At 46.1% G+C, this 119,292-nt stretch overlaps 31 protein-coding genes, 2 non-coding genes and 1 pseudogene across 47 annotated transcripts in view; 15 read left to right on the forward strand and 19 right to left on the reverse strand.

Annotated features, from left to right (window-relative positions):
- Positions 1–5,226: 5,226 nt before the first annotated feature.
- Positions 5,227–7,736, reverse strand: LOC112349126 (pentatricopeptide repeat-containing protein At4g02750-like). Its single transcript, XM_024682917.1, has 2 exons — positions 7,524–7,736; positions 5,227–7,377 (listed from the first exon to the last, which is right to left on the reverse strand). The coding sequence occupies exons 1-2, from the start codon at positions 7,734–7,736 to the stop codon at positions 5,227–5,229; spliced, it is 2,364 nt and encodes a 787-aa protein (XP_024538685.1).
- Positions 7,737–7,877: 141 nt separating this feature from the next.
- Positions 7,878–9,365, reverse strand: LOC9658130. 2 transcript variants are annotated; one of them, XM_024683205.1, is made up of 5 exons: positions 9,237–9,365; positions 9,114–9,191; positions 8,954–9,038; positions 8,701–8,890; positions 7,878–8,650 (listed from the first exon to the last, which is right to left on the reverse strand). In XM_024683205.1, exons 1-5 carry the CDS (start codon positions 9,328–9,330, stop codon positions 7,928–7,930), a joined length of 1,170 nt encoding a protein of 389 aa, XP_024538973.1. In that variant the 5' UTR covers positions 9,331–9,365; the 3' UTR covers positions 7,878–7,927. The 2 variants fall into 2 exon arrangements, with proteins under 2 accessions (XP_024538973.1, XP_002978191.1); XM_002978145.2 differs by having other exon boundaries at positions 7,893–8,650; positions 9,114–9,175; positions 9,233–9,365.
- A 690-nt stretch (positions 9,366–10,055) lies between these two features.
- On the forward strand, positions 10,056–11,266 carry LOC112349209. Of its 2 annotated transcripts, XM_024683215.1 has the most exons (7): positions 10,056–10,318; positions 10,385–10,466; positions 10,514–10,573; positions 10,628–10,792; positions 10,851–10,979; positions 11,030–11,118; positions 11,187–11,266. In XM_024683215.1, the coding sequence occupies exons 3-7, from the start codon at positions 10,517–10,519 to the stop codon at positions 11,263–11,265; spliced, it is 519 nt and encodes a 172-aa protein (XP_024538983.1). In that variant the 5' UTR covers positions 10,056–10,318; positions 10,385–10,466; positions 10,514–10,516; the 3' UTR covers position 11,266. The 2 variants fall into 2 exon arrangements, with proteins under 2 accessions (XP_024538983.1, XP_024538984.1); XM_024683216.1 differs by lacking the exons at positions 10,056–10,318; positions 10,385–10,466 and having other exon boundaries at positions 10,468–10,573.
- On the forward strand, positions 11,267–13,183 carry LOC9653208 (protein MOS2). Its single transcript, XM_024683201.1, has 2 exons — positions 11,267–12,774; positions 12,846–13,183. Exon 1 carries the CDS (start codon positions 11,319–11,321, stop codon positions 12,756–12,758), a length of 1,440 nt encoding a protein of 479 aa, XP_024538969.1. The 5' UTR covers positions 11,267–11,318; the 3' UTR covers positions 12,759–12,774; positions 12,846–13,183.
- On the reverse strand, positions 12,776–13,869 carry LOC112349208. Its single transcript, XM_024683212.1, has 6 exons — positions 13,678–13,869; positions 13,512–13,622; positions 13,355–13,450; positions 13,120–13,292; positions 12,957–13,062; positions 12,776–12,901 (listed from the first exon to the last, which is right to left on the reverse strand). The coding sequence occupies exons 1-6, from the start codon at positions 13,846–13,848 to the stop codon at positions 12,872–12,874; spliced, it is 687 nt and encodes a 228-aa protein (XP_024538980.1). The 5' UTR covers positions 13,849–13,869; the 3' UTR covers positions 12,776–12,871.
- A 190-nt stretch (positions 13,870–14,059) lies between these two features.
- On the forward strand, positions 14,060–15,554 carry LOC9658131 (cyclin-dependent kinase B1-1). Its single transcript, XM_024683210.1, has 8 exons — positions 14,060–14,369; positions 14,433–14,577; positions 14,631–14,692; positions 14,743–14,854; positions 14,913–15,006; positions 15,065–15,134; positions 15,187–15,325; positions 15,384–15,554. The coding sequence occupies exons 1-8, from the start codon at positions 14,173–14,175 to the stop codon at positions 15,474–15,476; spliced, it is 912 nt and encodes a 303-aa protein (XP_024538978.1). The 5' UTR covers positions 14,060–14,172; the 3' UTR covers positions 15,477–15,554.
- A 1-nt stretch (position 15,555) lies between these two features.
- Positions 15,556–34,007, forward strand: LOC9658132 (zinc finger transcription factor YY1). Of its 2 annotated transcripts, XM_024683204.1 has the most exons (7): positions 15,556–15,693; positions 15,776–15,834; positions 15,926–16,110; positions 16,183–16,266; positions 16,326–16,469; positions 16,524–16,952; positions 33,811–34,007. In XM_024683204.1, exons 1-7 carry the CDS (start codon positions 15,569–15,571, stop codon positions 33,973–33,975), a joined length of 1,191 nt encoding a protein of 396 aa, XP_024538972.1. In that variant the 5' UTR covers positions 15,556–15,568; the 3' UTR covers positions 33,976–34,007. The 2 variants fall into 2 exon arrangements, with proteins under 2 accessions (XP_024538972.1, XP_024538971.1); XM_024683203.1 differs by lacking the exon at positions 33,811–34,007 and having other exon boundaries at positions 16,524–17,208.
- On the reverse strand, positions 18,861–20,780 carry LOC9658133. The gene is made up of 5 exons (XM_002978146.2): positions 20,436–20,780; positions 20,170–20,381; positions 20,085–20,118; positions 19,313–20,028; positions 18,861–19,255 (listed from the first exon to the last, which is right to left on the reverse strand). The coding sequence occupies exons 1-5, from the start codon at positions 20,707–20,709 to the stop codon at positions 18,974–18,976; spliced, it is 1,518 nt and encodes a 505-aa protein (XP_002978192.2). The 5' UTR covers positions 20,710–20,780; the 3' UTR covers positions 18,861–18,973.
- LOC112349210 lies at positions 25,324–26,084 on the forward strand. 3 transcript variants are annotated; one of them, XR_002993323.1, is made up of 4 exons: positions 25,354–25,593; positions 25,691–25,761; positions 25,832–25,959; positions 26,031–26,084. XR_002993323.1 is itself a non-coding variant. In XM_024683219.1 (3 exons), exons 1-3 carry the CDS (start codon positions 25,384–25,386, stop codon positions 25,881–25,883), a joined length of 327 nt encoding a protein of 108 aa, XP_024538987.1. In that variant the 5' UTR covers positions 25,324–25,383; the 3' UTR covers positions 25,884–26,034. The 3 variants fall into 3 exon arrangements, 2 of the variants coding, with proteins under 2 accessions (XP_024538987.1, XP_024538986.1); XM_024683219.1 differs by having other exon boundaries at positions 25,324–25,593; positions 25,838–26,034; XM_024683218.1 differs by having other exon boundaries at positions 25,832–26,034.
- Positions 34,008–35,741: 1,734 nt separating the features above from the next.
- Positions 35,742–38,257, reverse strand: LOC9658135. The gene is made up of 7 exons (XM_024683200.1): positions 38,187–38,257; positions 37,418–38,107; positions 37,152–37,363; positions 37,067–37,100; positions 36,295–37,010; positions 35,960–36,237; positions 35,742–35,904 (listed from the first exon to the last, which is right to left on the reverse strand). The coding sequence occupies exons 2-7, from the start codon at positions 37,689–37,691 to the stop codon at positions 35,889–35,891; spliced, it is 1,530 nt and encodes a 509-aa protein (XP_024538968.1). The 5' UTR covers positions 37,692–38,107; positions 38,187–38,257; the 3' UTR covers positions 35,742–35,888.
- LOC112349127 (peptide deformylase 1B, chloroplastic-like) lies at positions 37,733–39,274 on the reverse strand. The gene is made up of 3 exons (XM_024682918.1): positions 39,166–39,274; positions 38,885–39,023; positions 37,733–38,808 (listed from the first exon to the last, which is right to left on the reverse strand). Exons 1-3 carry the CDS (start codon positions 39,272–39,274, stop codon positions 38,592–38,594), a joined length of 465 nt encoding a protein of 154 aa, XP_024538686.1. The 3' UTR covers positions 37,733–38,591.
- A 1,229-nt stretch (positions 39,275–40,503) lies between these two features.
- LOC9653210 lies at positions 40,504–41,382 on the forward strand. Its single transcript, XM_024683213.1, has 4 exons — positions 40,504–40,709; positions 40,761–40,854; positions 40,909–41,068; positions 41,114–41,382. Exons 1-4 carry the CDS (start codon positions 40,536–40,538, stop codon positions 41,301–41,303), a joined length of 618 nt encoding a protein of 205 aa, XP_024538981.1. The 5' UTR covers positions 40,504–40,535; the 3' UTR covers positions 41,304–41,382.
- A 3,973-nt stretch (positions 41,383–45,355) lies between these two features.
- LOC9658136 (aquaporin NIP6-1) lies at positions 45,356–46,447 on the forward strand. Its single transcript, XM_002977977.2, has 5 exons — positions 45,356–45,496; positions 45,567–45,791; positions 45,851–46,048; positions 46,103–46,164; positions 46,221–46,447. Exons 1-5 carry the CDS (start codon positions 45,389–45,391, stop codon positions 46,405–46,407), a joined length of 780 nt encoding a protein of 259 aa, XP_002978023.1. The 5' UTR covers positions 45,356–45,388; the 3' UTR covers positions 46,408–46,447.
- LOC9658137 (50S ribosomal protein L1) lies at positions 46,415–48,685 on the reverse strand. Its single transcript, XM_024683202.1, has 10 exons — positions 47,770–48,685; positions 47,622–47,699; positions 47,511–47,552; positions 47,337–47,442; positions 47,213–47,277; positions 47,118–47,162; positions 46,955–47,062; positions 46,808–46,895; positions 46,708–46,754; positions 46,415–46,642 (listed from the first exon to the last, which is right to left on the reverse strand). The coding sequence occupies exons 1-10, from the start codon at positions 48,454–48,456 to the stop codon at positions 46,553–46,555; spliced, it is 1,356 nt and encodes a 451-aa protein (XP_024538970.1). The 5' UTR covers positions 48,457–48,685; the 3' UTR covers positions 46,415–46,552.
- Positions 48,686–50,674: 1,989 nt separating this feature from the next.
- LOC9653211 (protein TIC110, chloroplastic) lies at positions 50,675–54,547 on the forward strand. Its single transcript, XM_024683199.1, has 14 exons — positions 50,675–51,213; positions 51,275–51,458; positions 51,513–51,581; positions 51,638–51,736; positions 51,789–51,855; positions 51,915–51,979; positions 52,029–52,123; positions 52,188–52,312; positions 52,362–52,465; positions 52,528–52,744; positions 52,801–52,955; positions 53,007–53,132; positions 53,189–54,160; positions 54,234–54,547. The coding sequence occupies exons 1-14, from the start codon at positions 50,693–50,695 to the stop codon at positions 54,477–54,479; spliced, it is 3,045 nt and encodes a 1,014-aa protein (XP_024538967.1). The 5' UTR covers positions 50,675–50,692; the 3' UTR covers positions 54,480–54,547.
- A 37-nt stretch (positions 54,548–54,584) lies between these two features.
- Positions 54,585–55,261, forward strand: LOC112349212 (small nuclear ribonucleoprotein Sm D2-like). The gene is made up of 3 exons (XM_024683221.1): positions 54,585–54,659; positions 54,716–54,812; positions 54,890–55,261. The coding sequence occupies exons 1-3, from the start codon at positions 54,655–54,657 to the stop codon at positions 55,109–55,111; spliced, it is 324 nt and encodes a 107-aa protein (XP_024538989.1). The 5' UTR covers positions 54,585–54,654; the 3' UTR covers positions 55,112–55,261.
- A 705-nt stretch (positions 55,262–55,966) lies between these two features.
- LOC9658138 lies at positions 55,967–57,393 on the forward strand. The gene is made up of 2 exons (XM_024683211.1): positions 55,967–56,558; positions 56,620–57,393. The coding sequence occupies exons 1-2, from the start codon at positions 55,995–55,997 to the stop codon at positions 56,944–56,946; spliced, it is 891 nt and encodes a 296-aa protein (XP_024538979.1). The 5' UTR covers positions 55,967–55,994; the 3' UTR covers positions 56,947–57,393.
- Positions 57,394–57,534: 141 nt separating this feature from the next.
- On the reverse strand, positions 57,535–57,607 carry TRNAA-UGC. The gene has a single exon. It is a non-coding gene; the product is annotated as a tRNA-Ala (tRNA).
- Positions 57,608–57,621: 14 nt separating this feature from the next.
- LOC9658139 (probable adenylate kinase 6, chloroplastic) lies at positions 57,622–59,119 on the reverse strand. The gene is made up of 4 exons (XM_002978149.2): positions 58,711–59,119; positions 58,306–58,446; positions 57,949–58,221; positions 57,622–57,883 (listed from the first exon to the last, which is right to left on the reverse strand). The coding sequence occupies exons 1-4, from the start codon at positions 59,017–59,019 to the stop codon at positions 57,716–57,718; spliced, it is 891 nt and encodes a 296-aa protein (XP_002978195.2). The 5' UTR covers positions 59,020–59,119; the 3' UTR covers positions 57,622–57,715.
- A 1,726-nt stretch (positions 59,120–60,845) lies between these two features.
- On the forward strand, positions 60,846–62,765 carry LOC9658140 (floricaula/leafy-like protein FL1). Its single transcript, XM_002977981.2, has 3 exons — positions 60,846–61,701; positions 61,781–62,217; positions 62,288–62,765. The coding sequence occupies exons 1-3, from the start codon at positions 61,077–61,079 to the stop codon at positions 62,606–62,608; spliced, it is 1,383 nt and encodes a 460-aa protein (XP_002978027.1). The 5' UTR covers positions 60,846–61,076; the 3' UTR covers positions 62,609–62,765.
- LOC9658141 (monothiol glutaredoxin-S15, mitochondrial) lies at positions 62,624–63,486 on the reverse strand. Its single transcript, XM_024683217.1, has 6 exons — positions 63,396–63,486; positions 63,221–63,345; positions 63,062–63,161; positions 62,926–62,992; positions 62,783–62,861; positions 62,624–62,722 (listed from the first exon to the last, which is right to left on the reverse strand). Exons 1-6 carry the CDS (start codon positions 63,460–63,462, stop codon positions 62,672–62,674), a joined length of 489 nt encoding a protein of 162 aa, XP_024538985.1. The 5' UTR covers positions 63,463–63,486; the 3' UTR covers positions 62,624–62,671.
- Positions 63,487–63,567: 81 nt separating this feature from the next.
- TRNAF-GAA lies at positions 63,568–63,640 on the forward strand. Its single transcript has one exon. It is a non-coding gene; the product is annotated as a tRNA-Phe (tRNA).
- A 2,501-nt stretch (positions 63,641–66,141) lies between these two features.
- On the reverse strand, positions 66,142–67,724 carry LOC9653214 (F-box/kelch-repeat protein At1g22040). Its single transcript, XM_002978152.2, has one exon. It carries the CDS (start codon positions 67,601–67,603, stop codon positions 66,197–66,199), a length of 1,407 nt encoding a protein of 468 aa, XP_002978198.2. The 5' UTR covers positions 67,604–67,724; the 3' UTR covers positions 66,142–66,196.
- Positions 67,725–67,758: 34 nt separating this feature from the next.
- LOC9653215 (50S ribosomal protein L4, chloroplastic) lies at positions 67,759–68,773 on the reverse strand. The gene has a single exon (XM_002978153.2). It carries the CDS (start codon positions 68,744–68,746, stop codon positions 67,817–67,819), a length of 930 nt encoding a protein of 309 aa, XP_002978199.2. The 5' UTR covers positions 68,747–68,773; the 3' UTR covers positions 67,759–67,816.
- A 61-nt stretch (positions 68,774–68,834) lies between these two features.
- LOC112349128 (pentatricopeptide repeat-containing protein At4g02750-like) lies at positions 68,835–70,682 on the forward strand. Its single transcript, XM_024682919.1, has 2 exons — positions 68,835–69,369; positions 69,565–70,682. The coding sequence occupies exons 1-2, from the start codon at positions 68,835–68,837 to the stop codon at positions 70,680–70,682; spliced, it is 1,653 nt and encodes a 550-aa protein (XP_024538687.1).
- On the reverse strand, positions 70,583–75,459 carry LOC9653216 (probable leucine-rich repeat receptor-like protein kinase At5g63930). Of its 3 annotated transcripts, XM_024683198.1 has the most exons (4): positions 75,017–75,459; positions 71,387–74,961; positions 70,762–71,242; positions 70,583–70,694 (listed from the first exon to the last, which is right to left on the reverse strand). In XM_024683198.1, exons 2-3 carry the CDS (start codon positions 74,916–74,918, stop codon positions 70,815–70,817), a joined length of 3,960 nt encoding a protein of 1,319 aa, XP_024538966.1. In that variant the 5' UTR covers positions 74,919–74,961; positions 75,017–75,459; the 3' UTR covers positions 70,583–70,694; positions 70,762–70,814. The 3 variants fall into 3 exon arrangements, with proteins under 3 accessions (XP_024538966.1, XP_024538964.1, XP_024538965.1); XM_024683196.1 differs by having other exon boundaries at positions 70,762–74,961; XM_024683197.1 differs by having other exon boundaries at positions 70,762–75,459.
- An 863-nt stretch (positions 75,460–76,322) lies between these two features.
- On the reverse strand, positions 76,323–78,322 carry LOC9653217. Of its 4 annotated transcripts, none has more exons than XM_024683208.1 (8): positions 78,204–78,322; positions 77,660–78,142; positions 77,462–77,602; positions 77,287–77,400; positions 77,051–77,224; positions 76,872–76,987; positions 76,736–76,804; positions 76,323–76,637 (listed from the first exon to the last, which is right to left on the reverse strand). In XM_024683208.1, exons 2-7 carry the CDS (start codon positions 78,137–78,139, stop codon positions 76,750–76,752), a joined length of 1,080 nt encoding a protein of 359 aa, XP_024538976.1. In that variant the 5' UTR covers positions 78,140–78,142; positions 78,204–78,322; the 3' UTR covers positions 76,323–76,637; positions 76,736–76,749. The 4 variants fall into 4 exon arrangements, with proteins under 4 accessions (XP_024538976.1, XP_002978201.2, XP_024538975.1 ...); XM_002978155.3 differs by having other exon boundaries at positions 76,323–76,670; XM_024683207.1 differs by having other exon boundaries at positions 76,720–76,804.
- A 73-nt stretch (positions 78,323–78,395) lies between these two features.
- Positions 78,396–79,670, reverse strand: LOC9653218 (trafficking protein particle complex subunit 6B). 2 transcript variants are annotated; one of them, XM_024683214.1, is made up of 5 exons: positions 79,473–79,670; positions 79,368–79,421; positions 79,185–79,302; positions 78,889–79,102; positions 78,396–78,824 (listed from the first exon to the last, which is right to left on the reverse strand). In XM_024683214.1, exons 1-5 carry the CDS (start codon positions 79,631–79,633, stop codon positions 78,796–78,798), a joined length of 576 nt encoding a protein of 191 aa, XP_024538982.1. In that variant the 5' UTR covers positions 79,634–79,670; the 3' UTR covers positions 78,396–78,795. The 2 variants fall into 2 exon arrangements, with proteins under 2 accessions (XP_024538982.1, XP_002978202.1); XM_002978156.2 differs by lacking the exon at positions 79,368–79,421.
- A 92-nt stretch (positions 79,671–79,762) lies between these two features.
- Positions 79,763–80,820, reverse strand: LOC9653219 (RING-H2 finger protein ATL32). Its single transcript, XM_002978157.2, has 3 exons — positions 80,554–80,820; positions 80,385–80,485; positions 79,763–80,288 (listed from the first exon to the last, which is right to left on the reverse strand). Exons 1-3 carry the CDS (start codon positions 80,743–80,745, stop codon positions 79,763–79,765), a joined length of 819 nt encoding a protein of 272 aa, XP_002978203.2. The 5' UTR covers positions 80,746–80,820.
- Positions 80,821–109,097: 28,277 nt separating this feature from the next.
- On the forward strand, positions 109,098–111,561 carry LOC9653220 (annotated as a pseudogene).
- On the reverse strand, positions 111,365–116,312 carry LOC9658142 (sister-chromatid cohesion protein 3). Of its 4 annotated transcripts, XR_002993298.1 has the most exons (24): positions 116,143–116,312; positions 115,993–116,089; positions 115,816–115,948; positions 115,648–115,760; positions 115,492–115,584; positions 115,273–115,436; positions 114,981–115,220; positions 114,783–114,927; positions 114,555–114,733; positions 114,383–114,504; positions 114,204–114,334; positions 113,979–114,152; positions 113,770–113,931; positions 113,518–113,718; positions 113,328–113,465; positions 113,079–113,279; positions 112,881–113,025; positions 112,714–112,829; positions 112,519–112,662; positions 112,220–112,470; positions 112,046–112,167; positions 111,713–111,986; positions 111,516–111,655; positions 111,365–111,457 (listed from the first exon to the last, which is right to left on the reverse strand). XR_002993298.1 is itself a non-coding variant. In XM_024683044.1 (23 exons), exons 1-23 carry the CDS (start codon positions 116,205–116,207, stop codon positions 111,652–111,654), a joined length of 3,411 nt encoding a protein of 1,136 aa, XP_024538812.1. In that variant the 5' UTR covers positions 116,208–116,312; the 3' UTR covers positions 111,487–111,651. The 4 variants fall into 4 exon arrangements, 3 of the variants coding, with proteins under 3 accessions (XP_024538812.1, XP_024538813.1, XP_024538811.1); XM_024683044.1 differs by lacking the exon at positions 111,365–111,457 and having other exon boundaries at positions 111,487–111,655; positions 114,204–114,331; XM_024683045.1 differs by lacking the exon at positions 111,365–111,457 and having other exon boundaries at positions 111,487–111,655; positions 112,714–112,823.
- A 15-nt stretch (positions 116,313–116,327) lies between these two features.
- LOC9653221 (B3 domain-containing transcription repressor VAL2) lies at positions 116,328–118,235 on the reverse strand. The gene is made up of 9 exons (XM_002978159.2): positions 117,964–118,235; positions 117,802–117,883; positions 117,645–117,746; positions 117,342–117,592; positions 117,172–117,265; positions 116,927–117,101; positions 116,799–116,875; positions 116,512–116,730; positions 116,328–116,431 (listed from the first exon to the last, which is right to left on the reverse strand). Exons 1-9 carry the CDS (start codon positions 118,083–118,085, stop codon positions 116,378–116,380), a joined length of 1,176 nt encoding a protein of 391 aa, XP_002978205.2. The 5' UTR covers positions 118,086–118,235; the 3' UTR covers positions 116,328–116,377.
- Positions 118,236–118,303: 68 nt separating this feature from the next.
- On the reverse strand, positions 118,304–119,108 carry LOC9653222 (nuclear transport factor 2B). Its single transcript, XM_002978160.2, has 2 exons — positions 118,757–119,108; positions 118,304–118,473 (listed from the first exon to the last, which is right to left on the reverse strand). Exons 1-2 carry the CDS (start codon positions 119,060–119,062, stop codon positions 118,399–118,401), a joined length of 381 nt encoding a protein of 126 aa, XP_002978206.1. The 5' UTR covers positions 119,063–119,108; the 3' UTR covers positions 118,304–118,398.
- A 111-nt stretch (positions 119,109–119,219) lies between these two features.
- The window catches only part of LOC112349129 (oleosin 16 kDa-like), an 879-nt gene continuing 806 nt past the window's right edge, over positions 119,220–119,292 (forward strand). Inside the window, exon 1 of the mRNA XM_024682920.1 lies at positions 119,220–119,268. Coding sequence (XP_024538688.1) covers positions 119,220–119,268 — 49 coding nt within the window. The remainder of the gene's footprint in view (positions 119,269–119,292) is intronic.

The following is a 119,292-nucleotide window of genomic DNA, read 5'->3' on the forward strand; positions in this document are numbered from 1 at the left end:
CAGCTAGCATGGTGTGGAACTTGGGCTTAGACCCAGGCCGGACGCAGAACAAAGACAGGCATGCAAGTGGGAGCTAGACTATGCCTCAGGTTAGTCGGCTATGCCAGGGCTCCGTTCTGCGTGCTGGTCTTGGCATTGGGATACAGGTTACTCTAGGATTGTTCCAAGTTGCTCCAGGCTCTTGTCCCTTTGCTCCTTGGGCTTTATGCTCGGGAGTTGCTCTGTGGTTCGGTTCTATCACTCCTTGGCTACGTGTTTGGAAGTTTGGCACCGTTCCTTCATTCAGTGGCCCAAGGCCCTGAACCTTGGGTTCCTATGGACACGTGGCATGGACACGTGGTATGTGACATGTGGCATCTGTCACGTGGCACAAAGAGGGTTTAGGTTCCGCTTTGTGGTGTTATCCTATGGTAAATCACCATAGGATAAAAGGTCAAAACCACGTGCGCTACAGCCGTGGATTTGAAGGTTTTGTGATGGGTTTAAAAATTCTGCATTACTTGCTAATGGCTTACCATTTTGGCATTTATATTCTCAATATCACCTTAAAGACGACTTTTTTTATTTTATAAGGATGAATCTTAATGATCATTTATGGTTGGGTGGTGCTTTCAATCTTTATTCCATGCTTTCTCCACGTCTACCATGATTCTCCTATTTTATATGGGTATATAAAACATCATCGTATGATTGAAAAGCTGCATAAGTCTTTTTATTAGCCAACGATGCAATATGATATTATTCAGTATATATGTAGTTGTATTTGGTGTAAAGTTTGTAATACTCTCCTTTGTGTTGTGGAAGGATAGTTCAAATCAATTGCAATTTTTTGTTTGTTTTAGTTAGTGGTGTTTGATTTGATAAGTCGATTACTAACAATGAGTATATTATTATTATTTCTAACTATTTGACTCACTTGGTGGAAGCCAATGCTCTTACTAATGTGTTTGCAACTACTATTGGCTACTTTCTCCTAAATTGTGTGGTGTTCTAGCATTCTTTTCCGAAACAAATTCTCTTAGATAATGATTTTATATTTATAATTGAGGTATTTCACATTTTAACATCTTAGTAAGGGACTTTTGCAAGTGTTTATCAGTCTTAAATAAATTGTTTGGTGGAATGGCTCATTTGAACTTTCAAAGGATGATCATAAAATACATGAACTTTTAGCATTTGGATTGGGATGGTTATTTGCTATTTCTTTAGTATGTATATATAATAGGGGTACAAAATTTTATTGGTACTTTACCATATAAACTCTTATATGGTTAAAATCTGATACTGCCAATAGAGTTGAGTTTACTTTCATAATTGTCGTAAGTTGCCAATACTAGATCTTGGGATCATTATTTGACAAGAATTCTTCCATTTATCTAAGTAAAGCTTCTTGAACACTTAGGCTACATACAAGTGGAATAATAACAATGCTACAACTCCCATCATTGTCCATCCGCAAAATACAAATTGAATGATTTAATGCTAGTCTATTTTCCCAATCTTACAATATGTGGTTTATCTAAAGGGATCATTGTTTAGTAGAAAGGACCATATTGGATGTTACGGCAAGTTGGAGATGGTACATAATTTGTTTAAAGGGCTTTTTGTTCAATGTAAGAGACCATATCATGTATTGCAACAAGTTGAATCACAAGCATGACATTCAATAAATTGATCCTCTAAAAATTATGCATATGTAGCAACTAAAACACTTAATACAAAGGGATTAAGAATAACTAGCACCATCTATAAATCCACCTGTGCCTCTTCTTGATATTCCTTTAGATCCCAACTTATCAACTAGAGAATTCTAACGGCCTTCCATCATTCCAAGAGCAGGGGATGATATGAGCTCCAAGTGTATAGTTATGATGCCGTATACTAATATTAATATAATGAATTTTGATAGTCATTGGATTGGTTTCAATTTAGACGATTTACTCTTGTATATAAGCTAGGGATTTTAGGTTAATTAATATGAACATTTCAATATTCTATTTTCATCTTCCATGCACTCACAAATATATATTTTACTATGTATTGCCCAACATATGCTGCCCAGCTAGTAAAATATTGTTTTTAATTATTATAATTTTTTATATTAAAAACTAAATTGGAATAATATCAAAAAAATAAATATTGTATTCCAATTTGAAAGATATGAAGGGAATTATACTCAGAAAATGCTAGATAAATATAAAAATCAATAATTTTATACAAATATTTTACTCTTATAAACTTGATAATATCTAGGCATAAGTACGAATAAATATTCATTAATAAAAAATATTAGATACAATTTTTTTGGAAATATAAATATTTAGAAAACTACCCAACTCAAAAAAATATAAAATTGGAATTTTTATTATTAATTATATGTTATATGGAAATTATATTTTTACTTAAGATAAAATTGTATTAACATTTTATTAAATAAGAGATTAATTACTAAGAATAATTATTACTAGTTTATTTATTAGCAAGACATTACTTAATTATACATTTTTCTTAGAATATAAAACAATAAATGTGTAGGAACATTAATATATTACTACCCAGATCCATCTACAAAAACAATTATTAATAATATATTTTATATATATATATGTTATAGAAACTGTAAATTCAAATATTTTATTCCATAGTATTATGTTCAAATAAACTATGTTTGCAGTTAGGAAATATCTAAGTCTACATTTAAAAATATAATAAATACTTTTATTATTAAAGTTGTTTATTTTGTTTGTATTAACAATTAGAGCTTTGATCGTCCTACACACTGATAAAAATAAACCAACCCACATTTTGTATATCAATCACTTGGTGTTTGATTCCATATGTTTTAGTGATATCTAAACAGGCCATCTTATATAAAATATAATTTTCTTATTATATTTATAAATACTGTTATATTAAATTATAAAAGTTAATTTTGACCTAAAATATTCAAATATTATAAGCTTAGGTGTATTTTATTCATAAAGCATTAAAAATAAATTTACTCTCTTGGGAAACAATTAAACAAAATGCGAATCTCTGCCAATTTTGGATTTTGATCTGGTGATGCCACCAAAGACATACATAATTTATCACCTCATAGTACAACTTGGATTAACAAGAGCACTGTGCATTGCCACAAGATCTTTTAATACCACACTTCCCATCACCATGGGCATCACAATTAACAAGAAATAGAACCTACTATCAAAGTCAAGCCAGCACCCAACATGCAATGTCCTTATCTCTGCACCCATGAATTCACCTAATAAAGAAAGTAAAAACCTTACATCCTGATGACCATGTGGATTTGCCACAATGAGGAGCAGGTAAGCCATGAATGCCCCTCCTCTAGTGCCAGTGGCTGAAAAACTACATGCCAAGCAATTTTTCATTATGATGCCCAACATAAATCCTCTTGGCATTGGGCACAACAATAGGAGTGCCAATCTTTGGGTTTCTGGAGCAATGCAAGCTTCTAGGCCTCAGCAATGCTAGTCAGTGGCCACCTCCTGTCCTGCTTCCCTTGGAAACTTCGTGGCTGAGGAATTGCAGTAAAAGGAGAGTTTTATCCCTCTTGCAGTGCACAAAGAAACAGGTGTAGCTCACACCTTTTCCCCCAGCCCAGCCATGCCATGTGCCCATTGGCCAGCCCAAACTTTGCAAAAATATTTCAGGACACATAGTTAAAAACTGATATTTACCAAATTACCCCCCATCAGATGGCTTTGATTGGCTGGATTTGGCAGCCAACTCCTCTTTATTATTGTAGATTTTGTAATTATATTTAAAAATTATGTATATTAATATAAATATATGGTATTTATCTTCTAGAAAATAATTAAATCTCATTGACATTAATTTTTAAAATCGGTAAAATATTTAATTATTTAGGTTTTACATGTAACCCTAAGCCTTAGGGTTCTTAATGGCGAGGAAGACGCTGGTGCTAGACGTGTGCGGCACGCTCATGTGTGAGATCAATGCCCGTGTAAGTCCCGAGCTGGTGGGATCCGCGATCCGTCTCCAAGGCGACGAGCTCGGGCGATCGATGATCCTCAAGCGACCGCATCTTGGCAAGTTTCTCGAGAGAATGGCAAAGCTTTTTGATGTGGTGGCCTTCACGTCGCGCGCGCAGCGCCGCGCAGAGACGATTCTGGACGTGCTAGATCCCGCGAAGGAGTTCTTCAGCCGCAGGCTCTACCTGGATTCGTGCAAGAAGGGGGGCAAAGTGAAAGACTTGGCGGTGCTGGAGCGGCCCCTAAATCGAGTGATCATCGTCGACGACACGAGCTCCAAGTGCGTGCTGAATCCGGACAACTTGGTCCTCGTCTCGCGATTCAAGAGGCACAATCTCAGTACTGATCGCGGGCTTTTGGATCTAATTCCATTCCTCGAGGAGCTCTCCAAGGAAGAAGTAGAGGACGTGCGACCGGTGATCCATGCAAGGTTTGGGAAGAAGGTGATGAATGTGCTCAAGCAGCAAGAGCGAGATAGCGATCATCAGACCGGCGAAACCAAGATGAAAGGCCACCAGGTGGAGGGAAGTGGCCGGATCAACGCTCTGGGTCGGGCACTGACCAAGATCTTGAGGCACCGAGCTGCGGAGCTCAACCTGGAGATGCGCAGCGATGGCTTTTGCAAGGTGGCGGACCTCCTCCGGCTGGATTTCACAACGCGGTCCAAGGTTCCACTGAGCGCGCACACTGTGGAGGAGGTGCTCCAGGCCGTGGAGCAAGACTCCAAGGAGAGGCTCGCGACGATGGTGGACGAGAGTGGCGAGCTTCTGATTCGAGCAAACCAGGGGCACACGCTGCTCGATGCCGTTTGTAGCGACGATCTGCTGGAAGAGATCTCCATAGACGATAACTTGCTGGCGGTGTGTGTCCATGGAACTTTCAAGCACGCGTTGCCGGGCATCTTGCGGGATGGCCTCAAGACGATGGGAAGGAAGCACGTCCACTTTGCGGCTGGCCTGCCCGGAGCCGGAGAAGTCGTGAGCGGAATGCGAGGCAACTGCGATGCTCTCGTCTTTGTAAACGCTGCTCGAGCTATGGCGGACGGGATGAAGTTCTACGTCTCGAAAAACGGGGTGGTGCTCACGGAAGGCTTTGAGCAGTGTGTCCCTGCCAAGTACTTCGACAAGATTGTGGAGTGGCCGAGCAATGTCCTCCTCCACGATCGCGAAGAGATCACCGAGTAGAGCAAGTTCTCGGTTGCTAAAGAAAACTAAACGATTTCTTGACTACAAAGGTTGGAAGCCATAACATAAGTTTGCGGCTTGTGCAGGTCGAGCTTTCTCGTAGCACCGCTCCCTCGATGCTTTTGGGTCTTGCAAGCTCCCAGAAAGCACGTCCACTCCACGAGATCTGGAACAAACGGCATCGTCTCGACGAGCTCCTCAGCGTCTCTCAAGTATCCGGCCCGACCCACGAGATCCACCATGCAGCAGTAGTGCTGCTTGGTGGCTGGCACTTCAAAGTCGAAGCCCATGGACACGAAGCACTGGCGCGCGTCGTAGAGGCGGCCTCCATGGCTGGAGCCGAGAAGAACACAGATGAAAGTGGCGTCGTCGGCTGGGACGGCATCCACGGACATGCTGCAAAACAGCTCCATCGTTTGCTCGAAGCTACCTTCGCCAACCTTGTGAGAATTCGCCGCAAGGATGGAGTTCCAGGAGATGGTGTCGCGGTCTGGCATTGCGAGCAGGAAGGCCTTTGCTCTGGAGAGGCTTTGGCTGTGGCTGTAGGCAACGAGCATCGAGTTCCAGGAGACGATGTCCTTCTCGGGCATGGCGGCGAAGAATTCCTCGGCCTGCTGGAGATACCCGTTCCGGGCATACGCGAAGAGCATCGCCGTCGAGGCGACCGTGTCTTGCTCGGGCATTCCATTGAACGCGCTCTTTACCTCGTCAATATGCCCGCTCCGGGCATATGCCACCAGCATGGAGGTCCATGCGATGGCATCTTTCTCTGGCATCTCATCGAATATTTTCTTGGCCTCTTCCAGGTTGCCTCGCTCGGAATAGGCGTCGATCATAAAGGTGGCGCTCCCGGCGCTCCTCTCGGGAATATTCTCAAACAAATGTTTTGCCTTGTCAAGATGCCCGGATCCGGCATTTGCAGCCAGCATGGCAGTCCACGTCGCTAAGTTAGTCTCCGGCATGGACGAAAAGAGACGCGTGGCATCATCCTGGCGCTTGGTTTGCAAGCACGCTGCTTGCATGGAGTTCCACGACAGCACATCTCTCTCGGGCATTTTGTCAAAAAGGCTCTTTGCCAAGGCAAACTCCTTGTGCTCGGCATATGCCATGAGCAGGGAGTTCCACGAGATTAGATTCTTTTCGGACATACCGTCAAACACCCCCTTGGCCTGGTCTAGCTGAGACCTGCCGGCATATGCCGCCAACATGGCGTTCTTGGCGATCATGTCCTGCTCCGGCATGGAATCAAACATACGGCGCGCTGCCAGAATATCCCCGAAATGGGCATATGCCGTCAGCATGCACGTCCAGCACACAAGATCCCTCTCGGGGATGCTGTCGAATATCTCTTTTGCCTGGTCGGTTCTGCCCGCCTCCGCAAGCGCGCCCAGCATCACCGTCCACGACACGATGCTTCGGGCGGGCATTTGCCGGAAGACGGTGCTACCTTCCTCAAAACGCCCTCCCTCGAGTAGAGCCGTCAGGCAAGTATCCCAGGTGATCTGGTTTCGATTCCTGGCCGGCATGGATTTGAAGAGGTTCCACGCGGCATCCAGTTGGCCGTTTTGGGAATATCCTGCCAGCAGCGCGTTCCACGAGAACACATCCCTCTCGAGCATCTCGTCAAAGATTCGTTTTGCCTGTGCGATCTTTCCCCGCTTGGACAGCGCGGAGAGCATCATTGTGGAAGATACCGTGTCAAGCTCAGGCATCCTGGGGAAGAGATTCATAGATTCTTTCAGATGCCCTCTTTGGGCATATGCCGAAAGCATGGCTGTCCACGAGATAAGCGTCCTCTCCGGCATCGCGTCAAAGATATTCCTGGCATCTTCCAGATGCCCTCGCTGGGCATACGCGCTGAGCATGACATTGAAGGTGACCACATCCCTCTCGGGCATCCGGTCGAAGAGATTTCTGGCATCGTGGAGATTCCCGTTCTGGGCATAACCCGTGAGCATCAGCGCCCAGCTGTAATCATTCCTGGACGGAATGGAATCGAAGACTCGCCTCGCGAGGTCGACGCTCCCGCATCGCGAGTACATTTGGAGCAGAAGATTCGAGAGGAAAGTGTTTGTGATCCCGGGTGATGATTTAAGCAGCTCGGCGTGCAGATCTTTGGCCTGTGACAGCGTCCGGCACGATCGAATTCGCGAAACCGCGCTCGAATCTCCGCTGTGCTGCCCATTCATGAATCACACTCGCTACTAGCAAATCTGGACCGTATAATTCGAAAGCTTAACGGATCGAAGCCGTCCATTTATATGAAAGTTCAAGACCCACAAGCACACTTGGTCGTGGCGCATCGAGTCGTGATCTCTCTCACCGCTTTCTTGTCGCAGTAGAGCGAATTTCCACCTGGAAGCCCACCATTGCAGCACGCGCACTCGCAAATCCCATTGTAATTCCCTGTCGCGTCCTTTCGGCACGCGAATGGAAGATCCTTGCAGCGAGGGGGGCGAGTGTAAGCGCAATGGGCGATCTCACTCGCGAGCAAAGCAAACAACAAAACAAGCGCTACCCTCCCAAAACTTGCCATGGATCGCGATCGATCCTTTCCTGTAGTGCGTCGAGATAAGATCAAACGAGCCCAGTTCTTATAAGAACTCCCAGAAACATGAATCGTGGCACTAACGTGGCACCCTCTTTGACTATGGCGCTCTTTCTTTCTATCTCGAGATATATTCTAGTGTTTCTCGCAATGATAGTTTTTAGCTCTAGCAATGGATGTTACAGCGCTTCTAGCGTGTAGCTCTCGAGATTATCGTACACCTTGCTCAAGCTCTCGTCCGAAAGTTCCATCTCCTTTTGCGTCTCTGGGATCACTGGCGCTTGCTGCTTTTGCTTCATGAGAATGGTGACCAATCTTCGCACTGGCGGAATCTTCGCGCTCTTCTCCTCCATGGCACCGCTCGCAGCGGGATTTACTTGCTCGCCTTTGCTCGCTTCTCTCGTCGAGAACTGCTCCAGGTAGTTCCTCATCTCTCCGGAGCTGGAGAACGACCCGATTCCCTGGAAGAGATCCTCCCACGCGTTGATCCGACGCAAGCACTCCTTTCCATCCGGAGTCTGGACCTTCATTCGTTTCGTGTCCCTGCGGCCGATCCCTGCCTGCTGGTTGAACTCGCGAATCTCTAGCATGCTCTCCGACTCCGACTCCTTCTTCCGGAGCTTTGAGAAGCTCTTGGCGATGGCCTTTTGGAGCTTTTGTCTCTGGAGTTCGCTGTTCCTCGAGTCATGCCTGGCCAAGACTGCGGCCTGTAGCGAATCTTCCTGTCTTGTATCCGCTATGCCCTCCGTTACTGTGTCGTTCCTCTCGTCGAGTCCTACCACGCCTTCCAACAACGTAGAAGCTCGCATGTAACGATCGAAGGCCTCGTCTTCAAAGGAAAGATCTGCGTCTGCGTACGCTCTCATCTTGATCATTCTCCACGAGTTTATCATGAGCGCTTCCTAGAAGAAAACAACGTAAAAACTCGGTGGTCAAAGTGATACAAGCTTACCTTCTGTGCGTAGATGAAATTCTTTCGAGCTTTCTCCAGCCGCGCCTCTTTCTGATCTTCGGTTTCCACTGGAGGAGGCGCCGGCATCCGGACGATCGGAGACGTGTAAGGGACACGGTATCGCATCATCTGGTTCATGTAAGGAGATGAAACTTGTCCATTTGGAGGCCTCATGTATGGTGACATTCCCCTGAGCAAACCACCTTGAGTCCTTCTAGTTCTTTGGTTTCAGCAGACAAGAAATGAAACTTACATTCCAGGAGCCCACTGAAACTGCGCTGGACGAGGCTGTGGAACCTCCGGCGTAGGAGTCATTGGCCCTGTAGCTTGCTTAAATCCTGAGAGGAAGAGAAGAAGAAAAGATTTTTAAAAACATACTTCCCAAGTTCCCACCAAGAGAATTTTCAACTTACCGTGAGCTTGGCAGGGGTTCTTAGCCCTCACACAGCACGTCCCGCAAGCTCGGAAATCACATCTAGAAGAGAGAATCCCTGAGAAATCACCACACTGAGCTAGAGAAATTTTCGCATACTTGCCCATTGCCGTGTTGCCGCAGGTCACACACTTGGTCAGCTTCCTCTCCTGCTTGAAATTTTGGATCTGTGCAACGGCCGGCCGCGGCGTCGCCATCGCTGCTCCTCGGGCTCCCGGACTCGCCACGAAGACGAAAGAAGAATCGATTAGGGCAAAGAGCGCCCAAAGCGATCCTAGCCGTTAGGACCGAATTAAATCCTGGCCGTCCGTTTAAAAGCGCTCTGTCTCTTGGAGCCCTAGAATTTGATCGATTCGCGCGAGAAGAAGAAGAAGCAATGGCCGATTCCAGCAGCGACAGGACGGCGAGCAGCCGCAGTGTTCGTATCGCATCTCGGACGGCGTCGCTGCGATCGGCGTCCTCGGCAGGGTCGAAAAAGTCGCGATTCTATGGGCGGCGGAGCCTCAAATTCAGTCTCAGCGATGTCCCCAGCGTCGCCAGCCTCCGGATGTGGAGCTTCGGGCGGCCCGCCACCGCTGAGGCATCGGATGAGGCCAAGAATGTCCGGGATTGCTCCAGGAGCCTCCAGAAGCGAAAGACTCACATCATCGTCAAGGTTCGTGAAACTTTACTTTTCCTTCTTTGCTGGTTTTTATTTCTATGTTCAGGCTGTGCTACTGTAAATTTGGTCTCGGCTAGAAAGGGTGTCACTCCATTCCCACGAACAGGAGTTCTTGTCAAAAGTTCCAAAGCTATCTAGGCAGCAAAGTTTTCATCCAGAGGGTTTGCAGATAGTGTGTGCCTGATTCTATGATGTCTAGATTTCGTTGGATTGGACATTCACTATCTGCAAACACCTCTGATGGAATTCGTGAGTTTCATCAAGGTCCAGTCACTGGAGAGGACTAACGAGTGAGTTTGTTTACTAGACATGCTTCCCGACGCGTTTCAGGCCAATGAAAGGTAGTAGTGAGCGATCTGATTTGAAAATCGAATTCTAAAGGAAATGCTTTGAACAGAGAAGGAATATGAGCTGAAAGTGAAGCAGAAGAGAGCTGAGAAAATACTGGAGAAAGAGAGGTTGGAAAATTATAAGAAGAAGGACAGGTTTAAGTCGTTTGCAGCGCAACGGGCATCAGTTCGCAGGTAAGCATCTAAAGTTCTTTTAGTTCTGGGAGGTGATGGATTATGTTTGGTGGTTTTCTCGCTTAGATTCTTGAACGACACAGGATTTCGCCAGTCGATCACAGGAACTTTCCTTGACAACTCCGATGCTTTTCGTCGGAAGAGAGATGTACGCCAATTGATGTCTATGTCAAGTTTTTCATTGTTCCTTTTCAGGAAATGGAGGAGGCAGAGCCTGAGCCTCCAAGCGAGGAGGAAGTTGCGGAGGAGAAAAAGGTAAGACGATAAAAGTGTCACTTTTGTTGATTGAGATGGAGGCTGTTCTCGAAGATAGACGAAGACAATGCGTGGATTGTGAAAACTTTGGAAGATCACGACACGAGGGAGGATCTCGAGCAGCGAGTCATCCAGCATATAATGCAAGATCCCATCATCTTTAGATCTCTTCGGAACACTTTACGGATCGCTGAAGGAAACCGGCTAAGGCATCGCAAGGTAACCATTGATTTGAAAAAGCTTTGAAGCTCTAAAATCATCTCTGCGGCCCTGGCAGTCTCTAAAGAAAGAGTTTTACGACATGGAGAAAGTTTGGTCGACAGCAGATCTTATGAAGGAAACCGAGAACGCTTTAGTTCATTCGGACATGAGGCATAGAATTTACCAGCTCTACTGTGAACTCCGGGTAAAAAGTTCCATCTTTTCAACAATCTCTCATACAAGTGTTCTTCTCAGGCTGCTCAATCGAACAAAGTTCCAAGATTTTCATCAGCGTCGAGGGATCCAACTCCCACAAGTTTGTGCTACTGGGAATCCAATGAAAGGTGAGATAGATCTAAACAACCTGGAATTTTCTAGCATAGGAAGGTTCTGATCTTTCCGCGTTCTTCAGATATAAAATGGAGTGCTCGCTTGAGAAAGAACTACTGTCAGATCTCACAGTAAATCGATTGCGCAGTAAAGAGAGTTAAATGCTAGAGTTCATACAAAGGGTTCAGATTTTAGGGCTAGCTAGGGTTTGTAGATGGGCATGGAAGTAGCGGAGAGTGGATTCGCAGCTGCCTCGCACGAATCCTCGGCGACGGCAAATGGCACGGCGACGACGGCGAATGGAACTGTAAGATTCTCAATCTCCAGTCGCAAGCGGCAGCGAGTGATCGGCACCGGCAACTCGTCCGATCGCGAGCACGAGGCCGTGGAATTCGTGCGGTCGGTGGACGAGATTGGGATCCAGGTAGTCGGCGAGCCGAGCTCCAGCGGCGCGGCCATGGTGATCCCGCGCCTGGAGAACTCGTGGAAGCCGGAGAAACGGATGAAGAATCTCATGAGCGCGCCGGAGGACAGCGTCCAGGAATTCGTGGGGGAAGTTCTTCCCGCCGGCCCCGTTGAGGGCGTCCAGTATGGATTGTCGGTAAGATCGTCCAAAGCAGGAGGAGGAGGGAGCGTCAAGATGGATATTATGGAAGCTCGCGAGCTCCGCGCGAAGCTGGACAAGGAAGCGCTGGTGGATCACCTGGAATTCCTCCCCGAGTCGGCGTCTCTGGCGGCCTACGATGCGATGCCGGTGGAGAAATTTGGGCAGGCGCTGCTGCTGGGGATGGGCTGGAGAGATGGGCGAGGGATTGGGCGGAGAGCCACCGAGGACGTCAAGGCCACCGAGTTTGTGAGGAGGCCCGAGCGGCTGGGACTCGGGGCAGTGCCAGCTCCAAAGGAGGAGAAGAAGAAGAAGGTCATCAAGCCGGGCGAGAGCCGGGAGGCCAAGCCAGATCTAGTAGCTCCGGTTGGGCCGGATGGGAAGGTTCGTCACAGGGTTGAGATTGGCGAGAAGCTCGTCGAGAGGGCCAAGAGGGGAGTTTACGGTGGCAAAGTCATGACCATCGTCTCGGGGAGGCACGCTGGGCTGAGGGGCGAGGTTCTGGGTCGCAAGGACAAGGTGGCGAATCCGGGAGAGGTGGTGGGGGTGAAGCTGGCTGGTAGCGGCGAGACGGTGGAGGTGGATGCCAAGAACTTGGCGGACGTTGGCTCCGTCGAGGAGGAGAACGCGATGAAGAGGCTCAAGGAGCTGAGGATCCAGAGGGGCGATGGTGGTGGTGACGACGAGAGAGCGAGGCCCTGGCTGAGGAGCCAAATACGAGTGAGGGTCGTTAGCAAGCGGTTTCAAGGCGGGAGGCTCTACCTCAAGAAGGGGCGCGTGATCGACGTGGTGGCTCCGACGGTGTGCCATATTGTCTTGGACGAGAGCGGTGATCTTGTGGAGGAGGTGAAGCAGGAGTACTTGGAGACCGCGATTCCAAAGCCGGGCGGGCGTGTGATCGTCGTTGGAGGGAAGCTGAGGGGATCCATTGGGAAGCTGCTGGAGCGGGACAGTAAGAAACAGGTTGCGGTGGTCCAGATGGAGGAGAGCTTTGAGATGGCCACTCTCGACTTGGACCACCTTGCGGAGTTTACTGGCGATGGCGCTTGATCTCTACTGAGAACTGGTAAGAAAGAAAAGCAGCAAAGAGAAAGAGAAATACTTCATACGCTTACTAACTGCGTTGTGCTTGATCAGATGTTTCGCTCTTGGACTAGAAACCGTCATTTCTTTGGCCACTGGGGGCACACTATCTGCGCAAAATCGAGCCGGTTTGATTGCCAGTGGTGAGCTAAAGATTTATCATACCTCTAAGGTTGTGAAAGCTAATCGCATCCGATCGGCCACTAGCGATGCTTCCTCGGCTCGTCCTAACACCGCCATTTGTTCCAGCTGCAGTGTTTTCACTGGTAGCCTAGAGAAGAGAATAGAAGAGAAGAGATGAGAGATTGAAGTTATGGAGTTTATTTACCAGGCCATTCCCCGGTTGTAGTACGCGTTGGCGATAATGGAACAAAATCCTTTCCATTCTAAAAGAGACTCGGCTGTGACTGCCGAAGTTGTGGACCATCGTATCACTGTGGGTGGCGGGCTTGACATGATCGATGTAAAGACGATGATCACCCAAAGTATACATTCTTCTACCTGGGAAAAGATTTGAGGAACACAAGAAATATGTGAAGAACAATGGCGAGAACTTGTTCTACCTCTTTGGAAGTGATATTGGAATTCAAGAGCTCTTTTCTCAGGCCCTCTTCCGTGCAGCCGATCGCGTAAGCGGTCACTACAGCAGTTATGAAATCCTGCGCATAGGATAGTCCTGATCGATTGATTGATCGTGCTTTTGATCTTCTCGTTCTTTACCTGGAGATTGTTGCTGAATCCTCCTTGCACGACTTTCTTGTAGCGCTGGTGGAGTCCCAACGCAATGCTTGCCGTGGAGCGAAATTCATCGTCGTAGGCTCTTTGCGACCGCTGCCGAGAAGCAATCACGAAATATGGATGAGATTAGCGGAGAAAATCTTCGTACCGAGACGATCAAGCCTCGCAAGTCGTGCTGGCGGAGCGTCGAGAAGAGCCGGCTGTTGACGAGGAACGCGGCGGGGATCTTCCGCCTAGGGCAATTCTCCTGGAGCATCGACCATCGCGCGGCGCTCGCGAATTGGAGGCGGCCGCAGCATTGAAGAGCGGCGATTTGCATATCTTCTCCTCAGCAAGAATTTCTCTACCATTCCACACCTCGAAGTCCATTTTAAATTGGTGTCCATGTTTATCCGTACGCAGCTAGGGTGGCCACTGGCCCATTCGTACATGGCGCCAAAATGTTGGCGGGCGCTAGCTTTAGCAGCACAATCTCAGCTCTTCGAAAGTGCCCTAGTAGCGCTCGCCCTTCTCTCTCTCTCTCTCTCTCTCTCTCTCTCTCTCTCTCTCGATCTCTGGATTGATTTGTAGCGCCCGTCTAGCTATCGATCCACAGCTGCTTGGGCGCTTCTTGATGGGATTTTGATTCGTCTGGGCGATTTCGATGGACAACTATGTGAAGCTGGAGAAGGTCGGCGAGGGCACCTACGGCAAGGTCTACAAGGCTCGCGACAAGAACACCGGGCGATTGGTGGCGCTCAAGAAGACCCGCCTGGATATGCAAGACGAGGGCGTCCCTTCCACCGCATTGCGCGAAGTGGCGCTTCTCCATATGCTCTCTCAGAGCCTGTACGTTGTGAGGTATGATTTTTTCGCTGGAATCTTGCAAATTTGTGTTCTTTCTTCTTTTTTTCTTGCTACCAGGCTCTTGAGTGTAGAGCACATAGACAAGGGTGGCAAGCCTTTGCTATATCTCGTGTTTGAGTACCTGGACACCGATCTTAAGAAGTACATGGACTTTACCAATCGGCGCAAGCCTTTCGGCATGGACCACTTCAGAACAATCAAGGTAGATTTTTTCTCTTGGTTTTTATCTCTCGATTGATCGAGTTTGCTTCCCAGCATTTGATGTACCAGTTGTGCAAAGGCGTCTCGCATTGTCACAGCCATGGTGTCATGCACAGGTTAGCGTAAAGTTTCTGTCTATCTCGTTGTTGATCCTTGCATTTTCCAGGGACCTTAAGCCGCAGAATTTGCTCGTGGACCAAGATAAAGGTCTTCTCAAGATCGCAGATCTTGGGCTTGGACGAGCTTTCACCGTTCCACTCAAGAGCTACACACACGAGGTTTGCTCACGCATAGTTATCTCTTCTTTTTTTTCCCTGCTTACACTCTCTTCTTTAGATTGTTACGCTCTGGTACAGAGCTCCGGAGATACTTCTCGGAGCTTCACACTACTCCGTCCCCGTGGACATGTGGTCCGTCGGGTGTATATTTGGTGAGTCGAGGCTCGTGGAATTTTCTGATAGCTAGAACTTACTTTGACTTTTGTCCAGGCGAGCTAGCAAAGCGATCCCCTCTTTTCCCAGGCGACTCGGAGCTACAACAATTGCTCCACATATTCCGGTAAAACTCTCCCGAAACTGTGATTACTTGCTCACTCGCCTCTGCAAAAAAGATTGCTGGGAACTCCAAGCGAAGAGGTGTGGCCGGGAGTCACAAAACTCCGGGACTGGCACGAGTATCCCAAGTGGAGCCCTCAAAAGTTGGAGCTCGTCATTCCAGGCCTTGATCAGCAAGGCCTCGACTTACTCCAGGTAAGGAAGATTTGAGATTGTGGATCCATGGTTCCAAGTGTTAATTCTTTCGTCACAGCAAATGCTCATCTATGATCCAGCAAAGAGAATTTCTGCCAAGGCTGCGCTACAACACTCGTATTTCGACGACGTTGACGAATCCCAGTTTTGATCGCTAGGAGGGAAAACACTCTTAAATGTTTATGGATGGATAGAAAGGAAATAAAGGTTAAAAGGGGGTTTTCCAAAACTTTCTAGGGTTTGATGGACGGGGAGCTGTTGATCGTGCCCGGGACGAGCATGCCGCAGATGATCCAGCCGCCGCCGGCGCTGGACGGCGGCGACGATCATCCCAAGCGCAAGCCAGCTAAGAAGTGGTTCAAGGAGTGGTACGCATTCTTGTTGTTGATCCTTGTCTCTCCAATTCTCCAGCGTTTGTGAGCTCCCAATCTCGTCTTCTTGGTGCTCCAGGGTCCCGCAAGACACTGTGCTGAGCACTGGGAAGTGCCGGCTGCTCAAATGGATCAATGGTGAGCGAATTCTCTCCAGATTTTCCTCGTAACTCCTCCTTGCTCGTCTTTGTTTCGTGTTTTGACGATTGATGGTTGGTTTTCTTTCCAGATGATACGATGAATCTCATGAAAACGAAGCATCTGGACCAGGACGCCGACTTGGACTACGAGATCGTCTACGTTTGCACATTCGAGAACTGCGGCAAAGTTTTTACCGAGGCTCCGGCACTGCGGAAGCACGCTCATGTTCATGGAGAGAAGCAATTCATCTGTCACTACGATGGTTGTGGCAAGGTACGTTCTCGCTCAACAATCTAATGCTCTTCTAGAAAATGCTTCTTTTTTCTTCGTCCTGCGTGTCCACAGAGATTCGTGGACAGCTCCAAGCTGAAGAGACACTTCCTTATACACACCGGTGAGAAGCATTTTCTCTGCAAGTTTTGTGGCAAGGTAAAAGCTCGCTTGCAAACTGATTCTACTGTTTCTTCTCCCCTCGACACTTCTTCCAGGCATTCTCTCTCGACTTCAACCTGCGATCACACATGCGTACGCACACCGGCGAGAACTACCATACGTGTCCATACGAAGACTGCGGCAAGCGCTACGCACACGAGTACAAACTCCGTGGTCACTTGAAGACTCACCATGACAAGGTAGAGTTTTTCATCTCTATGGACTCTAACGCGCTCTCTTTTTCTTTCTCGCAGCTCTTGCCGGATGGGAAACAAGTGCCACTCACGCTAGAGTCGGACACTTCAAAGACTTCTCCGGCAGCAACAGCAGCAGCAGCAGCAGCAGCAGCAGCAACCGGCGGTGGTCGACCATTCGCGTGCCCTTACAAAGGTTGTGACAAGCGCTACTTCTACGAGTACAAGCTCAACCTCCATCTCAAGAGGGGGCATGTCAAGGAGGAGATGGTGGAGCACAACGGCAGCGACGAGTTTAGCGATGGCAGCGATCCGGAGCATTTGGTCCGGGGGCCCGGGAAGGGAAAGATGAGGCTGGGAGGAGGAGGAGGAGGAGGAAATTCAAGGCCGGCATCCACAGCGGCGCCGCGAGCCAAGAGAAAGAAGACGGTGGCAGCGGGAGGAGGAGGAGGAACGTCGAGCGGCATGACGAGGATACAAGAGGCGGCGGTGGTGGAGACGAACTTGGTGGGGAGGAAAGTGATAATCAAGCACGAGATCCAGGAAGATAGCGAGGAGACCGAAGACGAGGGGCGGGATGATCTGATGGACGATGCAGGGGGGAACGATGAAGTGTTTGAAGATGATGAAGAAACTGAGGACGATGTGGACTAGTTACTTTGGTCTGTGTGTTTTACTTGTACAAAATGCGTAAACAAAGTAAGGTGATTAAAAGAAAATGAAGAAAATCAAGATGGGATTCGAACCTGCACGGGCAAGCCCACATGATTTCTAGTCATGTCCACCTTGGCGAAGGTCAAGAAGAATGAAGAGTTCAACTCTTGTAAATATTATTGCATTTTGAAAAGCAAATTATTTTCTATTCAATAAGACAATTCTAGCTTAAGCAGCCAATATGTTTAGAATAATCTAATGTCCACCAGGCTCTGCTTGGATATGTTGTCAAGTAGCTTACCAGTTTACAGTTATCTTCAATTGTAATATAAGTTAAAAGTAAACAGTTTGGTTTGTCATAACAATACATATTCGGAGACCATAATACATTTCGTTTAGAAGTATATAACACTAAATTTCCATCATTTTGCAAATCTAAAAAACACTCTCCAAAATATTCATTATTTGGAGATTCCCATAAATTAGTTTTTCCAGAAAAAAGTGCAAGTTTACAATTCATTTTGATATATAGTATATTCATACGATTTGGGGATTGTAAAAATTTACCTTTATATAAAATATGATCAGAGAAACCAGCATTTAAAGTAGTCAAAGTAATATCACAATTTTCAAAATATCTGAAAACTATATTTATATTTTCTAAATAATTTAGTGGTTTCCAACGAGTTACTAATATATATCGAATAAGATAATTATTAGACACAATTCTACATTCACTAGAAAGTGCTTGTAATAAATCATTTATTACCTTTTTAATTATTTCATTTATTGATTTTTGGAGAGAACCACCTAAAACTGGTTTTCCAGTTGAAATTCCTGTAGAACAATATAGAGTACTTCCAGCTAAACGTTGAATTCTTATAACAACACCTCCTCCATCAATATCTATTAAATCGGTATCAATATAATTTTGTGGATAAAGATGAGATTCATGTAATTTTAGTGCAAGTCTTTTAATGTGACCTAAAATTGTATTAATATCTTCCTCAGTAAGTGAATTATTTTTACCCCATTCTATATCTATTTTACCAAATACAATTCCATAATATATAATTAAAATAAAAAGAACTAAAATTATAGACATTAAAAATGAATTTCAAATAAAATTTAGAGTTATTTTTATATATAAGGAAAATAAAACAAAAATTAAATTTTTTAATTATGATATAACTTTGTGATTGTCACAACTTAGAAGCCACTAGCTGTATGAGAGATTCGTTTATCTTTATATATATTAATATGATATAGCCTAGACTTGAGTAATATTATTTTTTATTTTTTATTTTTTTTAAAATATATAAACTTTTACCAATGTATTACCACATGGCACCATTCTTATAAGCTTGGGTTTAGATGGCATGGTCAATCCATTTCTCTAAAAACCAAAATGTTGTTCAACAGTCATCAGGAACATTTATCAGATGTCCTCTATTTCTTTAACTACAGCTCTAACTCTACAATATTTTTCCACTCCAAGATTGCCACTTGTGCAAGGAGTGCTTCCAAGTTGATGCAACAAACAGTCCAAGCCACACAGTCGTGCCACCATCCTTTGTGGAATTCATAATCGAAGTGGATAAAGTCAATCATCAGTGCTTTGTCTATGGTTACTTTCTGGGTGGTAAAGATAAATTGCATGGTTTCATTCCATGCTTGCGCTTTCACCAGTAATAGCCCTGTCTCAATACAGAGAATTCCTTTGTGCATTCAGTTTTGAAGGCAATGTAAGTGTGTTCATTTTATATATTTTCTGAAAAAAACGTAGAATAAAAACAATGTAAATTTCATTTGACATTGTGATGTCTAAGTGCGTACGAAGTACGAAGTTGCGATGCTTACTGGGATTTATCCCACTCCGTGTTTTGCAGGCACGCCGGATCGAGATGGTCGGGCCCCAGCCTGACGCAGTTGATGTAATTCACCAAGCTGTGCCCGGCGATCCCAGGCACGAGCAAGCCTGCAATCCTTGCCACAGTGGACAACCTCGTCTCGCTAAACTCCCCGCCATATCTATAGCTCATGAAGAAGCTCTGGACGAGCTCGAACAGCGCGTAAAGCCGGGACAGCACCATGTAAACCGGGGAGAAGAAATTGGGAAATGGCTCGTCCGGAAGGATCTGCGTAGAAAGTTAATATGGATCCTACACAGAGAGCGGTGTCTTGAAGTAAAGTACCTGGAGGGTGTAGTTGTAAGTGAAGTAGCAGCAATTCCCGAAATGCTTGAAGCCAAACAAAGAGTTGTCGAAGGGAACTCGAGCTACCATGTCGTTATTGTAGACAACTCTAAAGTACCTCATGGTTGGCTTGTTTAAGCTGGTGTCCATGAAGGACGCAAAGCTCTTGTCTCCAACGCGGGGCTGGCCAAACGTATAGAGCGCCGCGAGCCTCCTGGCAACGTCGTCCTCGGTGTTGTAAAAGACTCGATTCTCTTCCCGGTTGTAGAAGAGCATGGCGGTGAAGAGCGTTGCCAGAGCGCCGCCGAGGCTGTGACCGGTGATGTAGAGCTTTGCGTTTCTGTGGTTCCGGAGGATGGTGACGAGCTCCGCACTGATGTGGTCGTACGCGAGCAGCTTCGTCTCATCGCTGAGGACAAAGTCGGGTAATCCAGATGTTGGAGTCTGTGGCAACGGAGTCCTCGAGTTCTCGTAGATGTTCTGCTTCAACCTCTGGAAGCTTTGCATCCTGTTCCTGTCGCCCAGCCCCAGTGCTTCGAGGAATCCGAGATGGACACGGCCGAGCTGCGGGAGCTCGTACCAGGAGAAATCCAAGTCTGTGCACCAGTCGTATGCATTGAAGGCTTCCGTTCCCCGGAAGGCAAGAACGATGGCTCCGGCATCAGTTTCCCGGTCCGCAAAGATGAATGCTTGAGTCGAGTTGTTTTTCTGAAACTCTGTAGCATGAAAGGGTGAGGGCAACGTCAGATGAAACTGGATAGCGACCTCTTACCGTTCCAACAGTTGTAAGTTCCTAGTAGATGCATCTGCAAAGGAGAAGCTGATGGAGTCAGAGGTTGTGCAAGGCTTGGACTTACCTTCCAATTCTGATTCACGACAAATTCGATGAACTTCGGGTTCTCATACGCAACCTTAGACGCCATAGCACAAACATCTGCTACCGCTTTGGAGTCTGGACATGAAAGACACAGACGCTGAGACGAAGGGGCTTGGAGGAGGCTGATTCTTGGTTCCATGTGGCCGTTGAAAGTTAGGTAGCTCTCCGAATCCTCGGAAGGATCAACAAGCGCTGGAAGAACAGCACACAATCAAAAGTCAACACCGTGAAATCAATTCTAGTTACCTTGTGGATCCATCGAAATAGTATACAAGGTCCTGAGAATTCCTCCATTGGATGCACAAAGGTTAATTGCCTTCTCCACCCATCTTCCAAAGTGCTTCAGCGGTTGAGAGACAGACCTCATGCTCCAGAGCATAAACAGAGAAAATCTCGCCCTCCAATCCAAGTTCACACTCCCGACGTCCAAAGAATGCGAGATGTGAGGCCACAGGTACGACCACACGCTCGTATAGTGTGCTACGAGATAGCATCGATCATCTGCGACACGAGTGCCCATACTGGAAAAAGCCTCACAATGTCGAAGTTCAAGAGCGAAGAGAAGAATAAGAGGATAGCTTTAAAACATGAAATTCCGACTTACCACAACTCCTTATCAACAGAGGATTTTATAGAGTGATAAGTCTTCTGGAAACAACTCGGCAACCGCGGAAACTTCAATCCCGCACGTATCCTCCTGCAAGTTTTTGCAAAAACACGAGGTTAGCGCCCACACTGTGTACTTTGCCTGCTAGCCTTCCACGCCGATCTCAACGTCCTGGCCGTCGTCTAGTTGCTTCTCCCGATTCCGGACGCTGATCTTTCGGAACTTTCGCTGCCACCTCTGTTGTTGCGTTTGAATTCCTGAGTCACGACTCGGCCTTCCCTGTGTTGATACACCTGCTTTCCCGGACATGTCCTCATTTTCGCGCCTCCGTGATAAACATCCGGAAGATTCGGACCACTTCCTTGTGCAACGAGGATATAGAAAGGACAGCAGAAGCAACTACGCCACAAGTTCTTGCTCTTCTACAAGAACAAGATCAAACAACAGCTAGGGGCTTCTTCAATGTGGATGCAGAGAGCAGCAGTCAGTAAATCAGATCTCTCAAAGTAAACTCCCAAGTACGTTTTTTCCTTTGAAGAACTTTGATTAATTTGGCAGGAACCACCTCCATTTTTTAGCATGACACCTTCAAAAAGACACAAGGTCGGCCAGGATTTTTTTCGCCCGGAAGACTCGCACTTCTTCTGGCCTTTTCACCGATGTAGTTTTGGAGGCAGTCAGTGCTCTGATTCTCTTCTCAACGTTAACCAGGATGATATGAAGGTCGGCCATATCGCTTTCAGATGGTAGTTCGTGTGGCACGGGATCGTGGCAAGCAACTCTGAAAAAATATCACACAAGAAAAGAAAAGGAGAAAAGGTTCAGCTTCCAGCCATCTTCTACGATGGAAATAAAAGCAAGGCACTCACCGCTCGGTTGGATTCGCTTTTAGGCTTATTGTTTTTCGACAGCTGAAGTTTCCGGTAAGTTGAAAACGGAGCGCGTAATCGAACCGAGCATCTTCGCAGGAGACGAGCGGAATCAAACTTAACAGTTTGTCTTTAACCGCATCGGGACGAGGCGTCCCAGACCTCTTCCTCTTCCAGATTCTGCAAACAAAGCCGACATGAGGGCACATACAACTATGGAATCTCTTACCAAAAGTTTTTGTCCAATTGAGTTCAGTGATTTTGGAGTCATCTGGTCGATGTAAAGGACACCCTGTGCGAACAAATACCATGGCCACCTTGATGTTTGCACAGAAAAAAAACAAAGGAGACATTACCTCCATGTCGGAAAATTCGAGCAGTCCAGCCCCTGAAGGCGGTACCAAATTTCTTCCCGTTGATGTCTTGAGCTTTCAACTCGGATCGATATCGGTCTCTGGAAACAAAGACGCATGCTATAAAAGAGAATCTCTATGTACAAAGGAATAGTACCTAGACATCGGCTTGAGCGCCGTAAAAAGGTAGGCATCCTTCTAGAGTATCAGCTTCTCGCTCTTTCCCAAACTTGACGATCAAAACGTACCCTTTGCCTTTGCCTCTTTCGCCCTCGGGATTAAAGACCATGAGCCTGGCATTGATGCATACTTGTGGAGCGGACAAGCCTACTCCATCTCTCCTGGCAAAAACGAAAAGAAAGATAAGGATGCCAACGTTGGACAGTGATGAAATTCGCAAGGAACATGCCTGTAAGTCACGTCATTATCATCGAAGGAATTGATGCGGATGTTCCTTGCGCGGAGCTTGGGATCGGGATACAAGACAATGCTGAGATTGGAATTGAATTCCACAGGGCCAGCTGCGAGGAAACAAGAAAATCAGGAGGCAAGAACCCTATACCACGCAATTTCACCATCGGCTTCCGCTCTCTGTGAACAGTCGTGTAGCTGCCGTTATCACTTGAAATCCTCGCTGCTGCTGCTATTGCCGGAATGTGCCCGCATTCAATCTCGATCGTGCTTCCAGGAATCCATTCCGAGCATTCGATGGCGCCACGGATTTCCGCCACGCGACGGCATCACCGCCAGTTGCCGCCATTACCCAAATCACCAGAAATTAGGGTTCTTGCAAGGTTTTATATTGGCTGCTTGTATGGTAAAATTTGCCAAGACAAAGCGCGGCTCTAAGATAGTCAAAGGCATTCTAATTGAGTTGACTTATACAAATGTGCTATAGAATTTATCTATATTTCAAAACCGAACACTTCGATTTCAAGATATAGGTTTGTGAATTACTTGGATTTCAATATCAACAGAATATTACTGTATCTTGACATTAGCAGAAGAGAATGTTTGAAAGAACTGATTGATAAGTATTTGAATGTGATTTCAGGTAAACAATTATGTGATACACTTCCCCCTAGTAAACTGACAAGGAAAAAATTAATAATTTGCACACTTTATAAAAACTTAAATGAGTGGGTGGATAGCCACGCTTCTCTCCAAAACTTCCAGCTTGGAAAGTCCGGAAGCCTATTCTCCAGTTGCTACTCAAGCAAGTAGCAAGCATTGGAGCATCGGCCACTTCAATATGGTTCTCCAATTCAGGTAGGACCTCTAGCACTACCTGTCTCTTCTGCTCTCCACATATCCTGAGCACAGTCCAAAAGAGCCCCGGAATTTCATCTTGTCGAACACTTTTATATTCCCCTCCATTAGGAAACAAAACTCATGAAAGATCACGGTAAAAAAGTTAAAATCAAGCATCAGATGCCATACGATAGGTTTGCTGCCGTGGAGATGTCAGGCTCTTCATTGCGTCAACAAGCTACTCGTGATGTGGCCTACTCGTGATTGCAAAGAAGAGATGCAGGTCGCACCGATACTGGACAGGATGCTACGGAACCTTGGCCGCTTTACAAGGCCCCGTGAACTTGAAAAGGAGCCCCCGTCATCGCCATCTGACAAAAAAGCGGACTTTGTGCTCCAGTATGAGGTTGACAAGGAAGACAGGAGACCCAGGTAGACGCGGAAAACCTTCCCAACTCTGAGAGTCTTTGGACTCTTCAACAGATGACCTGCTGATAAAACCTCAGTCTGCGAGCAATTCTTCTCCGAGGCACTATTCAGATGTACGTGTACACTAAACGCTACACGCTTCGTGGCCTGCGGCTCAAGGTGACGTTGGATTTCAAAAGCAACGCTCTCAGCCTGCTATGTACGCCATATAGGAACTCCTGGAGACAGCAGCGCGTCCGAAGAGCTACAGACCGCCAGTTACCATCATGGTAAGAATAGTTAGTCACTTGGATCATGAGCGCTGACATATCGTCTTCTAGGCCGGTGACAAGGATGACTGGTATTACGGAATCCTGGAAATAGATGGTTTCGTTTGGGTGGAGAACCATCAGGTTGATCAGGCCAGCTTGCAAGGTAAATGACTGCAAAAACGGCTGCCCGTCTAGCTATTTGTGGTCGTGTGCGCAGAGTTCCCGGAAGAAAAGATGGAGGTGAATCCGAAGAAATTCACTCCAAGCTTCACCCGCACCGAATTACAGAACAACTTCGAAACGTGGAAGAAGGACTTCGCTAAGATCAAGATGAGAATCCCCAATGGTCTTCACCCGGTTGGCCGCTTCTTCATCAAGCGCTTTGGTATTGACAGACTTGCAGGACGGTACAAGGGTATATAACAAGATGCCTACCCTTGGCGGTGAAGCGGAGCTTGCCAGGGGGGCAAAAGAGGTTCTACGATGGCATGCTCAAGACTCTTGTTGGTCGTCAAGTCACCAACTGGAGTCCCCAGGATGCGCTCCATGCGTGGAACGCACGCAAGTGCCTCCTAGAGATGACTTAGGTGCTCAGCCAACGATAAACACTTGAGAAATGTCGGTGTTTTCAGGTTTTCCAATTTTTGATAGCTGTGCTGGAAGTATATGTAAAGATCTTTTTGCGATCTCTTGAAACTATACCTCGATCTTCTCTCTACTCCCACGCTGCACTGCCGATCCCTTTGGTCACTACTCAAGAGGATTGAGTGTAGCCACTACAATGCCACCTGTTTGCTTGTCCATTGACAATCCAGGAAATGCCAAACTTGGCTGCCATGGTTTGCAAAACGAGCGATTGCTCCTTCCACAGGCCTGCACTGCAATAGAGCTTGACCATGAGCATGTCACAAGCCAAGTCACTGGAGCCACTGTCCAGACTCCACGAAGCGATCAAACACACCTTTATCCTTTTGGTAATAATTTTAGCATTATGTATAAATTTTCATTTTCATACATAAGATAGTGTATAGTTTTTCAAATAAATTATTTTTCACTGAAACATTGTTATCAAAATAGTTTTCTAGAGTTTATATGCTATATAATTATTCATATAGATTATAGTTTGATCAAATTATTCATGTCATATAATCTACCCAGTTTATTATAAGCCTATATTATCCAATATCAAACTGCAATGTCTTTAACTCATCCATCCTTGAAAGTGTTTACTTGCCAATGTAAGTAAACAAAAAACTCAATATTATTCACTAAGAATTGCAAGATGGATCTTTCAAGTATGAATTTTTTGGAACATCTATAATAATAAGAACAAAGAACCCACACCCCCGCAGCCATCCGATCCCAGGCCCGGGGCAGCCTCAGAAGCCATGGTCCTCGGGAAGGGGAGGCCAGCCCAGGCTCGAGCCAGGGCCTATGGCCATGGTTAGCAGGAATATCGGCTCAATGTTGTGGCGGCCAATGGGTAGGATGCACGCGTGGCCGGGAAGGGAAGAGGGCGTGGTGACAGGTGTTACACCATGCACTCCTAGGGCTCCAAAAAATTCGTCTGCCACTCATCAATTCGATTGCCAATGGCCCATGGCCGATGTAATTAGAGCAGCAGTGCCATCTCCAGCACTCCAGGTTCCTTTCAAGAGTTTTTTACTTCTTATCCTTGGTTCTTCGATCGTTCTTCCTTTTTGATTCGTTTTTGCGACTGATGGATTGGTTTCTCTCGCAGGCAGTAGCTGTTCTAGGCTACGCTTCTCTTTTTTTTTTTTGCATTTCAGCCTTTGATGCCATGGGCAGCCGGTAAGATTTTGTATTCTATGATGAGATTGTTTTTTTATCCGATACTGCTTCTGTTGAATCTAAAATTTAGTTCCAGTTTCCGAGAGTTTGAGGGCCGGTTTCAACGATGCTGTGCCAGGTAACCTGATGCTGGCGTAGGAGCAGCACTTGGGGCTGCAGCTCAAAATTGCAAAGCTGTGGATTATGAGGCAGAGATTGGTAAACAAAACATTGGAGTTATTTTGTTGTTCTTGAGTGTGCTTTGCAAAAGTCTAATATTTTCCTTTCAGATCATTACATAGTTGTGAAATTTATATATAGTCTGCATTTCTATTCTGCATAAATCTATATATATATATATATATATATATATATATATATATATATATATATATATATATATATAAAATCAAACCTATAATTGAAGTGACTGAAAATGCCTTGCCTCTGCCATCTTTTGAGAACCATACGACATAGTAAACAATCTAATGGAGATTTAGATGCCTCTGAAACTATGATTGATCATGATACACATACTATAACTGTTCAAAATAATCATGATAATGATTCTATACACCAAAATTAATCATGATAATGATTATATACAGCAATCAGTTGGACACTCAGAAGCATTTGGAACCTTACATGCATGTCATTATGACAATTACATATATCAAGAAATATTAAATCCACCACTCCCACCCATGAATACCACACTAGCAAGCCATAGCATTTATAATGACTTTAACATAATAAATTTTAATATTGGTAGTTTATCATTTGTTTGTACTTTTTGTAATGCATTGCATTTTAAAGATGAAAACTCTTCAATATGTTGCCAGAATAACCAAGTTATATTACCTTCAATTTCACCTTTACCATTTGATTTACTTTCACTTTACAAGCAAAATAAGAACTCTAATTTTAAAATAAATATTAGACACTATAATAGTACTAAATTCTATCACACCTTCTGGTCTCCCACCACATAAACTCTCTCTCAAACAAGGAGCTATTCTTATCCTCCTAAGAAATATGTCTCCATCAGTAGGACTATGCAACGGCACATGTTTCATCCTGAAAAATGCACTACCAAATGTTTTAGATTGTGAAATTGTGATGGGGCAATTTAAAGGGACAAGAGTTTTTATCCCACGTATCACACTAATACCATCAAATACAAAAATTCCATTCAAAATGTCCAAACGACAATTTCCAATTCGTTTGGGTTACTGTTTAACAATCTCCAAATGCCAAAGACAGACATTTGACCGAGTTGGAGTTTACTTGCACCACCCAGTTTTCACTCATGGGCAACTTTATGAGGCTTTATCAAGATGCATATCACCACATGGACTTGGAATTAAAGTTCAAAACACCACACACCAAGGCCACCTCCTTCCTCAAGATCCTTCTGTTTTTACAATTAACACTATCTATAAAGAGGTTATATATTAAACCTCTTTGTAAACCACCCAGCATTTGCTAGGTAAGTACTCGTTATCAATGCTCTCCAACAATTTGATCTATATAGTTTGCATTAATGTAACCTCCACAATATGGGCAAGCCTTCCTTAAAGTCCTATTATGTCCTCAACTAAAATTTATATTGCTGTTGTTGGAAAATACTTCTGGAAATTGATGTGAAACCATATCTAAAATTATATAAAAACACCACCAAAAAGTGTTATAGTGAGGGAGAATATAAACTTCCCTCAGCAAACTCCCAATAGGAAGATTATATATATGATCAGAATGCATAAAATCAAGAGTTAAAATATGCCATCTAGTGTATTTATCTACCTCTAGCCTACCTCTAAAAATGTGATATTTAAGAAACAAAAACAGAAACAAAGTGCCTTAAACATTGTAATTAGAATTCTTATACTACTTTGCTATTAAATAAGTCTCATTAATATAAATTTTCTGATAAGTAAAATTATAATAACTTGCTGCATGTTGCATGCAGCAACATTTGGTTTGCTTAATAGTATTTCTTATTATTTAATAATATAATTGATTAACTGGAAGTTAATAAAGACTAATCTTATTACATATCAACCATTAAATAAACTAGAATATACAAGGAAGTATTTAGAAAAGTTTATAAATTATAATTATATCTATAAAATTACAAATACGAGATTAATCTAAGTGAATAACAATCATTAGGTAGTAGAATATCCTAGAATATCAAAGTATATTCTACACTACTCTAAGCAAACCAAAACTATAATAAAAACTATATAGTTTAACATATTTAAATTATTCAAATTGTATTTGTGTTGGCATCGAAGATGGGGCCATTTTTGTTTTCTATGAGTTCCCCTCCAAACCGAAAATAACTCTACATTTTGTAATCATTGGTATTAAATGGCTAACAATGATTTTAGTTTTTTGTAAACATAAGCTAAGGATCTCTTGTTTCTTTCGACAACAAGGCTATAAGTTGTAAGGGCACAATTTTTATATTATTTATAGTGTAACAAAGTAAGATCCTAAGATCTTCTTCAGACTTTCTAGTGGTAGTAGCCTATTAGTTTCTTTGATCTTTAGAAAATTCATACTTTTGAAGAATGATCTGTAGAAAAAAAAGTTTAAGTAAAAATCATACCAAAAATTAGTTTGCACCTCTTATGATGTTTCAACCATGTTATTTTCAATTAGTGGGGATTTCATACAAAACCTGGAACTCACTTTTATCACTATATGCTCTTCATAAATAAAGATGTTATCAGTGAGATTTATCCCAAATATTACTCTAATATAGACATATATGAATTGCCATTCAATAGCTTTAATTGTCCATATGGTCTCAAATGTCAATCTCTGGCTTATAGAAGATGGTCATAATATTTAATATGAGCCTCAACTATTCTATCAAGGCATCTCCAACCAATATAGCTATCACATATAAAGTATACCATTGAAAGAAAACCTTATTCATTTGCATGAGCCAAGAAAAATATTTTATGGTGGTTAACATTATATCATCTTGTTAAAATGGTGAGTGAATAGTCATCATCCTTACCTTTGTTTTAATTTTAATCATGACTCTAAAAATCTCTTTACTGATTTTCTTGCAGTTGTTAATTGCAAGAGTATGTATTGGTTCCATGATGCATGCTTCTAAAATATAGAGCCTGCAAAAACAAGTTACAAAAATAGTAAGAAAAATATCTAGTTATAAATATGTATTTTTAGTTTCAATAGTAATGACTTTCCTTGAATCCCTTTATTTTATTGTACTTCTCTTAGATTGACTCGTAAACCATCAAGCTCTATAGTTATAATTTTTCAAACACCATTCTTTCAATCCTTTTATGTAGCTTTATGAATTTAAATAAAATACTAACATTAGTTGTCTCCTAATGGCATCTCCTATATCTAATTTTATCACTATTTGACATCTTGAAAATCTTGCATTATACAAAATGATTGAATTCAAAACTCACATAAATAACTCTTTGATTTAGCATAATTAGCAATACTCAAAACCTCCTGGAAAACTATATATGACTTCCCACACCTTCTTTGAAGAGAAGCTCTAACTCTTACAGAAACGGCTAAAGAAAAGTCGTCCCTGCAGCTAGGATCTTACTTTGTGCAGAGTTAAAACTATCCTAATGTAAAAGCAATATCAAATTTCAATAATCCCTTAAAACACTAGTTGGACATGCATAATTATACTATATGGTGTAAACCATGCTCATCCATATATATGTTTTCATGTGGTTTTGGTTAACATGTGATTTTTCAAAGATAACTTAGGCACTATAATAGCAATTTGAAGTGTTGGCTTGGATCAACAAACTCCTAATGCTATTATTATATAACTCACTCCCAGATTGTTTTGAATAATTCTAATTTTACTTTAGTTACTTAACCATACTTTTGACCACTTGATTGAGTCTTGGTCACCACCTCCATATGTCTTATTCTTGACTTAGAACATGCTAGCCCCGTAAATGGCATTTATGCCACTTAGTCTTTACACTTGGTCCAAGTGCTCCACATATCTAATCCCATAATTGACACTCAAAGGTATTATTAAGATATCAAACCATTATGCTAAGGCCATGCCCATTCACCTTTGTTATATTGGTGGTCAAAAACCACCTACATCACAAACCCATCTCTCAAAGACTAGGTTATCTATCTATGAGTGATCATCCCACGACCACACCTTAACATCTTTAAAATGCTAGAAGACATGGGAAACACCCTTCTTTATGTAGGTAGTTGTAGCACACCTTATCTCTCTCCCCTTAAGCCAACTGGAAAAGGGGCAATTGCTTGATGAGAGAGCCCTTAGTGGCTATTTTATCCCCATTTATCCCCCAAGGTTCCAAGGATCCACGGTGACAGTATATCCAAATCTCATCCCATGATCATATGCGCTACACTCACCCCCCCTTAAGAGATGTCAATGTCCTCATTGACTATTGACTAGCAACCCCTACTGAGCCAAGGGGAACCAGCACCTCCATTTTCGTACTCAATCTATCAATCCTTCCATTGTGTAGACCAGCTATTCCATGTGAGGCAACTAGTCATCCACCCGTACCGCAGTCCCACAGTGGATACCTTCGTCCGTGGATACACCACACAAGAGGAAGGACGTACGCACGGATGCCCAATACGTACGATTTCAAATTTAGGGGTAGGAATATACCTTTCTCAAGGGTATATTATACTTTTAAGTAGCCACTAATCAATGGGAATCGAACCCGTGCCATTTCCTCTGATACCAACTGTAGCACACCTTATCTCTCTCCCCTTAAGCTAACTGGAAAAGGGGCAATTGTTTAATGAGAGAGCCCTTAGTGGCTATTTTATCCCCATTTATCCCCCAAGGTTCCAAGGATCCACGGTGACAGTATATCCAAATCTCATCCCATGATCACATGCGCTACAATAGTGCTACCCATATTTGGATTAAGAGCATTGACCATTTAATTTTCTTAAGGGAGCTAGTGTTGGCTCTTGAACATTTCACCAAGCTACCTTGTTTATTTATTTATATTTACTTTAACCTTAGATTCGTTAATGCTTATATCATCACCCAACACATAAGTATAACCTTCCTTAGTCACAGTGGCCTTTCTTGGCCAAACTGACTCCATTGGAGTCCTCCCCCTTACTATACTTTTGGAGCTCACCAAACCCCCTAGGGTTTTGGGAGACAAACACTTTGGGCTTTCACTATTTGACTCAAACTTAGACTCGGACTCGGACTTGGATTCGAATTCGGTCTCAAACTCAATCTTGGTCTCAGACTTAATCTCGATCTTGGACTTAGTCTTGGTCTTGGTCTTAGTCTCTTTCTCGGCCTTGACCTTGTACTCCATCTCATGTCCATCTTAGACTCAATCTCAAATTCCATCTCAGACTCGACCTTAGACTCCATCTCAGGTCCATTTCGGACTCAATCTCGGGTCCATCTTGAACTTGATCTCAAGTCCATCTCAGACTCCATTTTGGGTCCATCTTGGACTCCATCTCAGGTCCATCTTGAACTCCATCTCGGATTCATCTTGGACTCCATCTCGGATCCATCTTGGACTCCATCTCAAGTCCATCTTAGACTTCATTTTGGACTTTTTATATCCCTTTTTAGAGACTCATTCACCAATTTTTTCGTACTCATCCCTCGAGTTCTACTCCTATTTTCAAGTTTCCAAGTTGAAGCCTTTCATCCATTCATGTTATGCTTATTGGACTTTCGCTTCAACCACTACCATGTGGCACCCCTTCTAGTTGACTTTGGGGCTTAGGGATTTATGTCTCACAACTCCACCACCCATATACAAAGTTCGATGTTCTTATTGAATGATAAACCATTTTATAAAATAAACCCATCATAGATTACCATTTTTCATCTTTGATATTTAACCAATATTTGTCAACAATTTGATACTGAAGGCTCACTACATCTTGCCCATCCTCTAAGGAACATAGTCTCTCCAACTTAAAGAATTATTAGACCACTTGTGGTGGTTCTCTCCCTTTATTTGGTTTAATTCTCGCTAAACCCATTAGAGAGAATATGAATACCATAGAGGAGATTGATTTGATTGAGCACCTTAAGCAAGTTAGATGTCTATTGGTTGAGGGAAATGCCACTAGAACTCGTATCGCGCTTGCAAAAACAATGAAGACTTGATGCTGGCAGATTTTTTCCTCCCTTCTGTTTCCTTCAAAGAAGAAGGTAAGTGTAGCGCACGTGGTTTTGACCCTTTATCCTATAGTGATTCACCATAGAATAACACCACGAAGCGGAACCTAAACCCTCTTTATGCCATGTGACACATGCCACGTGTCCAAAGGATAGTGGTGCGAAACCCGAGGTTTAGGGCCTTGGGCCACTGAACGAAGGAACGGTGCCAAACTCCCAAGCATGGAGCCAAGGAGTCACGGAACCGGACCACAGAGCAACTCCTGGACATACAGCCCATGGAGCGAAGGAATAGGAGCCCGGAGCGACTTGGAACAGTCCTGGAGCAACTAGCATCCCAATGCCAAGACCAGCACGCAAAACGGAGCCAAACGGAGTCTAGTGCTATTTCGGCATACCAATGGCTTAACGCAAGGACATGGGTACTCCACCAGCTAGCATGGAATGGAACTTGGGCTTAGACCCAAGCCGAATGCAGAACAAGGACAAGCATGCAAGTGAGAGTTAGACTATGCCTCAGGTTGGTCAGCCATGCCCAACCTACCCACTATCCCTACTATACATTTGGAACCCCCCACAGCACACACCCCCCCCCTCCTTTGAGGAACACACGCTTTGGGCTTTCACCCAAGCCTCCCTTAGTATCAGGAGTTAGTCTCTGGGACAAGTTCGAAACTTACTAAATATGGAATGGCGCTAGATTGCGAATTTGGACACAGGACGAACACCATTGTGTTCAGGACAATCTTTACATTCCGTAGATATGCCAAATGAGCAAATTTGGACACTTTCCATAAATAGCATTTAGGACCAAAATGAGACTAACACAAAGGGCATGATAGTGAGGGTGTTTGGCAAACACGGTAAGCTATCATCTAGCGATATTGAGGGACTAGTCTCAATATGTGAGGGTTTTTGTCAAGCCAGTGCAAGATAGAGCAAAAGAGAACTAACAAGCCAGGCCGAGTATGCTCAGTTAAATAGACACTTACAAATTCCTTCCTTATGCTCATCCGGCCAAGTATAAATGCAAAGTCCAGTTTACTATGCCATGGAAGACTACTACGAGAACTTTCACACCGAGCTTGCGAACACTACAGCGTGTCACTTCTCTTCGTCGCATGCATTGTTTCCCGGCTTGGCTCCTCCGCCGGATGGTTTCCAGAGCGGGGATTATCCAGAGTGGATTCGCAGGAGGGCCGGCAAGCTTCTGGAGAAGAATGCGCGCAGCAGCAGCTGTGGTGAGGAAGTTGGAAACAAGGATGCGGATCAAGGGACAAATCTCTGGCACAAGATCATGAGCTTTACGAAAGTCAAGACGAAGAACTCGAGAGATTCAAAGACGAAGGAGCCCGCTCAAGCTCCAGGAGAAGATCTAGAGCAGCTATGGCAGCAAGTGTCCACCGTGCTTCAAAGCTCTCCAACAACCTTGGCTCTTGCGACACAAAAGGTACTTGCTACGAACTTAGATGATTCATTGATCCACTTAAGAAGGGCTGATAAAGGAAACCAGCAATACCGACCTCCTGCCATCGTGGCAGTAAGGTAAGAGTGTCCGTAAGGACTAGCCGACATATAATTTTCAATACCCGAAGTCACATTCACGACAGTAAGCCATCATCACCATCGTTGTCGTTGCCTTGTCACTTGTGTCTTGCTGTTTGTACATCCTGGAATTCTTCAGATGCTACTCAGATCATGTCTGTTGTTCAGAAGAGAATGAGTGTACATCAAGTCCCTTCCCAGCTTTTCTCTAACAACCAGCAGCAGCAGCAGCAACTGGCGACAGTCAACCATTCACATGCCCTTACAAAGGTTGTGACAAGCACTACTTCTACGAGTACAAGCTCAACCTCCATCTCAAGAGGGGGCATGTCAAGGAGGAGATGGTGGTGGTGGAGACGAACTTGGTGGGGAGGAAAGTGATAATCAAGCACGAGATCCAGGAAGATAGCGAGGAGACCAAAGACGAGGGGCGAGATGATCTGATGGACGATGCAGGGGGGAACGATGAAGTGTTTGAAGATGATGAAGAAACTGAGGACGATGTGGACTAGTTACTTTGGTCTCTTTACTTTTGTGTGTTTTACTTGTACAAAATGTGTAAACAAAGTAAGGTGATTAAAAGAAAATGAAGAAAATCAAGATGGGATTTGAACCTGCACGGGCAAGCCCACATGATTTCTAGTCATGTCCCCCTTGGTTGCTAGTTCTGAAGGTCAAGAGGAATGAAGAGGACGGATTCTTCAATTCTTGTAAATATTATTGCATTTTGAAAAGCAAATTATTTTCTATTCAGTAGGACAATTCTAGCTTAAGCAGCCAATATGTTTAGAATAATCTAATGTCCACCAATCTCTGCTTGGATATGTCGTCAAGTAACTCACCAGTTTACAATTATCTTCAATTGTAATATAAGTTAAAAGTAAACAGTTTGGTTTGTCATAACAATATGTATTGGGAGACCATAATACATTTAGTTTAGAAGTATATAACACTAAATTTCCATCATTTTGCAGATCTAAAAAACACTCTCCAAAATATTCATTATTTGGAGATTCCCATAAATTAGTTTTTCCAGAAAAAAATGCAAGTTTACAATTCATTTTGATATATAGTACATTCATACGATTTGGGGATTGTAAAAATTTACCTTTATATAAAATATGATCAGAGAAACCAGCACTTAAAGTAGTCAGAGTAATATCACAATTTTCAAAATATTTAAAAATCATATTTATATTTTCTAAATAATTTAAGGGTTTCCAATGAGATACTAATATATATCGAATAAGATAATTATTAAACACAATTCTACATTCACTAGAAAGAGCTTGCAATAGATCATTTATTACCTTTTTAATTATTTCATTTATTGACTTTTGGAGAGAACCACCTAAAACTGGTTTTCCAGTTGAAATTCCTGTAGAACAATATGGAGTACTTTCAGCTAAATGTTGAATTCTTATAACAACACCTCCCCCATTAATATCTATTAAATTAGTATCAATATAATTTTGTGGATAAGGATGAGATTCATGTAATTTTAGTGTTAGTCTTTTAATGTGGCCTACAATTATATTAATATCTTCCTCAGTAAGTGAATTATTTTTACCCCAATCTATATCTATTTTACCAAATACAATTCTGCAATGTATAACTAAAATAAAAAGAACTAAAATTATAGACATTAAAAATGAATTTTAAATAGAATATAAAGTTAATTTTATATATAGAAGAAAATAATAATAATTAATTCTTTAATTATGATAAGCCACTAGCTATATGAGAGATTGGTTTATCTTTATATATATTAATATTATATAGCCTAGACTTGAGTACTATATTTGTTTAAAATATAAAAACTTTTAACAATGTATTACCACATGGCTCTTGTAAGCTTGGGTTTAGAGGCAATTCCTTCATGGACGTTCTAGCCTCCAAAGAATGAGCTTGTTTGTCGCAGTTCTTTGAGACATCTTGCTCTCCAAATGCCACAGGCAAGTCACAGCCGGCATGCCCGATCAGATTGGTAGAAGAAGACAAGTGGATGGCACTGTGTGATGACCTCTTTTCCATTTAATCCATTTCTCTGAAAACCATGGGATTGAATGTTTGAATCAATGTTGTTTGACAGTCATCAAGAACATTTTCAACTTGGAAGCACTCCTTGCACAAGTGGCAATCTTGGAGTGGAAAGATATTGTAGAGTTAGAGCTGTAGTTAAAGAAATAGAGGACATCTGATTGCAACAAGCAGTCCAAGCCACACAGTCATGCCACCATCTTTTGTGGAACTCATAGTTGAGGTGGATAGAGTCGATCATCAGTGCTTTGTCTATGGTTCCTTTCTGGGTGGTAAGGATAAATTGCATGGTTTCATTCCATACTTGCACTTTCACCAGTAATAGCCCTGTCTCCATAGAGAGAATTCCATTGTGCATTCAGTTTTGAAGGCAATGTAATTGTGTTCATTTTTTATATTTTCTGAATGACACCATGTGTAAGTTTTATTTGACATGTACGAAGTTGCGATGCTTACTGGGATTTATCCCATTCCGTGTTTTGCAGGCACGCCGGATCGAGATGGTCGGGCCCCAGCCTGACGCAGTTGATGTAATTCACCAAGCTGTGCCCGGCGATCCCAGGCACGAGCAAGCCTGCAATCCTTGCTACAGTGGACAACCTCGTCTCACTAAACTCCCCGCCATATCTATAGCTCATGAAGAAGCTCTGGACGAGCTCGAACAGCGCGTAAAGCCGGGACAGCACCATGTAAACCGGGGAGAGGAAATTGGGAAATGGCTCGTCCGGAAGGATCTGTGCAGAACGTTAATATGGATCCTACACAGAGAGCAGTGTCTCGAAGTAAAGTACCTGGAGGGTGTAGTTGTAAGTGAAGTAGCAGCAATTCCCGAAATGCTTGAAGCCAAACAAAGAGTTGTCGAAGGGAACTCGAGCTACCATGTCGTTATTGTAGACAACTCTAAAGTACCTCATGGTTGGCTTGTTTAAGCTGGTGTCCATGAAGGACGCAAAGCTCTTGTCTCCAACGCGGGGCTGGCCAAACGTATAGAGCGCCGCGAGCCTCCTGGCAACGTCGTCCTCGGTGTTGTAAAAGACTCGATTCTCTTCCCGGTTGTAGAAGAGCATGGCGGTGAAGAGCGTCGCCAGAGCGCCGCCGAGGCTGTGACCGGTGATGTAGAGCTTTGCGTTTCTGTGGTTCCGGAGGATGGTGACGAGCTCCGCACTGATGTGGTCGTATGCGAGCAGCTTCGTCTCATCGCTGAGGACAAAGTCGGGTAATCCAGATGTTGGAGTCTGTGGCAACGGAGTCCTCGAGTTCTCGTAGATGTTCTGCTTCAACCTCTGGAAGCTTTGCATCCTGTTCCTGTCGCCCAGGCCCAGAGCTTCGAGGAATCCGAGATGGACACGGCCGAGCTGCGGGAGTTCGTACCAGGAGAAATCCAAGTCTGTGCACCAGTCGTATGCATTGAAGGCTTCCGTTCCCCGGAAGGCAAGAACGATGGCTCCAGCATCAGTTTCCCGGTCCGCAAAGATGAATGCTTGAGTCGAGTTTTTTTTCTGAAACTCTGTAGCATGAAAGGGTGAGGGCAACGTCAGATGAAACTGAATAGCGACCTCTTACCGTTCCAACAGTTGTAAGTTCCTAGTAGATGCATCTGCAAAGGAGAAGCTGATGGAGTCAGAGGTTGTGCAAGGCTTGGACTTACCTTCCAATTCTGATTCACGACAAATTCGATGAACTTCGGGTTCTCATACGCAACCTTAGACGCCATAGCACAAACATCTGCTACCACTTTGGAGTCTGGACATGAAAGACACAGACGCTGAGACGAAGGGGCTTGGAGGAGGCTGATTCTTGGTTCCATGTGGCCGTTGAAAGTTAGGTAGCTCTCCGAATCCTCGGAAGGATCAACAAGCCCTGGAAGAACAGCACACAATCAAAAGTCAACACCGTGAAATCAGTTCTAGTTACCTTGTGGATCCATCGAAAGAGTATACAAGGTCCTGAGAATTCCTCCATTGGATGCACAAAGGTTAATTGCCTTCTCCACCCATCTTCCAAAGTGCTTCAGCGGTTGAGAGACAGACCTCACGCTCCGGAGCATAAACAGAGAAAATCTCGCTCTCCAATCGAAGTTCACACTCCCGACTTCCAAAGAATGCGAGATGTGAGGCCACAGGTACGACCACACGCTCGTATAGTGTGCTACGAGATAGCATCTATCATCTGCGACACGAGTGCCCATACTGGAAAAAGCCTCACAATGTCGAAGTTCAAGAGCGAAGAGAAGAATAAGAGGATAGCTTTAAAACATGAAATTCCGACTTACCAAAACTCCTTACCAAAAAGAGGATTTTATAGAGTGCTTTCTGGAAACAACTCGGCAACCGCGGAAACTTCAATCCCGCACGTATCCTCCTGCAAGTTTTTGCAAAAACACGAGATTAGCGCCCACACTGTTTACTTTGCCTGCTAGCCTTCCACGCCGATCTCAACGTCCTGGCCGTCTAGTTGCTTCTGCCGATTCCGGACGCTGATCTTTCGGAACTTTCGCTGCCACCTCTGTTCCGTGATAAACAACTCGGACCACTTCCTCACCCGGAGCGCTGCACTTTCTTTCTGCCGCAACGTTGCTCGAGTATCTTGCGTGAATTAAAGCACCTGGAGAATATCTCTCTTCTTGAGAAAAGGTTCAGCTTCCAGCCATCCTCAACGATGGAAATAAAAGCAAGGCACTCACCACTCGGTTGGATTCGGTTTTAGGCTTATTGTTCTTCGCCAGCTGAAATTTCCGGTGCCTTCAGGGCTGGACTGCTCGAACTTTCCGACATGAGGATGATCACCTGAAGGTAATGTCTCGTTTGTTTTTTTTTTCTGTGCAAACATCAAGGTGGCCGACTCCAAAATCACTGAACTCAATTGGACAAGAACTTTTGGTACTTTTGCCTGTAGAGATTCCATAGTTGTATGTGCCCTCATGTCGGGCTTTTTTTGCAGAATCTGGAAGAGGGGTTTGAGAAGAGGACTGCCTCGTCCCAAGTCGGTTGAAAACAAACTGTTAAGTTTGATTCCGCTCGTCTCCTGTGAAGATGCTCGGTTCGATTACGCGCTCCGTTTTCAACTTGGAAGCTATAAAAGAGAATCTCTATGTACGAAGGAATAGTACCTCGACATTAGCCTGAGCGCCGAAAGAAGGTAGGCATCCTTCTAGAGTATCAGCTTCTCGCTCTTTCCCAAACTTGACAATCATTGGATTCACAAAAACGTACTCTTTGCCTTTGCCTCTTTCACCCTCGGGATTAAAGACCATGAGCCTGGCATTGACGCATACTTGTGGAGCGGACAAGCCTACTCCATCTCTCCTGGCAAAAAAGAAAAGAAGACAAGAAAACAAAGCATGCCAGCGTTTGGCAGTGATGAAATTCGCGAAGAACATACCTGTACATCACGTCCAGCATCTCATCGACAAGCTTCTTGAGATTATCATCAAAGGAATTGATGCGGATGTTCCTCGCGCGGAGCTTGGGATCGGGATACAAGACAATGCTGAGATTGGAATTGAATTCCACGGGGCCAGCTGCGAGGAAACAAGAAAATGAGGAGGCAAGAACCCTATACCACGCAATCTCACCATCGGCTTCCGCTCTCTGTGAACAGTCGTGTAGCTGCCGTTATCACTTGAAATCCTCGCTGCTGCTGCTGCTGTTGCCGGAATGTGCCCGCATTCAATCTCGATCGAGCTCCCAGGAATCCATTCCGAGCATTCGATGGCTGATGGCGCCACGGATTTCCGCCACGCAACGGCACACCACCGCCAGGTGCCGCCATTGCCCAAATGACCACCAGAAATTAGGATTCTTGCGATCTGTTTGAAAATTCTCTATGGTAAAACGCGCCAAGAGCGAAAATAAAGCGGAACTTCTCTCGGCTCTAAGATAGCAGCTCAAAGGCATTCTAGTTGAGTTGATTTACATGTCAAAAAACACGCTTACAAATGTGCCATTATTTCAAAACCAAACACTTCGATTTCAATATATAAATTTGTGAATTATTTAGATTTCAATATTAGCAGAATATTACTGTATCAGTAGAAAAGAATACTGATTGAATGTGATTTCAGGTAAACAACTATGTGATACATTCCCCCTTAAGGAAATAATTTTGAAAATTAATAATTTGCACACTTTAATAAAAATACACCAACTTAAATGAGTGGGTGGATAGCCATGCGTCTCTTGAGAACTTCCAGCTGGGAAAGTCTGGAAGCCTATTCTCCAGCTGCTACTCAAGCAGCATTGGAGTGTAGAACACTTTTATATTCCCCATGAAAGATCACGGTAAAAAAGTTAAAATCATTTCTTCTCAACAAACATTTCTAGAGACATAATGCGCCCTGATATTGCGCTGCTGGGCACCATCGCGCTCTCCACTTAGCGTGACCAAAACCATTCAGCACCAAGCAACAGATCAAACTATGTTAGATTGGACGAAGACTAGGGCACCAAGGGGCAAAAGCTCAACAAGCTGTCCATGAAATCGGTAAGCTCTCCCTGCCTTGTCTGGTCATGCTCGACATGTCACTCTGGAGGACAGCTAGAAGCCATGATCGCTGGGGCGCGGGAGGAGCAACTCTTCGCAATTCCTCCAAGTGACGTCAAAGAGGCCGACTTTCGCATGCGCTATGGCTTGATCGAGATCAAGCATCACATGCCCTCAAACGATAGGTTTGCTGCCGTGGAGATGTCAGGCGAAACTCTTCATTGCGTCAACAAGCTCATCGCCAACGATGTGGCCTACTCGACTGCGTTCCAAAAGAAGAGATGCAGGTCGCACCGATACTGGACAGGATGCTACGGAACCTTGGCCGGTTTACAAGGCCCCGCGAACTTGAAAAGGAGCCGGCTTACGGCCAAGCACCAGACCCGCCATTCGCCGTCTGACAAAAAAGCGGACTTTGTGCTCCAGTATGAGGCTGACAAGGAAGACCTTAAGACCCAGGTGACCCAGGTTGACCTTCCCAACTCTCAGTCTCTGGACTCTTCATCAGTCTGCGAGCAATTCTTCTCCGAGGCACCATTTAGATTGTAAGATGTACCTGTACACTAATCGCTACACGCTTCGTGGACTGTGGCTCAAGGTGACGGTGGATTTCAAACGCGACGCGGGCGTCGAGAATCTCTACCAGCCAGCTATGTACACCATACAGGAACTGGTGGAGACAGCGGCGCGTCCGAAGAGCTACAGACCGCCAGTGACCATCATGGTAAGAATAGTGAGTCACTTGGATCATGAGCGCTGACATATCGTCTTCTAGGCCGGTGACAAGGATGACTGGTATTACGGAATCCTGGAAATAGATGGTTTTGTTTGGGTGGAAAACCATCAGATTGATCAGGCCAGCTTGCAAGGTAAATGACTGCAAAAACGGCTGCCCGTCTAACTATTTGTGGTCGTGTACGCAGAGTTCCCAGAAGAAAAGATGGAGGTGAATCCGAAGAAATTCACTCCAAGCTTTACCCGCACCGAATTACAGAACAACTTCGAAACGTGGAAGAAGGACTTCGCTAAGATCAAGATGAGAATCCCCAATGGTCTTCACCCGGTTGGCCGCTTCTTCATCAGGTAAGAGCCGCGTTTCCAAGCGCTTAGGTATTGACAGACTTGCAGGACGGTGCAAGGGTATAACAAGATGCCTACCCTTGGCGGTGAAGCGGAGCTTGCCAGGGGGCAAAAGAGGTTCTACGATGGCATGCTCAAGACTCTTGTTGGTCGTCAAGTCACCATCTGGAGTCCACAGGATGCGCTAAATGCGTGGAACGCACGCAAGTGCCTCCTTAGGTGCTCCAGCCAACGGTAAACACTTGAAAATGTCTGTGTTTTCAGGTTTTCCAATGTGCTGGAAGTATTATGTAAAAATCTTTTCGCGATCTCTTGAAACTATGCCTCGATATTCTCTCTACTCCCACGCTGCACTGCCGAGTGTAGCCACTACAATGCCACCTGCTTGCTTGTCTAGTGACAATCCAGGAAATGCCAAACTTGGCTGCCATGGTTTGCAAGACGAGCAATTGCTCCTTCCACAGGCCTGCACTGCAATAGAGCTTGACCATGAGCATGTCACAAGCCAAGTCACTGGAGCCACTGTCCAGACTCCAAAGCAATCAAACACGGCTTCTCCCACAGCAAATTGGTGCACGGTTATCCTTTTGGTATGGTTTTTTTAATATAATGTTGTATAAATTTTTATATGGTTATTTTACTGTAGTGCACTAATACATTCTTTCATTTTCATATGGATTTTTCACATAATTTTCTTATAGCCTAGATAGTATTTTTCACTGAAACATTGTTATCCAGAGTTTATATGCTATATAATTATTCATATAGATTATTGTTTGATCAAATTATTCATGTCACAGCCGACCATCGAATCTACCCAGATTATTATAAGCCCATACTATCCAATACCACGCTACAATATCTTTAACTCATCCATCCTTGAAAGTGTTTGCTTGCCTATGTAAGTAAACAAAGAATTTAATATTATTCACCAAGAATTGTAACATGGATCTTCCAAGTATGAAGTTTTTGGAACAGTATTAATGCTCTCCAAAAATTTTATCAATATAGTTTGCACTACCACAATATGGGTAAGCCTTCCTTAAAGTTCTACTATGTCCCCAACTAAAATTTATATTGCTTTATTGTTGTTGGAAAATATTCCTGGAAATTGATGTGAAACCATATCTAAAACTATATAGGAATACCACCAAAAAGTATTATAGTGAGGGAAAATGCAAACTTCCCCCAACAAACTCCCAATAAGAAGAATGTATATATGATCAGAATGCATAAAACCAAGCTAAATTATGCTATCTAGTGTATTTATCTACTTCTAGCTTACCTCTAAAAATGTGATACTTGAACACTGTAATTAGAATTATTATACTTATGAAATAAGTTTTAATAATATATATTTTCTGAGAAGTAAAATTATAATAATTTGTTGCATGTAGCAACATCTAGTTTACTTAATATTATTCCTTATTATTTAATAATTTAATTGATTAATTGATAAAGACTAATCTTGTTACATATTAACCATTAGATAAACTAGATATTTAGGAAATTTTATAAATTATAGTTATATCTATAAAATTACAGATACAAGATTAATCCATGTGAATATCAAGAATTAGATAGTAGAATATCCTAGAATATCCAAGTATATTCTACACTACTCTGCTTTAAAACATAATAAAAATATATACTTTAACATACTTACATTATTTAAATTGTATTTGTGCTGGCATAAACCAAATATAGCTTTATATTTTGTAATCATTGGCATTAAATGGTTAACAATGATTTCAGTTTTTTTAAACATAAACTAAGGATCCTTTTTTTTTCACAACTCTAAGGCTATAAATTGTAAGGGCATGACAACAATACCTCCATATATTTTTGTGTTATTTATGGTGTAACAAAGTAAAATCATAAAATCTTCTTTAGAGTTTTTAGTGGTAGTAGCCCATCAATTTCTTTGATCTATAGCAAATTTATAATTTCGAAGAATGATCTATAGAAAAAAGAAAGCTAAGTAATTAAAAATCATACCAAACATTAGTTTGTACATCTTATGATATTTCAACTTCAATTAGTGGGGATTTCATGCAAAAATCAACTACAAATAGGTCCATCAACTGTTTCAATACCTTAGATCTTTCTAACATTTATTTTTAACTCTTGTTTGAATTTTAAATTTGTTAGACAATGGTATTTGATTAATTTGCACTTTATCACTAGTGCCACTATAGGAAAAACATATATAAAACTATATTGTTAGACATTTCTATAAATATTTTAATGACATTCTCAACAACCATCAACATTTTGTAAACTAAATCTATACAATAGCTTATTCAAAACTCTAGATGTGGATCAACCAATCTATTATTGATAGATTTGAAAGTTTGAAGAATCTTTACTTATGTTACTTCCAAGATCTATCTTCCATCAAAGAATGAATGTACCTCTAATAACAACTTCAAAACTCTAGCTTCTCATATTGATGCATCTACTGGGGCTAAATGATCTTTATCTTTCATAGATATCATCTTCTTCTTATATATTTTTTTTCCAACTAACTTATCCTTACTAAGTTTAAGTCTTGTTTAAGATTGTAAAACTACTATTGCAACATGTTAAAGTTATTTTTACTCTTTAATGGTTTTGGGGTGTGTATGGTATCTAGACTTCATACTACATTTTCAAACACAAATTTGACATTGACTGTTTAATCATTCTATCTGTGAGTCTAGTTTGAGATAAATGCTATTTTCTTTAAGTTTTTATGACCTCAATTTTGAAATAGACATGGCAATCCAACTTACAAAGCACATGCATTGTTATATGCTTCATGTCAAAAAAATCATATGGAAAACCATACTATAAATGAAATCTTTGACAAGATTATATACATGGTTTCACTATATTGTATTAACTTGATGGCTACATTCTTTTTTGGTTTGGTGTAGTTTTGGTAAATGCTATAGTCATGTAGTTATATATATAATTTTCTAGCCCTTGTATCATCTTGTGCATAATAGAGTCCTTATATAATTAAGCATGGAACCTCATATTTAACAAGCACTCTTAGATTGGAGTTTTATACAAAAAAAGAATGTGTGAAATATGGAAAGTTCATTACTCTTTATAATCTTTATTTTATTGATAAATCTTTTAAAACAAATTGTGTTCTTTCATAAAATACATTGAATTCTTCTATCTTAGAAAGGGTTTGTTTGCAATTGTCCATAGCTTCTCACCAAATGTAATGCACCATATCTCTTTCCCTTTAAAGTAGGGGTAATTTTTTGCTAAAATAACTCCCTTTAAAGTAGGAGTTATTTTATTTTTATTTATCTTCTAAGGTTTCAAAGATCCACAGTAATAATATATCTAAATCTCATCTCATGATCATATGTGTTACATAAAAAACAAGAGAATTGCACTTAAAATCTAAAGAGTAAGAAGAACTTACAAATTTAATTCTTCTTCCCATTTTTTCTTCTTTAAATTGATTTCTAGTCTTGAATTTCCCTTAGAGTAGACAATATATAGTTCAACTTAGATATTTACAGACTAAGGGTCTTTAGGGCGCTAGAGGATGGAAATTTATCAATCAGCTGTGGTTTAGCCACTTTTAACTTAGTGTTTCCATGTAATTTGTGCTGTAAGAAAAACTATATAATTTTTTTATTATCTAAACATAAAAAATCATGTACATTCATAAAACCAGATAAACCATTCATTTGGCCAAAGCCACCTAAATAGGCCCACTTGGGACACCTTTCTCACACTCTTGACGTAGTATCTGGAGTAGAACCACTGAAACCATCACGGTCAGGATTCAACACGAAGAGGTAGTGGTTTAAGAAAGAGAGCTTTGAGTAGATTGCTTCTTCTTTTTTCGTGAAGAAAGACGTCAAACTCGTATCTGGAACAAGGAAAAGCGAGAAGATGAAGACTTACAATTAACTAGTTCATTCATCTTGCAAGGAACATTGGGGAGCACGATCCAAGTTTCAGTGCTCTCGGCCAGCAACTGAAGACGTGAATCAAACCAACAAAACAGTTGGACGACGGATTGTGAGCGAATCCACCTCTAGATTGTCAAGCTCAGATTGGTCGATTTGTAGAAACTAATCAAAAGGACACCTTTGCCAAGATCCCTTACATAATTATAATTTCTGTTCTTACTGTGCATGGAGGCCGAAGCTTCGTTTTGGATTTGATGACATGCTTGCATGTTCCAAAAAGTTTGGTCACCTTTAGCTAGCAGACGGCCAGCTGTATATACTTTTTTTTTTTCTAAATTTAAAAGAAAAAAGGAAGGACATGATAAATTGGTGGAGTATAATTGAGCGATCCATCGCAAGCATGGGGTCTGGATCGACGGATTACGCTCTGATCCAAAACGACGAGGAGGCGGGGACAAGTTTGGAGCCCGTGAGTGGATACAGTCCCAGCTTTACAATCTCAAAAAAGGTAAGCAAGAAGAACAGGCTTCATTGATCTTGTCGCTCGAGGGGATCTAAGCGATCTCTTATTGGTATAGCTCCTGTGTGAGTTCCTAGGCAGCGTGGTCCTCTTGCTTGGAGGAGCTGGAAGCGCCATTATCAACACCCAAACGAATGGAGCGCTGGGAATTCACGGCCTGGCGGGAGGATCCGCGATTGCAGTGGCGATTGTCATCATGTCCACGGGACACATCTCGGGCGCTCACATCAACCCGGCAGTCACTCTTGCCTTCGCCACATTCAGGCATTTCTCATGGATCCAGGTAAAAATCAAGTTTTTCCTCTCTCCTTTGGTATGATCAAAGATGGTGGCTCTTTGAAGGTGCCTCTCTACATAGTGGCGCAATTGGCTGGATCCCTGGCTTGTGCTTTCCTCCTCAAAGGGATGTATAATCCCGATCACCTGGCAACCGGCGTCACTGTTCCAGCCGGGTCAACGCTCCAGTCGCTCCTCTTTGAGATTGTTCTCACGGCGGTCCTCATGTTCGTCATCACCAGCGTCGCCACTGACACACGAGCAGTAAGAACATATCTGTTGCTTGCAAGCTTCTATGGTTTCTTACGCTACAACCAGGTTGGAGAGTTGGCTGGAATCGCCGTTGGCCTGGCTGTCTACTTGGACATTTTGCTTGGGGGGTACGTAAGAAGCGCGTGTTTGTTGGCTATGGCGAGCTTATATACTTGCAATGCAGCTATATCTCTGGAGCTTCCATGAACCCCGTGCGAACGCTTGGGCCGGCGGTGGCGGCTAGAGACTTCAGGGCATTGTGGATCTATTTCGTTGGACCGGTGGTGGGAGCTCAGATTGGAGGTGGTCTCTACACGCTCATACGCTTCAAAGACCATACCGAACGCAGGAAGGTGTTCAGGAAAGAGTAAGAAAATCTGGAATGAAAGTTCATGCTTAAGGTTTTAGAAATTTGTGTAAGCATGGCATGTAGTAGCAAAATGATCCGGCTTGCGACAGCTGTGGTAGCGTGCTCGAGGGGATCAAACAAAAAGGAAATCAAAGAAAAGGAACTCGCTAGGCTGCCTCTGCGGCGGCTTGCGATTTTATATAGTTGTCTGATGCTGTTGCCACCGATTGGATCGTCACTGGTACGCCGGGTCCCATCTGCAAATTTTGCAGCCAGCGAGCGAGATCGTCAAGCTGTCTGTCGAGAAAATTAGAGAACTCACCGTGGACGAGAGGTAGAACTTGTCAAAGAAACCAGTATACCTGGAGCCTGCATCACAGCATTCCATTGAGTTTGTGGATTAAAAAGTATACGACGCTTACTTTTCTTGAATCCTGCTGGTTTCGCACCAAGAACTGCTGCCGAGAACGCGGCGATGTTTTGGAACAGGTGCTCGTCCGGAAAATTGACCTGTGAGTTTGAAGTTTGAAGCGGATGAGTCGAGCAAAATACAAAGAGTTTCTCGCTACCTTTCCGAGCCCGGCATGAATGATAGCGGTTTTGTCTGCTCGAAAGTCGACACGTCCCTGCTTTGCGGCTCTCACCGCGTCGGCTACCATAACAGTCACGGTCCCCGTCTGAAGTAGAGAACAACGCTCTTGTTAGAGTAAAAGCTCAGCTTTTTCTCCCTACCTTGGGATTTGGCATCATGCCTCGCGGTCCCAGTATACGCGCAATCTACGAGTGGATCACTTCGTAGTAAGGAATAGCATGAGGAAAACGATTACCTTTCCGAGCTTTGGCATAATGGAGGGGATGGCAATACATTTGTGGAAGTCAAGTTTTCCTCCACCTGTAAGTCCGGGACCTTAGCGAAAAAGAGAAACGGAATAAAGCTTAACGATCGCTTACTGGCAAGAACTTTCTCAACCAGATCGTCAGTTCCAACGACGTCCGCTCCAGCCGCTAATGCCTCTTCCGCCGCCAGCCCGTCAGCAAAAACAGCGACTTTGACAACCTACGCTACGATCCACCTTCACATAAATCGCATGATGCTGAAGAGGAAACAAATGCACCAAGTCTCACCTTTCCACTCCCGTAGGGAAGCGTCACGGCACCACGAACTATCTGCAACCAAAAAAGAGAAAAACAATACAGTCATAACAGGAGCTCCGATGCACTACAAAATCGTCCGACCTGATCAGACCGTTTCGGGTCGACTCCCAACTGGATGTGTACTTCCACTGTTTCGACGAATCTGCAGTGAGCGGATTTCTACAGAAAAAGAAAAAAGCGAAGAAAGAAAGATCAGACCGAATGAACTTAAAACTTAACATCACGTTACCTTGACAAGTCGAATGGCTTCTCCCAGGCTGACAAGTTCCTTCTTCTCCTTCGTCGCCGTCTCCTTGATGATCTTCGGTAGAGGGAGCGTGTAGTCGTAGGCCATTTGTGATGGCATATAAGGTCTCCTTGGTGGAGCTTTTCTCACTGCTGGAGCTGCCTGGGCCTCGACCTCCTCGACCTCCGGAGCTGGCCTATCTTCCGGGAGCGGCATTGTGCGTCGTTTGGGATACGCCACCTCTTCCACACTCTCGCTGGGAGCTGGCGTCGACTCGGCTGGCGGAGCTACATCCCCCTCGCTAGCTGCTGAAGCCGTTTGAGGAACTTTGTCATCCTCTAGAGCTTGTTTCCCAGCATCTTTGGTCCCAGCGTCCTTGGAAGCCTTCGCAGAAGTTTTCTTGGCATAGCCACTTTCAGATGTTGGCGCTGCTTTCTCTTCCTGCTTCGATCCGGGAGCTTTCTTCGCATAGCCGACAGTGGCATCTTCTACACTGGCGACTGCTGGTTCCTTCTTTGATCCGGCTTTCTCCTCTTTCTTCGATGAGCCGGGAGCCTTTTGCTTGTCACCTGGCTTCTTGGAATCCGAGGACGCATACCTCAAGGAGACTCCAATGCCGCATTCGGTGTTGCTGTTCCTTGTCAGGCCCAAGAACCCACCACTCCTCACCAGCCGACGAAGAAGCGCCATAACCTCATCAAAACCCTATACCCCTGCCTCAGCGTTAAACCCCTTCGTCTAAACTCCCATCATCCTCTTCACCCCTTCGTCCGTCCCGAACGCCTCGGCTATGTGGAGCAGCGTCTTCACCTGGAGCTTCCCATACGCCGCCGTGATCCCTCTCACCAAGATCTTCATCGCCCTCTCCTTGTCTCGCTCGGGGCACGTCAAGAACAGCCGAGCCAGGAGAAATCTCGTCTTGAACCATCCCGGGGCCGTAAACTGCAGCATCTCCATCACCTGGACGTGCCCCACGAACGCCTTGCCGCGGAAGGACCCCACCTCGTTGATCGCGTAGTTGCAGTAGAGCTCGGCTCCCCCGGCGCGTATCCACACTTTCTCGAGCTCGGCGATGTCGAGCTTGTCCAGCACCTGTTCGAGCTGCGAGACCTGCGCAGCCATCGCCAGGAGCTCCAGCGACTTGTCGATCACGTCCACCTGCTGGAGCGAAACCGTCTTGAGTTGCTCGTGATGCCTGCTCTCCAGTTCGCACCGCTTGCACTTGCAGGTGAATCTCCAGTCGATGAAGCACTCGTCCCTCCGGTGCTCCCACCACGATGCCAGGCACTCGACGTAGCACAGAACAATCTCCTCGCCAGCCTCGAGATCTCTGGCTGCTCGGATCATCATGGCTCGGCCAAACACGTCCGAGGCGACGTTTGGCAGGCACGAGTGATTGATCAATCCTGGAAGTCCCCAGATGCCGGCGAACTTCGGAACGTCGCCACCAAGCCTGGGCCCGAACGACGACATCTCGATAATCTGTCTCGCCCTGGCTGGAGAGATGGAGCTCGCCTGCTCCTTTATATCGAGCTCGCTGTTGCTACCGAAGTTCGCCAGCTCGGGAACTCCGGTCATGTTGTGATGAATCGCCAGCGCGTCCATCTGCTTCAAAGCCCGGGTGCTGGAGTTCCCAACCCGGACGGTCTCCACCACCAAGTTTCCCTGCAGCTCCGCCTCGCTCAGCTTCCTGTCCAAGTTGGGGACGTAGACGATGGGATTCGCGACGACGAGGAGCTCTCCGCAGTCGACTCGCCGAGTCACAAACACTCCCCTTCCACGCCCGTCTCCAGTCATCCGAATCTCCACAGGTCCGACGAAGTCGGCACACTCGGGAGTTAGATCCTGGCGGCAGGAGCTGAGAAGAAACTCTTCCAGATCGTAGACTCCACTCTCGGACTGCTTGAGCAGCTTGGAGCATCGAGAGATGGCGGACTTGATCGCCACCTTTCCGGAAGGCGAAGAAGAAGAAGAATGATCCTCAGTCAAGGCCTTGTTGAGCAGTTCCAGAGCTTGCCGGTGCTGCTGGAGCGCAGAGAGCGCCATTGCTTTCCTGTAAAGGCACTTGGAATGCCGTGGATCGATGCCCAGGGCCTGGTTGCAATCGGCTATGGCTTCCTCGTACCTCTGGCACCGCAGAAAAACTTCCGCCCGGTTGGACGACGCGAGCACAAACTCCTCGTCGTCGCGCTTCCTGGTGATCTTCTTGGAGCTCCTTGCGATGGAAGCATCGTAGCACAGCCTCGCAAGGACGTAACTCCCAGCCGCGAAGAACTCGTTGCCTTTGAACCTGATCTCTCGAGCTTCCTCCTTCCTGGAGAATAGATTCTTCCTCGCCTCGACGATCTCCACCGACAGTGGCGACTGGACGAAGAGCAGCGGGAAATGCGATCCTTCCACGGTGGAGAGAACCGGCTCTTTGAGCACAACCTCCACATCCCTGGGAAACAAGGAGCAAACCTGGCCAGCGCTGGAATCCGACACCACGGCATTGAAGATCACGATGAAGATGACACAGCCGTCGCAGGCCTCGATCGCGGAGACGACAGTGTGCCCGGATCGCACGGGATCGGTGCCAAGGAATCCTGCGACGCCATAGCCCTCGTAGCACTTGAGCTTCCGGCATTTCGCCCGATCTTTCCCGGGCTGCTGCTGCTGCTCAAAGCGATCCTTGAATTCCCTGATCACTTCCCGGAGCGGCAGCGTCTTGAGACGATCCAGACGAGGGATGCGATCCTTCCATCCCTGTGTCATTGCCCGATTCTCCATGATAGATGCCAGCATTCTCACGCCGCGGTCCATTGGAGACTGGTCCATGGGAAACGAACAAAGAGCCCTAAATTTTCAAGAATATCCTCATTACAAGCGGCCTAAATCCCTTGGAATATTCTCTCTCGATGAATTAGGGTTTATCAGGGCAAGAGCAATGCTCCCGACGCCGTGTCTCTCGGCCGGATGCCGCCGGCACGCCAGATTAGCGCCCGGCAGCGTCGATAGTGGATTCTTCGCGTCGCGGCAGCTGCACAGGGCTCACATTTCTTCTCGCAGGAGGAGATTGCGAGCTAGAATCTCCGGGTCTGTTGCTTCCTCCTCCTCCTCCTCCTCGGCATCGGCCGCGGAGAAATCGAATGTTTTCGGGAGTGAGAAGCGGCTGTCGGGGCCCAAGAAGCTGCTCGAAGGCATGCCTGCCCCGACGAGGTATGTGACGTGCACGGCGATTGTTGCTGGAGCTCTCATGGCTGGCTATGCAGTGGGAAGCCAAGCCAAAGGCACTCCCAACGCTGCATTGGCCGGGGCAATCGCCCTGGGCGCTGTTGGAGGAGCTACAGCGTTTGTCGTGAATTCCATGGCTCCCGATGTAGCGGCAGCGCAGGTGCACAATCTACTCGTCAATCATCCCGATCCAAGGTCGCTGCGAGGGGAAGAAATCGAGGGGATTCTCAAAAAGTATGCTTTTTTCGTTTCGCTCTTTCATCTTGCTGACTTCGATTCTTCTTTGCTCGCTCAGGTTTGGGATCAACAAAACGAATGAGAAGTTTAATACCGAGCTTCGCAATCTGTACGATAGTTTTGTGAGCTCTGTTATTCCTCCTGGCAACGAGGATCTCAAAGGCGATGAGGCCGCGACGATTCGGAAGTTCAAGGAGGCTTTGGGATTAGACGATCCGGATGCTGCTGCTGTTCACATTGAGGTAAAATCGCTTGGGTCTCCGGTTGCCGGTTGTCTCAGCTTTTCTTGCCTCTAGATATGCAGGCGAATTGTCAGGCAACGACTTGAAACTGGTGATAGAGACACTGCTGTTGAAGAACTTCGGGTAAGATTTCTTCTGCTTTAATATTTCCTGCGATGCTGACGCTGTCTAATTTTCAGGCATTCCAAAAGCTTGTATACGTTTCGAATCTTGTTTTTGGCGAGGCCTCGAAGTTTTTGCTACCTTGGAAGCGAGTTTTCAAAGTTACCGATTCTCAGGTTTGTTTTGGATGTTGTCTGTACACTGCTCTGACTCATGTTGTGTACAAAGGTTGAGATAGCAGTTCGAGACAATGCTCAGAGGCTATTTGCAACAAAGCTAAGCTCAATTGGAACAGGCAAGTAATCTTCATATAGAACTTGTATATTTTTGTTCTAATTACTTTGCTTGCTATAGATGTTAATATTGACCAACTCAAAGAACTGCGGCGAATCCAGCTCAAAGTCCAGCTCTCTGACGAGGTAACACTTGCATACACTAAGAAATATAGTTCTGATCTGTTTGTAGTAGATTACGAGTTCCCTTTTCAAGTCGCACACTCAAAAGCTTCTTGAAGGATACATTTCTCGAGCTTTGGAGGTCTTGAAAGCTCGAACCAGAATCAAGTAAGTTTTAATGATTCTCTGTACAGACTAAATTCAGACTAAGTTACTTATAACCTGTTTCCAGGGATACAAAAAAATTGGTGATGGAGCTAGAAAACATGCTAGCATACAATGATTTACTGTCCGCCCTTGCTAAGGATGCCGATTCTTCAAGCTTGGTACCAGGCCTGGGCCCAGCATCGGTCATAGGTTTGAGTGCATACACTATTCTTTGTTTCTTACACTTTTCATGGATCAGGAGGTGTCTATGACAGCGATCGGGCAATGGATGACCTTAAACTGCTGTATCGAACATATTTGAGTGAAGCTGTAGTATCAAATGGTCAATTGCTCAAAGAGAAGGTATGACTCGCTCGGTTACAGACGATCCCATCTTAAGCAATAACGTTTTATTTTTATTGTAGCTGCCCTTGCTGGCTCAGCTGAAAAACACATTTGGCATTGGAAATCGCGAGGCCGACGATATCATGCTGGATATCACAACGAAAGTCTATCGCCGACGGCTATCACTAGCAGTTACAGACGGCGATCTTGATGCCGCAACCAGCAAGGCAACATTCTTACAGAATCTCTGTAATAGTCTTCAATTTGATCCTGCAAAGGCAAGCAAAGTGCACGAAGGTTTGTAAATTTCTATCGGTGTCATCTTGTTGACTTAATTCTCGTTTCATTTCCAGAAATATACAGGCAAAAACTTGAGCAATGCGTAGCTGACGGTAGTTTGAGTGACGAGGATATTTCAGCGTTGCTGCGACTGCGTGTTCTTCTGTGCATTCCTCAGGAAACTGTTGAGACTGCCCACGCAGACATCTGTGGTCGTATTTTTGCAAAGGTATTCATACTTCCCTTCGTGTACTTTTCTTACTAAAAATTCCTCTCTCAGGTCGTCAATACTGCCATTTCTTCGGGAGTTGATGGCTACGATCCAGAGACGACAGCCACTGTTCGGGCAGCCATTAAAGGCCTTCGTTTAAGCCAAAAAGCGGCTATGGATATCGCAAGCAAAGCGGTACTGTCACGCAGAATCTTTAATTTCTAGAGTGTTACTGAATTGGCTGAATGCAGGTTCGTACTATGTTCATGACGTATGTGAAGAGATCAAGAACAGCAGACAACCGGACCGAGTCGGCAAGAGAGCTGAAGAAAATGATCCTCTTCAACAACCTTGTGGTCACTGAGCTGGTGGACGATATAAAACAGGATCCCAACGTCGTCAAGGCTGAGTTCGTGGAAGAGAAAAAAGTGGAGGAAGTCGACTACATTGACGATGGCCTGGAAATGCTACAGTCTCTCAGAAAGACGAAACCGGACCAGACCAGGGAGACAAGTGGAAAAGAGCCACAGAAAGAGATAACTCTGCGTGACGACCTTCCAGCCAGGGATCGAACGGATCTATATCGGCTCTACCTGATATACTGCCTCACCGGAGAAACGACTCACATGCCGTTTGGGTCCTCGATCGTGGTACAACGAGACAGCAGCGAATTCGAAAGGCTTGGTGAACTGGGAATCATCCTTGGCCTCACACCGATGGAAATCGGCACCGTTCACAAGGGGCTGGCAGAGCAGGCTTTCAAGCAGCAAGCCGAGGTGATCCTTGCAGATGGCAAGCTCTTGCCGCAGAAGATGGAACAGCTCGTCGAAGTCCAAAAGCAGCTCGGCCTCCCATCCGATTCGTTCCAAAAAGTCGTGCACAACATTGCAACGACAAAGATGGCGGGAGCCATCGATGCTGCTGTGAGGAGCGGCGAGCTCAAAGTGGAGGAAATCAAGGAAATGCGGGATGCGGGCGTGAAGATCGACAGCATGATATCCAAGGAGCAACGAGAGAAGATGTATAGGAGCCTGGTGGATAGGGAGCTTTCATCCGGAAAGGGAGAGTTCGACGAGGACAAGTTCTATACTTCCATGCCCGCGGAACTGGAGCTCGATCCCGCGAAGTGCCGGAGCATGGTGGACGATCTCGCCAAGCAACGGTTGAAGAGCTCGCTGATTCAAGCCGTGGCCTTGTTGAGGCAGAAGAACGAGACAGGAGTGGTAAGTTCTCTCGAAAGCTTTTCTTTTCTGTTTCCTTGGTGAGATTCGTGACAACGTTTTCTTCTTGTTTCAGGTGTCTCAGCTTACAAATCTTCTGCTGTGCGACAAGCTTGTAAGATCAGAGAAGCTGTCGTGGGCAGTGAAGGACGAGCTGAAAGATCTCTACTGCATCTACGTAAAGACGTCTCCTCCGGCGGAGAAGCAGCAAAGGCTGCAAGAGCTGTTTGGATTCAGCGCGTCCATGGCCAAGTCGCTCGAGGACTTTGTCGCGGCCAACGGATTCAGCCTCGCCGGAGACGAAGAGGAGCTCAAGTTTTGAGAGGCTGTTTGTTTGTACTCTACATAAAAGTTTTCGCGCTACCAACATATTCTCGGAATCTTACTAAATGGTCTAGGGTTCGAATCCTAGCACACATTCTCGAGTACTGGTCTGGGGTTCGAATCCTACTCGCGTTAGCGTTAGGGTTAGGGCGCGTGGGAGCGGGAAAGGAAGAATGAGGTAAGCGAGCGCTTGCTTGTGCGCAGCTCAGCTTTGTGTGTTTGCCTGTGTTCCAGTGGCGCGCGAGCGATGGAGGAGGACACAAAGAAGGAGGAGGAGTTTAACATCGGGCCTCTCTCGGTTCTCACTTCGAGCGTCAAGCAAAATACCCAGGTTAGAATCACTATGGTGAAATTCTCTCTCTCTCTCGCGCGCGCGCGCTAAGCTTGTCTTCGTTTCTTTCCCCCCAGGTGCTGATCAACTGTAGGAACAACAGGAAGCTGCTGGGGCGCGTCAAGGCATTCGATCGCCACTGCAACATGGTGCTGGAGAACGTCCGCGAGATGTGGACGGAGGTGCCCAAGACGGGCAAGGGGAAGAAGAAGGCCAAGCCCGTGAACAAGGACCGGTTCATCAGCAAGATGTTCCTCCGCGGCGACTCGGTCATCATCGTGCTCAAGAATCCCAAGTGAAGCCAGCCCCAGTGAGTTTCCAAAGTTCTCTCGAGTAGGCTTCTTTTATCGCGGCTAGCGCGGACTAAAATCTCTCTCGTTTCTTGTACACTTTGCTCAGAGAAAAGCAAAGCAAAGCAAAGCGATTTTGCCACTGCTCCTTGTGTCTTGTATGCTTTGTTGTCCTCGTCCTCGTCCGTCCGGAGCCAGGAAAAGGCCAGAGATCTTTATAAAACTCCTGGTAGCGATCTAATCTCATTAACTCTTGCTGCGCAGGACCGCCATCCATCCCGCGAATCCCGGAGCAGCAAAAACACAAAAACTGAAGTCCAAGCTAGCGCGAGTGACGTGAGAGATCCTGAGCAGCCCATCCCTGCCAGACTCGGAGGAAGAAGGAAGATCAGCATCAGCATCAACCAGAAAGACAAGTCTGTTCCACCAAAAGCTCATTCAAGCACTTTGGCTCGCATCAAGACAGCACAAGGAGTAAAGACTTGATAGCGAAAACCCGAGAAAAGAAAAGAAAAGAAAAAGAAATAAAGAGAGAAGGACCACTCTGGTTGATCGCCAGAACAAGAATTGTGCGTCTCTCTCGCGATATATACGTACCATAGCTTTGCATTCCCTTAAATTGGGCTGGAAATCGAGAGAATGCGGCGAGAGAGAGAGAGAGAGCGCGCACAGCCAGCCACGGAGCCTCGCCGCGCGAATGCAATGCGACTGCCTCATAGAGAGAGAGGACCCGCGCACTAGAAATTCAAGTGACGGGAAAAATCAACCGCGTCGCCATGCAAGAATGGGCCTCCCTTCATGAAGTTGACGCCTGCCGGAAGAGTTTATAAGATAAGATGGCATGCCTCTAGATATTCTCTCATCTCCGCGAGCGGCGGGCGCTTTCTTTTCCATGGAACCACTCCTGCGCAGGGATTCTCGTGTGTCGGAACGAAAAGAGGAGGAGAGAAAAGGATGTGGAAAGCGCGAAGCGTTGTTCCTCCGAGAGGAAACGCAAAAGAAAGAGAGGTCTGCAAGCATTGCTGTCTCTTCCAATTCGTCTTCCTCGGTTTTCTTTCTATATCTCTCTCTTTCCAGGCGGCTGGAGACGTCGAATCCATCCATGGAGCTTCTACACCTCAACCAGCACGAGTTCACAGACGCGGGCCTGTCACTCGCGCCGCCTTCGTCCTTCTGCTTCCAGCCGATACCCTCCTTTGTAAGAACACCCACCGCCGCCGCCGCCACGACCGAGGAGAGCAGTAGCAGCGCTGGCGCCGAGGTAATCAACAGCAGCAGCAAGAAGCGCAAGATCGACGACCACCGCAATGCTGCTGCTGTGAACATTCCCGATCGTGATCTCCAGCTCGACGTTCATGGCGCGCGCAACGTTAACAGCTGGCCGATGCGGGACGTGAGCCTCCACCTCTCAGCGCAGCCGCTGCCGAAAGGCTGGGAGCAATGCTTGGATCTCAAGGTTACTTCCGCTCCAGAAGATTTTTCTCCAAAATATCAGTCACTCACTCTTGTCAATGCAGGCGGGAGAGATGTATTACTTCAATAAGGCGCTTGGGCTGCGAACCAGGGATGACCCACGTATGGGATTCGATTGGAGCAGCGGCAACAGCAGTCATTCCCTGGCGGCCACCAAGGACATGGCGTCGCTCCTCGAGATGAACAACACCTACAGGATGGCCTTGGCGCAGCTGCAGCAGCAGCGGTATCGATATCATCAAGTCGTGCAGCGGCATTTGGATCTCAGCCGCAACCTGTCTTGCACCTGTGCCTCTTGCTCTTGGAAGCGCCAATTTGGCCGTAATCTCCACGACGCCTCGGGTGCTATGGTCCAGAGGAAGCGAGGGTGATTGCATGCTTGTTTTCCAATTCAATTGCGAACCCACAACTTCGAGCATTCACGCTGTTTATTGCGAAAGATTGGCGGTGGATTGACAGTCTTTGGTCGTATTCATGGAGGGTGTAAAACATACGGGGAGGGAATCACTAGAATCAATCCCACATTCATGAACAGAGGCTTCCAAGGGATGATGCGGTGTCCGGACCAAGTGTGTGCCTGGAGCTCCATCGTAGCAATGGCAATACCCAAAGCGGGCAATTCGCATTTTGCTGTGCGCGGGCGTGGCATTCTTATCAGGAACAAGTCAGAGCTGGGATGTGGGGGATTACGTCACACTCAAGATTTAGCTGCTGTCATTAAATGGTGAAAGTATGTAAGTTACCACATAGTTTTACCAGTGTTGAAAGTGAAAGTATACATTACTTTCATATAATATTTTATAGTTTGATTTGGTGCATTGACCATGTGTATTTTTCAGTTTTAGGATTTGGCTTTTTGTTTTTAAGACTCCTATACCCGTGATTAATGAAACAATGCTGGCATTATTATAGTTGATTTTTAAATTCTGATTTACAAAGAAAAAATGTTTTAAAATAAATGGAGACGCCGGGTATCGATCCCGGTACCTCTCGCATGCAAAGCGAGCGCTCTACCACCTGAGCTACACCCCCAAGACGTTGTAAACTTCCAAAATTTTGCAACATATTATTACAAAACTATACAATCTATATCCACAGTTCTTTCTCGCACACGACCAACACAATAAATAATGGACAAGGCTACGCGGCGATCTTTTGTTTCTCGGCGGAGACAAGGGACGTGTTGGCGATCTTGCCCTGGAGATTGAGCGCGCTCAAAAGGCGAGGCCAAGTCTCCGGGATCCCGCCAAGGATCTCAAAGTCAAGCAGCTTCCCCTGTGCTCTATAGTAGTCCTCCACGGGTCTCGACTGCAAGCAAGACGATGAATCAATCACAAAACTATGGAGTTCTATGGCGTTCTTAGAGCACAGACCTCCAGGGAGTAGATCCGGACCCTTTCCCTGATCACTTCTTCCGTGTCGTCGCTTCTCATGGTCATCTTCTTGAGGCACCGCGGGGGTGGCAAGATGGCCGGCATGAAGATCCGGGGGAGAGTCTCGGTTTCTGGGACGTCCACGTTGGCGACATTGAAGTTGCCGTGACACTGGCTGCAAATCCTCCGCCCCAGGCACTTTGCAACCAGGACGTCCTCCCGCAGTCGCAGGTTGACGACCAGAGTTATGCTCGCGATCGAGTCCAGCGTTTTCTGCAACGAGAAAACACTCGAGTTTTACGTAAGCTTGACTACTTGAGCTACATAGTTGGCGATGGATCTGAGGAGAAAACTCACGGCTTGACTGGCAGTGCGAGGAAATCCATCCAAGATGAATCCAACGTCCTGATTTGCGGACGCTTCTTCCAGCCTCTTGGTCAAGAGGCCGAGAACGAGTTCGTCCGGAAGCAGCTTCCCTCGGCTCACTAAATCCTTGAGCTGGATCAAAACGATGCCATAAGAAACCATGCAAAAGTGTTCTAGAACTTGGAAAACACAAACTAGAACCGATATATGATCAAGAACTTGGGAAGACACATGCAAAAGTGTTCTAGAACTTGGAAAACACAAACTAGAACCAATATATGATCAAGAACTTGGAAGAACACGAGCCAAAAATCGCAACAAGCCTTGGAGAACTAGGAGCGACTAGAATTCAAGTGATCGAGGCTAGAACATTGGATGAAGCTAAACTCATCGTACCTCTTTAGACAAAGGAGAGTCTCGTTTCAACTCCTGCCTCACGAGATCGCCCATTGCGATGTGAGGAACGCGCAAACCCAGCGCGAGCCGGCTCGCGTAGGTTCCTTTGCCAACGCCGGGGCATCCCAGAAAGACCCACTGCATCCCGGGCCAGCTCTTGCAGCCCACATTCTCGTCCAGCACTCCATCCTCGGGGAAATCCTCCCAGTTGTAGGCGACCTCGCTAGCGCCCACGAACGATCGCCTCAAGCTTGATCGACCGGCCACGACTCTGGCGGAGCTTAATCGCCGGCCCAGGACCGCCGCCATGTCGAGCCGAGCTAGAAGAAAACTTACCGAGCTTTGGCGCGCCGCCGCCGCCGCCGAGCGCCGGCACCCCTGCTCCTCCTGTCACGAGTCCATCTTTCAGCAAATCTTGACCGTTGGATTACTAGGTTGACTGGAAGGCCCGTCGCGGGTTCGAACCTCGCGCCCTCGGGAAATCTCTTCAAACGCCCAAGTGTGGCGCGCGGCGAGCCCGAAGAACGTCCGTGCTAACCAAGGCCTCTCTCGCATATCGATCGTCTCCATCCAAGCAAAACCAGGCAACATTCTATCGATGGATTCTCCAGGCGTAGCTTTGCATTTAGTTCTTGTAGCGATTTCTGGGTTTCTTCTTCCAGCTGCGAAGCCCTTCGACGCAGTGGACAGAGGCACCCCCAGGACGATCAGCAGGGTGAGTTGCGGGAGAATTCTCACAGCCCTCTACGAGCTCGTCGACACGCTCTACCACGAGACGGTTGTCCGGCCCGGAGACGCATTCGACGATCTTGAAGAGATCGACAATGGCAAGAAAGTCTACCTCCGGCTGTGGTATTTCGATCCTGCCCGCTCTGGCGATGATTCTTGCAGCACCACCCCGCTGCTTGGCCCAACCCATGTTGGCTCTGATATCGTCCAGGATTTCAAAGGCATGGTTGATCACCTCAAGAATGTTGCAAACATCGAGCACTGGGGGTATAGCTACTACACAGGCGTGGAAGGCAACCTTGGCATCGAGTATGCCCTGGAGGACGCGGTGGACGATAGGCTATCCAGCAGCTCTGATAACGCTACTCCGGAAATCCCCGGCGATTACCATCTTTCATCCTCACCCGTTGCTGACTGCCATCCTTTCAGAGGCGGTCTTGTAAGTGGAAAGTGCCAAGAGGAAAACGAGCACCCTCCGAGCTGGTTTCTCGCTCATCTCGCCCAACAAAATCTTTCGGCTTACCATGCAGGGGGATTGCAACTTGGTGCTGTATGATATCAAGGATAATGTTAAGAGAGCCGTGTGGGCGAGTGGCACATTCCTGGCGGCCAAGGCGTGCTACTTGAGGATGCAGCTTGACTGTAACCTTGTAATATATGGGAAGGTGATGAATGTTGTGAAGGCTTTGTGGGATACAAAGACTATGGTGTGTAAGAGGTGTGTGGTGGCGTGCAGCCTTGTCGTTCAGGCAGATAGGAATGTGGTGGTGTATAACAATAGGGAACGCAAGGCGGTCTGGGCAACTAACTCAATGTTTACATAAAAGCACAAAACATAGTTAATGTTTATGAAAATAATTTTATTTAAAACCAATATAAAGTTTTATTAAGTAAAGAAATGCAACTTCATATTTTATTCAGACATTACACTTACAATAACAAAAAATTCACTGAATAATATAATCTTTGCTCTCGTGGATTATATTTATTTAAATGATTGAGTTTTTCGTTTTGCATTTTAGAATTTACAAAATCTACAATTTATCTCACTAAAAATATGAAGTTCTTTACATACTATATATGCACATAAAAATATTATAAAACTTTTATTATAAAACATCAATTTAAAAACAATGTTTTGATTTACAAGTTACAAATTTGTTTATAATATGGTGATGGCCCAATATCACTTTTTAATTATATATTACTTTTTAACTTATTATTAAACATTTATCTCAGTACCTCTTGTACAATATGTTTTAAGCTATACTATATAGTTTATATTAGATTTATAAGTTATAAAACTTTTCATTTTTAATCAACTTTTTTAGAGGTTTTACTAAAACTTAAAAAGAATATATATCAAATATTAACACATTAATAATACATTTTTAGTAAGTGCAACTTTTATCCTTAAGCCCGCAGCGCTAACGAAGTTGAGAGTGACAGCCCTAAGTAGAACTGAGCAACGAGGCGATGCGATGGACATGGCCGCCACCGCGAAATGTAGGACACTGTCGCTTCCCAGGTGGTGTTTAGCCAATCTGTAGCTCCATTCTAGATCTTGGTTCATCTATCCATTCACAAGAAGAAAGAAGAGAGAGGGATAGAGGAGGAGAGAGTGCTCACGGTGGATCATGGATCCCGAAGGGTTCCCGGGAGCTCTCTTTCGGGCCTGGGAGCCTCGCCTACAGGGCGGCGCCACTGTCGCTCATCACCCAGTTCCCGCCGCTGGGAATGTAGCTCCAAATCCAAATGCCGCCGCCGCCGCCGCTGCCGCCGCCGTTGGAAGAGGAGGAGCTCTCGATCACCACCACCACCGCCATCTTCCTCCTCGGGCTTTCGAGTTTGGTTTCACCTCCGCCGGACCTGGGGGAGCCCCGCTGCCTCTAGCGCCGCCGCCGCCTCCTCCGCCGCCTCCCCGCCGCCGAGACGCCAAGACGCTGGACGAGCTCTTCAAGGACTATGGCGTGCGCATCACGACTCTGGCAAAGATGGCCGAGATGGGATTCACGGTCCAGACGCTGGTGAACATGACGGATCAGGAGTTGGAGGACGTGATCAAAACAATGCTCGAGGGTTACCACGTCGAGCTCCTGGTGGGAGAGAAGTATGGGATCAAGTCGGCCATTCGGGCGGAGCGGAAGCACCTCGAGGACGATCTGGAGCGGCAAAAGTCGTCGTCCAAAGCTCAGCAGCAGCCTCCCAGAACTGTGGATAAGAGGCGAAGGCTCGAAGATCACGCTACGGCTTCCAAAGAAGGTACGCACCTCTTTCTCTATCCTCCATTGTCTCTCTATCTTCCGGGCTATACAAGTTTATATTCTCGATCGTGTTCCAGTGCCTGGAAGAAGAGACAACGTTAGCAACAGTAACACCGCAGCCAGCATACTAATACCAGATGGAATTGGAGGAGCCCTTGTGGTGAGAGATCCTTTACTTCTAGCACAGCAGCAGCAGCAGCAGCAGCAGCAGGAGCACCCACAACAGCTGGTCGCTGGAACGAGCATCGTTCCGGCTGGCGACGCCGGAGGAGGAAGTGATACCGAGAGGAAGAGGAAGAAGAAACAAAAGCGCAAAAGGTCCAAGGACGATGGGGAGGACGGCGAGGAGGACAGGCCGAGAGAGCACCCCTTCATAGTGACGGAGCCCGGAGAGCTTGCCAGGGGGAAGAAGAACGGCCTCGACTACCTATTTGATCTCTACGAGCAGTGCGGGAGGTACCTCGATGAAGTCCAGCAACAGTGCAAGGAGCGAGGAGAGAAGTGTCCTACGAAGGTAAAGTTGGTCATTTTGTTCTTGATAGAAAGCAATGGAGTTCCTTACGCTGGAAAGTCGGTCTTTGTAGGTGACGAACCAAGTGTTCCGGCACGCCAAGCACCGGGGAGCGAGCTACATCAACAAGCCGAAGATGAGACACTACGTCCACTGCTACGCGCTGCACTGCCTGGACCTGGAGCAGTCCAACCATCTGAGGAAGGTGTTTAAGGATCGAGGAGAGAATGTTGGAGCGTGGAGGCAGGCTTGCTACTATCCGCTGGTGGAGATGGCGAGGAACCTCAACTGGGATATCGAGGGAGTTTTCAGCAGGAATGACAAGCTGAGGATATGGTATGTTCCGACCAGGCTGAGGCAACTCTGTCACTTGGAGAAGAGCAAAGAATGCTGAGGAAGGAAAACAAAATGAACGCGGAGAAAAAGCTCAAGTGTTTGTGCGATTTGCTCTTGACTGCTATGGTAGATCTGGATTCAGAGCCTTTAATTTGTCCTTCAGTTCACCAGACTGTGGACCAAAAAGAGAATTTTATGTCAATTCTTTTGTTGCCTCTTGTTTGCTTCTTACCCGATGCATGTTTGTGACAATGTCACAGCCACCGACAAACTCGCCTTTGATATAAACTTGAGGAATCGTCGGCCACTTGCTGAGAAAAACGAGAAAAAAAAAAGAACAATTCTGTCAAGCTCAGGATGGATAGATTGGTTTACCTGAAAGATTTTACGCCTTCCCTGAGCTCGGCATCCTCAAGCACGTTTCTAGAGCTAAAAGGAACCTCTGCGTGGATGAAAAACGAGAAAAGAATCAAAACCAAGAGATCGATCGACTGGGAATAATTTTCCATACCGTAGTGCTTGAGGATTCTCACCACCATGGCACTAAAGCCACACTGTGGAGCGTCCGGATTGCCTTTCATATACACCATCACGGGGTTGCCTTGAATATCCTGGATGGAAATTCTCCTCGTCAATGGAAGGAAAAACACACAGAGATGCAAGAAAGAACCTTCTCGATCATCTCGTGGACAGATCCAGCAGCAGTCTTCGCAACAGGCTTGAAATCATCGTGAGAATCCGCATTGTTCTCCGGGGCTTTCGTGGAGAACGCGAAAATTCTACTACTCCACGATCCTGGAATGCAATGCGATGCTCTAGAATGGAGCCGGTAAAAATTCCAGTACCAGATGAGGAGGAGGGAGAGGCGCGCCGCCTTGCCGCTGCCCTTACAGCGGCCGCGAAGCTGCTCATGGATGGTAATGCGCAAGAGCCCTAAATCTGCGAATATGCCCTTGTTTGAAAGCTCCTCGCTTTTTCCCCTATAGTAAATTCGCTGGAGGTGGAAATTCCAGCGAAGCGGGGATAGCTCAGTTGGGAGAGCGTCAGACTGAAGATCTGAAGGTCGCGTGTTCGATCCACGCTCACCGCATCTCTTTATAAAGTTCGCTTTGGTCTCTTGTTTTGGTCACAAACGATGGTAGCATGTCCCTCTCTCTCTTGAAAACCTTTTTGAGGTTGCAAGCTTTTTTCTCGTTTGCATGGTTGGCAGGAACAGTCTGAAAGTCTGAGGCCCCAGCTGATTGATTCAAGCACTATAGGAAAAAGATGATACAGGAACAGAATATATGAAAATCGCAATGAAAACATATGCCATTTGGGTGGAACATCACGAAACATACGCAAGCAAACAAGTGGATGTCCAACTCCACAAAATAATCACACAGAATCCCACAAAATCATAGACTCCATCACGTTTTTCTAATCTACATGCATTTCTTATATTAATTCAGTCAAATTACCAAAAAGCTTATTAATCCTTCTCTCTATTTGTTTTTCTGTTTCTTTTCCTTTTTTTTTTTCGTTTTTTTTTTCCTTGTGTGCCTCTATTAGTTATAATAAAATGATGCAAGTTCCACCACCACGTCCATCAATCTCCCCTTTTTACCACCATTCTTTCATATAGTATACATACACCGAGCCAAGCCTTCTCGATGCCGCCGCCACCACCACCTATCGGATTATATACAAAACGTTGCCCGGATTATTTACTTCTGCGCACCAGAAGTCCCTTGTCTCCGCGGCAACCAGTGTGACTCTAGAAGAAAATGTGAAGAAAAGAAGAACCCAAGGAAGAGAGCTGGGGGACATGTCGTCGGAGATCGCCAAGCGCGAGCAGCCCAGCCCCGATCTAAAGCTGGCTGCTCGTTCGCCTCCGACGAGAGCTTGCCCCCAGTTTTGCCCACACCAAAAACGATGGGCGTTTCTCCCTCTTCCTCCCGACTGTGATCCAAGTGATAGATCCAATCCTATACCTGTTCAAACTCCTGCACACTACTTGTCTAGTAGTTCTCCTACAACCCCTGCCCGAGACCCCGATTGTACACACCAGTCAAACCATCCTCCTCCAAAGTAACCATTTTCCTGTCCACCACCACCTCCTCCACCTTTGTTCTTCCTGTTCTTAAGTTACCCTCAGAAATCCAAGTTGAGGATCCTGCGCAGTCCTCGAGTGGCCGCCTCCGTGTCCATGATCCTGGCAAACTCGGCCTGCACCGCCAGCATCTCCGGCTTCCTCAGCGAGAAGTTTGGAATCGGGAGAGAGCTGGGCGGAGGCGAGTTTGTGAAGGCCGGCCCGGCCCACTTCTCGTCGAACAATGGCGGAGGATAAAAGGCCTCGCCAAAGTTCCGGGCAAACGGGCCACCACACCCATCGCTTACGACGTTGTTGTTGTTGTTGTTGTTAGCAGCTCCGACTGGTTCTTCTAAAACTTTCGTTGTTCTCGTTGATGAATCTACAGTAGTAGTAGTAGTAGTAGTAGCAGCCACCTTGGTAGCCTTCTTCTCCTCCTCTTTCTCCTCCTCCTTCACTAAAACACCACCTCGTTGTTCTTCCTTCTTCGTCTCTAGAGCGGCGGCGGCGGCGACGATTTGGGCCACCACCTTGACGACTTTGACGGACTTGGCAGTCCTAGCAGCACCGTCACGCTGCCTGTTCTTCGCGACAACTCCAGCACCCGCTTTCACCACCGGATCATCCGCCCTCTTGCTCGAACCCTTCACAGCGGCGTTCTCGGGAGCCGAAAGCCCGTTCTTTGCATACACCTCCGACAGTGGGAGCCCGGTGATCTTGGCCAGATCGCGCATTGCGGCTTCCTTGGACTGCGGGCGCTGCAAAATCGTGATTTTGGGTGGCGACTCCTCCTTCCTGGTGCCACCCTTGTCCTTCTTGACAAAACCCATCTTTGATTTGGGCTTCGGGGCGATTCCATTCTCCCCGACCTTGCTGCCCTTGGTTTTATTGCTGCCGTTGCCTCCTTTGCCAGAAACCTTGGTATTCCCTTTCGCGTTCTTGGAAGGGGAAGATCTCCCCTTTGGAGGTTGATTCTGGTTCTGGGACAATCGGCCGCTGGCAGTGGACGGCCGCGCATCCGCCGTCCGAGAGAGTGCAACGGGAGAAAGAGGGGAAAAATCGGTCACGGAACTCGTTCGCTGGATGGATCTAGACGCTGGCGACGAGAGATCTGCCTTGTGATACCTGGGAGGAGTGGAGCGCGGGGAGAAGAGATCCATAACACTGCGCTTCTGCCAATACTGGTGCTGTGATAGCTGATCTTGCGACGGCAGCACCAATGTCTCCATAATCTCTAGCAATTCTATCAAGCGCCTTCCTTCCCTCAACTCTGATGATCATGCCACTGGCAAACAAAAGAATAAAAAACCTAGCCGCCATAGCCAAAGGACGCCATAGCCAAGTAACCGTGCCCGTCGCCAGCATATTCCGCTACGTTTGCCGACGCGTAAAGATATTCCACGCATCGCCGGTCAAGCTCCAGCCGCGTGGCACCGCGCCTTTGAAAAAGTTTCGCCGACGGCGACCGACCACGTGTCGCACGGCGATTGTGTGCACTGCTAAGTGTCGTTAGCTGGCGATTACATTAATCTACATCCGCGTTTATACGTAAATTTACATTAAATACACCACATTTTATATCTCCAAGACTTGACACGCAACCAGCTCGACGCGGCCAAAGCTCTTGCTCGCGATCACCGTCCACGATTCCGCCTCGGAATCCCCCGCGCCACGCCCGCCGTCGATCTCCGCCCGCAGAATGGTCACGTTGTTCCCGGCGTCCTTGGTCACCACATGAAGGCCGCTCCTCAGGCACCCGAGCAAGTATGGCGACTCCGACTCGGTGGAGAGATCCAAGACCATGGGCACCTTCCGCACCACCACCCTCCAGCAATCCTGCTCGAAGTCATACACCTTGATCTTGCTGCCCTCGGCGGTGCTCATCGGATCCAGCGAGAACAAGCTCCCGTTCACCACCACGCTCAGCTTCATCCCGGCCTGGCGAGCCGGCCACCCCTCGCCCATCCCGCGCGGCATCTCCTCCCACCTCCCGGACACCGGATCAAACACCTCGCCACCAACGTCCACGAAGAAGGGCCACGAGTAAAGCGACTGCGGCACCCACAGCTTCCCCCGGAACGCCGCCATCCCGGTGGCGATGGGCTTGAGTATGTCCGTCACGAACGCCGTGGGAAGAACTTGGGCGCCCACGAACGGCATGCTGGGGATCGCGCTCCAGGCGTCGGCCTCCGGATCGTAAACCTCCGCCGACTGGAGTGGAGTGAGGCCATTCCGGCCACGGTTCACGCCACCCACAGCGTACAAGTTGCCATCCACCAGCCCCGTCTTGCAGTAAGCTCGCGCGGTCCCCATGGCGGCGGCCTTGCTCCAGGAGTTTGTCCGCGGATCGTACTTCCACACCGAGGACGTCGCCGAGGCCTTGGAGAATCCCCCCAGGACGAACAGGCAGCCGTGGAGCTCCGCCGCCGAGCAGCCGAAGAATGGGATCCTCTCGGAGGAGTCCTTCTTCCCAAACAGCGACCTCACCATCCCGGAGATGGAAGAGCCGAGCTCCCACAAGCTCCATCCGGCGAGATCTCTTTCCTGCTGCTGCTGGCGATGGTGCTGGTGATGATCCACGTCGGGCATGGGCGGCAATCTCCGCCACTGGGCCGTGAGTGGATCAAGCGCAAACCACACCAATTCCTCCTCCTTGTCTTTCATGAGCACGTAGAGCCACTCCTCCACCACGCCCAGCTCGCGCCTCAGCCGGAAGATCTCGCTCGAGCTCATGACCTGCCGCCACGAGCTACACACGAGCTTCATCGCCGGATGCCGCGAGCGCGGCACCCGCGCCAGGGCGTGCATCGCGACCTCGTCCGGAAGCCCTGGAATCAACTGCCACTGGTGCTCCCCCGCGATGCGCCTCTGGCGCTTCGAAGAGTCGCCGCTGCTGCCGATCGAAGGAATGGCCGCTGCATTACCGGCGCCTCCAGGCCGGGAATTCCCTCCCGGATCCGCAGAGCTCCAAGAGGCGCCCATGGATTTCCTGCGCGAAAACCCTGCGCGCCGTGCCCGGCGATGGATCCAGGAATGCCTAGAGGAGGAATCCTTACATGGCGCTCGCGGATCGCTGGCCCTCGCTTAGGGTTTTTGGCCCGGGGATTCGAACAAGCAAATGCACAAAATATCCTCTGTTTTTAGGGTTCTTCTCAAAATATCCTCTGTTTTAGGGCTCTTGTGAAATCCCCTGTTTCAAGAACTTTGATCTTCTTCGTCGTCGCCTTGATCTTCCTCGATTTCTTCTTCACCATCCTCGTCCTCCTCCTCCTCCTCCTCGCTTTCATCGCTTTCTTCTTCTTCTTCCTCCAGCTGCGATTTCACACCATAGCTTTGATTCAAGTAGTCGATCCCCGAGCTCGTGAAGAGGATCTTGTCCGCGCGAAGAACATCGTAGAGATTCAGGCTCCGCGGCGTCAGCATCTTCACCGTCTTGATGTTCCTGCTCGATTTCTCCAGGAAATCGTTCACATTAGTCGCGAAGATGAGCGAGTGCTTGCTCACGTCCACGCCCCATCTCTCCATCGCCGCCAGGAAGAACTTCGTCTTGGGCTCCGTAAATTTCTCTTCGAAGTCCTCCACCGCGATGGAATCCACCGCCGCGCTCTGGAGAGCCGTGCTGATCGCGAGCCTCTTCTCCTTCTTGTTGATCTTGATCCCCCAGTCCTTGGGCTTGGGCCCAAACACGATCCCTCCGCCAGGCCGCAGTGGCGTTCGCTGCGATCCCCGGCGCGCTCTTCCCGTCCCCTTCTGCTTGTAGGGCTTCCTCCCTCCTCCGCGAACCTCCGCCCTCGTCTTGGTCGACGCTGTGCCGCGCCGGCGATTCTGGAGCTCCGTGATCACGCCCCTGTGGACCAATCCCCGGGCCGTGTGAGCGCTGGCGACCTTGAGATCCAGGAACACCGAGCCCGTGCACTCGCCATCGAAGGAGAAGAGGGGCAGCGTCGCTCCTCCCGACGAGGAAGCCGCCCTAATCGTCGCGTTCCGCCGGGATCGCTCCACATTCTGTGGCGCTGGCGCTGGAATGGCTGCTGGGCTCTGGAAGAACGAGGATCTCACGCTCAATCCCTCGTAGACGACGCACCTGGGATTCCATGCCGGGGAGAGCGTCGTCGCCATAGCCATTAGGGTTCTTGGCAGGGGATAAGGCAATCTGGACCGTTGGAATTCAAACCAGAATGCCGCTCTTCACCGTCCGATCGCGGCGGGAAGAATGGGAGAACGATCCCTTCTCGACGAAGAACGAGCTCTCCTCGCAGCTACTGTCAGATCCGCGGGGAATTCCAAAAGCTTGGCTCGAGGAAGAGAGATCCACTGCCAGATCCTCGCCTCCCCGCACGCCCACAGCAGATTTCTCAGCAATCTCCTCATCGAGATGTATGGGAAATGCGGCAGCGTCGAGGACGCCGAGGCCGTCTACGAGCGAATTCGCGAGCCCAATCTCTTCACCAACAACATCCTGATCGCGTGCTACGCCAGGAACGGGCAATTCCACCGCGCGGAGTCTCTCTTCGATCGGATGCCCCAGAAAGATTCCGTGTCGTGGACAGCGATGATCACGGCCTATTCCAACGCAGCAAAGATCGACCTCGCGAAAAATCTCTTTGATCGCATCCCAGTCCCCAGCCCAGAGTCATGGAACGCCCTCGCCTCAGCATATACTCAAAATGGGCAATTTGATAGAGCGCTCGATCTTCTCAACAAAATGCCCAATAAAGATTTAGTGTCATGGAATTCTATCATAACAGGTCTAGCCCAAAGCGGGCAGATCGAACTCGCGAGAAAGGTGTTTGATCAAATGGAAAGAAAGAACATTGTCTCCTGGAACACCATAATCACGGCATATGCCCAAAGTCGGGATCATTCTCAAGCCAAGAGCCTCTTTGATCGAATGCCAGAGAGGAATTCCACATCCTGGAACGTCCTCATCACGTCATACACAGAGAGGGGAGACCTCAATCGTGCTAAAACTCTTTTCGATTCAATGCCCAAGAGCGATGATCTCACTGCCTGGAACTCAATGCTCGCCGGCTATGCCGCACGGGGCAATCTCCAAGAATCCATCGCCCTATTCCAGCGGATGCCCGCGAAAGATACCACCTCGTGGACCAATCTTGTCCTTTCACACATCAGTAGGGGTGATCTCCGCGGCGCACAAACAACATACCAGCAAATGCCCCAAAAATCCACACACTCATCCACCACAATCCTCACCGCTTTTGCCCAGCGCGGAGATCTCACCTCCGCCGAATACATCTTCACCCACATAACACCGCCGGACACGGCCGCCCGCAACGCGATGCTCGCGGCATATTCGCTCAACGGTCACCTGGAAGATGCCCGGCGAATATTCGACGCCATGCCCGACCGGGACGCTATCTCCTGGACCTCGCTCATCTCCGCCTACGCGGCGCGCTCGGAGGCGCTGGTGCTCTTCGCGAGGATGGATCTGGAGGGCGCCGCGATCGATCGAGTCGCGCTCGTTGCCATCGCCGACGCCTGCGCGGACCTCTCACGGGGGAGGATGATCCACTCGGAGATCCGTGCCATGGGCTTCCACCGCGACCGCCGGGTGGGCACCGCGCTGATCACGATGTACTCTCGGTCCGGCAGCTTGGAGGAGGCGGCGTTGATCTTCGAGGATTTGCCCGAGAGAGACGCCCAGTGCTGGAACTCGATGATGGCGGCGTATGCCCAGCTCGGGCATATCATCCAGGCCGTCCGTCTCGCCCAACTCATGTGCCTCGACGGTGTGAGATGGGACGGAGTGACGCTGCTGTGCCTCCTCTCGAGCTGCAGCCATGGAGGAGCCTTCCAGATCGGGTACGAGCTCTTCCGCTCGGCAAGCACGGATTTTTCCGTCGCGAGGGGCGCGGATCACTACGGCTGCATGGTCGATCTCCTGGGACGAGCCGGATGGATGGAGCAAGCCCAGGAGCTGCTGGACTCGATGCCTTTCGTGCCAGATCTCGCGGCCTGGACGAGCTTCATAACTTCCGGAGTAACACATCACGGCACCAAAGTTTCCAGATCTGGCCAAGCCATTGTTTCGCAAAGCTGATCATCGCTCATCCTGCAAGAGCACACAATCATTAGTAAAGAGAGAGAAAGAATGCTAAACTTCCAGAAACCACGCGTACCTGGAAAGTCTGCCATTTCATGATCACCACCATGCCTTTTATGTCGAAGGCTCTCATAACTGGTGTCCTGCCCCTGTCGCGCTGACGCTGCCGCTGCTGCTATCCGACGGCTCCAGGATTTCCATCAAGTCGGCACAGTCGATCGACACTATCCAGTTCTCCTGCTTCACTTGCTTGAGCTTGTCCACAACCTCGCGCATGCTCGGCCTGTCCCCGAGCGACGAGCTCGTACACATGAGTGCCGCCTTGAGCACCAGCAGCATCTCCAGCCTCTCCGTCCGGGACACCTTTTGGAGCAGCGGGTCGATGAGATCGTCCACGCTCGCCTTCTGGCTGATCCTCAGCCGCACCCAGCTTACAATGTCCACGCCGTCTGGAAAAGTTGGATCCACAGGGAGCTTGCCAGTCACCAGCTCCATGAGAACCACTCCAAAGCTGTAGATGTCCGTCTTCTCCGACGCACGCATTGTGTACGCGTACTCTGCAAGGAAACAGAAAGCCATGAGAACACCGCTGGATAGATAGAGAACTTGCAAATCTAAACAGCAAGGAGAAAAAACGGAAGAACAGGCAACAGGCATAATAGCACTTCGACACAATGAAGAAACATTACGGAAGTACGTACCTGGAGCGATGTAACCATAGGATCCCGCGAAAACGGACAGTGTGTGAGAGCTGCTGCTGCTGTCAATGATCTTGGCCAGGCCAAAGTCGCCTAGGTGCGGCTCATCCCGGGAGTCCAGCAAGACGTTGTTGGACTTGATATCACGATGAACGATCCGCGGAGCACAGTCGTGATGCAAGTAAGCGATCCCTTCGGCAATACCAACGGCAATCCGGTGTCTCGACTCCCAATCTAAAACACCCGCATTGTTCTTCTCGGTACAGGCCGACCCGTGTAACCGATCAAACAAGCTTCCGTTGGGCATGTAGTCGTAGACGAGCAAGTTGACGCCTTTGTGCGAACAGAAGCCGACGAGGCGGACGAGGTGCCTGTGCCGGATCTTGCCCAGAGTCGAGACCTCGCGGAGAAAGCTCTTGTCCTGCGTCGGATCTCCATCTCCGGCGACGTCAACTTTCTTCACGGCCAGAACTTCGCCCGATGGTAGAATCGCCTTATACACTGTTCCGAATCCACCACTTCCGATGATGTTGAGATCGCTGAGCGAGTCCGTGGCTTGCATCAGATCGCTGAAAGTGAGCTGCCTGCTGAGCATCGGGAACAACCTGTGATCCTTGTAGAACTTTGTGGAAGCAGCGAGACGAATCCTGCCACGGTCTCGCTTGTAGAAGACGAGAATATAGATGGCGGATCCCAGAGTGACGAGAGCGACGAGCGAGCACACCAGCGACGCGATTAGAACGATCCGGTGTTTTTTTCGATGAGGTGGCCTGCTTCCGCTGGAAGTCGTAGAGCCCGGATCGCTGGACGAACCTTTGCATGCTGGGAGGAGAATGACTTTGCTCTTGCTGGAAGTGGACGAGGATGACAAACTCTCGCTGCAAAGATCCCTGTTGTTGGAGAAGGAACTCTGCGTCATTCGATCGAAGACCGGGCCGCTAGGAACAGGCCCCGAGAGGTTGTTGGACGAGAGGTTGAGCGACAAGAGGCTGATCATGTTGTTCGCCAGGGACTCCGGGATCGTTCCAGAGATCGCGTTGCTGGACAGATTCAAGACCTCCAGCTTGGAGAGCATGCCGAGCTCCGGAGGGATGCTGCCGTTGAGCCGATTGAAGCTAAGATCCAGCGACGTTTGCAAGTTCTGGAGCTTTCCCAGCTCTCGCGGGATCCCGCCCTGGAGACTGTTGCGGGAGAGGTTTACCTCGAGCAGCAATCCACAGTTTCCAATGGACGCTGGAATCTGCCCCTCCAGATCGTTCCCTTGGAGCTCCAAGAACTGGAGCGACTGGAGAATCCCTAGCGCCGCCGGAATCCTCCCGCTCAGCCTGTTCTCCGCGAGCTTGAGCGTCGAGATTTTGGGGCAGCCGCTGATGATCGAGCCAGGGATTTCGCCGATGAGCTCGTTCTGGGACAGATCAAGCTCCCCCAGCTGCTTGAGGCCGCCGATCTCCTCTGGAATCCTACCTTGGAGCCGATTTCCATTCAGCTTGATGTGCGTGAGATTCTTGCAGCTCGCGAGAATCGATGGAATGGCCCCGGCCAAGCGATTGAAGCTGAGATCCACGAAAGAGAGAGCCGTGATGTTCCCCAGCTCCGCCGGAATCAAACCCTCGATCTTGTTCCCGCCCAAACGAAGCCTCCACAGAGTTGAGGATATTCCCAGGCTAGGAGGGATATTCCCGCCAATGCCATTGTCCGTTAGATCAAGAACCTGGAGCGCGCCCGACGATCCAAGAAGTGGAGGGATTTTCCCGCCGAGGAGATTATCGGAGAGATTGATCGTCGTGAGGTTGTGGCAGCAGCTGGCGATGGATTCCGGCACGGCACCAGTGAGATTGTTCTGGTAGAGCAGCAGCATCTCCAGATCGGCCATGGCGCTCGTTAGGTCTTGGGGAATCGCCCCGGAGAGGCTGTTCTCCGCAAGATCGAGCTTGCGCATCTTGGCGCACCTCGCCATAGGCGCCGGGATCGATCCAGACAGCCGATTCCTTCGCAGATGGAGAAACGTGAGCGCGCCAAGGCCGCCGATCGAGCTAGGGATGGCGCCGTCGAGGAGATTCTCGGAGAGATCCAGCAACGTCAGCTTGGAGCAGCTACCGATCGAGGCTGGAATATTGCCGCTGAGCTTATTGCGGTAGAGGTAGAGCTCATCGAGCTGCTCGAGCGAGCCGATCGAGGCCGGGATGGATCCGTTGAGCTGGTTCTCATACAGCGCCAGCACTGCCAGGTTCTTGCATGATCCGATCTCCTCCGGTATCGACCCCGTCAGTGAATTCGATTGGAGCACCAGGTCCGTGAGCATCGATAATCTCCCGATCGACGCCGGGATCGTCCCTGTGAGCCGATTGCTCGAGAGATCCAGCCGCTGCAAGCTCCTGCATTCCCCGATCTCTCCAGGAATCTCGCCGCTGAGCCGGTTGGATCCCAGGAAGAGCTGCTCCAGCCTCGCCAGGCCACCGATCGAGGACGGGATTTCTCCTGATAGTTGATTCATCGATAGCGCCAAGTTCTCCAGGCTAGCCAAGCTTCCAATCCAGTCCGGGATGGGCCCCGAGATGGAATTCTCGGATAGATCCAGCGTCTCCAGCGCCGCGAGCTTGGCCAGGGAGTCGGGCAGCTGGCCCGTGAGATCGTTGCCCTGAAGATTGAGGTAGACGAGCTGACGGCACTGCCCGACCTCCTCGGGGACGCTACCGGACAGCGAGTTATTAAATATGGAGAGCGTTTGAAGAGCCGCGAGGTCCGAGATGCCGCGCGGTATGGGGCCGGTGAGGCGATTTTCGGACAGCCCGAGGACGGTGAGCTGGCGGCACTGTGTGACCTCGGGCGGTATACCGCCGGAGAGGTTGTTGTAATGGAGCATCAGCGACTCGAGGGCGACGAGCTGGCCGATGCCGCGCGGTATGCCGCCGGAGAGCTCGCAGTTGGCGAGGCCCAGGATCTGGAGAGAGTGGAGGCCTGCGATCGAGTCTGGGATTGGGCCGGAGAAGAGATTGTCGCCTGCGCGGAGGACTTGGAGCGTGGAGAGGCGGCCGATCTCGCTGGGAATGGAGCCCGAGAGCAAATTGGAGTAGACGAGGAGCTCGGTCAGTAGCGTGGCGTTGGCGATGGAAGCTGGGAGTGGTCCTGTGAGGCTGTTCTCGTTGAGGCGCAGGCTGCGAAGGCTGGCGGGTAATTGCGAAGGCATCGGCCCCGAAAAGGAGTTATTGGAGAGATCGAGAAGCTCCAGCTTGTCGAGGTGGGCGATTGCCGACGAGGAGATCGAGCCGGTGAGAGACGTGGAGGTGAGATTGATGGCGGTGACTCGAGCGTGATCACTGCAGGAAATCCCGGACCACGAACAGGGGTCGCTGCTGCTGGTGCTGCCATTTCGGTGACGATCCGGAGGAATCCAGTCGCCGGTGGCGTTCAAAGGGTCGGCTTGGAACCCGGCCTTGAGCTCCAGCAGCCATTGCAAGTCCGGCGAGGAAGAAGCTCCAGTGGCAGCGATCGCGAAGAAGGTGGCCAGAGCAGCGAAGAAGACCATCGAGCCCATCGGTGATCGCTCCCTCAAAACCGAGCTACATTGCGAACGCGATCTACACACGGACAGAGCTCAATCACTACTCTCGAATCTTCAGTGACACCACTTACCAGGACGATTCTCCTTGGTGACCTTTCCAGAGTTCTTGGCGGAAGAGCGAGCGGAGATTTTTTTCCAGTGGAAGAATAATCTTGACGAAGATGACCTTGGAGGAGGAATGAAGGCGCAGACTCAAAGAAAGCGGTGGGTGAAACGCATCAAAGTCCAATGCGATTTCAACGCGCCAGCATTGAATGAAAGGGTTTGGTGTCACCCCAGAGCAGCAAATGCCTGCGTCGGGCAACGCAAAACCATGGCAAGCAAAGGCTCTCTTTCTCGTCGCTCCTGTTTTTTTTCTCCTTAGTATTTATCGCGCCCTCCAGCCTGTCCGGGTTCGAATCCGTCCAAGCGCAGGGGATTTTGCTTTTCTGTTAAGCCGTTTCCAGTCAACTTTTTAGGTTTGAACTTGTTTTTGTCCCTTTAGGGTTTTTGCGAATGATAAAGCTGTCTCTTCTCTGTGGCTAGCTTTTGAAGACTTCGTGTTTTAGGTGGGGACTTCCTTTTGACAGTGAAGAAAGACGAAGAAGATGGTGAATTCTTACAATGTCAATGCATTGCCAGAGCTAAGATTGAGATTGCTATAGAAGTAGCAACATAGCGGAGAATGCGCTTATAATTCTTCTGAGACCTAGACATCCATGATCGAATTGGAATCGGGAATATTCTCTTGTTGCCATCAACTTTTGACCGACCAAGTTGGCCAAGAACCAGAATCCCCGCTGACCGGCTCGGGATTAGCAAATCTCGTTTTCTTTATTATTATCATAGATAGTTCTTTGCCTTCGATCTCACTCCACCGGGGAAAAAGAGCGGCAAAAAAAAAACCATAGGGAATCTAACGAAATGTCTAAACAAGAAACATGTATAATCATCACATGAATGTTGGTTCTATTCCATTCCTTAAAAGCCTATCAATCCAACACAAAACTCCATATCAAAAGCTTATTATACGTTTTGCGCAGCATCGCGATCCGCCAGCGCTCGAGGCGCGTGCCGCATTCACTCGAGAGCGGGGATATTCGCGGGAATCCTCACGTGCTCACTTGAATGTACACGCTAGACAAGACCCCTGGGGAATATTCGCCGCCGCCTGGCGGGGCATCGCTTTTGGCCAGGTGTCCGCCGTGCACGCGCAATCATAAATTGTGGCCGGAATATGACGGAATGTGTGCGACACGTCGCTCTTCCGGCAGGTGGGGTGCCACGCCACGCCCACGTGTCACTGCCACGTCATGGTGCCTGGCCAGAAGTGGCATCGCATGGTTGCACCATCATGGGGCCCCATTCCATAAGAAGCCTCGTGCGCGCGCATGCATGGGCATGGCATTTGGAGTGAGATTTTGTTTTACCACCTCACGAGGACGATTTCCAAGTTCTCTTTTTTTTTTTCCAGTTTCCGAAAAAATTGTTGCCTCTGCCGGGGAAGCTCGATCTTTTCTTGCAGCCAGGGATCATCCAATTTCCAAGGTTTTCTTCCGTGAGATCAATCAACCTCGAATCCCCGCTTGCCAGGAGCTATAGGGCTACCTAGAGCTTTCTGATAACCACCGCGCATTGTGATGAGGAGATCTTTGCTTCAAAGAGAAGTGAAGCTAATCCTCAAGTTTGTGCTATTTACTTTGTAAGAGCTTTCTGCAAACCACCGCGCATTGTGATGAGTGAGATCTTTGCTTCAAAGAGAAGTGAAGCTAATCCTCAAGTTTGTGATATTTACTTTATAAATGGCCTACCAAAACTTTGGTTTTCAGCTCTTCTCAGCATCTTCAGAGCTCCGTGCTTCAGCCTTCTCATTCGAGTACCTGGTTATGAGAAAACAACGCGATTAGATGTGAGCAAAAACGAGCGAAAAGAGCTTCCCGCACTCACATAGATAGAATTGTCACCCAGACTAGCTCCACGCAATCCACCCAAAGCAGTCTCTGCTCCACTGGGATGAGACCATAAGTTACCAGGTGCGCAAATGGCCAAAGTTTCCAGCCGGCCTGTGTAAGGTGACGATTCATGAGAACTAGATTCTTTTGTGGATTGAGGAAGAGGAACTATACCGTGAGGAGTGGAAAGAACGTCGATCTAAGCTCAGACACAATTGTCACTGGGTTCTCTAAACGCAAGAGGCCGAGTGTGATGAAATACACGCTGTTCCAAAACGCTGACCAAATTGTTTGATCAAACCCGACCTTGAGGGGTACAACCCACCACTCCTTGAACGGAAAGAGAGCCTGCAATTTGCAATCTACGTAAGCTTTTGACTGAAACTCGATCAACACGGAAGAAGACGGACCTCACAAACATGGTAATAGTAATGCGAAAGTGATCCATGCAAGCAAAATCCCACAAGTCCGGATCTTAACATTCGCGTTCGACTGAAATCTAGCACAGGTTTTCCTTCGTAGCACTGAAAGGTACAGAGATGTTTAGCACAAGGAAAATGAAAAAGCATCAAAGTTTTGAAGTACCTGAGCCATCCAGTCACCGATCGAGTAAACGATGCCACTGATCATCATCTTCGCAAGAACGGGGTGGCTCCTGAGAGCCTCCTCGTACGCACTCCAGTTATGAACTGGCGCGTACTTGATGATCTCATAGAAAGTCCATCCCTGGAGGAAAAGAAACGTTTGAGATACGAGTTGACAAAGCTAACACAAAAAACTTACTTGCCAGTAGTCCTGATCCACCGTCACGATTTTTCCAAGAGCATAAGCCGCGGCTGCTGCTATCAAGCTCGCATTTAAAAATCTGTCCACTTGACGATCTTTGTCAGTCACAACGGAAGAAGGAGAAGCAACCAAAACTTGGACGTCCTGTTGAGACCCAGACGAAAATTCGAGCGAGTAGGAGCTTCCAGAATTCACTGGCTGGGGACGGGTTTCCGGAAGAACTTCCACTTCTTGTAGTGTAAGTGGAAGACTAGTTTCCGAAGGACTGGTTTCTACAGTCTCGGGTTCCACCATGGTTGCCCGTGTGGATACTTTTGTCTTTCCGTGACGTAGTGACGCCGATTTACGAACCGCGGATGAGCAGTAGCTCGAGGATGTGAAATTCCCGGACAGCAGCCGCTCGATCGAGCCGGCATTCTTGATTTTGGCCTTTGGAATCACCCGCAACGAAATCCCAGGAAGATTGAGAGATTCCATGCCCTGGAGACAGCAAAATCTAGAGTCAAATCCGCCCTAAGAGGAAGAAGATCCCTCTCCATACCTGCTGTATCGCTCAGCGCAATCCACAGCGTGACAAATCGCGGCCGCCAGGAGCTCCAAGAAGAGACTGAGAGAAGGCGCGAGCGGCGTGAGAAAAGCATGAGAGGGCTGGGACAGTCTCAAACATATTTATGTGCTGGATAGAGTCACGTATCGACGGACAAGATCTCGCCACGGTATCATATTTTATGGAAAACCTTGTGAATGTGATTAAATTCCACAAGGCTTGGGATATAACATTGTATCCAATCTTCGATATTTGATTTTTCCATGGTCTATGTGTGAAGGCTGTAGTTCGCCACAAGGCACCAATCACGCCTAGCCCCATATTCGTATGGCTGCCTCGTATTGTCAAACTTCTATTGAATGATACCTCTCTAGGACCACCAAAGATTCTGGCATATTGTCGTTTGGCTGCCACGTAGCTCAGAAACACGGCCTCGTACCTCTGGAAAACGGCCACGACAGCGCTTGTATGAATTCTCTGGATCATTCCTTGTATATATCTAGTAGCTTCTTCGATCTTTGCGAGAATTTTACGCTCTGGAAGGAAAATGGAGGACACGACACGAAATGCTTACTTCTCTGTCTAGTTAGACTTTGATCCGGATGATGAAGGAGCCTGATTCAAGAGAAGAGGTGAAAAGATTAGACAAGCAAGAGAAAGAGTGGAGTCCTCTACTTACAAGCAGGCAAGGCGGCGATCTCTGCCGAAACCGCGCATGGAACGCCGAGATTCGTGAGAGCTCCACGGATCAATCCGCAAGGGAAGTAGAGATACTTTCCTCCGGCTTGGGCTGCGGCGAGCGTGGTGTTGTTGGCTTCCGAGGGAGTGAGAGGCGAGTCCACGGAGATGCGAGTTAGCCATCTAAAGCGAGTGTCTTGCAGAACAAACACGCCCTGGGAGTTATCACACAAAAGAGGAAAACAAAACCAGCAATGGATGAGAGAGCGAGAAAAACTAAAGTTTGTTTTTGCGTACCCGGTGATTTGTTTTGAGATTGTCAATCTGCTTCTTGAAAACCTCCGCCCAGAAATCCTTGCATATGAACTTGATGACTTCCAAGTGATCTGTGAATCGCGGACGATCTCTTGTGTATCTGGAAAGAGGAAAAAAGATAGAAGAAAAAACCACCTTCTTGAGATTTATACATTTGGAACTTACAAGATCAATCCAAAAGGAAAATTCACGCAAGCAAGCAGATCCACTGGAACCAATCTAAGCAGATCAAGCCACATTCCTCGCAAGCATTTGAGCAGAAAATTTTACCTCTCCGCGAGCTGCTGTCCCACCTGGAAGCCGATCGCCTCGATCCGGCGAGCGGCCAGATCCGGCTTGGAAGAATGTAGCCTGTCGCAGTAAGTCGCCACCATCTCCATCGTGATTCCATCCAGGCAGCTCTCCGCGACCTCGCGCGATCCAGCCCTCATTCTCAAGAACCCTAAATTTCAAAACGTCTTGAAATTTTTGCTTATGACCTAAAGAGCGGCTCCTTAGATCAATGCCGATATTGATCGTTACCTCTCATCTTGAAATTTTTCTTATGACCTAAGAGAGAGCTAGATTGTGGATGGCCCCTCCGATCCCGGCGAGCGCCCAGCGCTCCTCAAATCAATGCTGATATTGATCGTTACCTCTGCCGCATTGCTCGATTCTCCAGCACCGGAGTTCTTCCTCCAGTACCTCAGGTTCCATCGGTCCTTCGATGCTGATTGGCGCCTCGGATTAGGGACTCTCACCACCGCGCTCGATCTGTCCATGGCTCGATTTGCTGGATTTGCCACTGGCTGGCGCGGGATGACGATGTCCTCGCCCTCGCCCGTGTGGAAGGAGCTGAGGGAGCTCCTGGCGGACTGGATTTCGGGGCTGGAGAAGCGCAGCATGGGGCTGGGATGGAGCGGATCGAGCGTGTCGCCTCCGTGGTTCGTGCCGTCGGGAGATTCTCGCAAGCTCATCCGGCACACCGGGCACGTCGCGTTTTGGCGCAGCCAGTGATCGATACACTCGACGTGGAAGCTGTGCGTGCACCAGGGAAGAACTCGCAGCGCATTGCCTGTATGAAATTCTTCCAGGCAGATGGGACACCTTTGATGTGAAGGTTTTTTGTTTGGTTTGATCGATCCAGAGAAGAATCACGAGCAGTATCATGGATGAGTGGAAGAATCGAGAAATTAATCTTACTTCTTGGGCGGTCCTGTTTGCTGTGCTTGCTGCAGAGATTGGTGGATGATGATCGGAAGCGATGCGATGACGCATGGTTCCAATCCATTCAATGTCCTGACCTACAAATTCGTGGATCTCTTGTTCATCATCTTAGAAAGAAGTAAGAACTGTAAGCTCTCAATCTTACTGATGTGTTCTCGCTATCAGTTTCATGGGACGGGGGGGAGGATCGCAAGCAGCAGACGAGCTTGATGACGAAATAGAGGACAAGGACGGCGGCGCCAAAGAATCCGACCAGCGTGAAGGCGCCCCCAATTGAAGCTCCCAACCACATCGAGATGGCACTGGGGAGCCAGGGCAGCACATACAAGCAGTGCATTGCTTCACGACAAGGCCTGAGCTTTGGAAGATCCCATTCACCATGTTGAAGTGGGAATATTCATGAAATCTATGAGCTCTAAATAATTGCATTTTCTAAAAGAAAAATAATTTATTGCATTAATAGTTGAATTAGTTTTAATCAATAAACTAAGGTTTTAAGTTAATTGAATATACATATTTCTTCTGTATTCCATGTATTCACCAGTTTTTATTATTCTAAAAAGTGCTTGGATTTATGCTTTTGGTTTAAATCTATCTTTTACAACATTTATTTTTGTAAGTTTTCTATTTCTTTTCTTTTGAATTTTTTATTTTCATTCGTCCTCCTTTGTAACAACCTCCTCCTATAACTTTGGAGTAGCAATTAATATAATTACTCAATGGTGATGGTGATGTTTATAGTGTGTGGTGTAAATCCTTCTACTTTTATTACCAATCCTTAATATGTACTATTAATCAAATGGTATCATCATTTATTAGGGATGATATGTACCATTAATTTAATCATTTTACTGTGATTGCCATTTATCATTATTAAAATGATGTTTGGTGTTTGCAAGAGTTTTCCATATATATTTAAACGATGGCATTATAGTGCTACAATATTTTGAGCACAACTACTTATACAGATTGGAGCCTTCTCCCAATATTTTCAAATGTATGCTTAGACATATTGACAATTGTGATGATGCCTTTCAATAATTACATCATGTTTGCTAGGGGCTTTATGTCAATTATGCAATTTAGTGTTTGTTTTTGAAGCTTTTAATTTTCATGTAGCTTGTATCAAATATGTCAAAGCGAATCAAGTTGAAAATATTGTAGCTAACATTTCATCAAAATCTTAATAGAACTTATACACTTGTTTTAGCCATTATATTGATGCTCTTTAATTGGCATGATGTTAGGAGACATCACTTCTCCCACTTATAACTGTATATGCTTGAACTCCACTTCCCATGGAAGATGCTTTTGTTCTAATAGAAATTAACACTACTATTGATTGTGTTCAAAAATAAAAGCAAAGACATGTGTGTCTTTGATATATACTATTAAACATATGATGAGGTTGGCTATATGTATTGGTGTTGTTTGCATTTCCCGAATTGACATTCTCTATTTTCTAGATGGCCTTAGCGTCAACAACATTATAATCATAATATTGTGGTGAAAGGTTTGAACACGAAGATTCTTCAGGGAAATAAGGAGTTATATAAGTAGTAGAGGTTTTTTATATAAATAAATCAATGACCCCTCCATCCTTATTTTGGGAGTACCATCAACATTTGGCATTGATTCATCTAGTATTCACTTTCTAAGTTTTTTTTTCATAACAAAAGGTTTTGTATTATCCTTTTTATATTGGTCAATATAGGTGTGACTTTATCTTCTAATACTCATTATGTTTTCTCACAGTCCCTAAGTCAGGAATAAGATTTATGGAGGTGGTGAGTGAGACTCTTCCAAGTGGTCAAAGGTCTATTGTTTAAAATTATATCATGCAGCTATAAGCGACTAAATTTTCTATTCTACTTTAATTACTTAACTACACTTCCGACCACTTGGAGAAGTCTCACTTACAACCTCCATAAATTCTATTCTAGACTTGAGGACTTTCTAACCCCATAAATGGCATTTATGCCACTTAGCTTTTGCACTTTGTCCAAATGCTCTATATGTCCGATTTTATGACTAACATTCAAAAGTACCCCTAACATATCAACCCATTACGCTAAGGTTATGCCCATTCCCTTTTATCACATTGATGATCCAACACCACTTGCATCACAATTGTAAGGGACTAAATTTTCTATTTTACTTTAGTCATTTAATCACATCTCCGACCACTTGGAAGAGTCTCACTCATAACCTCCCTAAGTCCTATTTTGGATTTATGCTTGCTAGCCCCGAAAATGGCATCCCCACCACTCAACCTTTGCACTTGGTCCAAGTGCTTCACGTGTCTGATCCCATGACCGACGCCCCAAGGTACCATCGACATATTAGCCCGTTACACTAAGGCCATGCCCCTTCACCTTGGTCACACCGGTGGTCTAACACCATCTGCATCATAGTCTTATCTCTTAAGGACTGGGCCATCCATCCATGAGTGATCATCCCAAATCCACTTCTTAGCATCCTTAGGATGCCCACAGACATGGGGATTAGCCTTCCCCAATACCCCTTTTCCAATCCCCACCAAGTCTCTTTCTGTCCATGGCCGTGTTCGCCAACACTGCCACTAGATCAAGGCCCACAAGCCCGACCACTAAGTCCTACGGTCCTCTGGGACTTCTTCCTCACACGACCATGTCCTTGGTCTCCACACTAGAGGATGGCCCCTTTTCCTTTTCACAGTCTGGGACTATAGGGCAACATTTTGGAACACCGTGGCCTTACGCAAGCCTTATGGGTATTCTCCCCGCCTTCCGCCTTTGGGTGCTCTAGCCATGGGCTTAGAGTGAGGTTCTGTTGAGCCATGCTAGGTATCCAAGTAGGTAGTGCCACCCACACTTGGATTGGGAACATCGACCATTCGATCTCTCAGGGGAACTAGAGTCGGCTCTTGAACACTTCACCAAGCTACCCTACTTATTGGTCCGTATTCACTCTAGTCTTGGACTTCCCAGTGGGCAGCTCATCACCTAACACTGGGTACAACCTTACTGGGCAAAACTAGCCTTTCCTGGCCAAATTGGCTCCACTGCAGTCCTCCCCCTACTATACTTTTGGAGCTCACCAAACCCCCCAGGGTCTGAGAGACAAATGCTTTGGGCTTTCACCCTCTCAGACTCAGACTCGGACTCGGACTCGGACTCGGACTCGGACTCGGACTCGGGCTCGGGCTCGGGCTTGGTCTTGGGCTCGAGCTCGGGCTCGGGCTTGGTTGTAAGACACAAATCCCTAAGCCCCAAAATGGAGCCGAAAGGGTGCCACGTGGTAGTGGCCGAAGCAAAAGCCAAACGAGTGTAACATGACCTTTCTTGTAAGACTTTCCTAGCAATGATTTCGTTTATAAAATAGCCCCCTAATGGGCTTGAGTGAGCTTCCTTTGGACTAAAAGGCTCTGACTTGAAAGGTTGAGAGCGGGAGTGGAACTCCCAATAGAGTGCTCAAGAAACGAGCATGAAGCGAGCAATAAGCGAGGCTCCAAAAAGGGACCCAAAAGGACCAACACATGACATGTGGAAGTGTCCGAGATGGAGTCCGAGATGGACCCGAGTTGGAGTCCGAGGTGGAGTCCGAGATGGAGTCCGAGATGGACCGAGACGGAGTCCGAGATGGAGTCCGAGATGAACCGAGACGGAGTCCAAGATGGAGTCCGAGATGGACCTGAGATGGAATCCGAGATGGAGTCCGAGAAGGACCCGAGATGGAGTCCGAGGTCGAGACCAAGACCGGGACTGAGACCGGGACCGAGACCAGGACCGAGACCGAGACCGAGACCGAGACCGAGACCGGGACCGAGGCCGAGGCCGAGACTGAGCCCGAGTTCGAGTTCGAGTCCAAGTCCGAGTCCGAGTCCGAGTTCGAGTTCGAGTCTGAGAGGGTGAAAGCCCAAAGCGTTCGTCTTCCAGACCTTGGGGGGTTTGGTGAGCTCCAAAAGTAGGACTGCATTGGAGCCAATTTGGCCAGGAAAGGCCAATTTGGCCCAGGAAGGCCAGACCCAGTGTTGGGTGATGAACTGACCACTGGGAAGTCCAAGACTAGAGTGAATACGGATTGACAAGTGGGGTAGCTTAGTGAAGTGTTCAAGAGTCGACTCTAGTTCCCCCAGGAGATCGACTAGCCGATGCTCCCAGTCCAAGTGTGGGTGGCACTACCTACTTGGATACCTGGTGTGGCTCAACGGAACCTCGCTCTAAGCCCATGGCTAGAGCACCTAAACGCGGAGGTGGGGAGAGTACCCACGGGGCTCGCGTAGGGCCACGGTGTTCCGAAATGTTATCCCGAAGTCCCAAATGGGGGAAAGGAGGAGGAGCAGTCCTCTAGTGTAGTGACTACGGATACAGTCACATGGTGAGGAAGTCCTAGAGGACAATGGGATTGAGTGGCCGGGCCTGCGGGCCTTGATCTAGTGGGAATGTTGGTGAACATGGCCATGCGCGGGAAAGGGACTTGGCAGGAATTGATAAAGGGATGTTGGGGAAGGCTATTCCCCATGTCTGTGGGCATCTTAAGGATGCTAAGGAGTGGATCTGGGATGACCACTCGTGGATAGACAACCCAGTTTTGGAGAGACGGGATTGTGATGCAAGTGGTATTGGACCACCAGTGCAGCAAAGGTGAATGGGCATGGCCTTAGCGTAACGGGCCAATATGTCAGTGGTACCTTTGGGTGTCGGTCTTGGGACTGGACACGTGGAGCACTTGGACCAAGTGCAAGGGAGGAGTGGCATGGATGCCATTCTCGGGACTAGCAAGTCCCAAGTCCTGAATTGGACTTAAGGAGGCTGTGAATGAGACTCCTCCAAGGGGTCAGAGGTGTGGTTAAGTGACGAAAGTAGAATGGAAAATTTAGTCGCTTACAATTTGGTATCAGAGCTGTTCCTTAGTCCGACTTTTATTGGTGATGGAGTATATCACCACTAGTGTTGGCATCGGAAGGTCCTAGGAGTGGGCTTGTCCTTGAGGAGTAGCAAGTCGGGAAGACATGGCTCTCCACTACAGTTCACGTGTGAACTTATAGGCAAGGTGGTGGATAGAAAAGAGCTAATGATGGAACGACTTTGGGATCTTGGGAATAGTGCAAGGTTTTCCTCATTGAGTTGAGGATGTGATCCAGATGAGCATTTGACTCAGCAAACTGGCTAATGTAGTTGTGGTAAACAACTATAGTTGGGATCACAAGGAAAATAGAGACTCCAAAACGATAAAGGAGTCACAAGATTACCCTCATGAAGTTGAAACTGGTGCTCATGAATTTGAGACCAGAAGTAATGACCGCAGGAGGTCAAATACAAAAAAGGATACAAGTCCTTGAAATGGTAGCCGGAGCTACCTCTAATAAATGCTGGAACAACCCAAGGAGTTGGGGGTGTATTTAGAGGATGAGTTGGTATTCTCATCACATAGACAAGTGGTCCTAAGGGGCAAAAGGTTGCCCCTAGAGAACAAATCAAGTGTTGGAGTAACATTTGCAAAAGATGGTCCTTGTGAGTAGAACATGAATACAAGGAGTTGTATTCCAATGAGTTAACACCTCAAAAGTAGGACCTCATAGGTCGTCGGATTAACAAAGTCCAAAAGGTTGAATGACTCCAATAGAGTCAAGGAATAATCCTAAGGGCTTGAGGAAAGCATTTGGACTGAGGTGTATGGTGCCCCACGAAGGATGGGGAGGATCTTGAGATCCAAGCATGAGAGTAGTATGTATCTCATTGATGGCAGTAGATGCTATGCTAAAGTCGTGGGAAAGAGTTTCCCGGAAGAAAACAACTTTGACACAAAGTTGTGCATAAACTCTATGGTGCAGTGCTAATGGATAATTGGCTTAAGAGACAACCATATTGGTCTTGGCAAAAAGACCTAAACACAAGTAAAAAGTGTCATAAAGGTAGGCTCGTGGAGCCGATGGTGTGGAGACACCAAAGGTGCCAAGGCGTGCTGCCTTGAGGTCAAGTTGGTGGGTTCATGAGAACCCCTTCCAAAGGAATCCCAATGGAAACGGGAATAGCATAGCCTAAGGTGGAAGGCATTATAAGCGACTAAATTTTCCATTCCACTTTCGTCACTTAACCACACCTCTAACCCCTTGGAAGAGTCTCATTCACAACCTCCTTAAGTCCAATTTAGGACTTGGGACTTGCTAGTCTCGAGAATGACATCCATGCCACTCCTCCTTTGCACTTGGTCCAAGTGCTTCATGTGTCCAATCCCAAGACCGACACCCAAAGGTACCACTGACATATTCGCCTGTTACACTAAGGCCATGCCCATTCACCTTTGCTGCACTGGTGGTTCAATACCACTTGCATCACAATCTCGTCTCTCCAAGACTGGGCTGTCCATCCACAAGTGGTCATCCTAGATCCACTCCTTAGCATCCTTAGGATGCCCACAGACATGGGGAATAGCCTTCCCCAACATCCCTTTGTCAGTTCCTGCCAAGTCCCTTTCCCATCCATGGCCATGTTCACCAACACTGCCACTAGATCAAGGCCCGTAGGCCCGGCCACTAAGTCCCATTGTCCTCTGGGACTTCCTCACCATGTGACTATATCCGTAGTCATTATACTAGAAGACTACTCCTCCTCCTTTCCCCCATTTGGGATTTCGGGACAACATTTCGGAACACCATGGCCCTACGCGAGCCCCGTGGGTACTCTCCCCACCTTTCGCCTTTAGGTGCTCTAGCCATGGGCTTAGAGCGAGGTTCCGTTGAGCCACACTAGGTATCCAAGTAGGTAATGCCACCCACACTTGGACTAGGAGCATTGGCCAGTCGATCTCCCAGGGGAACTAGAGCCGGCTTTTGAACACTTCACCAAGTTATCCTGCTTGTCAGTCTGTATTCACTCTAGTCTTGGACTTCCCAGTGGTTAGTTCATCACCCAACACAGGGTCTGGCCTTCCAGAGCCAAACTGGCCTTTCCTGGCTAAATTGGCTCCACTGCAGTCCTCCCCCTTACTATACTTTTGGAGCTCACCAAACCCCCTAGGGTCTGGGAGACGAACGCTTTGGGCTTTCACCCTCTCAGACTCGAACTCAGACTCGGACTCGGACTCGAGCTCGGTCTCGGTCTCGACCTTGGCCTCGGTCTCGGTCTCGGTCCCGATCTCGGTCTCGGTCCCGGTCTCGGTCTCGGTCCTGGTCTCGGTCTCGGTCCCAGTCTCGGTCTCGACTTTGGACTCCATCTCGGGTCCATCTCAGACTCCATCTCGAACTCCATCTCGGGTCCATTTCGGGTCCATCTTGGACTCCAGCTCGGACTCCATCTCGGGGTCCTTCTCGGACTCCACTTCAGACTCCAACTGGGTCCATTTCAGGTCCATTTTAGACACTTCCATATGTCATGTGTTGGTCCTTTTGGGTCCCTTTTTGGAGCCTCACTTATTGTTCGCTTCGTGCTTATTCCTCGAGCACTTCGTTGGGAGTTGCACTCCCACTCTCGACCTTTTCAAGTCAGAGCTTTTAGTCCAAACGTGTTACGCTCGTTTGGCTTTCGCTTTGGCCACTACCACGTGGCACCCTTTTGGCTCCACTTTGGGGCCTGGATCTTGTGTCTCACAACTCCACCACCCATAGACGAAGTTCAATGTCCTCATCGAACGGTAAACCCTCTTATAAAGTAACACCCGCATGTATTACCAGTTCCATCCTTGGCACCTAGCCAATATTTGTCTGTGGTTTGTCACCAAAGGCACACCATGCTTTGTCCACCCTCTAAGGAGCATAGTCTCTCCAAGTTAGAGACTTATTCAACCACTTGTGGTGGTTTTTTCCGTTTATTGGTTTAGTCTTCGCTAAACCCGTTAGAGGCACCTTCTTTATCTCAATCCCACTACTACTTCTCGAGTAGTCTTAGTTTCCATCGATTGAACATTTGCACTTTGGAACTTTTATTTTTTGACTTCTTGAAGTCAATTTCCTAGGTATCTCCAACACCTTGCATTGCACATATTGTGCAACTCCACTTTCCCATCCTAGGAAGTTCTCTACTTGAGGGCACCATCATCCTTTCTTTTATTTCATGCCACCTTGGGCACTAAGTTCCAGATATTATATTTTGTGTTAGGGCTATCCATAGCCCTATCATTTGGCTACTTTACTACTCTTTCCCTTGGAGCTTCCACTTTTGCCAAATCGGAGCAATTGGGAATCCATCCTTGGAAACACATTGCATTTCCCACAATTCGTTAGCACTCGATACCTTAGTGTTCTTAGCCTAACTTTGCCTTTCGGATTCTTTCCCATTATTCCCATAGCTCTTTTTTAGCCTCTAATCCTTTGCTCCTATCCTTGATTGTTGCACCCAGCAACATCGGATCGCTACCTTCATTCTTGAGGTATTCTTTTGGTTCCATAGCAAACACCTTGCTTGCCAAGTCCGAAGGGTGTTCACCTTTAGTACGTCTCTTTAACATTTTCTGCTATGGGCTCTATCTACAACCCAACTTTTGAGATCCTCCCTTGGACTTACTATGCCACAGCATTGATATAGCTCATTTTCCTTAGATGTTCTTCCCACTTAGTCACCTCAACCAAGCCACACCATTATCAATAGTTCAAATCAACACTTTGAACTAGAAATCATATTCCTTAACCCAAACAAAGATCTTGTCCTTTTTTAGCCACAAGATCACCTAGTGATCTCATCTTGACCCTTTAATAGGTCTACCAATAAGAATTAGGTCTTCCAGACCCCTCTATGTTGTTGACTATGACCCCAGGGGCATCCCCCACACTTGGCGGTGTGCCCAAGCCAGCCCTTCCGGCCAAGGATCCATAGCAACTGAGACTAGGTGTCCCCATTTCATTCACCACGTCCTTGGTGCCCTTTGCATCAAAGTGTTCAAGTTAGATATGCCGAGCTTTCACTCTAAGCAATCTAACCGTGCATCACGACTCCAGGGCATCCCCCGCTTGGCAGTGTGCCCAAGCCAATCTCCTCATTGAGAGTCCATAACCACCGAAATACGAGTGTCCTCATATTCCAAACCATCACCACGCCCTAGTGATTTGGGACTCGAACCCAAGCACTAGCGGGTCGGGACTCAAACCCAACCTCCATATATGCATCTACGGATGGCATCACCCAAGATGCCTGGCGTGACTCTCCACGCCGGTGCACCAACTTATACTTAAAACGCGTTATAGATCACAGCTTAGGAACCTAGTTCCTCCACACTGCCAAGTTCTCTCACTTGACACGTCTATGATCATGCATGGACTCCTCCATGCTTGGCCCAATGGCCCACCCCTTTTAAAGTTATCACCTTCAACTAGGGTATTTGTTCCCCTGACTTGCCAATCTCGCTTGGTAAGTCCTCTGACCACTGTAACATGGTTCTTGCATAAGCGTGAAAGTCCTTGACCATCGACTTTCGTTCAAAGCCCTCTCTTTGAACACTCGGGAACTACTTCCCTAACCTTGATAGCCTTGCCCCATGGCAAGCTCCAAGACCACGCTTCTGCTGTGCCACTCTGGTTTCGCGCGTTCCATGAACCATTTACACTTGGCCTTTCTAGGTACTAAGCTACCTAGAATCGTCTTTGGGAACCTTGAAGGAACTCTGTCCCTTAGCTTGCTAAGGCCTCCCTTTTTGCAAGCTTTCCAGTTGCCATATAATCTAATATAGACAATTCCATATTTTAGACTCTCCATGGCATCACGGTTTGCCAGCAACAACATGCTTAAGCACCCACTTGATTCTCCACTCCCAACTTGCATAACCACCCTTGGTCATGCCTATCAATTCCTATGGTTCGATTCTATCTTTATACTACTTGCCTTTTGGCCTCATACATTTCCTTCGGTTATTCTCCTCCAGACTAGGAAGATAGCTTTGCACTTTCTACCATGCCTTCGCAAGTATTCATAGGGATGAACCTACCCGACAGCCTAAGGAGTGGTTCCTCAATCCGGGTTTGCTCACATTCTAATCCCACACACTGGGATCACCATTGTTACTTATGGGCCTTTATATGCCCATCACTAATCTTGCCAAAATCCCTCTTTGGCTTTGTCCAATTTAGGTAGACGGACTTCTCCTGTCTCCACAACTTTGGACATTTGGATAACACCTTCTATCCTTCATTTGCTAGGGACTTTATCCCTTTTGCATTATCCATTGCCCTCATAACACCAAATACCCCCTTCTGGTGTTTTAGAGTGTTTGGGTGTCCCAATGATGGCCTCTCTGACAATGAGTATTCACTTTTCAACATTGACTTACTATGTCGCAACATAAGCAATTTATCCTTTATAAGGGTATATCAAACTTCCTTATCCCAATAAAAAATCTTAGGTAATTGCCTTCTACCAGTTTATGAATTATTTTACACCTTTTGCTTAGTTGCCTTATAGTTGTCAAGTCCTACAACTCATTGCTGGTGCTTCCACACTTCCATCATTATCTGGGTCACCACACTCTAGCCGCATGCCTTCCAACTTAGGCTATGCTATTCCCATTTCCATTGGGATTCCTTTGGAAGGGGTTCTCATGAACCCACCAACTTGACCTCAAGGCAGCATGCCTTGGCACATTCGGTGTCTCCACACCATCGGCTCCACGAGCTTACCTTTATGACACTTCTTACTTGTGTCCAGGTATTTTTGCCAAAACCAATATGGTTGTCTGTTATGCCAATTATCCATTAGCACTGCACCATAGAGTTCATGCACAACTTTGTGTCAAAGTTGTTTTCTTCCAGGAAACTCTTTCCCACAACTTTAGCATGGCACCTTCCGCCATCAATGAGATATATACTGCTCTCATGCTTGGATCTCAAGATCCTCCCCATCCTTCGTGGGGCACCATACACCTCAGTCCAAATGCTTTCCTCAAGCCCTTAAGATTATTCCTTGACTCTATTAAAGTCATTCAACCTTTTGGACTTTGTTAATCCAACGACCTATAAGGTCTTACTTTTGAGGTGCTAGCTCACTGGAATACAACTCCTTGTATTCATGTCCTACTCACAAGGACCATCTTTTGCAAATGTTACTCTGACACTTGATTCATTCTCTTGGGGGAACCTTTTGCCCCTTAGGACCACTTGTCCATATGATGAGAATACCAACTCATCCTCTGAGTACAACCCCAACTCCTTGGGTTGTTCCAGCATTTATTAGAGGTAGCTCCGGCTACCATTTCAAGGACTTGTATCCTTTTTTGTATTTGACCTCCTGCGGTCATTACTTCTGGTCTCAAATTCATGAGCACCAGTTTCAACTTCATGAGGGTAATCTTGTGACTCCTTTATCGTTTTGGAGTCTCTATCTTCCTTGTGATCCCAACTATAGTTGTTTACCACAACTACATTAGCCAGTTTGTTAAGTCAAATGCTCATCTGGATCACATCCTCAACTCAATGAGGAAAACCTTGCACTGTTTCCAAGATCCCAAAGTCGTTCTATTCTTGGCCCTTTTCTATCCACCACCTCACCTATAAGTTCACACATGAACTATAATAGAGAGCCATGTCTTCTTGACCTGCTACTCCTCAAGGATAGGCCCACTCCTTAGACCTTCCGATGCAAACACCAATGGTGATATATTTGAGCACCAATAAAAGTCGGACTAAGGAATAGCTCCGATACCAAATTGTAAGCGACTAAATTTTCCATTCTACTTTCGTCACTTAACCACACCTCTGACCCCTTGGAAGAGTCTCATTCACAACCTCCTTAAGTCCAATTCAGGACTTGGGACTTGCTAGTCCCGAAAATGACATCCATGCCACTCCTCCCTTGCATTTGGTCCAAATGCTTCATGTGTCCAGTCCCAAGATTGACACCCAAAGGTACCACAGACATATTGGCCCGTTACGCTAAGGCCATGCCCATTCACCTTTGCTACACTGGTGGTCCAATACCACTTGCATCACAATCCTGTCTCTCCAAGACTGAGCTGTCCGTCCACGAGTGGTCATCCCAGATCCACTCCTTAGCATCCTTAAGATGCCCATAGACATGAGGAATAACCTTCCCCAACATCCCTTTGTCAGTTCCTGCCAAATCCCTTTCCCGTCCATGGCCATGTTCACCAACACTGCCACTAGATCAAGGTCCGTAGGCCCGGCCACTAAGTCCCATTGTCCTCTGGGACTTCCTCACCATGTGACTATATCCGTAGTCACTACACTAGAGGACTGTTCCTCCTCCTTTCCCCCATTTGGGACTTCGAGACAACATTTTGGAACACTGTGGCCCTACGCGAGCCCCATGGGTACTCTCCCCACCTTCTGCCTTTAGGTGCTTTAGCCATGGGCTTAGAGCGAGGTTCCGTTGAGCCACACTAGGTATCCAAGTAGGTAGTGCCACCCACACTTGGACTGGGAGCATCGGCCAGTCGATCACTAGAGCCGGCTCTTGAACACTTCACCAAGTTATCCCATTTGTCAGTCCGTATTCACTCTAGTCTTGGACTTCTCAGTGGTCAGTTCATCACCCAACACAAAGTCTAGCCTTCCAGGGCCAAACTGGCCTTTCCTAGCCAAACTGGCTCTACTGTAGTCCTCCCCCTTACTATACTTTTGGAGCTCACCAAACCCCCTGGTGAGGGTCTGGAAAACAAATGCTTTGGGCTTTCACCCTCTCAGACTCGAACTCAGACTTAGACTCGGACTCGGACTTGGACTCGGCCTCAGTCTTGGCCTTGGCCTCGGTCTCAGTCTTGGTCCCGATCTTGGTCTCGGTCTCGGTCTTGGTCTCGGTCCCGGTCTCGGTCTCGACTTCGGACTCCATCTCGAGTCCATCTCGGACTCCATCTCAAACTCCATCTCGGACTCCATCTCGGACTCCACCTCGGGTCCATCTCAGACTCCACCTTGGGTCCATCTTGGACTCCATCTCTGGTCCATCTCGGACTCCATCTTGGGTCCATTTCGGGTCCACCTCGGACTCCATCTCGGGGTCCTTCTCGGACTCCACTTCAGACTCCAACTGGGGTCCATTTCGGGTCCATCTCGGACACTTCCACGTGTCATGTGTTGGTCCTTTTGGGTCCCTTTTTGGAGCCTCGCTTATTGCTCGCTTCGTGCTCATTCCTCGAGCACTTCGTTGGGAGTTCCATTCCCACTCTCGACCTTTTCAAGTTGGAGCTTTTAGTCCAAACGTGTTATGCTCATTTGGCTTTCGCTTCGGCCACTACCACGTGGCACCCTTTTGGCTCCACTTTGGGGCCTAGGGATTTTGTGTCTCACAGGCATGTGGTTAGAGTGTGGTGACCCAGATAATGATGGAGGTGTGGAAGCACCAGTAATGAGTTGTAGTACTTGACAACTATGAGGCAACTAAGCAAAAGGTGCAAAATAATTCATAAACTGGTAGAAAGCAACTACCTAAGACTTTTTATTGGGATAAGGAAGTTTGATATACCCTTATAAGGGATGAATTGCTTATGTTGCAACATAGTAAGTCAATGTCGAAAAGGGAATGCTCATTGTCAGAGAGGCCATCATTGGGACACCCAAACACTCTAGAACACTAGAAAGGGGTATTTGGTGTCATAAGGGCAATAGATAATGCAAAAGGGACAAAGTCCCTAGCGAATGAAGGATAGGAGGTGCTATCCAAATATCCAAGGTTTTTGAGACAGGAGAAGTCTGTCTACCCAAATTAGACAAAAACAAAGAGGGATTTTGGCAAGGCTAGTGATGGGCATATAAAGGCCCATAAGTAGCAATGGTGATCCTAGTGTGTGGGATTACAAGGTGAGCAAACCCGAATTGAAGAACCACTCCCTAGGCTGTCGGGTAGGTTCATCCCTATGAATATTTGCCAAGGCATGGTAGAAAGTGCAAAGCTATCTTCCTAATCTAGAGGAGAATAACCGAAGGAAATGTATGAGGCCAAAAGGCAAGTAGTATAGGGATAGAACCGAACCATAAGAATTGACAGGCATGACCAAAGGGTGGTTATGCAAGTTGGGAGTGGAGAATCAAGTGGGTGCTCAAGCATGTTGTTACTAGCGACCGGGATGTCATGGAGAATCTAAGTATGGGATTGTCCATGTTAGACTATATGATAATTGGCAAGTTTGCGAAATGAGAGGCCTTAGCAAGCCAATGAATAGAGCTCCTTGAACGTTCCCCTGGGTAGATAAGTACCTAGTCAGCCAAGTGTAAATGGTTCATAGAACGCACGAAATCAGAGTGGCGCAGCAGAAGCGTGGTTTTGAAGCTTGCTATGAGGTGAGGGGGAAGTAGTTCCCGAGTGTTCAAAGAGAGGGCTTTGAACGAAAGTTGATGGTTAAGGACTTTCACGCTTATGCATGAACCATGTTACGGTGGCCGAATGACTTGCTAAGTGAGATTGGCAAATTGGGGGGAAAAAATCCCCTAGTTGAAGGTGCTAACTTCAAAAAGGGTGGCCCATAGGGCTAAGTATAGAGGAGTCCATGTATGATCACAGATTTGTCAAGCGAGAGGACTTGGCAGTGCGAAGGAACTAGATTCTTAAGCTGTGATCTATAACGCGCTTTAAGTGTAAGTTGGTGCACCGGCGTGGGGAGTCACGCCAGGCATCTAGGGTGATGCCATCCGTAGATGCATATACAGAGGTTGGGTTTGGGTCCCAACCCTCTAGTGCTTGGGTTCGAGTCCCAAATTACTAGGGCATGGTGATGGTTTGGAATATGAGGACACTCATATTTCAGTGGTCATGGACTCTTAGTGAAGAGATTGGTTTGGGCACACCGCCAAGCGAGGGATGCCTCAGAGTCGTGATGCACGATTAGATTGCTTAGAGTGAAAGCTCGGCATATCTAACTTGAACACTTTGGTGCAAAAGGCACCAAGGACGTGGTGAATGAGATAGAGACACCCAGTCTCAATTGCTATAGATCCTTGGCCAGAAGGGTTAGCTTGGGCACACCGCCAAGTGTGGGGGATGGCCCCGGGGTCATAGTCAACAATTTAAAAGGGTCTGGAAGACCTAGTTCCTATTGGTAGACCTATTAAGAGGTCAAGATGAGATCACCAGGTGATCTTGTGGCTAAACAAAGACAAGGTCTTTGTTTGGGTTAAGGAATATGATTCCCAGTTCAAAGTATTTATTTGAATTATTGATAATGGTGTGACTTGGTCGAGGTGACCAAGTGAAAAGGACACCTAAAGGGAAATCAATTGTGCCAATACAATGGTATAGTAAGTCCAAGAAAGTAGTCTCGGGGAGAGACCCATAGAAGGGTCGCAAAGTTAGGCTGTGGATGAAGCCCATAGCAGAAATTGCTAAAGAGACCTATTAAGGGTGAGCACTTGCTAAACTTAACAAAGTAGAGCCTTTGCTATGGAACCAAAAGGATACCTCGAGAATGGAGGTAGTGATCCTATGTTGCTCAATGCAACAATCAATGGATAAAAGCAAAAGATTAGTGGCCAAGTGTGGGCCATGGAGTTCATTGGAAGGAATCCAAATGGCAAAGTTAGGCATGGAACACTAATGTGTTGGATGCTAATGGATTGTGAGAAAGGAAGTGTGCTTCTAAGGATGGATTCCCAAATGCTCCAAGTTGGCAAAGGTGAAAGTTCCAAGGGAGGGAGCGGCGAAGTAGCCAAAGGATAGGGCCGTGGATAGCTCTAGCACAACTTACGATGACTGGAACTTGGTGCCAAAAGTGGCATAAAATAGAAAGGAGGACGATGGCACCCTCAAGTGGGGAGCTTCCTAGGATGGAAAGTGAAGTTGCACAATATATGCAGTGAAAGGTGTCAAAGACACCAACAAAATTGACTTCGAGAAGTCAAAATTAAAAGTTCCAAGGTGAATTGGTTATGTTAATAGAAGTTGGGACTACTCGAGAATGAGTAGTGGAATTGAGTTAGAGAAAGTGTCTTTAACGGGTTTAGCAAGAACTAAACCAATAAAAGGGAGCAAACCACCCCAGGTGGCCGAATGAGTCTCTATGTTGGAAAGACTATGTCCTTTAGAGGATGGACAAGGCATGGTGAGCCTTCGGGGTCAAACCATAGACAAATATTGGCTGGGTGCCAAGGATGGAAATGGTAATACCTGCGAGTGTTACTTTATAAAAGGGTTTACTGTTCGATGAGGACATCGAACTTCGTCTATGGGTGGTGGAGTTGTGAAACACAAATCCCTAAGCCCCAAAATGGAGCCGAAAGGGTGCTACGTGGTAGTTGCCGAAGCAAAAGCCAAACGAGTGTAACACATTTGGACTAAAAGGCTTCGACTTGAAAGGTTGAGAGCGGGAGTGGAACTCCCAACGGAGTGCTCAAGAAACGAGCATGAAGCGACCAATAAACGAAGCTCCAAAAAGGGACCCAAAAGAACCAACACATGACACTTGGAAGTGTCTGAGATGGAGTCCGAGATGGACCCGAGTTGGAGTCCGAGGTGGAGTTCGAGATGGAGTCCGAGATGGACCAAGACGGAGTTCGAGATGGAGTCCAAGATGGACCCAAGATGGAGTCTGAGATGGAGTCCGGATGGACTGAGACGGAGTTCAAGATGGAGTCCGAGATGGACCCGAGATGGAATCCAAGATGGAGTCCGAGAAGGACCCGAGATGGAGTCCGAGGTCGAGACCGAGACCGGGACCGAGACTGGGACCGAGACCGAGACCGAGATCGAGACCAGGACCGAGACCGGGACCGAGGCCGAGGCCGAGACTGAGCCCGAGTCCAAGTCCAAGTCCGAGTCCGAGTCCGAGTTCGAGTCTGAGAGGGTGAAAGCCCAAAGCGTTCGTCTCCCATACTTTTGGTGAGCTCCAAAAGTATAGTAAGGGGGAGGACTGTAGTGGAGCCAGTTTGGCTAGAAAAGGCCAATTTGTCCCAGGAAGGCCAAACCCAGTGTTGGGTGATGAACTAACCACTGGGAAGTCCAAGACTAAAGTGAATACGGACTGATAAGCGGGGTAGCTTGGTGAAGTGTTCAAGAGTCGGCTTTAGTTCCCCCGGGAGATTGACTGGCCGATGCTCCCAGTCCAAGTGTGGGTGGCACTACCTACTTGGATACCTGGTGTGGCTCAACAGAACCTCGCTCTAAGCCCATGGCTAGAGCACCTAAACGCGGAAGGTGGGGAGAGTATCCACAGGGCTCGCGTAGGGCTATGGTGTTCCGAAATGTTGTCCCGAAGTCCCAAATGGGGGAAAGGAGGAGGAGCAGTCCTCTAGTGTAGTGACTACGGATACGGTCACATGGTGAGGAAGTCCCAGAAGACAATGGGACTGAGTGGCCGGGCCTGTAGGCCTTGATCTAGTGGCAGTGTTGGTGAACATGGCCATGGACGGGAAAGGGACTTGGCAGGAACTGACAAAGGGATGTTGGGGAAGGCTATTCCCCATGTCTGTGGGCATCTTAAGGATGCTAAGGAGTGGATCTGGGATGACCACTCGTGGACGGACAGCCCAGTCTTGGAGAGACGGGGTTGTGATGCAAGTGGTATTGGACCACCAATGCGGCAAAGGTGAATAGGCATGGCCTTAGCGTAACAGGCCAATATGTCAATGGTACCTTTGGGTGTCAGTCTTGGGACTGGACACGTGGAGCACTTGGACCAAGTGCAAGGGAGGAGCCAAGTCCTGAATTGGACTTAAGGAGGTTGTGAATGAGACTCCTTCAAGGGGCTAGAGGTGTGGTTAAGTGACGAAAGTAGAATGGAAAATTTAATCGCTTACATTGGTCTTGGCCTCGGCCTTGGTCTTGGTCTCGGTCTTGATCTCGGTCTCGGTCTCAGTCTCGGCCCCGGTCTCGGTCTCAGTCTCGGTCTCGGTCCCGGTCCCAGTCTCGGTCTCGACCTTGGACTCCATCTTGGGTCCTTCTCAGACTCCATCTTGGATTCCATCTCAGACTCCATCTTGGACTTCATCTCGAACTTCGTCTCGGTCCATCTCGGACTCCATCTCGGACTCTGTCTCGGTCAATCTTGGACTCCATCTCGGACTCCATCTTGGGTCCATCTCGGACTCCATCTCGGGTCCATCTCAAACTCCATCTCGGACTCCGTCTCGGACTCCATCTCAGATCCATCTTGGACTCCATCTTGGACTCTGTCTCAGTCCATCTCGGACTCCATTTCGGACTCCATCTTGGACTCTGTCTCGGTCCATCTTGGACTCCATCTCAGACTCCATCTTGGGTCCATCTTGGACTCCACCTCGGGTCCATCTCGGACTCCATCTCAGGTCCATCTTGGACACTTCCACGTGTCATGTGTTGGTCCTTTTGGGTCCTTTTTTTAGAGCCTCGCTTATTGCTCACTTCGTACTCATCCCTCGAGCACTTTGTTGGGAGTTCCACTCCCGCTCTCGACCTTTCAAGTCGGAACTTTTAGTCCAAACGTGTTACGCTCGTTTGGCTTTCGCTTCAGCAACTACCACGTGGCGCCCTTCTGGCTCCACTTTAGGGCCTAGGGATTTTGTGTCTCACAACAATCCTGTCTCTCAAAGATTGGGCCATCCATCCATGAATGATCATCCTAAATCCACTTGTTAGCATCCTTATGATGCTCACAGACATAGGGAACAACTTTCCCCAATATCCTTTTTTAGTCCCCATCAAGTCCCTTTCTGTCCACAATTGTGTTTGCCAACATTGCCACTGAGTTAGGGCTCGAGGGCCAAACCAGTATGTCCCATTAACCTTTGATACTTCCTTGTTATATAACCACATCTTTAATCAATATATAAGAGGACTGTTCCTTTTTCTTTCCTCAGTTTTGGACTCTGGGGCAACCTTTTGAAACACCACAGCCTTACACGAGCCTCATGGGTATTCTTCCCACCATCTGCATTTGGGTGCCCTAGCTATATGGCTAGAGCAAAGTTCTGATGAGCCGTGCTAAGTATCCAAGTAGGTAATGCCACCCATACTTGGATTGGGAGCATCGACCATCTGATCTCTCAGGGGAATTAGAACTAGCTCTTGAACACTTTACCAAACTACCCTATTTATCTGTTTGTATTCACTCTAGCCTTGGCCTTTTTAGTGGTTATATCATCATTCAACACGTGGGTATAACCTTTCTAGGCCATATTAGCCTTTTCTAGCCAAACTAGTTCCACTAGAGTCCAACACCCACACTCTCTCTATTATACTTTTGGAACCCCCTACAGCCCCCCTCGCCTGGGGGATGATTGCTTTGGGCTTTTACCCTACAACTTGTATTAGTATTTGAACTCGGACTTGGATTTGGATTCAGATTCAAACTCAGACTCGGTCTCGGTCTTGGTCTCGGTCTTGGACTCGGTCTTAGTCTCTATCTTGGATCTATCTCAGACTCCATCTCATATCTATCTCAAATTCCATCTCAGATCTATCTCAAACTCTATCTCTAGTCCATCTCAGACTTCATCTCGAAGCCATTTCAGACTCTATCTCGGGTCCATCTTGAACTCCATTTTAGACTCCATCTCAGACTTCATCTCAGAGTCTATCTCGAACTCCAACTTGGGTCTACATTGAGTTCATTGCAAACTCCTCCTCAGACTCCATCTCAACACTTCTATGTGTTATGTGTTAATCCTCTTGTGTCCCTTTCTAGAGATTCACTTATCGCTCGTTTCATAATTGTTCCTCGAGCCCTTCTTTGGGAGTTCCACTCTCGCTCTCAACTTTTCAAGTCAGAGCATTTAGTCCAAACATGTTACACTTGTTTGGCTTTTGCATCGGCCATTACCACGTGGCACCCTTTTGGCTCCACTTTGGGGCTTAGGGATTTGTGTCTTATAGAGAATGAAAGTCAATTTTCATTCTCTATGGCAATAATCATACACATAAGGAGTGTATAAGCCTAGTTATGCCTATAAATGATTTCAAGTTTGAGTTTCAATATTAATAATGCCAAGTCAAGTTTTTAACTTCATCTTTAATATAAATTTATTACAGTGCAATCATGCCAATTGTGACTTTGAGGCTTCTCCTCTTTGTTTTATATTCCTTTATCTTTCTTTCATTCCTTTTAGTTTTGTTTTATATCATCTTTTTGTTTCTAACTTTACTTCCATCACTTTTGTTTTTCTATTATTTTTATTGTATTTCTAACTTTTCTATTCTCTTTCTAGATCTTTTAGATAATCTTTGTGTGATGGTAGTTGACTAATTCAAGAAAGAAAGTATCAATCTCTTCAACTTTGACCTATTATTTAGGGCCAAGATTGCAATGCATCATTTAATTCCAACTAAAGATGTTTATCCAATTAAGGTTTCTATTCAACATCTGCTGTTAAAGGAGATTAAAATTTTATATACAGATGTCAAGGAGATTTTAAAAAAGGGTAGGCATATAAACAATATCTTTTTAAAAAGCTTGATGATAGTATTTAATTCTGCATTGATTATTTTTCTTAAACAATATAACTATCTTAGATATATACCTCACACTACTGATTTTCCAGATCATTTAGGGATAAATCATTAATTCACCAAGTTAAACCTTACTTTTAAGTACTAGTATGCCTTGATGGATAAAAAAGATGTCTCAAGATTTTTTTTATACACCATTTAATTTCTACAAGTTCTTGGTGATGCCATTTAATTTGAACAATATTTTAGTGACTTTTAAATAGTTGGTAAATTAGGTTCTTATAACATATAAAGAATGACTACCAACTTCATCAATGATGTCTTAATCCACTCAAAGAAGACATGGGAGAAGCATATTTGTGAAATTCATAAGATGCATTTGATGTTAAATTTGTACTACTCTCCCTCATATTGTGGAAGGATAGTTGGAGTTAATAACAATTTCCTCTTTATATGAGCTAGTAGTCTTTGATTTAATAGTGTCTTTTCCATAGTTAACTATCAGTAATGAGTATATCATTATTATTTTCAACTACTTGACTTGTTAGATGGAAGTCAATACTCTTGCTAGTGCATCTATAATTTCCATTAGATACTTCCTCCTTAATTAATTTATGTTCCAACATTCTTGTTTAAAGCAGATTTTGTTAGATAATTATCCCAAATTATGGTTGAGGCATTTTATGTCTTCATGTCTCGGCTAGGGATACATCACACATCCATAATTGTTTATTATCCATAAACAAATGATTTAGTGGAATAGCTCATTCAAAACTTCAAAAGGATGATTATGGAGTATGTAAACTTTCAGTATTTGGATTGGTTTAATATTTATAGGTCATAAAAGTACAAGTTCTATTAATGTTTTGCCATATAAACTTTTATATAGTCATGAATCTAATATTACCAACAAAGTTGGGTTTAATTTTGTGATTGCCAGAAGTTGTCAATGTTAAGTCATAGAATCAATATTTGAAGAGCTGTAAAACATAAATCCCTAAGTCTCAAAGTGGAGTTGAAGGTATGCCATATGTTAGTGGCCAAAACAAAAGTGCAACAAGCGTAGCCAAAATCTTCAACTCAAAATATCAAGAGTGGGATATAAAATACAAATTCCTAAGTTCCAAAGTTTAGTCAAAGGTATGCCATGTGGCAATGGCTGAGGAGGAAGTCCAAAGAATGTAACATGTTTGGATCAAAAGTGTTAACTTGAAAACTTGAGAGTGGGAGTGGAACTCTTGAAAAAAGCACTTAAGGAATAAGTATGAAACAATCAATAAGTGAATTTTAGAAAGAAAAAAAAGAATGATTAATATGTGGCAAATGTTATAACATGTGAAAGTGTCAAAATCAAAATAGAACCCATAGACTTGAAGTGTAACAATGTCAAAACCATCTCACGTACCTAAAAACCAAGTGTATGAAGTATCAAACATATCTGAGACTTGATGTATTTAGGGCAAGATATATCCAAGGGTAAGGTAAAAGCTTAAAACAATTATTTCCCAGACCCTTAGGAGTTTGGTAAATGCCTATGGGATAGTAAGGGGAGGACTTTAGAGAAACTAGTATGACTAAGAAAGGCTATATCTATATGGTAGGTGATGGTATAAATATTAAGGAGCTTAAAGTTAGAGTGAATATGGATAGATAAATGGTGACTTGGTAAAGTGTTCAAAAGTTAGGTTTTATGGTAGAAGTAATATGTGACTTTGATAGATTAGTGTTTACTATTAAATTTCTTCAAATGTCACCAACTTTAGCTCTTTTAGACAATCAAATGATTAATGCTCTCAATCCAAATCTAGGTGAAACTACTTATTTAAAAAGATTATATGGCTCATCAAAACCTCACTCTAGCCATATGGCTAGGGCACCCTGGTGGAAAGTGGGGAGAGTACTCATGAAATTTATGTTGGGCTATAGTGTTTCAAAATGTCATTCTAAAGTCCCTAACTATGGAAAGAAAGAGGAATGGTCCTCTTGTTTAGTAATTAAAGATTTGGTTGCGTGGTGAAGAAATTTTAGAAGTCATTGGGATTTGGTAGATGGGCCTTTAGATCCTAACTCAGTGATAAGTATTGCCATTATAAAGGGACTTGGTGGGGATCAAAGAAGGAATATTAAAAGATAATAGTCCTTTATAATAAAAGTGGTTATAAAGTGACTATTAATGTAATAAATAGTTTGGTTTTAGAAAAACATGGCCTTACTATAATAGGATGGTATATTAGCAGTACCTTTAGGTATCTAAAGTGGGACAATTCTACCTTTAAAATTGAAATTGTATGTATTAAACATCCATTAACGAAGGTATCCACTATTGGACTATAGTACAAATATATAACTAGTAATCTTATATAGAATAACTAGTTTATATAATGGAAATATTGGTAATTCAGTGTAGAAATGGAGGTTTTGGTTCCCTTTAACAGGAATAAAAATAATGTTAACATTAAGGGTTCATTGCTAGAGTTCATCCATTTTCTATTATTCATGCTAGGATGATTGAAATTTTAGTAGATTCAATGCAGAAATAAATAAAAACCCCAAAAAAAAGGACTATAGTGACTAAAGATGGTCTATATATAATTGTGGACAATCATTTGAGGGGAAGAATTATTAGGCACCAATTTTGACTATATGGTCAACATAAATAAAAAATTAGTTCAGGCATGGACTTAGGGTAAAAACGTGATTTTAAGCTCTTGAATGGAAATAAATATAATGCATGAGCATATTGAGATAGTAATGCACCAAATAAGACTACTTTGGTAAATTGACTTAAGATTCAACTTTTTCTAATGATAATTGCATAGAGGAGTGCTTGCTTTGGCTAGGCCAATATGAAAAAAAAATGGCTGCCAAACATATAGAGGCTTTAATGGCTATTCTAGTCTTAGATGGTGAAATTGGTTTAAGAAATGAGTTTTAGGCTATTTTTTCTCTATGCTTTATGTGAATCTCAACACATTTAAGAGATATGTGCCACATGTTTAGAATCATATTGTCCATCCAAGTGTTAAACCTAACCCAACCTATTAAGGATGTTAACCTCATAGGGTTAAGGGGACATGTGTGTGTGCATGTGATCACCCCTTTAGCTCTTTAGCCAGTTGGCATAGAGTGTAAATAATAGGATCTTAACATTGGTATGATCAAGTGGAATAACGTTTTGAAAGAATATTCATTATGATGGATCTAGAAGGAGAATTAACACTATAGTATAGGGTATTTAGAGAGAGAAATAGAGGGGATATGATCTCTCCCTTTAGAGACAGAGATCATTGGTATCAGAGCCTAGTTTGATTCTCGTGGCTAAGAAGTGGGCAAAAATATTCTAAAGGAATATTCAATATGGTGGATCTATAGGAAGAACCAAGGTTTAGTAGTACCCTAAAAGAAAGACTACGGTGACCAAAGTATGATTGCAAACGATCATTCCCTAACAAGGGGAGGATTGTTAGGTACCAAACATTAATTTTTTTCAAGGACAAATTTGAAGAGTTTATTGGCCCTTACATTCTATATTTAATCATCTTTCAAACTATTCTCTTAGATTATTTATAATTCAATACATTTCTCATACCCTTATGAACAAAAGCTAAAACCTATAACTCTTTTGAGATCTTCACTCTCTTACACTGTACCACTCAGGTTTAGCTAAGTAGGAGCAAAATTAAATCACTAATATCAATTTTGATTGCTTTAACCAACTACAAAGTTAGACTTTAGACACTTTTAATACCAAATTGCTTTGTGTTTTGATTATAACATTTCATCAGCAATACTTGAGGAAGGAGTAGTATGAGGTCTATTCATATATACCATATAGATATAAACAAGATTAGCACAAGATAATCTAGATTATCACAAGCCTAATCAGACTTGTTGATCTAGAAAATGTTTGTATAAGTATAGGCCTTGGTTCTCTCACACATTATAAATTTAGATATTTATTTAAGCATTCAAACTCTTTGTTTTATAATATATTATAGTGGAAGGACTCAATCTTGTCAAACAAACTTAATTTTAACAATAATTAATTATTTCAAAGATTAAAAATTATCTTAATAGTTATTTGTATGTATAATCAAATTATGTTATAAATATCTTAAACTTATAATAGAAATGTTTTTAAAGAATTTAGTAATTATTAAACTTGACTATTACTAATTACAATGTAATGATTATATTATTTTGTCTGTTTTCAATATACAATCAACTAAATATTTCAATTTTTAACGTCTCTTTATTGTAATTTTTGAGTTATATTTATTAGTATAAAACAAGTACATGAAGATATTTAAATTTTGTAAAATACACATATTATTATTATTATTTACTCAATATAATATATTTATTATTGTACTTATATAGTAAATTATAAAAATAATTAAATCTCACTTGCTGTTCATATTTTTTTAAATTGAAATGTTTTTTAGAATTTTTATTTATTTAATCTAAGTAAAATAAGCTTAATATAACCTATGTTTAAAATTTTAGTAAATAAGGAAACTCTATATATTATATAACAGTAATTTAATTTAGTAATTTAAATAAACCTAATTATACTAAGATAAATATATATTATATCACTAATTGTTTTTTGAGTATTTTCCAATTCTTTGACTTTGGGGGGGGGGGGGGGCAGGTTCTAAATGTATAGTAGGGATAGTGGCCAAAAGCATTGCTAACCACTTGAAATATTAATTTGGCTTCTACTAGACTATATCACTCTTTGAGCTTGGGTTTAACCCAAATTCTAGATGGTGGGGTACCCACTTTCTCACATTAAGCCAGTAGTATGCCAAAATTATGCTATACTTTGCTAACATTATTTTGTTTGCAAGAGCTAAATTGTAGTGCATTGTAGTGCACATGGTTTTTACCTTTTATCCTATGATGATTTATCATAAGATAACCATGAAGCGGAACCTAAACCCTTTATATGCCACGTGTTACATGCCACATGTCCAAAGGATAGTGGTGCAAAACCCAAATTTCAGGGCCTTGGGCTATTGAACGAAGAGATGGTGCCAAATTCCCAAGCATAGAGTTCAAGAGTACTGGCACTGGAGCACAGAATGACTCTCAAGCATACAACCCAAGGAACGAAAAAACAAAAACATGAAGTGACTTGGAACAATCTTAAAGTATCTAACATCTTAATGCCAAGATTAGCATGCAAAACGAAGCCAAACAAAGTGTGGTGCTATTTTACTATACCGGTGGCCTAAAATAAAGATATGGGTACTCCACCAACTAGCATAGAATGGAACTTGGGTTTAGACCCAAGCCAAACACAAAACAAAGATAAACATGCAAGCAAGAGCTAAACTATGCCTTATGTTAATTGGCCATACCTAATTTACCCATTATCCCTACTATACATTTGAAACCCCTTATATCCCCCCACCCTTTGGGCTTTCACCCCAAACCACCTTTAGTATTGAGAGTTAGTCTCTAGGACAAACTTGAAACTTATTAAATATGGAATGTCTTTAGATTGCGAATTTAGACACAAAATGAACACCATTGTGTTTAGGATAATCTCTACATTTTGTAAATATGCCAAATGAGCAAATTTAGACACTTTCTATAAATAGCATTTGGGACTGAATGGTACTAACACAAAGTGCATGATAGCGAGGGTGTTTGGTAGACACGGTAAGCTATCATTTAGCGAATATTAAGGGATCAAGCTCAATATCGCAGGGATTCTCAACACTAGCAAGTGTAAGCCAACAAATAAGTTTCTCTAACCAAGTCAAGTATGCTTAAGTAATAGCATTTAGGAATTCCGCCTTTATGTTAATTTGGTCAAGTGCACATACGAAGACTAGTTTCTAAACTAGTTTAGGTGGAAACTAATAAAGAATTCAACAATACCGACCTTTTGTTGTCATGGCAGTAAGGAAAGAATATCTGAAAGAATATCTGAAAGAATTAACTAAAAGGTAACTTTCGATACCTGAAATCACATTCACAACATATACCCTATCTTTCTCCCCTTAAGTTAACTAAAAAAGGGGTAATTGTTTGATAAGAAAGCTTTTAATGGTTATTTTATCCCTATTTATCCCCCAAGGTTCCACGGTGATAGTATATCTAAATCTCATCTTATGATGACATGCACTAAATTCACCCCCCAAAGTTTCATAGTAATAGTATATCTAAATCTCATCCCATGATGACATGCACTACACTCACTTCAAAGATGTCAATGTCCTTATTGACTTAACTATTAAGCCAAAAAGAACTAACACTTCCATATCCTCATTGACTATTGACTAACAATCCTTTCATTATGTAAAATCTCAGCCTATAATGACATATGCTACACACATTTCAAAGATGTCAATGTCCTTATTGACTTGATTACTAAGCCAAAAGGAATTAACACTTCCATATCCTCATTGACTATTGATTGACAATCCTTCTATTGTATAATATATTTAAATCTCATCTTATAATAACATGCACTACACTCACTTCAAAGATGTCAATGTCTTCATAACCCCTATTGAGCCAAAGGGAACTAACACTTCTATATCTTTATTGACTATTGACTAACAATCCTTTCATTATGTAGTATATTTAAATTTTATCCCATGATGACATGCACTACACTCACTTTAAAGATGTCAATGTCTTCATAACCATTATTGAGCCAAAGGGAACTAACACCTTCATATCCTCATTGACTATTTACTAACACTCTTTCCATTGTATAGTATATCTAAATCTTATCCTATGATGATATGCACTATAGTCACGTCAAAGATGTCAATGTCCTTATTGACTTGACTAATAACCTTTATTGAGCTAAAAGGAACTAACACCTTCATATCCTCATTGACTATTGACTAACAATCCTTATATTGTGTAAACTAGTTATTCCATATTGTGAGATAATTAATCATTCACCCATACCATAGTCCCACGGTAAATTGTGTAGACCAACTATTCCATGTTATAAGGTAACTAATCACCCACCCATACCACAGTCCCACAATAAATACTTTCTTCTATAGAGCATCCACAAGAGAACTAACACCTCTATATCCTCATTGACTATTGATTAACAATTATTCCATTGTGTAGATTAAATGTTCCATGTTGTGAGGTAATTAGTCATAAATTGTGTAAACTAACTATTCCATGTTGTGAGGTAACTAATTATCCATCCATACCACAATCCCACAGTAGATACCTTGTCTGTAGAACATCCATAAAAGGAAGGACATAATATATATAATTTCAAATTTAGGAGTAAGAATATATTTTACTCAAATGTATATTATATTTTAAGTAATCACTAATAAATAGGAATCAAACCCATGCCATTTGCTCTAATACCACATGTAACACACTCTACCTCTCTCCTTTAATTAGAAAAGGGGCAATTGCTTAATAAAAGAGCCTTTAGTAGCTATTTTATTCCTATTTATCCCCCAAGGTTTCATAGTAATTGTATATCCAAATTCCATCCTACAATGACATATGTTATATAAATGTAGAGAGTAAATGCTCATAAGGGATTTTAATGTATATTAAACCCTCATTTAGCATAATAGGCTTGGAGACCAAATATACATGCACTATAAACTTGTATCACCTATGAGGTGCAATTTCCATTTCTCATATAGGAGTCTCATTTGTTTGTGAGATATACCAAAAAAGAGTTACATTTTAAAATCGCAAAGCTTATGAAAGAAGATTAAAGAAAATAGCGGGTGAGATTGACTGGAAGAATATGCATCTTATCAGAGATAAAAAGTTATATCTCAATTTAATTTTATTTTTACACAAACATTAAACAGTAGTATAAAGTGGCATAGTATCAATCCAAACTTTTTTTCATTTTTATGGGTAGATTACACAAAACTTGCAATAAATTAAAAGAATCCTCCACCACACAGAGAGGTGGCATGATATCCATCCAAACCATAAAAAGATAGCCTATGGTTAAGGATGCCAAATATATAAACATTGATATCTTTTTGCTATTCACTAAAGAGAGTTAATTTATATGATAACTTTAAGCCTTGCTTTTTCCATACATGGCATGAAAAATGGTATAGGCCTAAAAAATAATTTTAGAACATGTTTGGAAAGTTTGAATTTAAAGTATATTTTTCAAGATTTGATGCCAAAGCCTACTCCTCCCCTGCCACCTGGGTTTGGGGTCTTCAAAAATCTGCCTTTCGAAAACACTAGGTTTGGCATGACTAAACCACTATATCCAATAAATGATATACCTTGCTGCATAGATTCCTCCCATGTGCAATCACATATTGCCATATTTGTTCCGAGATATTCATTAATAAAAGAATAAAAATTTTCTGGTGTCTCAAAAGCCCACCCACAACAACCATTGCCTGACACTAAAGAGCTAGATAACTTAAGGGAGATTACTAATGTATTTAGGAGGAACTTAGTTGAAGGCGACTGGGAGCATCCGAGCCATGTGATGGAGCGGGCACTTGTCGCCCACTATGCACTCTTCCTTCACTTTCTGATTGAACCTAATTTTGCTAGATCGCTTTCATACTGCCACTCGATTCCTCTCTCTTTCGGCGTCTCCATTATCAAATCGATCAATCCATTGATCTCCTGTCCCAGGTGCCGTGATTTGGTTCCGTTTTGGATCCATCATCTTTTCAGCATTTTAATATATCCAACGTTTTTTCTACGCGACCGTGCAGTGTGGGGTCTCCTGTGGATTTTACGACAATGCTTCCCAGACGAGCATCGAGGATTCCGCGACCACTGTTTGCATGATTTTGGTCGCTTCAAAGTGGTGAGCTTCCTCATATCTTTCCTTCCTCAAAGTTGGCTCTCTCGTCTCTCTTTTTCTTCCTTGCCTGCCTTCTCGTGCGTTTTCTTGGCTGTACGTAGATTCCAGTCTCATTGAATTTGGTGATTGGTTTTTTTGGTGTAAGCAGCGATGCATTCGATCTGTCTCAAGAGCATGGAACACGCGACCAAGAACGCCGCGGCCATCCAACGCGAGCTCCTGCAGCAAATCCTGGAGAAGAACGCCGGGACCGAGTACCTTACGCGGCATGGCCTGGACGAGGAATCCAACCTCGTCGATGGCTTCTACAAGCTACCCCTCGTAGAGTACAATGACATCGAAGCGGACATCAAGCGTATTGCGGACGGCGACACTGGAAGAATACTTTGCTCCGATCCAATCTCACAGTTCTTCATCAGGTGTGTGGTTTCCGCAAAGTTTCGTTCTTCCTTGTCAAATTCTTTCTCAGCTCAGGGACGACGACCGGACGATCCAAACTCATCCCGGTGACGAAAGAAGCCGTGGATCAAGCGCACAAGAGGCCAGTCGAACTCTCGATTCTTCCATCCACCACTGATATCTCTGGCTTGGCACAGGGTGTTCACGATCAATCCGGACGAAACTTACTTGGCATTCTGGTTCGCGAGCAAGCAGTCCCTCACGAAAGGTGGCTTCAAGGCCGAGACTGTCACAACCAGCGGTCTCAACAGCGCTCACTTCAAGCGAGCAGCCGCATCCTTCGTCACCCCGCACAAGATCTTCCAGTCCACCAGCATGTACCAGTGCCTCTACTGCCACCTTCTCTGCGGCCTCCTCCGCCGCGAGGAAGTCACCGTCGTGATCTCGGCCTTCGCCTTCGCACTGACCGAGGCTTTCCGGGTGCTGGAGCAAGTCTGGTCGGAGCTGCTCGAGGACATCGAGGCTGGAAGCTTGAGCTCGAGGATCACAGACCCGACTTTGCGGCTCGCTATGTCCGGCATTGCTCCTCCCAGTCCCGAGCTCGCAGAGCAGCTGAGAAGGGAGTTTCGATCGTTTAGCATGGACGGGATCGTCCAGCGCCTGTGGCCCAACGCGAAGTCTGTGGTAGCTGTCACAACCGGAGCCATGGCACCATACGCCCCGAGGCTGCGAGCTCTTGCTGGAAAAACTCCGGTGGTTTGCGGAAACTACTTCAGCTCCGAGTGCTTGATCGGGATCAACCTCAGCCCGGCCTCGTCGCCAGCCACTTTCACCGTCAACCCGGAGTTTGCGTACTTCGAGTTTCTTAGCTACCACGACGGTGAAACCAAGTTGAATGGCCTGGAGGAGCAACGTCCCGTTGGTCTCACGGAGGTGATGATCGGAGAGAAGTATGAGATCGTGGTGACAACTCGATCTGGTACGTTTTGCTTCCAAGTTCTTCGTTTTTCTCCCTGTCAGACCTTGGAGTTCACAGGTCTCTATCGATACAGGCTCGGAGATGTCGTCCAAGTGGCCGGCTTCTTCAACTCGAGCCCGAGCCTGAGATTTCTTTTCCGGAGAAACGTGGTGATGAGCGTAGCCACTGACAAAACGGACGAGTTCGAGCTCCAGGCCGTAGTCCACAAGGCCTCATTGCTGCTGCGGAGCTCAAGCCAGCTCCACGACTTTGCAGGCTACGCCGACTTCTCGTCCATCCCGGGACATTACGCCATCTTCTGGGAGCTCAACCACGGCGGCTCCATGGATCCGAGCACCCTGCAAGACTGCTGTGAGCTCCTGGACGTGTCTCTCAACGATCCTTACTTGCGCGGGAGGAGTAGTGGAGCCATCGGTCCTCTAAAGCTGTGCGTGGTGAGGGGCGGGAGCTTTAGAGAGCTGTTTGAGCAGCACGTCGCGAGAGGCGGGAGTGGAAGCCAGTACAAATCTTGTCGCTGCGTCGCGAGCAAACAAGCCATTGATCTACTGCGAAGAAACACTCTCCAGCAAGCCTTAAGTTCGAAGTTTCCAAATCCCTGGAAACTAAGTATTAAGTCTCTGGAGCTTGACCAATAATCATGTAGCCATTTTTACCGTGATCGTTATCGCGACTGACAAAACGAGATCTTCCTCGTTTGGATTTGGAGAGCTTGCATCTGCGAGAACTAACAGCACCTACTTTACAACATCGGTGTCTTGAGCCGAGACAAGGGGAATGAAAATCAATCTTTCACCTACACCCAAACCACATCGTGAGAAGAACAGCATAAATGAAAATGAGAATTACTTACACCGGAAGGTCTTCTTCCGTGCCTGTGAGCACCGTAGCTTTCTTCCGGGTTCTCATTGAGTGCTGCGAAGAAGAAGGCGGGGACAGCACAGTAGTTGGTCCTTTTTGCTTGAGCTTCTGTCGCACTTGGTAGAGAGGAGTGTCATCGTCATCTTCTATCTGGTCCTCCGACTCCGATGGTTGCTCCTCGTCGCTCTCGGACTCATCTCCAAACAGCTTCTTCTTGTTGTTAGTCTTGGCGTTTCTAGGTGGCCGAGGAGGCTGGTCATGCTTTCCTGGAAAACAAAGAAAAAACAAAAGCAGATGAAATAGAAAGAAAAAAGTCACTACTGACCTGGAGCTTCTGTTTTCGACACCCTCTCCTGGAGATGCTCCAGGAATGTCTGATATGGACGCCATCCAGTCGGATCTTGATCTACATCGTCGTCGTTTACCCTGCTTTGCACGTTCTCGATGCTGCAAGCGCAAGTGAGTGGCTTACAACGCAAGGAAATATAAGAGAACTTACATATCTCGTATGTCGGCTGCAGCTAATCTTTGTAAGAATGGTAAAACGCACGCCTCGAGAAATGACAACTGCGTGGGAGTATCTTCAAACGCATGCTCCACGCCATTTCTTACGAGCTTTAAGATGCTTGGCCTGTGGATGTTACGGGCGAAACCGGAAAATGTCGCTGAAAGACGGTTCGCTAGCTCCTTACAAAGCTCAAATGATTTAGGCTTTGCTTCTTCATCGTCCTCTAAATGTCTGCTGTAGGCCTGAAATTTTTTCCAGAGTCACAACATGCTTTGCACAAGCTGGCTCACCTTCTTCATAGCGTCTAGATAGAGGCTACATAGCTCTTGGGACTTCATATTCTTTTTGAAGACGAGAATTAGCTGCTTTATGGTCTCCTCGACTCCCTTGCCATGGAGCACGTAGTGCGATATGATCTCCGACCCAATAAAGTCCTGAAATTTCAAGCTTTGTAGTCCCTCTGAAACTTTCAAAAGGAGACGTACCTTAGGAATCATTTCATGCGCAACTAGCTTTGCAGCCGACGTGATAACGATATCTTTCTGGCTAAAGTAATCCGCTTCTTCCTCTCGCTCTACCTCCATGTCGTCGTCATCTGAATCTGAAAGTAAAGATTCAGTTGTTTATCACCATCTACACTAAATATTTTTACCAGGTACAGATAGCCTGAGTTCGCACAGCTCCCAAAACTTCTCCAACCTCTCTGAAGAGGGAGAAAACCCCAATCGTTCAATTTTCGTAGAGGACAGCTTTTCTTTGCTGAATAGGCTGCAAAGGTCCGAGAAAATGGTGCAAATCTGGGATCACGTGAGAGTTAGCTTCTGAGTGATTCGTCAGGTTCAAGACCTACCGTAGAACTTAGCAAGGACTTGGTCTGCCCGTCACTGAAACTCGAAATAACATTGTCCATCTGAGTTTCAAGGTGCTTATAAAGTGTAGATCTCTTGGTTATAAGACTCGTTAATTGATTCTCATCTGGATTATCGTGGTCAATACTTTTGAGATACCATATCACATACAGAAATATGTTTGTCAAATCTAATTGCACAGCCTGAAGCAAGTAGGGTTGTAAGATAGAAAACAATAAAAGGAACTATACCTCGTCTTCCAAATCACTGAAGTCTTCCAGAAGTGTGAGTAGATCTTTGTAGAGCTCTTCATTATTTATAGGCATTGCCAACTGCAAATGCTGTAACCGTCGTAAGTTCACCGTAAGAGAATAGTCGTCTTCAGTTTCCTGATGAACTCGAGTCAGTACAAGGCAGAAACAACGGTATCGAAAACGTTACCCCCGCGTGCTCAATGGCCGATCTCAGTTTGCGAATAACTTCATCAGTCGTTTCTTTCAAAACGCGTTGAGCAGCATCTTGAAGATCTGCCTTCGTCTCACTAGCGCAAAAGACTAAAGTGTTGACACATGTTTGCAACGTCTTGCGGTCCCCATGTTTAAAGAACGCGTCCCTTGTGAGCTCAAGAGATGAAATGCAGCTCTAATCGCAATACACAAAATAATTTAGACTATCATGCAGTTGTGTATGTACCTGTTCTTGCTGCTTTAATGAATAGAGATCAAGATTCATATGTTGCATGATCTCAACGATATAACACACTTTAGATTTGTCCGCAAGATATTTCCTTAACAACTTCGGATGAGGCTTGATCATTGCCGTTGTCAATTTCTTCTTACTGGACTCAAAAGCCTCCTGCAGGATAGCAAATCAACAATTCTGTCAAACCATAGACAAAATACCTTCTGCGCCTTCGTTAGTGTTGCCTTGCGACTGTCAATGGTAGGCACCAGTTTCTCACCAACTGATCTCTTTGCAGAACCACCAAGAACCCTGCATAAACTTGCAATATCAACATCTGTCAGCTCCTGATTCTCACTGTCATCCAGTAGCATCGAAATTAGGCACTTCCAGTCCTACAACACACAGCTTAGAGGGGAGTGGTGAAGAAAAGGAAAATGACAAACCTGCATAGCCTTCATTTCTTCCCAGACAGCATCGATAACATAATCGCTTAGAATGGGATCACTTGCGAAGTCTTTCAGGATCGTTAGCAATCTCTTTAACTGGACATCAGATTTATCGCTGTCCTCGCCTTCTGTAGAGAAAAAAAGTTTTAAGTGGCTCTAAACAGCATAATACACACCTTCTGCGTTTGGCACGGCAATCATCTGCTCATAAACTAGCTGCCCTACAGCGTGACGAATCGAAGGCGATTCATCGATCAAAAGATCGTACAGAGGGCTCACGTCTTTGATAAGTTGATGCCTGATTCATTGCACAACTTAGTGATTAATCGCAGCAAAACCAAAACGCACCTTAGCAGCTGTTTAAACAAGCCGATGGCGCTCACTGCAACACTTATATCAACATCATCCGCTAGTTCGATCATTCGATTAGAAAACCGTTGTGTAAATAGCGCCATAGAAGGTACATTATCATCAATCTCGTAGATAGCTCGGAGAGCCTCAATAGAGCTCTTGCGGACGGCTACGTTCTTCACAATGTACAGTTAGAAGGCATGCAAGCGGGAAAGCTTTTCATACCTTATCGCTGAGCGTCCATCCGATATACTTTAGATAGAGGTCATTGAGGAAGTAGGACGGGTATGATATAACCCATCCACCAATGGCTTTGACGCATGCAACTCTGAAATCTACGTCGACGTCACGATACCGATGCATAAAGAGCCTGGGAAGGAATTCATAATCAGAAAATTGAACCTTAGAGAAAAATGATCGTACCCGCGGATTATGGCCTGGATCATACCCTCGATTTTTGTTATTTTATCGTGCGTTTGAGACAGGACTTTGTTGAGCGACTCGATGCGTGCAGCATCCTTCCGTTTCTTCTTTTCCTCGGCAATAAGCTGGCGCTGTTTCGTTTCCCGAGATTGAGAAAGCGTCTTTGCAACGGTGACAAATGATGTCGCGAGCTGAAGTCCGATGAGCGTCGAGACATGCCGGAAGTGCCTAGGCGGGGTGCTGAAGAGGCCAACGTGAGAACGAAAGTAAGCAGAACTTTTTTTTAACTTGCCATGAGAGCGCCGTCACAAAGTTTATGCACATCTCCATAAGTTGTTCGTCAAAAAGTGGTCCGTTTTGGCATTCTAGAACGAAGGTATCCCAGAATAATGTCAGATTGTCTTTAAAACCACGCAGATCCTTTTGCTTCGACGTAACAAAATCTTCCACATCCCCCTATTTCGCAGGCAATGAGTACTGAAAACAAAAACTGGACAAAACAGTCACGTACCGCTTTAGCCTGACTAACAAGCTCGAGAACAACCTCATCAACATTAATTTCGTCGAGTAAATCTTCGTCAATATTGTACTTCGCACCGCAAGCCTTGATAGACGAGCGTAAGGAAAAACCGTGGCAAGAACAAATGAAAATCCCACAAAAGCTAACCTCAAATATACACATAATAAGTTCGCATGTCGCCGGCCGCTGGCTTGATTCGTAGCGATCAATCCAGTTCTTCACAGCTCGAGGAACAAGCTTCCCATTATGCTTGATCACGTCTGAGAAAAGTTGCCAATGCTTCAACGCGGCCAGAAGAAAAGACAATACCCTCACCTATTAAGCTTTGTCGATCATCACTGGAATCCTCAGACTGCCTGTTCTTCCTCTTTTTTCCTCGATCATCTTGCTCCAAACTGCTGTCTTTCCCACTCTCGGACTCCAAAGACACTTGCCGCTTGCGACGTTTCTGTGAAAGATTTCAGACATCTCCAAAAATGTTGAAATTCCTACCGGAGGAAGCCCATCTCCCCGCGCCGCAGCTCCCCGCTTCTTGGATTGCGCCGGTTCTTGCGCCGAGCCCTCCTCATCGCTGCTGCTCGCGTTCACTCTACCTCAAGGATGCATCAGTCTAGCCCTGCCAAGAGACGAGATCACACTTACTCCTGCCACAGCCGCGTCTTCTCCAATTCCTCCCTGCTGAGCCTGCGCCTACTGCTCGACGCCATTCCACGAACCCTAGGCGATCCCGCGCTCTAAAGCGTCCTCTTCACTTCGCCATAGCTAAATGAGAAAACCCTTTTGCGCGGGGAAAGCCCCGACCGTACACAAGGGATCCCGGTTTTCCGTACCACAAGGGTAACTTTGTTTTTTACGTTGCATTGTTCTCTCTCGTTCCTCACACAATAGCTGGGGAGCTATCAAAGCCCTTTCTCACAATCACAGGAGGTTCCTAGATATCACCAAGAACGAGAAAAAAAAATCTGGCCATCAAAAAACATCTAGAAACTGTGATTTGATCGTCACTCTTACCTCGTATTCCTCAAATCTGTGTCCATCGATCGTCATGATGCTGGGAGTGATCCCCGGCGGTGGTGAAAGCCAATCTTGAGCTTCCTCCCAGGCGCTTCTCGCCGTGGAACACTCCGGAGTTCTCGGAGAGCTAAAACTCACTGGGCCTTCCCTCGATGCCAAGCTCTTATTAACAAAGCCTGGAGCAAACGCTGTGGTGGAATCTTTAACAGCTTTCGCCTAGAGGAAAACCAATTAGAAATATTAGAATGTAAGCATCGTTCTTCATGGAAGGATCAGCCGAGAACCTTGGGCTTGAGAACCACAGCATTTCTTCGATATCCCATGACCATCTTGCCTCCAGGATCGATCCGGCTGAAAGTAACTGCAACTTCCAACGTTAGATCAATGCCTTGGAGTGCTATAAGTCACTCACCTACATCACCGGCTTGCAGTTGCAATGCTTTGACGCAAGGAGTGATGCCTTCCAAAACGTACATCCTGCTGCTGTTGTTTGGCCAGAACCGAAACTGGAATTGCCACTCTTGGCCTTTCGAGTCGCTCATTTTGATCGGTATTCCCTCGGGCGAAGATATGGGAGGAAAAAAAGCCTGACAAAGGAAACACCACGAAACGTAAGACCTCACAAATCCCTGCGTAAGTTTGTATGAACTTCAGTACCTCAGCACAAGCTTTTGGGAGCACCAAGCGGCCGATTCGTCCAGCATCACTTGCCGTGAGGGTCTTCTCGAATAACGGTACGACGGTGGTGGAGCTTCCACAAGTCAGGAAACACTACTGAATCTCTGAAGAGAGAAAACTAAGAAAAAAGAAAGAACTAGCAAGCATACCTTCCGTCCGGCGTTTGCTGCTGCCTTTCCTTGTCCGTCACAACGTCCGGGCCCAACTGTTTGTGGCATCCTCCGAGCTCGTCGATTGCTGGAACGTCCTGCGGTTCCTTTTCTTCAGGGCTTTCTAGCTTTTGCCTTTTAACCGAGCCAGCGAGAGATGCTGCTTGTTCATCCTCGGAAGATTGATCCGAGGCCTTGACTCTTGTGAGAGATGTGGATTCGGAGGACACATTTGCCGGACCTTCAACTGTCTAAAGTCCCACGGCTGAAATAATAGAAATGAAGCTTTGAGTCGTACGATACCTTGCATGGAGTCAATCCTTTCGCGCAGCTCACGCATTCAACCCCACCAAAATCGAGATGAACAAAAGAAGACACTGATGCAATGCATCCACAGTGGACAGGCTGCATTTCAATATCAAAAACTTAGATCCAAAGACGAAAGAAAACAAACACTCACCTTCTTACAATTGTTACATGTTCTCCATCCCGCATCACTGGAATGAAAAGTCTCGCAGAATCTCGATTGCTCGTACACCAACCTGTGAGAAACACCAGCAGCATTTCACCCGTAAATTGTCCATCTTCACAAAAACATTTTGAAAAGAGTGAATTCACTCACCCGCAGTAGTCGCACAAATCCGCTATTCTCCCCGACTGCAAGCCCCATCCGGATTTCCACACGCTGCTGTTGGTCGCGGGGCATTTGGTGTTCCAACAGACCTTGCGCTTGAGATGATCCATCGCTCCGGTCCTCCTGCCCTAGAAACAGAGATCCCTATCGCGCGCTCGCGCCTACGGTGCCCCAATGCATCGCTCCCGCGCAAATCTCCACCCGCATTCTAGCTACGTCGAGGAGATCTTGCGAGTGCTTCTTCGTCCACAGGAACTTTAGGGCTTTGTCTTGGACACGTGTCAAATATCTAAATTGTTCGGATGGTTCCACGTGGACTTACTTAATGTGGAGGCTTTTGAGTAAATACATACTTAATGTGGATAAATACAATAGCACAAAAAAAAGGCACCAATCAGTTGTTTTCATTTTCCCCAGTTCGAGCTAAGCATAGTTGAGCCGAAAGATGTCGTTGAGGACGAAGAGGGAACCCTCGGCCGTGGGAACGAGATGGAACATCTAGAAAAAAATCCACAAAGAAAATCGATTCCAATGATTCAATCCAAGTAGAAACGAAGAAAATTGATTCGATCCAATCCAACAAGCAAAAGATCGATGGGGGGGACCAAAAGCGCACCAAGAGAAAACGAAAGATCTATGGCGGGATCAAACAGATCTAAAGGAAACGAAGTGAAACTTGCTAGCATAAAGCAGGAATCTCTTTCTTCTTCGAGCTCGAGGAGGATCACGCAGGGATCTAAGAACTCTTGAGCGCCAAGCAAAGAATGGAGGAGGATCATACCTGGCTGAATTTGAGGGGGTGCTCCTCGCCGGGCAGCTGGAGGATCCCGCTGACAAAGACGAGCATACCTCCGTGCGCGCCCGAGGGCTGGCAGTCGACCGTGGAGATGTTGTGCTTGCACTGCTGGAAGGGCAAGCTATTGAGCTTGTTGGCGATGTTGGGCGCGCCCTGGAATTGCTGGCCCTCGAAGGTGAGCATGGACGCGTCCTGGTAGAGCGAGACGAGCCCGGCGCGGTTGGCGTCGAATGTGTTGTAGTAGTGATCCACGAATGCCCGCGACACCTGATCGGGATCCATGGCCGCCATCGATCGGAGCCCCTGCGCGAAGAACCCTAGTTTTTGCTTGGCGAGTTATAATCTATTCCTTTTTTCCGGTTTGCTTTATTACACTTTTATATCATAGTTGCTGACTCAGCCCTAGCATGTGTGGCAAGTGACGTGTCAGGTGAGTTGGCGTGGCGAGATGCCAGAGAGACATGTGGCACTGACCTGGCAGATGCCCTATGTGTGGGGCACCTGCCAAGTGTCACCGCGGC

Source organism: Selaginella moellendorffii, unplaced genomic scaffold (assembly GCF_000143415.4).
Source record: "Selaginella moellendorffii unplaced genomic scaffold, v1.0 SELMOscaffold_36, whole genome shotgun sequence".
NCBI classification, from domain to species: Eukaryota; Viridiplantae; Streptophyta; class Lycopodiopsida; order Selaginellales; family Selaginellaceae; genus Selaginella; species Selaginella moellendorffii.

Bases quoted from the DNA above. Each gene is read 5' to 3' on its own strand.
- LOC112349126 (XM_024682917.1), bottom strand. From the start codon at position 7,736: ATGGCAAGTTTTGGGAGGGTAGCGCTTGTTTTGTTGTTTGCTTTGCTC. The intron at 7,378-7,523 runs GTGAGAGAGATC...ATGAATGGGCAG, and splicing joins TCTACTGCGACAAGAAAGCG to CACAGCGGAGATTCGAGCGC.
- LOC9658130 (XM_024683205.1), bottom strand. From the start codon at position 9,330: ATGGCGACGCCGCGGCCGGCCGTTGCACAGATCCAAAATTTCAAGCAG. The intron at 9,192-9,236 runs GCAAGTATGCGA...GTGATTTCTCAG, and splicing joins CTGCGGCAACACGGCAATGG to GGATTCTCTCTTCTAGATGT. The intron at 9,039-9,113 runs GTAAGTTGAAAA...TCTTCCTCTCAG, and splicing joins GAACCCCTGCCAAGCTCACG to GATTTAAGCAAGCTACAGGG.
- LOC112349209 (XM_024683215.1), top strand. From the start codon at position 10,517: ATGGAGGAGGCAGAGCCTGAGCCTCCAAGCGAGGAGGAAGTTGCGGAG. The intron at 10,574-10,627 runs GTAAGACGATAA...CTGTTCTCGAAG, and splicing joins AAGTTGCGGAGGAGAAAAAG to ATAGACGAAGACAATGCGTG. The intron at 11,119-11,186 runs GTGAGATAGATC...CGCGTTCTTCAG, and splicing joins TACTGGGAATCCAATGAAAG to ATATAAAATGGAGTGCTCGC.
- LOC9653208 (XM_024683201.1), top strand. From the start codon at position 11,319: ATGGGCATGGAAGTAGCGGAGAGTGGATTCGCAGCTGCCTCGCACGAA.
- LOC112349208 (XM_024683212.1), bottom strand. From the start codon at position 13,848: ATGCAAATCGCCGCTCTTCAATGCTGCGGCCGCCTCCAATTCGCGAGC. The intron at 13,623-13,677 runs GTACGAAGATTT...GCTTCTCGGCAG, and splicing joins TGCGAGGCTTGATCGTCTCG to CGGTCGCAAAGAGCCTACGA. The intron at 13,293-13,354 runs GTAGAACAAGTT...ATCTTTTCCCAG, and splicing joins CCAATATCACTTCCAAAGAG to GTAGAAGAATGTATACTTTG.
- LOC9658131 (XM_024683210.1), top strand. From the start codon at position 14,173: ATGGACAACTATGTGAAGCTGGAGAAGGTCGGCGAGGGCACCTACGGC. The intron at 14,578-14,630 runs GTAGATTTTTTC...TTTGCTTCCCAG, and splicing joins ACCACTTCAGAACAATCAAG to CATTTGATGTACCAGTTGTG. The intron at 14,693-14,742 runs GTTAGCGTAAAG...TGCATTTTCCAG, and splicing joins AGCCATGGTGTCATGCACAG to GGACCTTAAGCCGCAGAATT.
- LOC9658132 (XM_024683204.1), top strand. From the start codon at position 15,569: ATGGACGGGGAGCTGTTGATCGTGCCCGGGACGAGCATGCCGCAGATG. The intron at 16,111-16,182 runs GTACGTTCTCGC...GCGTGTCCACAG, and splicing joins ACTACGATGGTTGTGGCAAG to AGATTCGTGGACAGCTCCAA. The intron at 16,470-16,523 runs GTAGAGTTTTTC...TCTTTCTCGCAG, and splicing joins TGAAGACTCACCATGACAAG to CTCTTGCCGGATGGGAAACA.
- LOC9658133 (XM_002978146.2), bottom strand. From the start codon at position 20,709: ATGGGCACTCGTGTCGCAGATGATCGATGCTATCTCGTAGCACACTAT. The intron at 20,382-20,435 runs GTAACTAGAATT...CTGTTCTTCCAG, and splicing joins TATTTCGATGGATCCACAAG to CGCTTGTTGATCCTTCCGAG. The intron at 20,119-20,169 runs GTAAGTCCAAGC...TCTCCTTTGCAG, and splicing joins TCGTGAATCAGAATTGGAAG to ATGCATCTACTAGGAACTTA.
- LOC112349210 (XM_024683218.1), top strand. From the start codon at position 25,384: ATGGCCATGGTTAGCAGGAATATCGGCTCAATGTTGTGGCGGCCAATG. The intron at 25,594-25,690 runs GTTCCTTTCAAG...TTTCTCTCGCAG, and splicing joins TGCCATCTCCAGCACTCCAG to GCAGTAGCTGTTCTAGGCTA. The intron at 25,762-25,831 runs GTAAGATTTTGT...TCTAAAATTTAG, and splicing joins TTTGATGCCATGGGCAGCCG to TTCCAGTTTCCGAGAGTTTG.
- LOC9658135 (XM_024683200.1), bottom strand. From the start codon at position 37,691: ATGGGCACTCGTGTCGCAGATGATAGATGCTATCTCGTAGCACACTAT. The intron at 37,101-37,151 runs GTAAGTCCAAGC...TCTCCTTTGCAG, and splicing joins TCGTGAATCAGAATTGGAAG to ATGCATCTACTAGGAACTTA. The intron at 36,238-36,294 runs GTACTTTACTTC...CGTTCTGCACAG, and splicing joins CTTACAACTACACCCTCCAG to ATCCTTCCGGACGAGCCATT.
- LOC112349127 (XM_024682918.1), bottom strand. From the start codon at position 39,274: ATGGCGGCACCTGGCGGTGGTGTGCCGTTGCGTGGCGGAAATCCGTGG. The intron at 39,024-39,165 runs GCACATTCCGGC...GTTTCCTCGCAG, and splicing joins TCGATCGAGATTGAATGCGG to CTGGCCCCGTGGAATTCAAT. The intron at 38,809-38,884 runs GTATGTTCTTCG...CTTTTTTGCCAG, and splicing joins ATGCTGGACGTGATGTACAG to GAGAGATGGAGTAGGCTTGT.
- LOC9653210 (XM_024683213.1), top strand. From the start codon at position 40,536: ATGTACCTGTACACTAATCGCTACACGCTTCGTGGACTGTGGCTCAAG. The intron at 40,710-40,760 runs GTAAGAATAGTG...ATCGTCTTCTAG, and splicing joins GACCGCCAGTGACCATCATG to GCCGGTGACAAGGATGACTG. The intron at 41,069-41,113 runs GTAAGAGCCGCG...ACAGACTTGCAG, and splicing joins GTTGGCCGCTTCTTCATCAG to GACGGTGCAAGGGTATAACA.
- LOC9658136 (XM_002977977.2), top strand. From the start codon at position 45,389: ATGGGGTCTGGATCGACGGATTACGCTCTGATCCAAAACGACGAGGAG. The intron at 46,049-46,102 runs GTAAGAACATAT...CGCTACAACCAG, and splicing joins TCGCCACTGACACACGAGCA to GTTGGAGAGTTGGCTGGAAT. The intron at 46,165-46,220 runs GTACGTAAGAAG...CTTGCAATGCAG, and splicing joins TTGGACATTTTGCTTGGGGG to CTATATCTCTGGAGCTTCCA.
- LOC9658137 (XM_024683202.1), bottom strand. From the start codon at position 48,456: ATGGCGCTTCTTCGTCGGCTGGTGAGGAGTGGTGGGTTCTTGGGCCTG. The intron at 47,443-47,510 runs GTGAGACTTGGT...ATCGTAGCGTAG, and splicing joins TTCCCTACGGGAGTGGAAAG to GTTGTCAAAGTCGCTGTTTT. The intron at 47,278-47,336 runs GTAAGCGATCGT...CCGGACTTACAG, and splicing joins GGTTGAGAAAGTTCTTGCCA to GTGGAGGAAAACTTGACTTC.
- LOC9653211 (XM_024683199.1), top strand. From the start codon at position 50,693: ATGCTCCCGACGCCGTGTCTCTCGGCCGGATGCCGCCGGCACGCCAGA. The intron at 51,582-51,637 runs GTAAGATTTCTT...TCTAATTTTCAG, and splicing joins CTGCTGTTGAAGAACTTCGG to GCATTCCAAAAGCTTGTATA. The intron at 52,466-52,527 runs GTATGACTCGCT...TTTTTATTGTAG, and splicing joins GTCAATTGCTCAAAGAGAAG to CTGCCCTTGCTGGCTCAGCT.
- LOC112349212 (XM_024683221.1), top strand. The intron at 54,813-54,889 runs GTTAGAATCACT...CTTTCCCCCCAG, and splicing joins GCGTCAAGCAAAATACCCAG to GTGCTGATCAACTGTAGGAA.
- LOC9658138 (XM_024683211.1), top strand. From the start codon at position 55,995: ATGGAACCACTCCTGCGCAGGGATTCTCGTGTGTCGGAACGAAAAGAG. The intron at 56,559-56,619 runs GTTACTTCCGCT...TTGTCAATGCAG, and splicing joins AGCAATGCTTGGATCTCAAG to GCGGGAGAGATGTATTACTT.
- LOC9658139 (XM_002978149.2), bottom strand. From the start codon at position 59,019: ATGGCGGCGGTCCTGGGCCGGCGATTAAGCTCCGCCAGAGTCGTGGCC. The intron at 58,447-58,710 runs GTACGATGAGTT...GTTTTGATCCAG, and splicing joins ACTCTCCTTTGTCTAAAGAG to CTCAAGGATTTAGTGAGCCG. The intron at 58,222-58,305 runs GTGAGTTTTCTC...TTCTCGTTGCAG, and splicing joins CTCGCACTGCCAGTCAAGCC to AAAACGCTGGACTCGATCGC.
- LOC9658140 (XM_002977981.2), top strand. From the start codon at position 61,077: ATGGATCCCGAAGGGTTCCCGGGAGCTCTCTTTCGGGCCTGGGAGCCT. The intron at 61,702-61,780 runs GTACGCACCTCT...ATCGTGTTCCAG, and splicing joins CGCTACGGCTTCCAAAGAAG to TGCCTGGAAGAAGAGACAAC. The intron at 62,218-62,287 runs GTAAAGTTGGTC...CGGTCTTTGTAG, and splicing joins GAGAGAAGTGTCCTACGAAG to GTGACGAACCAAGTGTTCCG.
- LOC9658141 (XM_024683217.1), bottom strand. From the start codon at position 63,462: ATGAGCAGCTTCGCGGCCGCTGTAAGGGCAGCGGCAAGGCGGCGCGCC. The intron at 63,346-63,395 runs GTACTGGAATTT...ATTGCATTCCAG, and splicing joins CTCTCCCTCCTCCTCATCTG to GATCGTGGAGTAGTAGAATT. The intron at 62,862-62,925 runs GTAAACCAATCT...CGTTTTTCTCAG, and splicing joins GAAGGCGTAAAATCTTTCAG to CAAGTGGCCGACGATTCCTC.
- LOC9653214 (XM_002978152.2), bottom strand. From the start codon at position 67,603: ATGGGCGCCTCTTGGAGCTCTGCGGATCCGGGAGGGAATTCCCGGCCT.
- LOC9653215 (XM_002978153.2), bottom strand. From the start codon at position 68,746: ATGGCTATGGCGACGACGCTCTCCCCGGCATGGAATCCCAGGTGCGTC.
- LOC112349128 (XM_024682919.1), top strand. From the start codon at position 68,835: ATGGGAGAACGATCCCTTCTCGACGAAGAACGAGCTCTCCTCGCAGCT. The intron at 69,370-69,564 runs GTCTAGCCCAAA...CGTCATACACAG, and splicing joins ATGGAATTCTATCATAACAG to AGAGGGGAGACCTCAATCGT.
- LOC9653216 (XM_024683196.1), bottom strand. From the start codon at position 74,918: ATGGGCTCGATGGTCTTCTTCGCTGCTCTGGCCACCTTCTTCGCGATC.
- LOC9653217 (XM_024683208.1), bottom strand. From the start codon at position 78,139: ATGGAATCTCTCAATCTTCCTGGGATTTCGTTGCGGGTGATTCCAAAG. The intron at 77,225-77,286 runs GTCCGTCTTCTT...TGCAAATTGCAG, and splicing joins ACTATTACCATGTTTGTGAG to GCTCTCTTTCCGTTCAAGGA. The intron at 76,805-76,871 runs GTGAGTGCGGGA...TCTCATAACCAG, and splicing joins TGGGTGACAATTCTATCTAT to GTACTCGAATGAGAAGGCTG.
- LOC9653218 (XM_024683214.1), bottom strand. From the start codon at position 79,633: ATGAGGGCTGGATCGCGCGAGGTCGCGGAGAGCTGCCTGGATGGAATC. The intron at 79,303-79,367 runs GTAAGTTCCAAA...TCCTCTTTCCAG, and splicing joins TTTCCTTTTGGATTGATCTT to ATACACAAGAGATCGTCCGC. The intron at 79,103-79,184 runs GTACGCAAAAAC...GATAACTCCCAG, and splicing joins ATCTCAAAACAAATCACCGG to GGCGTGTTTGTTCTGCAAGA.
- LOC9653219 (XM_002978157.2), bottom strand. From the start codon at position 80,745: ATGCACTGCTTGTATGTGCTGCCCTGGCTCCCCAGTGCCATCTCGATG. The intron at 80,486-80,553 runs GTAAGATTGAGA...ACGAATTTGTAG, and splicing joins CTGATAGCGAGAACACATCA to GTCAGGACATTGAATGGATT. The intron at 80,289-80,384 runs GTAAGATTAATT...TTCACATCAAAG, and splicing joins CAAACAGGACCGCCCAAGAA to GTGTCCCATCTGCCTGGAAG.
- LOC9658142 (XM_024683043.1), bottom strand. From the start codon at position 116,207: ATGGCGTCGAGCAGTAGGCGCAGGCTCAGCAGGGAGGAATTGGAGAAG. The intron at 114,153-114,203 runs GTTTGTCATTTT...TGTGTGTTGTAG, and splicing joins AAGAAATGAAGGCTATGCAG to GACTGGAAGTGCCTAATTTC. The intron at 112,663-112,713 runs GTACGTCTCCTT...TTGAAATTTCAG, and splicing joins CGCATGAAATGATTCCTAAG to GACTTTATTGGGTCGGAGAT.
- LOC9653221 (XM_002978159.2), bottom strand. From the start codon at position 118,085: ATGGATCATCTCAAGCGCAAGGTCTGTTGGAACACCAAATGCCCCGCG. The intron at 117,102-117,171 runs GTACTGAAGTTC...TTCCTTTGTCAG, and splicing joins TCCCAAAAGCTTGTGCTGAG to GCTTTTTTTCCTCCCATATC. The intron at 116,731-116,798 runs GTTCTCGGCTGA...GTTTTCCTCTAG, and splicing joins CTGTGGTTCTCAAGCCCAAG to GCGAAAGCTGTTAAAGATTC.
- LOC9653222 (XM_002978160.2), bottom strand. From the start codon at position 119,062: ATGGCGGCCATGGATCCCGATCAGGTGTCGCGGGCATTCGTGGATCAC. The intron at 118,474-118,756 runs GTATGATCCTCC...ATTTTTTTCTAG, and splicing joins ACCCCCTCAAATTCAGCCAG to ATGTTCCATCTCGTTCCCAC.